General features: G+C 47.0%; 3 protein-coding genes across 11 annotated transcripts; 1 reads left to right on the forward strand and 2 right to left on the reverse strand.

Annotated features, from left to right (window-relative positions):
* Positions 1-8,830: 8,830 nt before the first annotated feature.
* Positions 8,831-34,589, reverse strand: EWSR1 (EWS RNA binding protein 1). Of its 8 annotated transcripts, none has more exons than XM_081892656.1 (19): positions 34,471-34,589; positions 28,960-28,996; positions 28,695-28,746; positions 27,615-27,741; positions 27,263-27,280; positions 22,771-22,957; positions 21,874-22,038; positions 20,264-20,475; positions 19,222-19,405; positions 16,364-16,398; positions 15,776-15,808; positions 15,124-15,242; positions 14,215-14,344; positions 13,135-13,257; positions 12,876-13,047; positions 12,248-12,345; positions 12,107-12,169; positions 9,459-9,711; positions 8,831-9,261 (listed from the first exon to the last, which is right to left on the reverse strand). In XM_081892656.1, the coding sequence occupies exons 1-19, from the start codon at positions 34,481-34,483 to the stop codon at positions 9,222-9,224; spliced, it is 2,061 nt and encodes a 686-aa protein (XP_081748782.1). In that variant the 5' UTR covers positions 34,484-34,589; the 3' UTR covers positions 8,831-9,221. The 8 variants fall into 8 exon arrangements, with proteins under 8 accessions (XP_081748782.1, XP_081748781.1, XP_081748785.1 ...); XM_081892655.1 differs by having other exon boundaries at positions 16,364-16,401; XM_081892659.1 differs by lacking the exon at positions 12,107-12,169 and having other exon boundaries at positions 16,364-16,401; positions 34,471-34,586.
* A 3,880-nt stretch (positions 34,590-38,469) lies between these two features.
* RHBDD3 (rhomboid domain containing 3) lies at positions 38,470-46,203 on the forward strand. Of its 2 annotated transcripts, none has more exons than XM_081892445.1 (6): positions 38,470-38,677; positions 39,907-40,067; positions 42,055-42,447; positions 42,597-42,771; positions 44,651-44,933; positions 45,694-46,203. In XM_081892445.1, the coding sequence occupies exons 2-6, from the start codon at positions 39,911-39,913 to the stop codon at positions 45,958-45,960; spliced, it is 1,275 nt and encodes a 424-aa protein (XP_081748571.1). In that variant the 5' UTR covers positions 38,470-38,677; positions 39,907-39,910; the 3' UTR covers positions 45,961-46,203. The 2 variants fall into 2 exon arrangements, with proteins under 2 accessions (XP_081748571.1, XP_081748570.1); XM_081892444.1 differs by lacking the exon at positions 38,470-38,677 and adding an exon at positions 38,695-39,475 and having other exon boundaries at positions 44,651-44,968.
* A 1,885-nt stretch (positions 46,204-48,088) lies between these two features.
* On the reverse strand, positions 48,089-121,671 carry EMID1 (EMI domain containing 1). Its single transcript, XM_081892639.1, has 17 exons — positions 120,872-121,671; positions 120,013-120,086; positions 102,235-102,348; positions 100,540-100,643; positions 88,301-88,387; positions 85,932-85,993; positions 85,128-85,272; positions 79,048-79,098; positions 78,250-78,357; positions 74,361-74,498; positions 71,892-71,972; positions 69,469-69,512; positions 67,220-67,282; positions 65,845-65,889; positions 64,327-64,371; positions 49,821-49,911; positions 48,089-48,358 (listed from the first exon to the last, which is right to left on the reverse strand). The coding sequence occupies exons 1-17, from the start codon at positions 120,926-120,928 to the stop codon at positions 48,219-48,221; spliced, it is 1,449 nt and encodes a 482-aa protein (XP_081748765.1). The 5' UTR covers positions 120,929-121,671; the 3' UTR covers positions 48,089-48,218.
* Positions 121,672-121,896: the final 225 nt, after the last annotated feature.

The raw sequence follows: 121,896 nt of genomic DNA on the forward strand, positions 1-121,896 counted from the left end.
CCAGCTCCCTCGGCCAATAAAGCGAGATGAGCGCCGCAACCCCAGAGTCGTCCGTGACTGGACCTAAATAGTCAGGGGTCCCTTTACCTTTACCTTTTACAGTGGTACCTCGGGTTACAGATGCTTCAGGTTACATATGCTTCAGGTTACAGACTCCGCTAACCCAGAAATAGTGCTTCAGGTTAAGAACTTTGCTTCAGGATGAGAACAAAAATCGCGCGGCAGCGGGAGGCTCCATTAGCTAAAGTGGTGCTTCAGGTTAATAACAGTTTCAGGTTAAGAACGGACCTCCAGAACAAATTAAGTACTTAACCCGAGGTACCACTGTGTAACCTTATTTTTTTTATTATTTCAGGGATGATGGAAGTTGTAGTCCAGCAGGGTTGTTGTGGGGATAACATGGCGAGGGGGAGAGCAAACGCCCCCATGAGCGGCAGGCCCTCCTCTTTCCAACTGCTTTCCACTCTCTGTCTCCAGCTTCAGACAAACGGGTGGTGACCTCATCTTGCCTGTTGCACAGCAGAGTTGGCCCGGGATTTGTCAGCGGCTGAGTCATGACCTCATTGGCTCAGTCTGAAGGTTTGAAACAAAACAAACCCCAGCTGAACAAAGCCGGAGGAATATGAGGCCCGGATACTAGGAAGCAAGAAATCAGCTGGCGTCCTCTCCTGCCCTTCCGGCAAGTCACAAGCAGCCTTCCCCAACCTGCCGCCCTCCCTCCATGCTTTGGACTACAACTCCCAGCAGTCCCCAGCTAGCGCAGCCATGGGGCACTAAGGCTGGCTGGGGCTGATGGGAGATGGAGTCCAGGATGTAGTTTCCCAGACCATGAAGACAGGGCTGTGTCCATTTCATCATGGCACAGCCAAATGTGGCCCAGGGCATAGAATCCAGTGTTGTTAGAATCTCAGCTTTTTATCCCCTTAATACCATAACTGACAGAGCCAGTGGTGGTGTAGTGGTTAGTGTCAGACTAGGGCCAGGGAGACCAGAGTTCGAATCCTCCCACCCAGCCATGAAGTTCACATTCAGAGTCTAATCCTAACCTACCTCACGGGGTTGTTGTGAGGATACAATGTCTCTGAGGCGGGGTAAATTGTTATATCACCTTGAGCTCCTTGGAGGAAAGGTGAGATATAAATGTAAATTTCCTCATTTTTTTATTTGTTTGTTTATTTGTACAGAATTGTAGAGTTTGATGGGACCCCCAGGGTCATCTAGTCCAACCCCTTCAATGCAGCAATCTCAACACTTGGTCCCCCATCCAATTTGAAACCATACCGGACCCTGCTTAGCTTCCCACCCTTCATCCATAGATCTTAGGGCAGTTCGCAACATGAATATATGCAGCACTTTTTCCCTAGAAAAATAGGTGCCAGTACTTACCATGAAGTTGTTACAGTAAGTGCCAAATGAAAAAAATGGTGCTGCTACTGCATGCCACTGAGTACCCCCTTAAAAAAGCACCCATAGCACAGGAAAACAGATCTATCAAGCCAAAAAGCAAAACTGGGAGAAATATTGCAAGCACATTTGTTGTGCTTGGTGGTAATAATTCACAAGTTTTACATTATTAATTATTATTTAACTATCAAGTCTGTGGACAGAGAAGTGGCAGAGACTTCCAGTCCGTTCCTCCTCCTTTTAATACCATTCTTGCCTGCTCACAGTAGTGCATCAGCGGAGGGGATGTGGGAGACAGGATTTTAATAAAGGGGTTTTTTGGGGGGGAGTGCTTCTGGTCAGTTTTCCATCTGTAAAATGGGTCTCATTTAAGGCAAGGCTGTGTGTGGTGGTGGAGAGCCCCCCTGTGGGGATGGGGGGCCTGGGTGGCTGCCCTAAACTGCCAACCCCCACCCCCACCCCACAGGCACCCAATTCTATTCATTTGAAGCAACTTCTCTGAGCCCTTCATCTCTCCCCCCACCTCGCCGCTTCCATCTTTTCCCATTATGTTCTCCTAATGTAACATCTGGCAACGGCTTGCACCTTGGCAAAGGAAGGCCCCGCCCCCGCCGCATCTCCTTTGCGGCTACACTTCTGGCTGGCAAAGCACTCAGATCTATTATTTTTCAAAGGAGAGGAAAAACCCAACAGAGTGGAACTGTATCCTGTAATATGCTACCACCTGCTGTTGAGATGCCTCTGCGCAGAAGGGAAGGGCTGTAGCTCAGTGGTAGAGCATCTGCTTTGCATGCAGAAGGTCCCAGGTTCAATCCCCAACATCTCCAGGCAGGGCTGGAAAAGAGATTGCTGCCTGTAAACCCTGGAGAGCTGCTGCCAGTTGGTGCAGGCAATATTGACCTGGATGAACCAATAGGTCTGGCTTAGTATGCTTCCTATTTAATTCAACTCAATTTTTAAAAAGAACAATAAGGACTAGAATATTAATTTCTCTTTAGGGGAAGGGTGGTAGCTCAGGGGGCAGAACACCTGCTTTGCACGCAGAAAGTATTCGGGAGCTATGGTTGGGATGTACCTTCAACACTTTTATCGCGTTGTACAAATGGAGGTGTGGGTTGCTGGCCTGCCAGGGCCTATTCCCAAGCAGTGTAGTTTCACAGCTAAACACACACACCTTGTGATCTCACACTCCTCTCTTCCGGGACTAATTTTTTTCCTTGAAACTTGGGACTCAGTTGAAAACTCTTGTCTTAAGCCACAGTTTATTGGGCTTCATTAACTGTGGTTTGTTCCAAAGCCACAAGTAGCTATGGTTTGTTTGTAGAATACAAAGCCATGTTTTAATCTATTATTAAAAGCCCAGTAGATGTGATCATAAGAATGCGGGTGGCGGTGTGGGTTAAACCACAGAGCCTAGGACTTGCTGATCAGAAGGTCGGAGGTTTGAATCCCGGCGATGGGGTGAGCTCCCGTTGCTCGGTCCCAGTGCCGTAGCGTGTGGGGTGCAGGGGGGGCTGGCCACACCGGGCGCAACATCTGGGGGTTAGGGTTAGGGGGCACAAATCCACGGTTTAGGGGGCGCAAATCCACGGTTAGGGGGCGCAAATTACTTGCCTTGCCCCGAGTGCTGACAACCCACGCTACGCCACTCCTCGGTCCCAGCTCCTGCCAACCTAGCAGTTCAAAAGCACATCAAAGTGCAAGTAGATAAATAGGTACCACTCTGGCAGGAAGGTAAACGGCATTTCCATGCGCTGCTCTGGTTCACCAGAAGTGGCTTGGTCAACAGATTTTTGTGTCCAGATTTTCACTTTTTGAAATATGGGAACCCTAGAGCTTGAGCCGGGACGCGGATGGCGCTGTGGGTTAAACCACAGAGCCTAGAACTTGCCAATCAGAAGGTTGGCGGTTCGAATCCCTGCAACGGGGTGAGCTCCTGTTGCCCGGTTCCTGCTCCTGCCAACCTAACAGTTCGAAAGCACGTCAAAGTGCAAGTAGATAAATAGGTACCGCTTCGGCGGGAAGATGAATGGTGTTTCCGGGCACTGCTCTGGTTCGCCAGAAACGGCTTAGTCATGCTGGCCACATGACCCGGAAGCTGTATGCCGGCTCCCTCGGCCAATAAAGTGAGATGAGCGCCGCAACCCCAGAGTCGGTCACGACTGGACCTAATGGTCAGGGGTCCCATTACCTTTACCTTAGATGCGATCTTAATAATCAAAAGCTTCCTTAGCTCTAACCAGACGTTCAGCTAAGGTAGGGAGGGATCTGTTCCTGCCTCCTCTGTATCATTTACTGGAAAAAGAGCAACACATCAACACATGAAAGAACCGAGTACAGCGCTTCAATTATTAAGCAGCAACCGAGCCCTTTCAATGTACCCAAGCCAGGTTCCTCGCAGACAAAAGCAATGGTAGGAAACGCCCTCTGCGATTAAAGCACATGGGGCGCACGACTTATGCAGCATGCACATTTCAGACTCTCGCCATAGTTAGGGTAAGTGGATAAAGAACATTACATAGCAAAATATGCAGAAAACAGGTCTCTGCTGCACGTAGCTTAAAAGGTGAATTCAAAACAGAGGAGGAGGAAAAAGGGGGACCCATTAGAAACCCAGACACATGAAGAACAGGAACATAAGCAGCTGTCTTTGGTCCATCAAGCCCACAGGGGGTGTTTCCTGTGCTACCTGGAGATCAAACTGGGGACGTTCTGCATGCAAAGCAGATGATTTATTACTAAGCTACAGTCGTTCCCCCATCACTCCATCTAGCTAAATATTGTCTACACTGACTGGCAGCAGCTCCTCTGGGTTCTTGGCGGGGCCTCTTCCAGTCCTGCCCGGAGATGCCAGGGATTGAACCTGGGACCTTCTGGATGCAAAGCAGGTGCTCTGCTACGGAGCCATCGTCCTTCGCTCTGAATATGTGGAGGAACAGCGCCAGGAAACTGCCTTAGAAATGCAGCGTTGTATGGAAGGAGAGCAGAGGCCATAACCCATGCAGCTTCCTTCCTTGCGTCACTGCCCTCCTGCCACAGCCCCAGGTAGCCCATCTATGGACGTCCCGGGACCACCGCCCTCCAATGACTTTGCAAACCGAACTGGAAGGAGATAGGAATATAGGAATCTGCCTTATAAATGGGGCAGACAATCTGTACAGCTAGCTTTCTTGACACTGACTGGCAGCAGCTCTCCATAGTTCCAGGCCCAGCTCTGCCTGGAGATGCCAGGGGTGAATGCCACAGCAGGAAAAAAATAACGATTAGTTTCAAATTCTATAGCATTTTGTGTCCAAAGCACTTCTCAGCCTCTCTTTAATTTGGTTCACCCTTCCCTTGATTGACCAAGGGCTCCAAAACCTTTGCCTGTTGGTCCGTGCTGGCCTGCCATCATTATAGAGAGGTCACATGACACACACCCCAAAGCATGACATGGCAGCTTTCTGGATGGGAAGTGATGATGTCATGGCAACATCATCTATCATTGTGCAGGACTTCTCATGATGTTGCCAGCCGAACTTTAGAGGCTCAGGGCTTAATTGTTTGACATGAGATAGTCAACGTATAATACTAGTGAGATGAAAATCTCCTTAAGAAAAGATATTTTCCGGAAGTTAGAGCAGGAAGGTTTCAGTGTGCCCATGTGTGCCCAGAGCTTGAAATAATTTTGCTTTAGATGGTTTTCAGCTACGGAACGTTTCTGTAAGCCGCTCTCATCCCTTCAGCTCCGGGAAGGCAAAGCTTACATAATGAGGGTGGTGTATCTTTGATCTAGCACGGATGGTACTTCTAAAACTAACAAGCTGCTTTTGTGCTTCTTTTGATGGAGAACAGCTTGCACAAATTTAGATGAAACAAAAATGGTGCCTGCTTTGTTTATTGTACACCTGCAATACTCTTAGCTCTCTCTCTTTTAACATTAGAGGTCTAGGTGTGGAAACCCAGGTCTGGGGGGCAATGGCCTTGGACCCCCACCCACCCGCCAGGCAAGTCCCTGATTTGGTAATATTTCCCCCCTTTCATAACATTTATATACCACTTGGGGGTTTTTTAAAGCACCCTGAAAGGTGATATTGAACCGTGAAAATACTGTTCTTGGTTTGCCTGGAGGATAGGAAAAAAGGTGTAGAAACCAGCTTACTGTTCGATTGGGACAGAAGGAGGATATTTACATGCATTGCTCTGCCCAGTTTGGCCTCTGGCCCCACCCATTACTGGTATGTCACACACACACACACACACACACACCTGCAAAAGTTGCCAATAAAGAAGTTCCCCATCATATTAAGGTTCTCAGCCACCCCAAGTTGGGAGCCCCAGCAGGGCCAGAGCATTTACGTATTTGCAAGCAATATTCTTGGGCATCTGCTTGTCGGGATTTCTCAGCTGTAGTACAGTTCTGTCACATCCCATCAGGTACCAGGGAACGAGTGTCCGACCCGATTAAGTCATCTGAAGGACAGAGCTGAAGGGGAAAGGTTTCCTTAGTCAGCCACCCCTAACAATCCTCTATGGATTCTTAGACACACAAGGCAAGGCAAAAACAGGCAGTTTCAGGAAGCTACTTTATACAGATCGGCCCACCCAGTTTAGTACTGCCTACACTGACTGGCAGGGACACAGGTGGCACTGTGGGTAAAACCTCAGTGCCTAGGACTTGCTGATCGTATGGTCGGCGGTTCGAATCCCCGTGGCGGGGTGAGCTCCCGTCGTTCGGTCCCAGCTCCTGCCCACCTAGCAGTTCGAAAGCACCCCTAAGTGCAAGTAGATAAATAGGTACCACTTTATAGCGGGAAGGTAAATGGCGTTTCCGTATGCTGCGCTGATGCTGGCTCGCCAGAGCAGCTTCGTCACGCTGGCCACGTGACCCGGAAGTGTCTTCGGACAGCGCTGGCCCCCAGCCTCTTAAGTGAGATGGGCGCACAAACCTAGAGTCGGACACGACTGGCCCGTACGGGCAGGGGTACCTTTACCTTTACACTGACTGGCAGCAGCTGTCCAGGGTTCAAGATAGGGATCTTTCCCAGCCCTGCCTGGAGATGCTAAAGATTGAACCTGGGACCTTTTGAGTACAAACTAGATGCTCCACAGCTAAACTATGACCCTAAAAATTCTTGCTAAAAATGAAGCAAGAATCTAGTCCTCATGATTCTGAAGGGATCATTTAAAGGAGAAACCATTGGATCCCTTAGGGACTGCCCACAATGACTGTGAAATGCCGTGAAATGCCAGGGATTGAAACGGAGACCTTCTGCATTCATGGCAAATGCCTGCCACTGAACTATTGTCCTTCACTCTCTTGATAAGACCTAGCCCAGTTTTGCCCAAACCGAATGACAAGTTTTCTGGGGGTCTCAGCAACCTTCCCAGCCCTGCTTGGGAGATGCTGCGGGTGGATCATGGGACCTTCTGCATACAAAGCAGATGTCTACCGCCTGTGGTCCAGCCTTTCAGGCGCCCCAGAAAATCAAAGCCCACGACGGAAGCTTATTCTGACATAACTCAAAAATAATGCTGCATTTCCAAATGACAAACTGCCACCTGGTGGTCATACCACCAAAAGCCACTAGTCCCAGGTTTTCCCTCCACCAGCATCAATTAAAAAAAAAAAACAGAAAAACACCCAAAACCAAAAATTAAAAGCAAACGAGCTAGAATCCAAGGCGGTTCTTGAAGAGTAAGCTTCACTGGCTCTTAGAAGTCGGCTGCCTTTAATTGGAGGACAAGAAACTATTTCATACCCAATCAGGCCATGGATACCTAACACAGTATTGGTTCTTCCACATGTTGCTAACTGCAACTCCCACCATCCCTGCCCATTGGCTGTTCTTGCATCTAGATATCTATGGATTGGAAGGCAGAGTCCTTTTACCAGCCCTACCTGGAGATGCCAGTGGTTGAACCTGTGACATTCTGCACGCAAAGCAGGTGCCCTAGTACTGAATGACAGGCAATTTTATTTTGGGACTTGATGCAGCAAGGGCAGCTGTAAATTGATGGGTTGTTTACAGTATTATTAGATTTGTATTGTTAAAAACGTTTTAGTCCTTTCTATATTTTTGCATTGCTGGGTACCACTTTGGTATTTTGTGGAAGTATGAACACTTTCATAAATAAGTAAGCAGCACAATGGCAAATCTGATATACCACATAGGTTCCATGATATAACCAGCCCCAGAATCCTGTGTAAGGACCCTGGCTATGCTTTCATAGTAGGTTTGACCCCATAGCACAGAACTGAGTTGTCTTACAGATCTTGTTTTTTAAGGTTGTTTTTTAAAAGACCTCTCCCAGTGGTGTGAGTTGGACTGATTTTTGCTGAGACACTCTCAAGATGTACTCCAAAGTGCAATTACCATCAGCGCCTACCCCATTCTTCCTCTGCTCCTGGAAGAGGCAATAGATTTGCAGCTTAATTTCTTCTTCCCACTACACGGGAACCATAGGAGAGCACATTGAAAGGTAGGCAGCCTCACAGATTGGTAGTCTTCCAAGGCTGCTAAATGTAAGGATGAAGGGTTGTAAAAACTTATTGTATACTTATTGCAGAAGTGACAGAATTTCAAATCCAAAAAGACTCTTAAGCCAGGAGACCTGAATACATTCTTCTAGCTTGTGTCTACACTAGTCAAGGCATAGACAACAAATACATGTATAATTGACACTGCACTAAGCACAGGCTCCTCTAATGAACACCTTTAGCATGCTTGTGCTATCTGCTGTCAAGCTTTGCAGAGGTCTTACCTGCTAAGCATGGTAGAGACCAGATAAAATAGTTTCTTCTAAAACCTTCTAGCAGTCAGCCTGGGCAGCTGATTTTCTGCAGGGAGCACAACACTCCAGAACGGAACTGTAGCAGGTCTGGTACAATCCAGTGCGAAGGTGAAATTAAAATGCATCTAATGAGCGGTGTGCTTTTATACAGCTTTGAGATAGTAAGGACGAAGGAGCTTTGGAAGCAATCGCTGCCTCTAAATACAGGAAACCATGTAACTACAATGGGTGAAGAACCCTTTTCAACCTGGGGTTCACAGAGCCAAAGGAAGAGGGGTGGGGCAATGGATGTGACCCTTACCTGCGTAAAGTAGACTATGCTCCACCCATGCATAGGAGATCGTGAAGGCAGGCAAGAAGCTTCAACACAGTTCCAGGATACTTGAGGAAGACCCAAGGGCTGGGCAGAGAATGAAGGGGCCTGAGGTTTCCCCAACCCGACACCATGCAGGTGCAAGGCTGTATCTTAGCAAGTGCACTTCACAGGCCTGCTCCAGTCCTTCTCCACTGGCAGTGGCCCTGGGACTTTGAAAACCACAGTGTGACACAGAGCTCCTTGGTGAACCCAATGGCCTCCACACACCAGGGAAACCTGAAGGGTGCTTGCCCTCCTACTGGAGTCACTGCTGTTGCGAAGACATGCTAAGAGGTGTTGCATTTATAAACATTTGAGAGTTTATTTAAAAAACATCACAACCATTAACATTGTTACAGATTTTAAGCTTCCTTCCTCCTGGGTCTTCCACACAGATTTACTGAGCATGCTCACAACAATGGTTTTCTTATGGGTTTTAGTTTAAACAACCATTTTTTAAAAGGAAAAAGTAAGAGAGAGAGAAAAAGAATAACTCAGCACACTACCATTTAACTTGGTTTTAATGTTTCTCCACAAATGGTGAAAAATACTAAGTACAGACGAGGAATCATCATAATGTTGTGGTCAACATTATAAATATGGAATTATAAATTTAAAACATTTTCTGGTTTAAAAAATAAATCTGGTAGTAAATGCAGTCCTGCAAGGGAGAGGGGGTGGCTCGCCACTAGTAAGGCCGGTCTCTGCGGTCTTGACGATGTTCTCCCCTGGCAAAGGAAAGAGAGGAAAGGGGGTGGGGTCAGACTCACAATCACATACCCAAAGGCTATTGCATCACAGGGAGAGAAGGTTTCAAATAAGAGCATGTGGCTGCAACTAACAGCCTCCTCCTCCAGTTTTTGCAGCCCAGACCTCTTCCCTCCCCTTTGTCAACACCACTCACTTCCCCCTCCCCAAGCCTTACTTGTCCATCTTTCCTGGTCCTCCACGCCTGCCGCCTCTGCCTCCCATTTGCTCCATAAGAGGTCCAGGTGGGCCCCCAGGTCCTCCTCGCCGACCTCCTCCGAAGCCCCCTCGATCCATGCCCCGGCCTCCTCGGAATCCGCCTCTGTCTCCACCTCGGCCCCCTCGGAACATCCCTCCAGGGCCGCCGCGATCCATCAGGCCCCCTCGACCTCCTCTCATGCCACCGGGGCCGCCCCTGCCACGATCACCACCTAGTGCAGAAAGACAGCACCACTCAATCGAGCAAAGGGTTGCTGGGAAGGTGGCAACACCAGACAGGCAGCTGAAGACTTGCCTCGGAAGCGCAGGCAGCAGGACCCAGACATGCCGAGGCCCACAAAAATGACCAAATGATGGCACATGTCTGTGTTGCATAGGTGTGAATGTGTGTGCTACCACCTTAGGGAGTCCCTACTGCTTTAAAATATGGCACCTGCTCTTACAACATGTGACAGCAGCAGCAGCCACAAGAAAAGCTGCAAGCAAAATACCATACCACAAATGCCCACGTCCCGTATCGTTCTCACCCTTTCTGCAAGTCCCCGCAAGGACGGATATCCTCATTTTAATGTGGTTCCTCATAACCTGCCCTAACAGCTGATCATTCCTACTGGAAGCAACTGCAGGAAGAGGGTCAATACAAGAAAAGACCCAATCGGTGTTTCCCAAAACTGGGTCTCCAGCTGTCTTTGGACTACAACTACCATCATCCCTAGCTAGCAAGACCAGTGGTCACAGCTGATGGGAACTGTAGTCTGAAAAAACAGCTGAAGACCCAGGTTTGGGAAACACTGACCTAGATTCACACACCAACCACAGAGGAAGACTGAGCTGCTTCTCCTAATGCAACTTAATGTTGGGCTTTAAAACAGGCTGGCGATTCTTAAACTGAAGTTACTGCTCATGGGCTGTGTACAAGTTAGCAGAGAAAAAACAGCTTTGGGGTCAAAACACTTTAAGGTTCCAACACAGAACTTGGCATGCAGCCCTCCTCCCACCTGTAATCAGCTTCCAAGTCAGGCTTGAAGCCTGGTGGAAGCATGTGAGAAGGTAGGCTGTGATGACAAGAAAAGGAGAATCAGTTTGCGTAACTCAGCGCGAGAGTGTAGGAAAACATCCATAAGCACCTCCACTGAGACAGAGTAAACAGAGCAGAGAGCAGCTAGGCCACTTCGCACCAGATTCTATAGATCAGGGGTGGGTATGGTGTGGATGTTGCAGGACTCCAATTCTCATCAGTCTCAGCCAGGGGGACCTAGTCAGAATTGATGGTAATTGCAGTTTGGAGGGCTACAACCCTGGCTCTAAATGATGTTTCAAACAGCCACTTCTAAGGGCAGGCAGGTGCAGTTTGTTCTCAAGATCAGCACATAAGGACAACAGTGCCTACAGGGGAATTAAAGTTGCAACTCAAACACATCCGTAGAGGAGCACCAATCAAGACGACACCATTTGCCCCTGCTCAATTACTGACTCAATGCAACATGGCACCATACCTTTCCTGAAACTGCCCAGGGCCTGCCATTTGGAGTTGCATGGCATTGGGCAAAGTCCCCTCCCCAACTTCCTCATCCTGCAAGCTTGAAACTCGTCCCTATTAAGCCAACTGATGAATCAAATCAATAGCTTCTCTTCATGGCTACTCCGTAAAGTGCTAGGGGTTCAAATTGTGATGGATGGCTCCCCATAGCCAAGAGGCCCTCCATAATTTTGTGATTAAATTTAACAGAAAGTGATGCTTTCCTGCTTGCTGTTTCAGTGTAGTGTTTCAAAATCTTTTCTCTCATAGATATATGGACCACTTTGAGCAGGGGCAAAAAGAGACGCATACAAGTGATTTCAACAGACAAGCCATTGTATGCCCCACGTCCAGCACCTGCCTCATTACCCATTTTGTCCAGCTTGGGAAGGTGAGTGAAACTGAAGCCATGCAAAAGAGATTGGTGATGGGAGTCAGGGGAAGGGGAGAGAGTGCCTGATTTAAACAACCCTTAACATTCCCTCCCCCCGATCTCCACATGCAGCTTGCACATACATGGCTCTGAGCATTGAACACCATGTGCTCTCCTGGGCAGACTACGACTGCTGGAGGATATGGGAGAGGAATATTACCAGTATAAAAAATTAACTTGTCCCCACTAGCAAGTAGCTCAAGAACTTGGTTGCAATGGGCTACCAACATTGCACCACACTCCCCTTTGCATGGCCAAGCCAGAAACCATGTGCCTGGCTTTTGGTCTGGCCAGCCCCCCATGAGCCATAGGCGCAACCCCTGGAGACTCTTGGGCTCCTCCCCCCACATTTTGGGCACACCACTCCCCATCAGCCACCCCGCTCCCAGAGATCGTGCCGAGTGATCCCTGCCCAAGGTCCCATGAAAAGCTGGAGCCGGGTCTGATCAGAGCAGCTCCTCCGCCAAATGTGGCACCACCCCACCTCCAGCGTAAACCTTGGCAAGGTCAATGCATCCACAGTCAGTGCTTCCAAGAACCAACAGTGGCCATTTTATGGCGACTGTGAATGGCGCAGCGTCACCTCCCCATTTCACTCTGCTGGAAGTGTATACACAAACGAAGGAAAAATATACCACCTGTACAGTTCCCTTACCACTATTTGTCCCGTATATGAGCCCTCTAAGTGGCAGCGGTTTTCCAAGCAAGAATCCAGGACCTTGTGAACATCACATAAGCAGAGGTCAGTGTCACATATTCCGACTCCCACCCCAGCTCGCGGACAAGAGGAACATACCTGGAGGTGGGAAAGGTGGAGGGAGGAAGCCTTCCGGTTTAGGAGCCTTGCACTGGTTGCATTCTGTTCTCCAGGCAAAATTCTGGTTTCCACACCCCCTGGAAAAGGACCAGTGTTTAGTGAGAGATGCCAAGTGCATTTCTTGGCTGAACATGAAAAAACAACCAAGGCTGGGGAACTGGGGTGGGGGAGAGCCAGCTGACCACAATTTCATTCACAGCTGGGTGGGGAGCACAAGGAAAGCCTCTACCCAGAGGCAAATTCATTTGGACCATCTTTTGAGGATGCTTTCCCATGAATAACTAAGGAAAGGCAAGTCAGTGGAAACAGGCTGCCTAGCCTTTTGGGCCACACAACTGATCAGGCCGAGCAGGAACACATGCTTACAAGGAACCTAGCAATATTCTAGGTGAGCTGGTAATTGAATTACTGAGGTGGTGGCTGGTACCCAACAAAAGGGCCTTGGAACTATGTCCACACCCAAAATATTACCCTAAATGAATTGCATAACTGCATCCTGGGGTAACTACCATGCAGGAGTCCACCAGGGCAGCCCAGCCAAGATCTATGCTGACTCTCATATGCACAGAAACTTGGTGAGAGCAGAGAATGAAACACAGCGACTTACGGGTTGGGGCACTGCCAGTCTCCTGCTCTGTGCTGGACATTTCCTCCACCAGAAGGGTTTCCTCTCGATCCTCGTGGTCCTCTTGGGGCAAAACCGCCACCCCTGTCGCCACCTCGGCCTCCCATGCGGCCCATGGGACCACCAGGACCGCCTGGGCCCCCAGGACCTGGGCCTGAAAGAAGACACTTGGTGAGTTCATGAGCACACCACAGAGCCCTTGGGGGCTTAACAATGCTGGCCAGCGTTAGCCAAAGATTACCTCCACGGAGTGGGGGAGGCATGCCACGTGGCTCACGCGGGGGCATCCCTCCACGCATGCTGTTCAGTGGCAGCTTCTTCCGGGTGAGAGAGACTTTGAGCTTGCTGCCCTGGAAGTCTTTGCCTGAAACACACAAAGCAGAAGTCTCTCTGTGAACAAGAGCTTCACTGCTGCAGAGAATGAGCCACCTACAACTGGGCAAGTAGATCTAAGTCACACTGCCGAGGCCTTTGGAAGGAAGTTACAAACTTTGTCGCTTCCATAACTGAGGCTAACGTAAAGAGAGGAGTATACAACACTCAACCGCTCCTCCAGCTTCTGAAATTTCAGTAGGCATTGTTCACACACTTCTGTGTGTCCCACTGGCCCAGCCATGCTGCACTCCTGTGGAAATCATGGCACACACCCCAGTATACCCCACTTGCAATCAAACTTGATGTAATAAGGCACACTGCATTTGTTTTAACTACATATACATTAGGTTGACATTTTCTAACCTTTTGAGCTACTGAGCATCTAATATATCAGTGCAGAGCTTTCCAAACTGTGTGTCGAGACACATTTGTGTTGGCTGAAGTGTAGGTGTGTTGCGCAAATGCTCCCCACACTTCTCTTGGGGCTGGAAAGGGGTTAGTTTAACCTCTGGTTTGCTAGTAAAACTGAATTATTGTATCATGAAATGATGCATGCCTAAAAAGTGTGTCACCAACATGAAAAGTTTGGAAAGCTCCGTGTTAGTGTTTAAAGCCCCAAAGAACCAAGGCCCCAAATATCTGAAAGACCACCTTCTTCCCTACTCAGTGGTAGCCCCAAAGTTGTGTAACTCCTTTCCCTCAGAGGTGCCTCTGGTACCTTCATTATATGGAGAAAGCTCAAGATGCAACTCTTTACCCTGGCTTTTGACACTTAAGATGTGTATTTTTAGGACCCACCTTTCTGTAATTTTAAGCTTTTAATATTGATCAATATTGTGTTTTAATATTAATATTGTGCTTTAATAGTTGTAACCCACCCTGGGACCTTAAGGTGAAGGATGGGTAATAAATTGCAGCAGTAACTGTACTATTCTAATTCACTCACCATCAAGCCATTCTACAGCTGCTTTGGCAGTCGGTGGGTCATCATAGCACACAGTGGCATCTCCTTTTGGCTTCCCTGTGTCCTTGTCAAGGTAGATTGTTATCATGGGTTGTCCAGTTCTTTTGTTCATCTAAGGGGCAATGAGAGAAGATAATCATGCTCTGGACAGGAGTAAATTCCAAGGCTAGACCACCCCTACCCCAAAGTACTCTTCAGTAAGATGCTTCAAAGAATATCCTAGAAAGGCAAATATTATATGACTAATCACCATCGAATTTCATTTTTTAAAAATCCCACATTGTGCTTTACTAAGGCTTAGGTGGTCACGCCACACATTTATTTATATAGATTAATTAATCTTATTAGTCACTTGTCACTTGAAGGTATTCAAGTAACTTACAGCAAAGAAACATATGCAATAAATAACACCAAAAGGGGAAATAATACATTGATATTTCAAATTCACCTAACATTTATGCGGAAACCCCCCCAAAAAAGAACACACCACCCGTATAAATAATAGTGAACAATATTAACAATACTGAAATAATAAACAAAGCAATACTTTGATCCACTAATTAGCAAATAAGCAAAACCTCAAACCACACCTCCCTAGTCCAAAAATCATTCAGATCAAACCAACATTTTCCCCCCTTTAACCTCCCCACCCAGAACTCTGGTGTCAAGGCCAGTGGTTAATATCAGTGGTTAGTGTGTCCAGTGTCTTCCAGGGATGGTCTGGAATCTCTCCTCTCCTTTCAGGGAGAGGAGAATAGAAGGTATTCTTGGGACAATGAAAGACACATGGGAAAACTTAAAAAGCCAAATCGCAAGGGGGATTTGTATCACCTCCCCCACAACTCCATCAAGTAGCAGGACAGGCTGCACCTTACAAATTGTGTTACTTACCTTGACAACGCCACACTGTTTGAAGAAGTCTGTCAGATCCTCTAGGGTCACATTGTCAGTCAACCCCTGGACATACACTGAACTGTTGTCAGCATCATCATCTAGGTCTATGGGTGGGCCTGAGGCGAGAGAGAGAAAAATGTGTCACCAAGTACAGGCCACCCCAACAGCTACTGGAAGCAAACATTGCCTCATTCCTCCCTCCAACAGGATTACTACCCATTTTCCCCAAGGGTAGGAGGTCAGAGGATCCAAGTGAGGAGAGGCATCAGAGGCAGCCACAAGTAACAGCTGGCTACCAAGACCGGCCAATACTTCTGGACTTCCAGTCTCAAAGAATGCCATTTAACTGAGCTTCAGTCAGTTTAAAAATGCAGACTCAATAAAACACAGAAAAGGCATGACCAGCTCCAGGACTGTGTAGGGTGGCCCTCAGCAAAAGGACGCACCCTTAATAACTACTGTCCACAATGAAGGCAAAACTAGCAAGGGGCTGATCAGTTTTCCAGAAGCCCTGAGAAGAGTCTGACTCTGTCAATCTTCAAGATGAACAAGCAACATTTTACTTTAAGCGAGAGAAGACTGCATTCTAATGAGGGTGACTAATGACATGGGACCCATTCCACAGATTTAAAGAATTATCTGAAATTACCTAAATCGAGATCTGGCCCTTCATCCATGTGTCCTGCCGTCCAGGAAAGAGAAATCACAGAAGAGATTGTTAGTGCACGCCTTGCAAGCTACGCTACTGACACACACACAACTACCTATTTACAACCGCCATTTGATGGCATGTGTTAAAACTCAAATTGACCGCACTGCAAAAAAACTTGCAATGCACACCCTTTATGCATTTGCTGCCGAGATCAGCTTGCTATTTTAGCAGCTTTCTAAACCATCACCTGGTATTACACTTGGTTAAAGGGGGCTTTCTTGGGCCAATCAGTGCTTGTTTACCACCAGTTACTTTATTTTTTAAAAAACCAAAGCCGCTTAAAATGATTTCCTTCCCCAAATTAAAGGAGTAGTTCCTCTCATCATCACCCTTTGTTTACCCTTCGTTCTGTAACCGTAGGTTAAAACCTTATAGACCCCTAGGCATTGCCGGCAGTACCCATTAAAAGTCTTGTTGCATATGGAATTTTAACGACTTATGAAACTAACAAATATTATGGGCTTTTTTATTTTCTGGTTGCATTTTTTTTAAAACACTATCCCATTGTAATGCTCAAAAACTTACCACCAGGCTTATTGAAGCCACCTCGCTCTCCAGCGCTGCTGGGGGGATAAACGAAGAAATGAAGGCCTTTCCCTTTAAAAAGCCAGTACCGCTCGGAGCCTCTGGGGCTCACTGGGAAGAAGGGCACTGGCTAAACATATCCAAACAATGCATCTGTCTGTCTGTCTTTCTTTCTCTCTCTCTCATCTCGTCACTAGGCCTTTCTTCAGGGCAGCTTGTTCAAATCTCCTTTACACACACGCAACCTTTGCTTGCCTGAGTTTGGATGCCCCACGGTGGCAGTTGGACCCTTTTTCACGGCTAATGGTATTAACAATGCAATACTTGGCCCCCGAGAAGGAAAAATGGAACTTTTCCATTTATTTATTGGCTTATCAAAACACACAAAGATTTTATGTCCACTGGTCAACTCCCTCCTAATCTTGCATACATAAAACTGCACCCTCAGCCTCCTGCGAGTGAGGCCAGCAAGCCAAGCTCCTGGGCGGAGGACCTTTAACATTAACAGTTGAGGGGGAAAAGGAGAAAAAGAAGATACAGCAATCCCTAGAACACAGTTCAGATGACAAGTCTCTAAAGCCATACATTCAGGTCACTACTGGATTTAACAGTCTCTGTGGAAGGAGAACTTACAGAATATACCAGGGTACAAAGGCCTAAGGGTGCAGCTTTGTGGATACAATGCAACACAACACAACAAATCAGTGCTTTAGCTTTTAACATTGGGGGGGGGGGAGCCGGAAGGAGAGAAGCCACAAAACATAATTTATGGGCAAAAATGTGCCCAATTAAATAAAGTGCCACTAAAAATGGCTTTTGGGGTGCATGTGGAAGAATCATTTGGATGGAAGTAAGAAAGGAGGGAGAAGGACCACTAACTGTTAGCAAGTATTGCACCTTTAACCCATAAAAGATTTAATATACACAATTCCAAGCTGTTGCATGCAGCTTTGTCTCTTTTCCCAAAGTATATATACCATATATGTAATGTTTCCCTTTTTAACACATGTTTTTACACTTTAATTTTACACAATTCTAAAGTTATTACACCTCCCCTCTCGTTTCAATACCAAACATGAAGTACTATATGCAGTTACCAAAGTTACAGAAGGTTTCCATTTATACAATGAACACATTTGGTTAAAAATATTCTATGTATATTTTTTCCTCTCCATATGGACACCGTGTCTAGTCCCACTTTTCATTATGCTGCCGGCTGAGTACTGAGTACGGGTACTTTTTAAGTATTGAAGTGTATACAAGGCTCTCACTTTGTAACCTGTAGCATATAAATGCGACAAAGCATGTTAAAAAGTTTCCATGTTTAACAGCCAGTGAAAATATAAAAAAATATTGAGGCAATGAAAGAGGGCACGTTAAGAACATTGGGCTCCTTACCTGCAGGACAGACACTGAAATGCATCACCACACCATGGAAGGGGACATAGTTCCCCTACCCTGGCCCTTGGTGGCCAAGTAAGTGTTTCATAGGGCCACCCTGGGAATGAGGTCTGCCTAAGGCCTATAGCAGTTACATTCCCTCCCACTCCCCCCAATGCCAAGGCACACACAAACTTTTGATTATGGGTGTGAAATTGCCCTACTTTTTAGGGAGGTCTTTAGAAAAGAAAAAAGATGTGGTGATAGCAATTTCAAGTGTCTGCGTCTACTTTAAAACACATCTAGGAACACCTAACAGATGAAATCTTTATAATAGAACTAAGGAGCCCTTTTCCATTCAAGCCAATTTGAAAGGGTTACTCTTCAATGTTAAAATGGCTTGGTCATTAACTGAACAGCTTTTGAAGCAATAAAAGCAGTTGGACTTCAATAAAGATTTCAAACCATCTGGATTCATTTTAGTAAAGCTATGCAGAGTGTCTCTTTTGCCAGTCAAGACTGTTACGTGCAGTGGGACTGGAAGGCAACTGATCTGTCAACTGGACCCCATGACATCTTTTTCTGCCCTCCCATCCTCCTAGTCCAAATTTGTGACCATTTTGGTTTTGGGGGTAGCACTCTGCATAGCTCTATATACACATGGGTAGAACACACACAAGGACACCCTTCATTATTGAGCCTCTCAGTTGACCACCATCTCTTCCACCTTCGATAAACCAGTAATGGAAAACAAATACTGACTAAACAGGCTTCCCAAACCAGATTCCACCATCAGTTAAAATGGCTGAACTGGTTTGGGACACCTGAAAGCTCCAGCATGGAGCTGCGTCCAGAATTTTAAGCGATTTTTAATTATTATTATTATGATTATTATTGCACCATGTAGGGTCTCTCCTCAAATTCCAAACCAACCTGAACACACGCGACAGCTACACTAGAGAGCTCTGGGCTTCAAAGAGCATCTTGACACAGCCTATTCAGCTTTGACACGAGCTCAGAGAGCTACTGCCAAGAGAACACACAGCTAGGGCAAGAAAATATTTTACAAGAGCAGCAGACACCATGGTACATACCTGTGATATCAAACACCAGCAAGGAGGAATGAATGACATGCGGACCTCTCAGAAGGGGTGTGTGTGTTCAACCCAACAGTTCTTAAACCCACAGAGCGTTTCATCTCTGTTCATCGTGGAAGGGAGCTGAAAGTTTCACAATTTGAACACCCAGCACTCTCTTGCCTCCAACCCTCAATTAACTGCAGGTAAAATGTATCCTGCCCCTAGTCCCCATTAAGAAAATGTTTCCATGAATTAATTAGTCGTTTTTATTACTCGCTGTTAATTAGATTATCTCCATGGAAAAGTGGTTTGCATTGACATCTTTCAGCCCTTCTTTCCATTGCACACCCTATGGGGTAAAACCGAATTAGGTGAGAGGAAGAAAAGGTTTGCTCTTACCCCATTCCGCCGCGGCCTCCTCCTCCCCGCCCACCTCTGCTCACGCCTGCACGGTCAAATCCCCCTCTGCCCCTGCCCCGGCTATCAGGGCCGCTCAAACTTCGGCTTTCTCCTGGGCCCGAAAAGCCTCCCGAGTCCTGGCCATACACCCCCATGCTGCTGGGGTGGTCTTGACGGAATGAACCTAAGGAATAGTCAACATGGCAATTTTAGCAAAGTGGCAAACAGCATTCATTTCCTTCCTCTAGAAAGTTAACATGCAGTGACCCTCAATGGTGAATTGAAGCATTCCTTAAGATAGTAATAGGTATGCAAAATATCAGCTGGAAAATACTTGATTTTTTCCCCAGCTGGCTTTTACGCTTTACTTTACTCTTTCCACCCCAACAGGTCCAACCAGCAAAGCACACAGAGGCATCTTTTCTACCTGCTTCATAGGGGCAGATTTTTCACATATATTCTGGCAGAAATCCAACCATATGTTATATATTATTTGTAAGGTGCCCCAAAAGGGCTTGAACTGTTTTTAGCAAGAATAAATCTAAATTGACAACAAAACATTAACCAAACTAGTGAAAAGAAATATGATAGAAAACTGTGTGGCCAACACTGTACTGTAATATGTTGCTTTATATTGTTTCAATATAACATAAAATGAAAGCATTGAAAAATATTAAAACAGAAGAAAAAGGAATCTGGGGGAACTGTGCCCCTGCAGATGTTCTTGGGTCGCCAACTCTCATCACCTCCAGCAAAGATGGCCATCAGTGGCGGTGATGGGACAACAACACCTGGAGGGCCAATGGCTCCTCAGCAGTGTATTTTTTTTTTTAAAAAAAGGACAAATATGAAAGACAGGCTAGCTGAAAAGCAGAAACACAGCACAGGTTTTGAGGTTGTTGAATATTTTTTAAAAAACATCTGAAAGCTTCCCAACGCCACCCTTAAATCAGAACACCTTGGTTCAAAAGTCCCAATTGCCATCTTGGGGTTGATAAGATTTATCTGAACACCCCCCCCCCCGCCCCCTATTAACACTCACTTGGTTGCCCGTAGCTGCTGCTCTGCTGACTGTACTGGCTTGGGGTCTGGCTATAGGATCCAGTCGGAGGTGGGTAGCTGGTGGGGGGCTGCTGCCCATAGGTGCTCTGTTGCCCATAGGTGCTCTGTTGTCCATAGCTGCCCTGCTGACCATAGCTACCCTGCTGAGAGTAAGTGCTCTGATCATAACTACTGGGCTGCGAAGAAGAATAGCTGAAAAGATATGTCAAAGGACAGGAAAACGGCACTTAGTAAAACAGTCTATTTCCACCCAAACAAGTGCAAAAACCTAAGCAAACATGCATAATTTGCTCTTGCCCAGGCTGATCTATAACTACAGAAAACCAGACCAGTACACACCACTGGCCGCAATAAAATTGACAAAGCTGTGACCAACCCCCCCCCCCAACCAGGGGTCAGCAACCTTTTTCAGCCACGGGCCAGTCCACCGTCCCTCAGACCATGTGGTGGGCCGGACTATATTTGGGGGGCGGGGCAGGAGATGAATAAATTCCTATGCCCCACAAATAACCCAGAGATTCGTTTTAAATAAAAGCACAGATTCTACTCATGTAAAAACATGCTGATTCCCAGACCGTCCACGAGGGGGGATCGAGAAGGTGATTGGGCCACATCCGGCCCCCAGGACTTAGGTTGCCTACCCTGATCAAAACACTACTACAGTGGTACCTCGGGTTAAGTACTTAATTCGTTCCAGAGGTCCGTACTTAACCTGAAACTGTTCTTAACCTGAAGCACCACTTTAGCTAATGGGGCCTCCCGCTGCTGCAGCGCTGCCGGAGCACGATTTCTGTTCTTAACCTGAAGCACTGTTTCTGGGTTAGCGGAGTCTGTAACCTGAAGCGTATGTAACCTCAAGTGAATGTAACCCGAGGTACCACTGTAGTCTATTGTGTTTTTGCTGTGGCCACGGATACAGCCCCACTATTGTTTTTCTCTGATGCCCATATCTGCTGGAGACTGCTTAAATGGCAGTACAACTAACCAGATGGCTGGCAGGAAAAAGGCAACAAAGAGAAGCAGACCAAGTTGCACTCATCACTGTAGTGCTGCTATGACTGGACGGGCTGCCTAATGCTTTCAATGTCACTCTGAGGAGCAGGTCACCAAAGTAAATCATTATCTATGGTATGCCAATAGATATTAAGAATTGTAACTGTTGCTCCTCTGCATTCCAAGGTGATGTAAGTCGCAAAAAGGAGTTGACGTTTCTAACCATCCTCTAAAGTAGGGGAGGACAATTTTCCGCCTGAGGACCACATTCCCTCACAGACAACCTTTTGTGGGGACTGCCTACCAGTGGTGGGAGGGGCCAGAGGCAAAGGTGGGCAGAACATATGTGACTCAACTTTGCACCGTAGGCACACAAAAGTCAGAAGCTTCCACACATGCATACATTCCTCCATCCATGCAAACAAGAGCATTAATCATGGTTTAAGGGCATACACGGCTCAAGGATGCAAAATGCACTCAAGGAGGGTGCAGGGCACCTGAGCCTGAGGTCCCCCCACCATCACCACACAAAACATCATCCAGTCAGACAGCATATACATAACAGATAATATATACTGAGAATTCCAGTAAACTCACCTGGTGGGAGGATAGGATGGAGGTGCAGTAACCGGCTGCATAGGGTAACTGCCAGGGACCTGGTAGCTGTAGTTACTCTGTCCATATCCTAGACTGGGCTGGCTGTAGCCTGATGTACTTGACTGAGGCTGGGTAGTCTCTGCAGGCTTGGTGCCATCCTGGGCTCTAAAAATTAAATCCTTCCGTGAGGATAAATCTTTTAGAAGCCCCTGCCTGCCTTTCATGTCAGGCACTGGCAACCTTTATGTACTGCCTCTGCACGTTAACACTTAACTACAGGTGGAAATTACATCTCAGAAGATTAGACATTTTGCTGTCAGGATTTGCCTTAAACCCTAGGCTAAGATTTGAGTTTTGATAACAAATATAAAAAACCATTTTAATTTTATTTATATTCCCCCCTTCATCACACAGGGCAGGTCACCATTTTAAATGCACTAAACATATAAAAATTATTACCAATGTATGATTCAAACATTTAGTGCAATCCATCTATTGACTGCCACGGAAGCCACAACAGTACTTCATTAACAGAGGGGAAAGAATCCTACTCTGAGTGCCATTTAAATGTCTTGCCAATCAAAGCACCAACAGCAAAGTACACCAGATGTGTTTTAAGGCGATAGTGCCTGAGTACGTTTTGTCTTTTTATCCAGAGTGAAAGAAGAATACATGGCTATTATTCCACATGGCGCTTCACAGAAAGAACTTCATGTGAGTTCTGTTTCATTCAAGCATTACGTGGAGAGGAGGGGAATGTACCTACAAACCACAGAATTATCAAAGCTGTAGGGCAGAAGCCAGACAAGAGGATGGTGTTCTCAAATGGAGTTCTTTCCCTGACCCCAAAGTACAAGAATGTATATGTTAATGCATCACATTTTATTTGTATGTTACCTTGCAGGTGCAGTTGTTGCTGGCTGCTGCCCATAGGTGGGGTAGGCAGGCTGGGTGCCATAAGCAGATGGGGCAGCATAAGAAGCCTGGGTGGTGGTAACTGTGGCGGTGGTTGTATCATAAGCAGCAGTGCCGTAACCTTGGACCGGCTGGCTATAAGCCTGGGGAGCAGTTGGGGCGGTATAGCCTGCAACAAAAAGAAACCTTATTGAGAAGCTTACACACTTGTGCTTCTCATCACTTTTGATTACTCTGTCTAAGCATTTATACTAAAGACCCTAGTGAAATGCTCTATGAAGTCAAGGAAACCTGTAAACAAAAATGCTTTGTGGGAGGATAGTGCCTCATCCTCATTAAAAATACCAACAGAGAAGAGGCTAAGTAATGAATTTTTTAGTATCAGCTTAAAGAGAGCTACTTTCAGAAAAAAACCACATATCCAGAAGCCATCTCTAAATCCAAAATATAGTTAAAAGACTAAAGGAAATGTCAAAGTACTAGGATGATTCCGATAAAACTAGTGACCTAACACTTCACGGGAGAAATAATGCAAAAGGAAACCCATCACAAGCCACTGTCAATGTACAAAGATTGAAGCTTTCACATATTTCAACCATTCCATGACACAAGATGGTTCCCAGAATTACAGAATGGACAGCTACTCTTTGTTAGCCATTATAACTATAACCTTGAATCTATCAGCTAAGTGGGGGAATGGCAGACTGACTGGATTTTTCAATCTTATTTCAAATGTAAATCAGGCAGTATACTTAGAGCTCTTGAAAAATTCCACATTTGTACAGGTGGATAATAGTTTTGAGAAGTAATTCTCAAATGTTACTGTGATACTTGAAGCAGAACCATTTTGCACATTATGCAATATGATGTGCTACTATCACTTCCGATTGCAGATAGGTCCACTCCACATAAACAACAAAACTTGCCTTATCAACCAACCAAATCAAGGAGAAAGATTTAGAATAGCTCCCATTTCTGATAAGCTATTTTAAGACATGCAGGGAGCTGGGGCGGGATTAAAAAAATACAGCCACTTTACCCACACTGCTGCAATCACTGTGGCCTGAAATCAAAGTGAAGGAGTTTGACAGCAGCCAAATCACATGCCCTTATGTGGTCAAAATACACAAGGTTCTCAGACAAAATAATATAATGCTACAAGACTATTCTCCTTCTCTGCTGCTTTGAAAAGACAGCAGTACTAGATAACTATCACGGTGACACTCCCTCCACAGTGACTATTGTAATGATTCTAACACCCAACCTTTAGAAGTGTATTTCAAGCAACTGGCACCAAACTGTACTGAAAGGTACTGTCGCAAAATGCTTATGAAGCATTCTTCAAAAGCTCCAGGTGAAGTGGAACACAAAGGAACCAAAAAATGAACTGGCAAAACATGGGTAAGGATTGTAAACAGAGTAGCAAGCTTTGTGCAGTCAATAACCATTTTCAACTTTCAGAATGGCTTCCAGAATTAACTGCAAATGCAAGTTATAAAGAAAAGCAAGCTAAAATAGATTTCCTCCATATGCAGATCTCTTAGTAAATTTGAATTCATGACTAGTCATGTGATAAATCTTTCAAACATATATGGAGCAGTCTTTTAACCCACAATGTAGGAACATTGATGTCCATTTTCAGTAAACTGAAGCCTTAAATTGTTGTTGGAAAATGTTTTTTTTTGGGAAACTGAATTATGTAATAATTGTTCTCACTGAACCCCAACTTTATTTACTTTAAGAACACAGACGTATGCTATAATTTGGCATATGAAACTGTAGCACTGTTCGTTATTCATTAAATATTGAAGTGCATTTTCTTTATTTAAACATTTTCTTTATTAGAAATACAGTTAGACATGAAGGAACAAGTGGCTGCATCTTAAGCATATTGTTGTAAGTTTGGGGGAAAGCCAGACTCTCCATAATCTTTAGATTCTGTAAAGAGCTTGAATTTGAACAAACTCAAATTCATGAAGCAAGCTAAGTTTGGTTAATTAAAACTAAGCCAAGTGCTGTTGCATTCAGTTTAGGATGCCCAAGCAGCTTCACATAGTTAACCAGGGATAACATGACAGACGGTGTAGATGGCCCACATCCAAGAAGAATCCTTGGACCTGGTGTTATTCACAGGTTCCCAAGGGTGTTTGTGTGTCAGGAGAAAGTAAGAGTGTGTCTTTGGCAGGAGACTTAGGCCTTTACAAGGTATGCTTGGAAGAAGAAGGGAGAATGACAGAAACATCTTGGCAGGCTCAGAGAGATGCCTTGGATCGACGCTGAACTACTGTGGGGAACAAGCCCCTCTTGAGATGACCATGCTATAAGATCTGGACTCCTTCCATCTAAATTCAGGTGTAAATACATGAATAAATCATATTTCTTAAAGCTACGACAGCCTCTGCCATGACTTGCTTCTCAAAGAAACACAGACCCTGAGTGAGCAGCTGGAACCCTGAATCTTGCCACAGTTTGGCAGAGATTGGAAGTGGTGCCCAACTTTTGTAACAATATATTTAACAATATGGAATTAAAAAGTTAGAGGAACTATCGACATGGGGGGGGGGGAGTGGTCATGTACTACTTCAGCTTAGAAATGGTATCCAGGATCTGTTGAACAAAACCACAAGCTTCATCAAGGAGTCCTAGGGCTCATGTTTTCTAACAGTTGCTTCTAATGCTTAGAAACAACTGAGGATGTACTTTCAAAATCAGTTTGAGAGATGAAACAGGATATGCTGTCCCAAGGGGGGGGGAATCAGAAATCCCACTGGGCACTGCTCAAACCCTTGGGGAAGTCTGAAGGGAGCTCCTTGGACCCTGTCCAATATATGGACCTAAAAAATAATCATGCAGACCCAACATCTGTAATGAAAAAGCTAATGACACTAAAATTCCTGTGGGACAATTAAGGTGTAAAAAAAGTTGGACCAACCACAACATGCTACAGTGCAGCAATGTGCTGCTACTAAGAATTTTAGCCACTACATTATTCTGCTTTATCCCCAATTAGACTGTGATCCATGCTCACTGACCATACTCATTATTCATGTGGCTGGTTTAGGGTTCTCTCCTCTCAACTTTGTTTACTTTCTTACAATATTTGTTTCCCCCAAGACTGCTAGAATCCCATCCCCCTTGTGCATCTGAATATTCACGACCTATACAATAGTCACAGAGGAAAGGAGTGGTATGTTCTAATACTGATGCACTTCATCTTTGTGTAACCAGTGGCATATTTAACAGACAAACCCAGCTATTCCCAGCATTAATATAGTTCCACCCCCCACATTCCCCACACCCTTCTTGGGTTTCTGAAAAAACTTTTTTCAAATGTTTCCATTTCCTTCCAGGATCTTCAAATCTATCTGTAAACTCTGAACTAGATTAAACAACTGACTCCTCCATTGTTACGCTACCAACTTAATCATTAAAAACAGAGCTGGGCCAGTAAATTGCTGATTTGAGAAAAGTAAAGCAATTCTTCCAACTGTGTATTTGATATACCTGCATAAGCATTCAGTCATCTTGGCATGCAAGGAAGAATAAGATCCTCTTCCTGCTATGCCTGAGAGAATTTAGAGAGCCTACTTTATGTATCAGGTATCTACTTTGCATGCTCAAATGCAGTGGCTCCAGGCAACACCTTTCCTCCATCCCTACCTCTTTCTTGGGCAAATGTAGAACTGCAAGAAGTACTGAACTGTTTGGGGAACATATAGGTCTCATAAATATATGCCAAACTGGAAACATTCTAAAGCATCTGCATCGTTAACTACACAGTTATTTTTACTGGCTAAATGTACAACCCAAAACAGTTTCACCATTTTGCTATCTGCCAACGCAGTAGTTATTAGTTTTAAGCACAAGGAAAAAACATGCTACTTAAAACTGTAGCCAGGATGCTGTTTGCAGTGTTTTTGCATGCACTTTAAATTCAGACCACAGATCAAGTGGTTGCTGTACAACCTTCAAAAGGTAGGTCTATTTTTCAGACATCAAAATAAAGCATCAGGATGAACAGAACTTCAGTTTTAACACAGTTTAGCACAAGCAAAATAATTTACAGAGCATTTATGACAACACTGAGGTAAATGTCTGAAAGAGGAACCAATAACATGGAACATGCAGAGATGGTGGCTGCAACAGCTGAATATGTCTAATCATGCTGTTCACCCTTTAGGACACCGGGAAGACAGCTGAGTTTGGTTAGCTTGAATCATCTTTGTTCATAGTTGTCATTTTTATATATAAGCTTTATCCATACAACACAGTAGTCAAAAAGAGCTTATGAATGGCACCCTTTCTACAGCAGATATGCTGCTGCAAAGTAACATGAGCAGCAAACACTGAATGGGCCTGTGCCAACCATATTGCAAGTTTTGCTGCTAGAATAAAACCACCTAAAGGGTTAACACCATAAATTTAGACCAAATGAACAGCATTTCCCATGCAAAATTGAGCAGGATATTCAAACCTGTACTGGTCCCTTCTACTGTGGAAAGCACAAGACAAGAAGTAGAGGGCAGACTATCAGAACAGGCAAGCAGTCTTGTGAACTACTCATCCTTGAGCAATAGAAAGGTTTAAGAGAGTCTTAGTACTGTCACAAAAGGTAGTGCCTCATTCCCCAGGTATGTTAGCATCTTGCTAGCAGCATTCTTCAGCAATGCCTCAATCTCCATGTGAACCAGTAACCAAAGTGATCCGTAATATTGAAGTCCAATTTGCTTTACAAAAAGTTCCCACCCTCACATTAATTTAAAGTCTCCAAAGCACAATGAAAAAATAAGGAGAGACTAGGTGGGAATAGACATAGGCACACTTACCAGTTGGAGGCTGCCCATAAGAACTTGCATATGCGGTTTGCCCATAAGTAGCAGTTGTCTGAGGCTGGGTATAGCTGGCATCCGTGGGTTGCCCATAGGTTCCATAGCTTTGTTGCCCATAGGCCTGCTACAAAGAGGGAAATGGTTTATTTTAACTATGGGCTCTACACAAGAGATTTTAAGAATTTGATTTGGACAGAAAAAGTCTGTAATCATAAGCAACAGAAATGAGACGGGTGAAACCCCACGTCCTGTATCAAATATTTTCCTGCTCAGGCAAAGCAGATTCATAAACCCACAAGGTGCCAGGGAAAGTGGAGACAGGTGTATAGTAGAATAGTCAGTTAACAGCTAGTATTATTGGACATCCCCATGAGTCTAATTCACTCTGTTTTGTCATCTATGCTGTGTACTGACCAGAACCAAGCAACGTGACATAAGAAGAGCTAGCTGAAGGACAACAAAAGTTAATTGAGACACCTCTAGCACCTAGCTAGAAGATAACAAAATTAAAGGCCTTGAAGCCACCAACTGCTGCTTCTCAGTTCCTTTACATAAAAAGAGGGTTATATTATTCTCTCTTGTTTTCAGGATATGACACAGCCCCTTTTAAAATTTCATGTCTCTGCTAAGTCCCTTAATACTTTAATCTTGCATGGCAACTAGCATGTTGCAATTAAGTCGGGTCTGGCAGCCTTCACACAGCAGCCCCGTGTTTTGTTTCCATGGCTCAACACAATGGGGGCTGCCCTTATAGGCAGTCACCTCCCACAGGGCTTTGCTGCATTTGTCTTCCAAGGGCTGTGTATACAGGCAGGCAGGAGCAAAATGCATTAACAGGGGAGCAAGAGCAGCAAACAGCCAGCTTTCCACTGCTTGCGCCCAAGGCTATTGCTACTCACTGAATGAGTGCACACCCTGAATGAATACTTGCAGCAATAGAAATATACTTTCTAGCAGCTAGTTTTAAAAGCCCCAACAGAAAATATGGGAGTAGATGCAATGCAACTTTTTCTTTTGCAAAAAGGTTGTGGTTTCATTTGCATTTAGAGGTGAAGTGGCTTCTTGGTTCTTTATTACCTGGGTGGTCTGCGCATATCCTTGAGCTGGCTGAGCAGCATATGCAGTGTAGCTGAAGGGAGGGAAAGAAAGAAAGCTGAAGTTGGAGAATACAATGACGAATGAAGGCAATGCCTTCATGAATAACCTTCAAAACAGCAGTACTAAAACAGTTTGTTATTAAAACTCTGCAATGTCCTTAAAACATACAATACATTACAGGAATTCTAAACCAAATCTTCTTTCAAGAACAGACTATATTTATTTTCAAAGAAACTTAACTTACCCCTGCTGGGCTGCCGCTTGGCTGTAGGTACTATAATCTGCAGGTGGTAAGGAGACATAAAATCAAGCATAAGAGGAGATGGGTGGGGGAGGAATCACTCAAACACCTCGAAACATAAGCTCAGAATCTAAGGTTACACCCACCCCCTTATGTTTGTCATATTAAAAACTCCCCTGAGATGCATCAGGTTGTGATTTCCTTTCACCAAGAGAAGCTGGACCAATTAAAAGCATCACTATTGCAGACACAAACACAAGTACTGTAGCTGTTGTTACCGTGTGGTTTCCCAATGGAAGTCTGAAATCTGTTGTGTATTAAAATCCAAGATTGGCACCACTTCTACAGCTTTTTCAACCTAACCCTTCCCTACCCCAAAATCATCTATGACCTCAAATTCCATTTTGGAAGTTACAATTTCTTAGTCCTACTCAATGTAAAAACCTTTTGAGAGGAGCCAGAGACAATGCCTTTGCTTATTTACAGCCAAACGTCACTTAATATTCTCAACTCCAATAGGCAAAGAGTCTACTTTCATTTATTTATTTTGCTGCCAAGCCAGGTTGTCAACATTGAGATTATTCAAATTGACTAAGCTTTTCCTGAAATTTGTCCTAAGATCTTTCTCCAACACAAGCAGCAAATTTTACTATACAGTGTTGAAAAAGGAAGCAAGGCAAAGCATACTATATCTTGCTATGTATTCCTACTGATATAGTAAATTAACACTTTTGACCTTTCTAACGTGCACAAAGTCTAAAGTTGTATTACTATAGGAAAATAAGAGAAATTGCAAAACTCTTCACTCAACAACAAAGGAAAGGTCTATGAGAAGATCCATTTTGTACCTTTTAATTTAACTGCATATCAATTAACACAATTCAAGTCTATAACTGGTTTTTCCCCTCTATCCAAACCTTTATTCCCTGTCTTGTAATTCAAACTGCACAAATATTACGATTAAAGATTGTGACACACCATTTTAAAAGCTAATATTTGCAGAAGAGCTTTAGTGACATAACTTATAAAATTTATTTTGTACTTAGTTAAAATGGGACCACAGACTTTCTTAAAATAGCTCTCAGAACTAGGAAGAGGGAGAATTGAATGATCACACTTGAATGAAATTCAAAATAAAGAAAACCTAAAAGCTGCAACCTTGTCCTGTTCATAACTGACTTAAGAGTTCATCAATTCAGCTATGCACAATGAGTTCTACTTTAAAAGCCACGATGTAACTCTGTCACTTATGAAAATGAGGAACTCTGTGGGCAGTTACTGACCTTCAGGCAGGAGCTTACTATTCCAATCATACTCCCAGCAGACTGAGATTTCAAAGTGGTCACAATTATGATTTGTAAAACTTATGCAAAATAGCATAATATGATAAAACTGAAGCCTACTCTTCATCATTACACAAGGGAACAGAACAGCAAACATTACTTAAGAATGCCACGTAGGGCATTAATAAACCCATAGCACTTATCCACAGGAACCAAGAAGAATACACAGTTTGTGCCACAAATTAAGAGAATATGGCTTCCAGTAGGAATGAAAAAAAAAATCAACGTGTTAAAACAGCTGGTTTTCATGTGATACTCTTATTAAAAAATTGAAAAAGCTTTTGGTATACATCCAATTTCAGTGGCACTATGGATATGTAAGCTACCTATTCGACCAAACTGCACTACTTAAAAAGCTTGTTTTCACAGTAAGTCATCTTTACTAAATAAATCATTGCACTATTGAACTAGTGAAGACTGGGGATTTTGTTTGGACATACCCCCAAATCAAGCACCACCAATACCACCATACACACCAGTAAATTTAAAATACAATCTGCATTGTGCTTTACCCATTCCAATTACCATTCTGCGATCTATCTCCTAAAAGCATTTACACAGCTGCAATCACAGAACAAATTTTACAATTACTACATAAATGACTGATGCAGCAGTCACATGCCAGAAGGCACAATCTCCAACTACCCTAGTCAAGAATGGTGTGTAATTTTCTAATGTGCTAACAATAGATCTGTTGTATGAGTAATAGGGCATCATTATTGGGCAAAGTCCCACTGAACTCAGGACTTTGCAGTAAACATACTTAGGATGAGACACTAATTGTCCTAGATCTTGCCAGGTTGTTCCACTTTTAAGATTAAGTGGCTACACTGGCAGAGGAAGAGGAGTGCGGGGATAGCGCCCCCCCCCCCGCTGCATGATCCCAGCAGGGTGCCATCAAGGCTGCACCCCCCCCGCACTGAGTGCCCCCCCCCCCCGTGCTGGAGCATGAAGCTCTGCCACTGAGTGGCTGATTTCCCAATTATAACTGTCTTTAATGACCAGACCCTAAATGGGACAACACTAAGCCACCTGGAATATGCACATACAAATGCACAAAACTATTCAAGGCTTAAAAAGCAAAAAGTCTACTCTTTCACTACACTACGTTTTTTAAAAATTTATATCCCACCATTCCTCCCAAAGGATCCCTAAAGTAATCAGCACTTGTTAACGTATAATTATTATATTAGATGACCATGAAATAGCAACAGACTTGATCAAATCTGTTAAATAAGGTAGGCCAATATTTGGATAGCCAAGGGTGCCATATTTCCAGTTCAACACACTTTGGGTACAAATGAGGCCGCACAAAGAATATAAACAGCAGCAGAATTGGAAGGTCCAGTAGTATTGCAAAGTCTCCTTCCAATACTCTCTCCTCTCCTCCTGTTTGACCTCTAGCTCTCCTCACTCATACCCAGAGGGAGAGCATCTTGTCTGAACTAGTCCTTTTAAGTTTTGCATATTTTACATCTGCAGCAATGGGAGGTGAGGTTTTGTTTTAAAGTATTAATGGCATTAAAGTTTATTTTAAAACAAAAAACCAAAATTTTACTAGAGCAGGGAACAGCAATGAGGTTTTCTGGATTGTATGTAGTGGGGGAATGAGTACAGTGGTACCTTGGTTTACGAACTTAATTCGTTCCTCAAGTCCATTCTTAAACCAAATCCGTTCTTAAACCGAGGCGCACTTTCCCTAATGAGGCCTCCCTTCCACAGTTCAGATTCCCAAACTGGGACACTACTTCCGGTTTTGCGGAGTTCGTAAACCGAATCGTTTGTAAACAGGGCTGTTCTTAACCCTAGGTACCACTGTACTAAAGATGAGAAATTGGTGATTGCTTTTCTTTTTTTCTTCTTGTTCTGGTGCTGCTACTGTTGTTGTAGCAAAAAATGTATTTCTGTACTTTCATCAGAGTCCACAGCATCTCCCACAGATATAATTTATCCCCCATCTGCTTTATAGACAAAACATGTGAGAATAACAAAATCATAGTAAGACAAACTAACAGTAAACACGTATCTTTTTCCATCTCTCCTGTTGGTTTTTTTGTATTTTATGCGGTTTAACATAGCTTAAATATGTTAACATGTTACTTGCACCTTATTTTAATATTCAACACAGACAAAAAAAGAAAAAAAGAAAAATGAGCTTCACCAAAGAAATTTCACTACCCCAAGCCAAATTCTTCATATACCGTAAGCTTGCAACTTACTTTGGGGTTATGATCCACGGATCATGCCGAAAGCCAAAATAATGTACAGCATAGTCAAAACACATTGTATTCAATGCCTAGTGGGATTGCTAAACTCATTTAAAGTTTTACTTTAAAGCTGAAAGCACACAAGATAAATTTGTTTAAGTTGCAGGCTGTTGCTGAATGTTCTATCAAAAGAAAGGAATTCTTCTTCCCTGGATCAGTCTTTGCACCAGAATCAGTTGGTAATCTCTCATGACATTTTTTTGTCCCTGCTGTTTTCACAGACAGACCTGTATAAGCACTTCATTGCTTCTCTGGATCAGTTTCGTTGCAAAAAAAATATTCTAACTGAATGGAAGTCTACTTCTGTACAGACTGCAATGAAAAGCACACCCTCAGTTGATTTTACGGTAAGCTGCTTTTAACGACACCACCCTGACAAAAAATGTATACATTGTAATGCATTATTTATGTTTTGTGTGCATAACAATACACATTTTGACCAGGACTACATACAATTCTTTAAACTATTTATAGGTAGCTGATTTGATTTACGAGTCCCATTGATTTCATTTTGGGAACTGGAGGCGAAAAGCATGTGTTCAACTTTCCCCCTGGAATCCACAGGCCATGTGGCTAAATCTTAGGCATCTTCCCTCAGAAGGAAATCCAAGGGAATTATTCCCCAAACATAAAAACTGTTGGCAGCATTTTAATGTGCTTAATTCTGTCTGTAATATACCCAAAATGCTATCTTTGGAGAAAATAGGCCAGCTTCCCCAGCCCCGTTCATGCACATGTGGGTATATGCATGCATGCATCCTTATGCATTAACGAAACACATGCAGTCCACACACAACAATTTCTAGCAGGGCAGCTGTGTTGCATCTGCTGTGTAACACCCATCGCAAATCTTGTGATACCTTAAGACTAATGAAGTTATTTTATTTGTGGAATACAGTCCACTTTCACCAGAAGCATAAATAGGAAAAAGAAACTGAGAACAAAGAGTGGTGAAAAGGCAAGTAGCAGAAACGTTTGCAATAAATACTTTGCCCTCCTTCCCCATTATCTGAAAAGCAGGGTGCAGCAGTGAGAAGGAATTCCTAATAATAATCAGAGCAGCTTAGTGATAATGCCGCATCTCTTGTATTCTTTTCTTTTCAATTCTCTCTGTGCGCCAGACATTTTATCATCATTGTTAATTTATAATTATTACAGTAAACAACGTCATCACTGTTCTTGTGAAAGAGGACAGGAGCATCATGCCACTCGATTTATAATTGTCGATTTATAATTTAATGGGAGGACAGGAAGAAAGGGTCTTGAGGCTGAGTAATTAGTTTCTAAATAAAATTAACTGTTTGCCCTCAAGGCCCTCCCTACCTCACGCGGCTCCCTTCTTTCCATTCGTTAATTTATAAATTGAATCAAGTTAATTATTTAGCGGGGGAGGGCGGGAGGGGCCCTCTTGCAACCCGTCGATTTACAAAATAATTTTGTTTTTTTTAAAAAAATGTAATTGAGGGGAAAAAGAGGAGAGGAAGCGTGCACTGAGGCTTGCACCGGGGGCAACACGAGCAGCCACTTCCTCCCACCCCCACACCTTCGTTTTCTCCCTCCCTCCCATGAGGTTAAACGAGGCCTGGCGCTACCAAGAAGAAGGCGCGGGGGGGGGAACCGCCCCTCCCTCTTCCTTCTGACCCCCCCCAGCCAATCACGAAGTCGCACGCGCTTCCCGCCGCCGCCGCCCCTCCCCCCACTTAACGGCCGCCCGGCAACCATTCCCCTCCCCCCCCCAGAGAATGAGAACTTTCCACAAAAGGCCGCAGCTTCCCGGCCTCCCGCCCCGAGCCCCCTTCTAATTCCCCCCCTCACGGAGGGATCCCCTTTCTCCTTCCCTCCCCGCTCCCAGGGTCTCTCCCGCCGCCCCCGGTTAAGATTAGGCCTCGCCCGGCTCTCCTCACCCGTCGACGCCATTTTCTTTCTCTCTCTTTCTTCCTCCGCCGCCGCCTCCTCCTCCCTCACTAACGTCCTCCCGGTCTTTCTGCCGCCGCGCACTGCGCAGGCGCGAGGTTTTCCACTCGGGTCGACACCACTGTGCGATGTTAAAGCGGGGGGGGGTGTGGAGCGGGAACGCGCCACTTCTTTTCTTCCTCTTCTCTTTGTATTTATCCTAAATTCAGGTTGGAGTCAAATAAGTCAAAAAGAGAGCTAGGGGAAACATGCGGAGGAAGGGAGCGGTAGAGGCTCTTTTCGCGTGGAATAGCGTCGGACGCTCGCAACCCCCTCCTGTTGAGCGGATGGTTCCGTCCGGAAGGCTTTAGGGATCATTGTCCAAGAGGCAGAGCGATTGAAAAACGTCGGGCGGGTGTGTGTGAGTGACATTAGGGAAGGGGGCGGGCTCTCTGGGAGGATTTGCCCAGAAGGTGATGGGGGGGGGGGAGTAAGCGCCTTTGAAAGTAGAGAAAATGCCTTCGTTTATCTTCTTTGCTCAACATGGGTTCCCCACCCCACTCCCTACTTTATCCTCACAACAACCCTGCGAGGTAGGCTAGGCTGGGAGGCAGTCCCTGACCCCCCCCAAGCCACCAACTGTGTTTGACATGCCAGGTGAACTAGTCCCTGGGAGGCCAGGGCTCCATTTCCTTGAAGCTCACTGGGTGGTGACCTTGGCAATCACTGCCTCTCAGCCTAACCTACCTCTCAGGGACGTTGTGAGGATAACATTGAGAGGAGGGGAACTATACGTGCCAGCTCTTGGGTGGGATAAGGTAAAGGTAAAGGGACCCCTGACCATTAGGTCCAGTCGTGACCGACTCTGGGGTTGCGGCGCTCATCTCACTTTATTGGCCAAGGGAGTCGGTGTGCAGCTTCCGGGTCATGTGGCCAGCAGGACTAAGCCGCTTCTGGCGAACCAGAGCAGTGCACGGAAACGCCGTTTACCTTCCCGCCGGAGCAGTACTTATTTATCTACTTGCACTTTGACGTGCTTTCAAACTGCTAGGTTGGCAGGAGCAGGGACCGAGTGACGGGAGCTCACCCCGTCATGGGGATTCAAACTGCTGACCTTCTGATCAGCAAGTCCTAGGCTCTGTGGTTTAACCCACAGCGCCACCCACGCCCCTTCTTGGGTGGGTTAGGAATACAATAAATAATACAATTCCCAATGGCCCCTGCCTGCATAGCCAGTGGTCAAGAGTGATGAACTTGAGAGTACAACAACATCTGGAGCGCCACTGGTTTCCCCTCTGGATTACATCAGTAGTTCCCCACCTTTCCCTCCTATGGACCACTTGAAAATTGCTGGAGGTGTTGGCGGACCCCTAAGCAATTTCTTTTCCTGTTGTGAGCATTGCAATACACTGGAGCTTGATCCTGTGCATAGTTTTAAATAACCTACTTTTCTGTGTATAAGACTAGGGGTTTTTTTACTTTAAAATGATGTGGAAAATTTTGGGTCGTCTTATACACGGTGCAATCTCCCCCCAATTTTCTTAAATTGGAGTCCCTAAAAATAGGGGAGGACTTATACATGGGGGTGTCTTATACACAGAAATATACGGTATATTTTTACAAACATGCTGTGGGTGAAATTCACGGACCACAGTTTGGGAACCCCCCGATTGCACCAGCCTGCCACTTTACTCTGAGTAAAGATGGCCAGGATGCAGCGGCATTTTGTTACATTATCCAACACCTCTTTCAGTATCTACAAACCTTAAATATCTAGAAGAGTTGGTGTCTGAATCTAGTTATTTGGTGTCTGAATCTAGTTATTTATCATAGCCTTTGGCCTCCATAGCGATCTGTTCAAAGGACGGGGGTCCTAAATTGCTATCAGCTGCAGGAAGTAGCTCTCATTTGATAATGTCTATTTCAAAATAATGCACATCAATAATGTACATTTCAGAAAAATGTGTACGCATTTTTGATGCTCTTGTGGGGATGGCAAATCACAGCTTGTGGATGCAGTCTAGTAGGTAAGGCAATGGTGGAGAAACTCCGGTCGGCTCCTTCACGATCTCTGCAACTCAGCAAACACCCAGTGGGAATTTAAAATGGAGCCTGTGCCTGTCTGCCCACCATGTCGTGGCTGGGTCCCCAGCATGGTCCCATGGCAGCCATTTTGAATTGTGCCACATACCTCATGGCAGCCATTTTGCGGCTGTCTCAAAATTCCAGATGTGCCCACTGGCTCCCAAAGTTTTGGAAGCCTGTGCTATCTCTCTCTCCCACTGCACCTGAGTTCTGAGTCTCTAACCACCTGGAAACCCTGATGGCACCCAGTGGGTGTCACCCAGCCGCAGCACCCTCCCAATACCTAACAGAGCTGCCCTGTTCTTCCACCTCATGAGTTTCTTCTGTCCTGTTCCTCTCCTTATTTTCCTGACTTTTTAAAGCATTCCCCTCCTTGCACACCTCTTTCTATGTAGTTTCAGAACAATTAAAAATGGAACTGTTTTAAAAAATATTGTCATTTCCCAGGAACTCAGGCCCTACATACAGTCCTGTACAACACAGTTTGGACACAGGTTTTTCCACAATGAAACATCCCCCACAACTTCCGTTTTGGAGACCCCAATGTGATGCTAGCATATTTCTTTATGACATTTAAAAAAAAAAAAAACCAAACACCAACCCAAAATATAATATAGATGATTATGTGTTATGCTATCAACTAACCTATTGGGACTGGCCTTTCATTTTCTGGAATGTGTTTGGAAAGGGAACTCGGATTTGACAAAACAATGAAGACATCTAAAAACTTTTCCAATACAATTGCAGATTTCTAATGTTTGTGCAGAATGGAGTTGTTTTCACTGTCTTGCACCCCATGCTAGTTCTATTCAGAATAGACACATTAAAAATGGACCCAGGTTAGGCATGCCCATTAATTTCAGTGGGTCCACTCTGAGGTCTAGCATTAGGGCTGCTAAATAACTGTGGGGGTTTTCTTTAAAAAAAAGCCCAACAACTTTCGGGGTGTGTTTTCTCTTAGGAGACAGGAGCTGAGTACTAAAAGTATATGTCTTTCTCCAAAGAATCCTGGGAGCTGTAGTCTGTTAAGGGCATCCTGTCAGTGCTCAGCACCCTTAATGAACTACAGTTCCCAGGATTCTTTGAGGGAGGAGCCACATGATTTAAACATATATTCTACTTCTTTGGCGATCACTCGGTAGCCGAGTAAGATTGTCTTCCATGAACACAGTCTTAACAGTGAGTCCATCTCACCATGACAAGGTGATGATCCTGCGAGCAAATTTAGAACGCATGGTGCCTAGGGCAGTCAGAGGACGCATACACGGAAATCAGTTTTGCACTGGCATCACGCTCCATTTTGGGAACAACAAAAAAAGTGGCAACCCCAACATTATCTGCTGTTTGAGGCTTGTAATCCAAATGCAGCCTGGAGTCTGGAAAAGTGATGCAAGCGTGGGTTTTTTTTTAAGCCCATTGCTGAGAAACTGAAGTAAGCAGGTGATTAAGAACTGAGTGACTGCACTGTTTAGTTGCTTAATTCCTTAACCCATTTCCAGGGCAAAGAGGCCACAGAACAAAAGGTGCTTACTTCTAAGTAGACATAAGAAGAGCCTGCTGCCCACCCTGTCCAGCACCCTGTTCTCAGTAGTGAAAACCCGCAATCAAGAGTAAAGCCATTCTCCCCTGCTGCGGTTTGCAGCAACTGGCACTGCTGCCTCTGCCTGTGGAAACAAGAGAACATAGCCATTGTGGCTAGTTGTAAAATTGTCCTCTTTTAAAGCCAGCCACGTTGGCAGCCTCGCTGCTGAGTAAGCAGTGCCGAAAAGGAGAGACTGAGTAAACCAACTCTGCACAGACCAGCAAAACGAACAGAGAACTGAAACTCATTCCTACCCCCCACCCTCAAACAAAAAAACACCACTAAGGACTTTGCAGAAGCAGATGGGATCTGAGTTCTAATCCTGCCCCCCCCCCACCGCCCCGGAGATCCTTAGTTTCTGGTTCCTCTTTAGCGACGCTCCCTTGCCTCGTTGCAAAAGCATGTGCAAGTCGTAGAGGATCAGCGCCGACCGGCCTCACAGATCCCAAACTGCCATGTCCAAAATGGCTGCGCGCTGGTCCTTTTCTCCCGGCTAACGAGCTGCCTATCCGGCCGGTGCAACCCCATGCACGCAGCCAGCCTTGCGCTTGGTAAAAGAAAAAGGAATAGGGGGCGGGACGGGGGGGGAGTGTTCCCCAGTTTTCTCCAAGCAATGTTCTTCCCTAGTGGGAAAGAATTGCAAACAGCAGAGATTGAAGGTGAGAGGCTGCAAATCAAAAAGGAAGGAAGGAAGGATCTGGCTGCCTTCATCTCCGTCGTGAGATGCTGGGCCGGTGGATCTTGTAAAAAATCTTGGATCAGCTCAGGCATGCAAGCTTTGCTCCCAGAAATTATCTCCTACAAAGGTGCAGGGGTCCTCTTTTGCATATGCCCCCCTTAAGTTATGTCATGTGTGTTCAAAACCAGTTGCAGCCTTTTCAAAATGCCATCCAGTTTCATCCTGCAGCAGTGAGTTCCATAAGTGCCTTGTGCATCGTGCATGCTTTTTGGGGGCTATTCCTAACCAGCTGGGTTTCACTCTACCTGGGAAGAAAAACTGTGTTCCAGCATTGATGAGGGACAAGCCTCTCACCTATAAGACCTTTAATCGCAGGATTGTGAGGCATCCAAACCAATCGAATGCAGAGTTGGGCGTGCACTTTGACAACCCAGGGCCTTCCCGATCTTTTGGCAGCTCCCATCAATCAGCTGTGGTCCAGAAAATGTGAGGAGGCAGCCTTGGACTGAGCATAGGTCCATCTAGCTCAGTATTGTCTACACTGACTGGCAGCAGCTCTCTGGGGTTTCAGGCAGAGAATGCTGCCAGCCCGACCTGGAGTTGCTGCTGGGGGAATTGAAGCTGGGAACTTCTGCATGCAAAGCAGATGCTCAGCCGCTGAGCTCGGTTGGTGAGGGCTGACTCAGGATCAGGCCAGAGCAACTTGCCACAGCTCAGTTGCCCTGTGGCCAAATTCATAATTGGGGTAATTCTGACAGGTTAATCTGGGCAGTCAGCAGGAGCCATTAGTTAGGAGCTACAAACCTGAAGTTCCCCCCCCCGTCGCCCCCCCCGCACATCAGGCATAATCTGGGGAACTGTAGTTTGTTAAGGGCGTAAGAATTGTAGCTCCGTCAGGAGTAAACTCAGGATTCTTTGGGGTTGCTGGCCTGACTCTTAAAGTGCCGTAAATGTGGAAGCCCCACAAATCCAAGAGTCTTTACTAGGTGTACACTCCTCTGAATAACCAGTGATTAAAAGCTTTAGCAAATGGATGGCTTCTCGCCTTCTGGTTTTAATATAACCCTGACACTTTCTCCCTTGTCTTTTCCTTCCCCTTAGGGGCATGCTGATGAAGGGCCTTTGGACCAGGCCATGGGGGTTATGGCGCCCCCCAGTTGCATCCTTCACCCTCATGGTGCTTCTCTGTTTATTCTGGTTGACGGGCGTAGACGAAAGCTTGGCGTTATCGCCCAACCTCCTGCTCAGCAGCCCTTTCCAAGGTAAGCTACCTGAGGCTCCTGCCCCCTGGCGTGTTGCGTGTTGCCTCCCTAACCGTTCTGGGCTCCTTGGGTCCAGCACACCAATCACACCCCACCCCCTGGAATCCCATGTGGGTTTTTATTGATACAGTGGTACCTCAGGTTACAGACGCTTCAGGTTACAGAATCTGCTAACCCAGAAATGGTACCTTGGGTTAAGAACTTTGCTTCAGGATGAGAACAGAAATTGCGCGGCGGCTCCATTAAAGTGGTACCTCAGGTTAAGTAAGAACAGTTTCAGGTTAAGAACGGACCTCTGGAACGAATTAAGTTCTTAACCCGAGGTACCACTGTACAAACTGTTTTTATCCTGCCCCCTCGAAGCCAAAAAAGGCTCCCATGCTAATGGCAATGTTGTAGGTTCGATCCCCACATGGGACAGCTGCTTTGCAGGGGGTTGGACTAGATGACACTTAGGGTCCCTTCCAACAGGATTCCAGGGCAGCTGACAGCTGTCAACAACCAGTCAGTCCCTGCTCTCTGGGTTACGATTTTCAAGCCTTGACAGAAAAGGGATTGGGTGGGGAGAGAGAGCATCCGTCCCTGTTTCTTGGTTACAGAATTCTTGGCCATTACGATGTAAACTTGCTTCTGCTAAAAGATGGATATTGATTCAGTGGGATGATAATAAAATGTCCCCCCCCCCGGCTCCCCTTGAACAATGGCTAGAAGACACAACTGCTCTTGCAACATACAAATGGATGGCTTTTAGATTTGTGTGTGGGCAAATATAATTATATTTGGAATGCCTTTATAAAAAATAATAATCACGAGGGCTAGTTAATAATTTTATACTTGTTAGAATGATTGTGCTCGGCGGCCCATTGTGGGTGCTTCAACTGAGATTCCTGCATTTAAGGCGGTTGTACTGGATGAACCTTGAAGGGAACGTGCTTTCACATGTGGCGGACTTGCAAAACGATAAAAGAATATTGGGAAATAATCCATAATGAACTGGAAAAAAATGTTTAAAAATACTTTTCAAAAAAACAACAACCACAGAGTCCTTTTTGTTGGGGATAATTCAGACGGAAATTCCCAGGTGTCAGAAAATGTTATTTATGTGTGCCACTACTGCGGCCCATGTTTTATTAGCCCCAAAATGGAAAACGAGCCAAGTCCCAACTAAAGAAGAATGGCAACTTAAGCTGACAGAACATGTGCAGCTTGTGGTCTTACCATATAGAATAAGAGAACAAGAAGAACGTACCTTTAGAGAAGATTGGAAAATGTTTATTGAATACATGGGGGGAAATTGTGTACACTTGAAAACATTGGCGGCATTAAGATAAATTCAACAGTGCAAGTAAGTTTTGATGGATGTCGTAATGGAATACTGAATGGTTTAGTTTATGTAAAATATGCAGGGATTTAGGATATGATGCAAAATGAACCATGGAGAAACGAGAAGGGAAGTCATTGATATTTTAAGGCAGTTTAAATGAAATTACAGTGGTACCTCGGGTTACAAACACCTCAGGTTACAAACACTTTGGGTTACAGACTCCGCTAACCCGGAAGTAGTCCCTCGGGTTAAGAACTTTACCTCAGGATGAGAACAGAAATTGCGCGGCGGCAGCGGGAGGCCCCATTAGCTAAAGTGGTACCTCAGGTTAAGAACGGTTTCAGGTTAAGAACAGACCTCGGGAACGAATTACCGTAAGTTCGTAACCAGACATACCACTGTATTTTAAATTGTAAAACAGAAAAATTAATTAAAAAAATAAAATATAAATAGATAGATGAACCTTGGGGTCCCTTCCAACTGTACAATTCTGTATCCATATATTGTATTTTACCACAGTTTCAAGCACTACCCCCTCCTTTTGACCTCCTTTTTACTTTTTTCCACTTTATTTCCCAACCAAAAATTTTCAATAGGATGAATAATAATAATAATGATGATGATGGCATGTTGTTAACCACCGCCTGCGTTTCCTCCCAACAGTGTATCGCCTCATGACCTACTGCCTGTGCCTCACGGAGGCTCCCTTGTTCTTCCTCAACCTGCTCCTCTTTCCGCTGCTGAGTTGGCATCAAGAGCGACGCCAGGGCACCCTGCGCTACCTCCACTCTTCGGCACTTGGCGCTTTCGCCTCGGCCCTCCTCTACCTCCTCCTAGCTTGGCTGCAGGGTGCTCAGGCCGGCTCTGCTGTTGGGGGCTACACCCCCGTGCACCTGGCCTTGCTGGGGTGCCCCCAAGGGCGTTGGAAACAGGGGGGTCCCCGGAAGTGGGCTTCCCCTCCTCTGCTGGCTGCGCTGCTGCTGGGTCTCAGCTGGATTCTCTCCCCCAGCTCTCCTTTCCTCCTGCATCTGAGTGGGCTGCTCACGGGCCTGGCCTGTATCCTTTCCGAAAAGATGGGTTCGGGGGGGGTGTTTAACTGCTGGTTTATGGTGCATCTTTGTTGGTCTTTGTGAGAGCAGGAGGTTGGACTGGGTGGGTCCAGCAACCAGGGTCTGCTTAGACTCTCATTTCCCTTGACGCCGCAGTCTGGGCCGGGGTCTTCTCCCCGCTGGAATTATCAGAGAGACGCCTGGAAAAGATGCACGGCGGAATCATCTTTAAGACCCTCCTGGGGAGAGGCTCTTTCCTTCACTTTGTCCTGCCCCCGGCAGGACCTGCTGAAATCCTCCCCACTGCCGACCCAGCCATCAGGAGGGACAGGTGAATTGGGAACCCAGACTTTCTTTGTAGGGCTGGGCGGGCGAAGGGGTTGTTGTTTGGGACTTACAATAATAATAATAATAATAATAATAATAATAATAATAATAATAATAATAAATAATAATTTTTATTTATACCCCGCCCTCCCTAGCCAAGGCTGGGCTCAGAGCGGCATACAAGCAATAATAAAAACAAGTTGAATGATTACAACTTAAAAACAAGATTAAAATACAACATTAAAATATTGAAACAATAAAATATTAAAATGCAGCCTCATCACAGGAGGAGAAAGGAAAAAGAAAAAAGAAAGAGGGGAAGGGAATCAAATTGGCTCCAAGCCAAAGGCCAGGCAGAACAACTCTGTCTTACAGGCCCTGCGGAAAGAAATCAGATCCTGCAGGGCTCTGGTCTCATGAGGCAGAGCGTTCCACCAGGCCGGAGCCAGTGTTGAAAAGGCCCTGGCTCTGGTTGAGGTTAATCAACTTCCTTAGCGCCTGGGACCACTAGGGTGTTGTTATTTATGGACCTTGAGGCTCTCCGTGGGGCATACCAGGAGAGGCGGTCCCGTAGGTACGAGGGTCCTAGGCCGTGAAGGGCTTTAAAGGTCAAAACCAGCACCTTAAATCTGACCCTGTACTCCACCGGGAGCCAGTGCAGCTGGAAAAGCACTGGGTGAATAGGCTCCCATGGCAGAGACCCCGTGAGGAAGACGAGCAGCAGATTGCAGGCAGGGGACATTCCCTGCCCTCTTTGGAGACGCCGGGAATCAAACCTGGGAAACTTCAGATTACAGTCGTAGCTTGGATCCTGAACACCTTGCGAGTCGAACGTTTTGGCTCCCGAACGCCGCAAACTCGGAAGTCAGTGTTCTGGTTTGCAAACGTTCTTTGGAACCCAAATGTCCGACGCAGCTTCTGATTGGCTGCAGGAGCTTCCAATCGGAAGCCGCACCTTGGTTTCTGAACGTTTTGGAAGTTGAATGGACTTCTGGAACAGACTCCGTTTGACTTCCAGGGTAGCACTGTAATGGGGAATGATTTGTAATGAAATGAAAAAAATGTTTAAAAGAACATCCCCCCTCTAAAGGCCCAGAGGTATTTCTTCTGGGTATGATACAGACAGAGGTAACCAGGGGGTGAAAAAAGCTATTTATGTACGTAACGACTGCAGCTCGGATTTTGTTAGCTCAGAAATGGAAGGTGGGAGAGGCTCCAAAGAGGGAAGAATGGCGGCTGAAAAATGATGGAATACGCAGAGCTAGCAAGTCTAACCAGCAGGGCAGGAGAACAAGAAGAATGGGTATATAAAGAGGAATGGAGAACATTTGCAGAAAAACCATTGTAAGCAAATGAAAACGCTAGCAGGATTATTGTAAATTCAACAGTATAATTTGGATTAATATATAATGGAAAGGGGGAAACCAGACGGAGGAAATATAATACCGTCGTACCTTGGCTCCTGAATGCCACAAACCCGGAAGTGAGTGTTCTGGTTTGCGAACGTTCTTTGGAACTCGAAGGTCCGATGGGGCTTCCGGTTGGCTTCAGGAGCTTCCTGCAGCCAATCAGAAGCCACACTTTGGTTTCCGAACATTTTGGAAGTCAGAACGGACTTCCAGAACGGATTCCGTTCGACTCCCTTGGTACGACTGTACTCAGTTAATTTTGGAAGTACAAGGAACCATGGAAGGAGAAGATGGGAAGTCGTTGGCTGTATTGTTCTATTTTTAATTGTGGGGAAATGTATACCTGAAAATATAATAAGTAAATATTTGGGGGGTGGGGAATTGGGAACCTTCTGCAGGCAAGTGCTCCACCACTGAGCTTCAGTCTTCTTTGGCTCAAGGTCACAGCCTTGCCTATCTTTTTCTCTCTCCCAGGATTCCTCGTTCTCCGGAGTCGCCAACCCAAGCGTTTCCCCCAGCAGATTTCCCTACGCAGCCTCTCTTTCTGGCTTCGCCACCTGCCTCTTACTGGAGTGGAGAAACTGCAGCGCTGGAGCAGCAATGCAGGCAGTCAGTTGCTGCTGGTTCCCTGCCTCCCTTCCCCATCCACCATGGGGCTTTAGGTGCTCCTTTCTCGGCCCTCCAGGGATCCCTGATGGATGAAGAGCTGCTCCAAGCTGGGATCCAGGCTTCTCTGCAGGATATGGCTGAGGAAGAGGTGAAACTTTCCAAATCTTCGGTTTCTTCTCTCCGGTAAGGGTTTCCCGGGGGAAAGCTAAGGCTTCCTTCCTGATGGGGTTTGGTGGGGCATCAGAGAAATGGATACAGTGGAATCGCATCTTGCGTGCGGCTTTGGTTCAAAGAGTTCTGCGTGTCTCTGATTGCAGGTCCCCAAACCCTTAGAGCCAACCCTGTGGCTAGCAGGGGTAAGGGGACATTTGGTAGCAGGTAACTCCAAGGGGACCAGACAAAAACAGAGCTTTGAAACACTCTGCCTTGTTTTGGAAGGCAAGGCCTGCTCAGCACACCAACTCTGGGAGGCTAGAGATGTTCACGCAAGACCTTCTGGGATCTTGGATGCCTCCATGAGATCTCACATGAGCATCCCAGAGCTGGCATGCTGAGCAGGCCTTGCCCCACAAGCAAAGCAGAGCTTAAAAGCTTTTTTCACCCCAGGTAACCCCAGGCAGACAACAGTGTGTTTCCGAGCACAATTCAAAGTGTTGGTGCTGACCTGTAAAGCCCTAAACGGTCTCGGCCCAGTATACCTGAAGGAGCGTCTCCACCCCCATCGTTCAGCCTGGACACAGAGGTCCAGCTCCGAGGTCCTTCTGGCAGTTCCCTCCCTGCAAGAAGTAAAGTTACAGGGAACCAGGCAGAGGACCTTCTCAATAGTGGCACCCGCCCTGTGGAAAACCCTCCCATCAGATGTCAAGGAAATAAACAACTATCTGACTTTCCGCCCCCTGCCCTTTCAGGCTCCAGCAGCTCCAGAAAATGGGCTTCCCAACCGAGCGGGCAGTTGTGGCGCTGGCAGCCACAGGCCACGTGGAGGGTGCCGTCTCACTGCTGATCGGAGGCCACGTCGGAGACCAAGCCGTGGTGACGGCAGAGAGCCGCTCTGCTCATCGTTAGTGGCCTCTTCCGGGCACCAGCCAGCGAGTGGACAGAGGTTGGCAAGCCAGCCCAAACAGTGCCAGCATCCTGGCAGAAAACCAGCCACGGCCGGTGGAGTTGAGCAGTGATTCACTGTGGACTCAACTGGGAAGGAAGGAAAGTGAGACCCACCATTGAAGCCAAGGCCATCCTGCTGCTATGGGGTGGCTGCCGTACAGCCCAGCCAGGCTGGTGCATCACAAGGGCAAGAGTGGGAGACAATGCACATACATGAAGGGCTGCAAGTCACTTGGGAAGTCCTCCAAAAGGAGACCCAGTGGCTTCTTCCATACCATCCTGGGGATTCTTGGAATAACAAAACCAGAGGTTTCTCCTGATTGCAGTCGTTTTCCCACGCGTTCCATGGGTGTTTGTGGAAACCATCTCCCGAGACGTGTCAGGAGGTGGCGGGAACACGGGCCCCCAACCCATCTGGGCTGCCACACAGGCGTTTGTGAGAAAGGGATCTCTCTCCGTGCCTATGAGCTCTGCCACTCAACTGGGAGTTGTAGCAGGGATCTCAGTTCCGGGGTTCCGAGTTTGAACTAAAGCATCCAGAACTCAAATCTGGGCCTTTCCCATACAGCCACTTTGAAGGGGGGGCAGGGCATTCTCACCCCATGCAGAACAGACTCATGTCTACACTGTATGTTTAACGTGCTCTTAAAACGTTCAAAGGAATAACAGATGACTACGAATTCTGCATTGCAAGGGGGTTCATGTGTTGGGGGTGGGAGCCACAACTTCCCCCAAATAATCCTAGGAACTGTTGTCCGTCAAGGTGTTCCCAGTGCGTTTTTTCTGGGGGGACGCATACCCCTAAGCATTTTGTGAATCTTTGTATTTTGTCCATTTACTGTATTTATTTTCCCCGATTTGAACTATAAAATGGTGAATTTCTTGAGTCAAAATGAGACTTCCCCTAATTGTTTTTTTTTGGGGGGGGAGCCCTGGGTGTTCCTAACAGCTTTCAGGGCTGTTCACAAGCTACAGGTGCCAGGATTTTCTGGGGAGGAGCCATAACCCTTAAAACAGTAGGAGAGGACTTCAAAAAGTCACCTTTGCCAAGCTGATGCCTGATGGACATTTAACAAAATTCAGCAAAGGATGCGTACAGAGAGCATCATCTTAGCTCAGGCTTTGAGGCGAGGCCCTCCATACTCCCTTCAATTCAGGCAGAGGCCCGTGTTCAGTGAAGCTTTATTGACCTGGTCCCTGTTATCAGGCAAAATCCCAGAGAGTACATACATTATATGGAGGCAGACACACATAGATAAACACACATACACATATCCTTCTCTCTCCCTGATCTGCTTTGCCCACAAGACTTTTCATTAAGAGTAGTCTGATCGTCTCCCAGGTGCTTGAGGTTTCATGGCAGCACCTCCCCATCTGTTCCAACATCCAACCTCGCTTTGAATCGCCTTCGCAGCCCACTTGACAACTTGGGATACACTGCTTGCGTGCCAGATCTCATCCAGTCACTAAAATTGCACCCAGGGATCCAATCAAAAAAGGACTTTTGCACGCAAATCCTTTGTTGGGGCAGCCACTAACGTAGTTCTTACAACGTCCGCACAGTTCAACACTGGCAACTTCTACTAGGGAAGGGAAAATGTTTGTCCTCTCTCCACAAACACACACTGCTGGGCATCCCGAACGAAAGAGAAGCCCTTTGACCTGACCCTACAAGGGTTCCCCATTCTTAGGAAGCGAGTGGGGAACTTTTGTTTTCCCGGCAAAGATATCATGACGTCTTCCACAACTGCGGTTGAAAACAGTAGTCCAGAAAAGCCCGGTTTCTCTCCTCTGTTATCCTTGCCCGGGCCAGGCTATGGGGGAGAAAGGGGCGATTCAGGGATCGGGATAAATTTAGTAGAAAAACTAGTTAAATTTCCAGGTCAAAGTCCCAAGCGGCAGAAAAACAGCAAGTTACAGGAGAGGGTGCAGTTGTGCTGTGCAGGGGGGATATATCCCCATTAAATAGCACCAAGGGATAAACGGCTTTCCCTACGAGACTATGAGGCGCCCGCAAAGAATGCTTAGCGGCTTAATTGTGGCAACAGTTCGTGGGGTGAAGGCGTGGGGTGCATTGCACCGTTACTGACACACACACACACACACACAACGCTTTGCGCGAAATAAATACGGAAGCAGGCTGTCGGCAAGCAAGCGCCCTCCTCAACACACGCCTCTCCACTGCTTCTCTGTGGGGGCGGGGGCAGTCCAAAGTGGGAGGAAGAGGGCTGGGTCTTGGGGGGGCACCCCGAAAGAGGCCTCTCGTGCCCTCCCCGAAAAGGATGCTCTTCGTCTGCACCTGCCAACGGGCAGGCCAACGGCCCCCTCCTCATTTCCTCTCCTCCTCGCTCCTCTGAGAGAGGTGGTGGGAGATCATCTTGTAAGCTGCCAGGCTTTCGTCGCGCTTCCCCCGGTCGTAGCCAGGCATGCTGGTGGAGGAAAGGCCCAGTCCGGATCCCGGTTCCGGTTCTGTCAACGGAGAGGAAGGACAAGCAAGAGTCAGAGCAGAGCTGCTTTTCGTCCGCTGCAGAATTTGGCAACCCAAGAACCTTGGTTGTCATTTTGTGATCTTTTTAAAAGAGGAAACAAGTTTCTGGTCCTCATGGTTCCAGAGGTATGAAAAATGTCTAGGTGGCTCAAGCGGAAAACCCACTGCTGCCCAGATGTTGCTGGAGTCCCATGCATGGTCAGCAGTCAAGGAGGAAGGGAGTTATAGTGCAGCAACTTCTGGACAGCCTGCAGGTTCCCTATCCCTGCTCAAGGAGAACAAACAGGGTGTGGGTGCTCCTTAGGGATTCTGGGAGTCCCTCCCGCCATGCCTGTATTCAAAGTTGACTGCAAGATCCAGGGTCTTCCAAGAGCAAAAGACTTGATTTCCTTAGTGTAAACTAAACTAACTCCTGTTCCAAACGAATCTGAAGTGGAGAAACTGCAGAAGGAATCTCACCTTAGAATGAGCCTATCCCAGCCTTGGGTTCCCCAAACATTGTTGTGCTACAACTCCCAGCCACCTTTGATTCACGCTGGCTGGTGCTGGTGGGAGTTGTGACATCAGAGGACACATGGGTGGGGGAAAGCTGTCTAACTGGGCATCTAGCAACATCGCCTGGCCGCAGCAGGCAGGTGGAACCCTCACCTGCAGGGGCAGTGTATCTGAATGATGGAACAAGAAGCAGGGGAGAAGCTGCCCCCATCGTATGTCCTGCTTCGGAGCTGCTGCAAACAAAATGCTGCAAAGTCAGTCTCTTAGCTGCGGTCAGCCACCAGACTCCCCTACTCGAACCTCTGCACTGGTTCCCTGCTAACATCCTTCTCAGATTGGTTGGTGCATTCCCAGGTGGGTGAAGAGGCAGATCAGCACTGAGCCAACCTCCTCCAGGCAGACTTAAGCTACAAGGTGCAAGCTGGCTTGAGAAGAGACTGCCACTGAGCATGCACAGACTTCCGTCGGAAAGGCAGGCCCGCCCCATGCTGTTGGATACCCAGCAGTCTGACAAATCCAATACACCCCGAAGCTGGCGTTAACTTTTGGTGCAAGGCAAGCAAATTTTTTTTTTACTTCTGAGCTCATGCTTGGAGGGGTGGGGAGGAAGAGGAGCAGCCCCTCCCCACCCCAGCCATCACCAGATGTGTCCCCCTTAAGGCTCCCTCCACCCCGCCCCACCCCGCTATGGGTCAGGAAATGCAAAATCCCACATAAAAGTAGCTCTGACTGCAGCAGGGCAATGGAGAGGGAATTAAAAACCTGGACATTGTGGACTAGTGGCATGCAGAGTTTGGGGCGGGATGACAGGGAAGGGGAGAAAGCCCATGTCTGCAAGCAAAGTGGGGGGGGGTTTCCTCCTGGCCATGGGCTCTCTGCATTGGTGAATGCAGCATGCTAGGGAAAAAGGGAGAGGGAGAGAGGGAGAACCCCCCCCTCTGTTGTTACCTGGCCAGATGATAGCTTCCAGCAAGGTGACCCTCCTAGACAAGAGCTTCAGCTGGGCCTGCTGCTCTAGGAAGCTTCGTAAGCTAATGGCCTGATGGGAGATTGAGAAGAGCAGAGCGGAAATTCATTCACCCTCGTTATGGGGAAAGGGTGGAGAGGGAAAGGGTTCTGAATCGGGAATCTTTGGAGGGGTGTGTGACTGCGGGTGGAGAATTTGGGCAGGGGGCTCAGAAGATATAAAGGTGATAATTCCCCCAGACCTGGAAAGACACGATACAGGGTTTTCCACTCTTTACTTATGGGGATCAGGGGCATGTAAAAGCCTGTGCCTTTTTAAAAAGGAGGGGTGGTTCTCAAAGTTTCACGCAGAAAAGGAACTGTGTGCTGGTAGCTAACTTCACTATCGGATTGTAGGGTCATCTAGCCCAATGCCCTGCAATGCAGGAAGAGTTTTTTTTCTCGGAAGGAAATAAAATAAAATAATAAAATATAATAAATATGATATAATAAAGCTTCCCATTGGTAGACCTCTGTTCTCTGTAGTGGCTCTGTACCCAGTCAGATAGGTAGGGTACAAGTATTATTATTATTATTATTATTATTATTATTATTATTATTATTGGAACAGGCACCTCCAGAATCACTAAGGCACATACTGATTCACCCAATGGCTCCAGAGGATGCCAATAGAAGGTTTCACCATCCATCACCCCCTAACAGCTCTCACTTTGCACGGAGAAGGCAGAAGTTTCTCCGCCCTCTCTGGTAAACGCTGGAATTCATGGATACCCAAAAACACAGATTGCTGTAATATTCAGGACAGAGAAAAATTCTCATTCAGGCAGCACAGAGCTAAACTATGGCACTTGCTCCCGCAGGAGGTTGTGACAACGCCAACTTAGATTGCATTAAAAGAGGATTAGGCACACTCAGAGGTTCAAGCAATTAGTATAGTGGTACCTCGGGTTACAGACACTTCAGGTTACATACGCTTCAGGTTACAGACTCTGCTAACCCAGAAATAGTACCTCAGGTTAAGAACTTTGCTTCAGGATGAGAACAGAAATCGCGCAGCAGCGGCACGGCGGCAGCAGGAGGCCCCATTAGCTAAAGTGATACCTCAGGTTAAGAACAGTTTCAGGTTAAGAACGGACCTCCAGAACGAATTAAGTTCTTAACACCCAAGGTACAACTGTAATTACTAGCCGGAATGGCTTCCACTGTCAGAGGCAATAAATGTTTCTGAATCTCAGATGCTGGGAATCACAGTTGGGCAGAGTGCTCTTCCACCTATGTCCTGCTTGTGGGGCTTCCCATTGGAGCATCTTGTTGGCCACTGTGAGAGTGGCATGCTGGACTAGATGGGCTTCCCTTAGCCTGAGCCATCAGAACTGTTCTGATGCTCTCGCGAGGCTGGAGTCCACCCTCCAAGTGTCCCTATTTTCCAGGGACGTCCCTGATTTAGAGAAGCCATCCCAGTTGTCATAATGGTTGTCATATCCTTCCAGATATTGAACATTGTAAAATTAATGAATGCTAAAATGATGTTGGACTGAAATGAAATGGCTCTAGCAACAAGGTTAAAAGAATATGTAAAAATGGATTGATAATCAGACGAAAATATAAAGTTATAATATGTTAAGATATAGAATTAAGATAAAAACGAAGAGGGAAAGGATTTGCTGAATTAACCATGTGAACTGGAATACAAAAAAGGGAGGTGTGAGGAGGTCAGGGAAATAAGTAAATGAAATATAAGACATGAAAAGATTGATCTGTTTTTAATTGTTTTCTATTTTTCATCTATTTTTCATGTATTTTGTATTTTTCATTTGTATTTTTGTACCTTTTTATTTTTTCTCTTTTTTCTTTTATTCTGTAACTTTTTTCTGTCTATAAAACTTTAATAAATATCTTTTTTTTAAAAACAGATATTGAAGGTCTGTATTTTGTAGTGTACACCATTCCCTGATCCAGGAGAGACAGGCTGCCTCATAATAGAGTTTCAAATCTGGCGGGGAAAATCCCCAACCCTTTCTTTGATATCAATTAATAGTTTATGTTTAATCCTTGCCCTGTTTTTCCTAAAGATGTCCCTATTTTCCTTGGATAAAATGATGCAAAAATGACTCCCGAGTTGTCTGAAGGCAATCCTGGATAGGGAAGGTTTTTAAAAAATGTTTAATTATGTTTTAATATCTGTTGGAAGCTGCCCAGAGTGGCTGGGGCAACCCAGTAAGATGTGTGGGGTATAAATAGTAAAATGATCGTTATGGGATGGGACATCCCTATTTTCGTTGGAGGACATGGGAGGCTAAATCTACATGCTGCTCCCAACTTAAAGAGGTATCTCTTCTGAGAGGCAGAGCCTCCAAGTGTCCCTGTTTTCCAGGGACAGGCCCAGATTTACAGAAGCTGTCCTGGTTTCTGATTTGATCCCAGAATGTCTCTCTTTTCCTTAGAATGCAGTGGCGTAGCGTGGGTTGTCAGCACCTGGGGCAAGGCAAGTAATTTGCACCCCCTAACCCGTGGATTTGCGCCCCCTAACCCTAACCCCCAGATGTTGCCCCCGGTGCGGCCGGCCCCCCCTGCACCCCCCACGCTATGCCACTGGATCAGACCAAAGGCATGTCTAGGTCAGCATCCATCAGCTTACAGAAGCCAGCCTGTCACCCCCAGAACACCTAAACACAATAGCCCTTTTCTGCTGTTGTGGTCCAGCAACTTGCAATAACCAAAAGGCATATTGCCCCTGAATGTGGATATTTTGATCAATGCTACATATTTTTAATGAGTGTAGTTCTTTATTGGGACTATATTTCTACAATATCTGGAGGGCACTGTTCTGTCTACCCTTGATCTTAGGGAGTGGACAATAGAAAAAAAATGTAGGAAAAGAGATAAGTAGATTAGAATGCCTTTTTAAATGTTTCATTAACATGTTCCCAGCTTTTGGGCGTTTGGAGGAGACAAAATGGAAATGCAGGATTTTGTAGATGAGATTTTAAATATCTTTATTTAGGGTTCCATGGAGTGTTTGAAGCTTCCCTCTGAAACCTCCCTGCCAAAGCCGCCAAAACATGATTGTCCTCTTGCAATACAAATCCCAAGCTTTTCGGCCCAAACCTCGGCTGAATGGTTAAAAACGAATGGACTAAAAGGTAAAGTAGACTGGAAGGGCAAGGGTTGGGTGTGGGAAACCTTCTTCAGCCTGCGAATCGTATTCCCTTCTGGGCAACGTTCTGAGGTCCATTTGCCAGTGGTGGAGGAGCCAAAGGCAAACATGGATGGCACAACAACAACAACAACAACAACAAATCTTTATTACAGTCATAGACCAGCATTTAATATCTAAAAAGCTCTTTAGAAAGCTAAAAGGTATTAAACACAAGGTGAATGTAAAAGTCTATAAGAATTTAAAAGAAGCTAAAAGAATCCAAAAGAAGGGTCAGGAAAATTGGGCGGGTGTGGAGGAGCACAAAAGGTTGATACATAAAGGCTTTAGTTCTCATTTACAGAGCACTCTGATATGTTCATTAAAGCTGATTGGTGGCACAGGTCATCCTCCTATGAATCTCGAGTGCTGCTGCGTATAACCTAGCAACACTATACATTGCATCAGGATCAGGATCCGAGAGCAGCAGGGCGATGTAAAATTGTCCTGTCTGCCCTGGGTGCTTATGAAGTAATGGGGGAATCAGGCTAGTACGAATGTCTCTGTAATACACAGTGGCGTAGCGTGGGTTGTCAGCACCCGGGGCAAGGTAAGTAATTTGCGCCCCCTAACCCATGGATTTTAGCACTCGAGTGCGAGCGAGCGCCCCCCCAGATGTTGCGCCCGGTGCGGCCGGCCCCCCCTGCACCCCCACGCTACACCACTGTTAGAATGTCCCACTTTTCATTGGAGAAATGCTGGAGGGTATGGAGTTATGCGACCCCTGAGCTAAGGAGGTAACTATGCAACCTTTAGATGACATCCGAAGGCAGCCTTGTATAGGGAAGTTTTTTAATATTTAATCTTTTGTTATGTTTTTCTATATGTTGGAAGCCACCCACAGTGGCTGGGGCAACCCAGTCAGATGGCTGGGGTATAATAATACAGTGGTACCTCAGGTTAAGTACTTAATTCGTTCCAGAGGTCCGTTCTTAACCTGAAACGGTTCTTAACCTGAAGCACCACTTTAGCTAATGGGGCCTCCCGCTGTCAGCGCCGCACGATTTCTTTTCTCACCCTGAAGCAAAGTTCTTAACCCGAGGTAATATTTCTGGGTTAGCAGAGTCTGTAACCTGAAGCGTATGTAACCTGAAGCATATGTAACCGGAGGTACCACTGTAATAATAATAATAATAATAATAATAATAATAATGGAATAGGATGCCCCTATTTTCTTTGGAAAAATGATAGAAGGGTATGGAGATCCCAATCCAGGAAACAGCCCTGCTTTCCACCTTTCTGCATCCTCCTCACCTCTAGCACACACCTGGAAAGGTGGGGAAATGAATTAACGCAAGGAGGTTTGAGGTCTGGTAAAAGCCCTTTTTGTCGCAAACTAACCCTAATAAGGGTTAACCCTAACGCAGGTGGCGCTGTGGGTTAAAGCCTCAGCGCCTAGGACTTGCCGATCGAAAGGTCGGCGGTTCGAATCCCTGCGGCGGGGTGCGCTCCTGCTGCTCGGTCCCAGCACCTGCCAACCTAGCAGTTCGAAAGCACCTCTGGGTGCAAGTAGATAAATAGGGACCGCTTACCAGCGGGAAGGTAAACGGCGTTTCCGTGTGCGGCTCTGGCTCGCCAGAGCAGCGATGTCACGCTGGCCACGTGACCCGGAAGTGTCTCCGGACAGCGCTGGCCCCTGGCCTCTTAAGTGAGATGGGCGCACAACCCCAGAGTCTGTCAAGACTGGCCCGTGCGGGCAGGGGTACCTTTACCTTTACCTTTAACCCTAATAAATTGATGGCTGAATTAAAATATCGTTTATACTGATCCAGGGTTGTTATTAGCATTTCAGTTGCAGTCTTATACACATTTGCCTGTGAGTAAATTCAGCTGAACTGGGTGGCAATTACTTATGAGTAAATGAGCCTAGCATTGCTCAAAAAGTTGCGCTCTCCATTGAAAGGGAGCACAAGTGGCTGTTCTCTCCTGCTGCCGCCACCAGAGGGCACTGAGCTCCTACCTTATTGGAGGTGTAGCCACCAGAAGCCCACTGCCTCCGTTTCCCCATACTGAGCATGCTCAAACTACTGCACATGCTCAGTAGTAGCAACTGAAGCCCTCTGCCCACACTTTGAAAATTTCGCAGTTCAATACAAGACTACATAGGAGACCCGGGGGAATCAAACTGCTTTGACTGCTCTGTTTTATTATTGTGGTTTTTGCAAAGCAATTTCCCCCAATATAATGCAGCTTTGTTTTATATGCACTCTAATATATGTGTTTTTGAACGCATCACTCAGCAGCAGAACTGCATCGCAAAATTCAGAAGAGTGCAAATTTCACAGGACGGCTGTGTTTCGGTTCACACATTGATGTGGACACTGCAAATCAGGGAGGCTTGCTTTGAAATGCAGACTGAATCATATTTCTTCCCCCACCCCGTCCCTGGCTGGGGCTGATGGGAGCTGTAGTCCAAAACATCTGGGGAGGGGACCAGGTCAGGAAAAGTAGACTTGGATCTCACAGCCTCGATTCTCAGTCAAACAACAAGAAGATGCTATGCTATTCTGCAGTAGGAAATTCAGGGAGGTGGGCATTTTTTGACAGAAAAAAACCCTGGAGGGAAAATCTGCCTTGTGTGTGTATCTAATTCCACTAGATTCCACCCCATCAACAGTCCTTGGTTGTGAGCAATACGGTCGTTCTCTGTACAGTCATACCTCGGGTTGAAGTAGCTTCGGGATAAGTATTTTCAGGTTGCGCGCTGCGGCGACCCGGAAGTAACGGAGCGCGTTACTTCCGGGTTTCGCTGCTCGCGCATGCACAGACGGTCAAAATGACATAATGCGCATGTGCGGAAGCGGCAAATCGCGACCCACGGACGCAGGTTGCGTTTGCTTACGGATGTGAACGGGGCTCCAGAATGGATCCCGTTTGCATCCAGAGGTACCACTGTACTGTATTTCTGCTGCCAGGAAAAGGAGAGTGGTGCTTATGGGATTGTTTGCCTCAGGTGTTAACTTAGGGACTCTGCATATTCTCTTTTCTTTGGGTCGTTTGTGTGGCCTTGAGCCGAGGCTAGCTCAGAGTCTGGCCCAGACTGGCTTCATCTGCGTCAACACTGACACCCCACCCTAAAAACACCAGCCCCACCCTGGTCCTGATTCCCCACCTGCCTTGTTTGAGTGCTTTGATTGGAAAATCGCTTTTGGTTAGCAATATTCTTTGAATGGTTTTTTTACTGTATATCCCCCGATTTTATGCTATGCTTTTGAGGGCAAAATATGTCCCACTCCAATGTGTTCCCCAAGTTCAGCTGAGTGATAAGCGTTAGAAGACCTGGTCTTCCTAAGATCTGCAGTCCATCTCTATCTATCTGTCTGGTAACCATGCTCAGAAGCAGAAAAGTTCATCTCTGTACAAGGAAGGAGGGCAATTTGTCTACGTTTTATCTGAACCCGATGCTGTAAGAGTACATTTTTCTATAAGGATCCCCCGTTTGGAGAGTTCCTTTTCTATTCCTCTCCCATGACCACTGATTGTATGAGCACAAATAAAACTAACACCGGACTGAGAAATCTTTCTCTGCATGAGTTTTGAAATCCATGACACTTTACAAGTTTTGTTGAGTTGTTTAGAGCCTCTCTATATAGCAAGTGACTAGTAAACAGCGTTTCTGTGCGCTCTGGTTTCTGTCATGGTGTTCTGTTGCACCAGAAGCTGTTTAGTCCTGCTGGCCACATGACCAGGAAAGCTGTCTGTGGACAAATGCTGGCTCCCTCAGCCTGAAAGCGAGATGAGCGCCACAACCCCATAGCTGCTTTTGACTGGACTTAACCGTCCAGGGGTCCTTTACCTTTTTTTACCATAGTGACTAGTAAAAGTTCAACATATGACAAAAAGTAATACAGTGGCACCTTGGTTCTCAAACGCCTTGGTTCTCAAACGAAAACCTAGAAGTGTTCCAGTTTTCAAATGCTTTTTGGAAGCCGAATGTCCGATGCGACTGTTGGCTATTGTTTCCGGGGCACCTGCACCAGTCAGAAGCTGCACCTTGGTTTTCGAACCAAGCGGACTTCCGGAATGGATTAAGTTTGGCGCTTTTGTTTTTGCTATTTATTTTGCGTTTTTGTTTTTGAGGCTTTTTCAGTTAATTTGTTTTTGTGACTGTGTGGAACCCAGTTCAGCTACTGATTGATTGATTGATTGATTTTGTGACTGCGGAAATGGATAAAAGCCCCCCCCATCCAAACAATGACTATCATCAGTGCAGGTAAGGGAAAAAAAGTTTTAAAATTTTTATCATCTGCAATACTTATTTATTTTATAGTACATTGATTATTGCTTTCATTTAATGGATCAATAGTCTCGTTAGAGAGTAAAATTCATGTTAAATTGCTGGGGGGGGTTGTATTTTTTAAATTGCTGTTTTAGGGGTTGTTTTTAAAAGTCTGGAACAGATTAATCCGTTTTGCATTACTTTCTATGAGAAAGCTGCCTTGGTTTTGGAACGCTTTAGTTTTGGAATGGATTAAGTTTGAGAACCAAGGTACTACTGAAATGTTTTGAAGGACAGTTGGTTTAGAAGTCCGTAACTCAATGGCGCAGAAGACAGTTTCTATATGTGCTGCAGAGGCAAGTGAGGGGGAGATGAGGTTTGTCCACCTGGGAAGGTATCCCATTTAGGAGAAGGATAACTCTGATCCTAAACCTCCGCTGCCTTGGGGGACATCTTTGGGAGAAGAAAAGGCTATGGAGTAAACCCTACACAGATCCAGAATGGAGTCCCTAAGACGGTTGGAGGGTGCTTTGCATGTCTTTTCCTGGCAACTGCTGCAGCCAAGCTGATGCCAAACCTATTGCTCTGTTTTCCTTTGGACCACATCAGCGTGGCCAAGAGGGGGGTCTTGTCATTTACGCAGCCTAGGACCTCCATACGCACTGCCCAGGCTTGCGCCCCGGAGAGGTCACTTAGGTGCTGCTAACCCAGAAGTTCAGGTTCGCCTCTGAAGGTGCACTCCATTGTCTCTTGAGACAGACAGATGCCAACAAAAGCAACAAAAAATGGGTTTTTTTGGGGGGGGGAATCTCCTTCTGCCAGTAGACCCTGTGCAATCACTTCCTGATGTCACCATGGACGTTGCCATGGAGACTGTGCCATGGCTGAGCCGCCCTCAACGCATTGTGCCAGGCCTGCTCCCCACAGGACCCAGAGAGTTAGTCCAGTAGCCAGCCAAGGGCGCAATTGAACCCCTGGATTTTGCAAAAGGCTGCAAGAACAGGGCAAACCGCCCTAAGCAGATCACCATACAGACCTGGGCGGGGCCTCCCCCATGGTGGCCCCCTTTTTCCTGACCCCTCCTGGCCTGGGGGGGCCCGCGGGGGGAATTTTGTCCTCCTGTCTGTCTCTACTCACCATGCAGCCCAATCATTGTTTCCAAGATTAAAACCCTCTCAGCTAAAATCTTCAAAGCCTCTCGCAGCTGGTGCAAACCCTCCCCCTGCGGATGAAAGAGAGACAGACACGGCCGTGAAAGGGGCGCACGTGCAGGGGGGTGTGTGTGTGTGCATGCGCATAAATACGTGCAAAAAGGAGAGGGGGGTGAGCTGGGGCTTGGCATGCCTAACTCTCCCTCCCGTCCGCATTTGTTTCAGCCATCAGAAATGACAACAACACAACCACCCACCCACCCAAGGGGCACAAATGCAAACAGAGCATCTATCAAGTATCTATCATGCATGTGCAGTCCTTTAAGGAGTTTGAGCAAACAGTATCATTCAGCTGGCGCAGCTCGCAGGGAGAGAAAGATATGATCAGAGGGAAAGTGTGTTTCGTCCTGAAACTGGGACAGCTTCAACTCGTACCCTGGACCAGCTGCCTAATTGCTGCTTTTGCTTGTAACCCTGCCCACCCCAAGCATCCCCCCCCAAAGGTAATGTGGTTCTCAGGCTGGAGAAAGGTTTCTCACCCCTGCATTACACTATCAGAAATATTCCTGAGCCAGGGCTGTGTTGGCACCCAATATTCTTGAAAGACCTACATTGGCTCCCAATACGTTTCCGAGCACAATTCAAAGTGTTGGTGCTGACCTTTAAAGTCCTAAACGGCCTCGGTCCTGTATACCTGAAGGAGCGTCTCCACTCCCATCGTTCTACCCGGACACTGAGGTCCAGCACTGAGGTTCTGGCAGTTCCCTCACTGCAAGAAGCCAAGTTACAGGGAACCAGGCAGAGGGCCTTCTTGGTAGTGGCGCCCTCCCTGTGGAATGCCCTCCCACCAGGTGTCAAAGAGCACAACACCTAACAGACTTTTAGAAGACATCTGAAGGCAGCCCTGTTTAGGGAAGCTTTTGATGTTTGATGTATTACAGTATTTTAATATTTTTTTGGAAGCTGCCCAGAGTGGCTGGGGGGGGGGGACCCAGCCAGATGGGCGGGGTATAAATAAATTATTATTATTATTATTATTATTATTATTATTATTCCCTTCCCTCACTCCAGGTGCCCGCCCTCTGCCCGCTAAGCTAGCCAGCTGCCCTCAGGTGCAGAAGAGGATGCTGTCTTGGCACCAGTGGCACTTGGGTGCCACCTTCTGCACCGTTGCAGGCCGGCAAATGCCTTGGGGAGACATAACCCCAGGAAGCAGCGCTGGTGGACTCCCCAACAGATCCAGAAGCTCCAGCAAACGGAGGGTTAACCCACTGACAGGCAGCACTGTGCAGTGGTTAGTGTCGGAATAGGACTTGAGAGAGATCAAATCTGTGAAGCTCACCTCGGGCCAGTCCCTCCTTCTCAGCCTAACCTACCTCGCAGGGTTGTTGTTGAACGAGGAGGAGGAGGACCGTGTAGCTGCTTGAAGGAGAAAGGTGGGCTTTAAATGCAAAATAGATAAAGTCACGGGAGACCTTCTGTGCTGCTTTTGCAAATGTAGAAAGCTAGGTTATAGAGAAGCAGGCTGCTGGGTCCAACCAGAAGCTCCCGCAGGAAGGAGCCAAACCAAAGCAAAGAAAATGAACGGAAGAAGCACAATGGCACAGGGCCCCAGATACGGCCGCCTGGGCTTGGTGTTGAGAAGATACGAGCTTTCCCTCCTTGCTCAGGAAGTCAAGTGTGTGGGCACAAGGACAGAAGCACATGCATGGGTGGTTAGTAGCAGGGGGCGGTCTCAAATGCAGCAACCTCGAGGGTGGCATGGAGGTGGAGAGAGAGACAGATGCAGTAACCAGATTCCCAGAGCTATATCCCTGAAGCCACATTCCCACCATCCCTTTTAAAGTGCTTTGATGCCACTCGGAACAGTCAGGGCTTCCCCCAAAGGATTCTGGGAGTTGTAGTTTGTTACAGCGGCTAAGCAGTGTTAGGGGAGACCCCCTATTCCCGTTCAGTCCCCAGAGTTCTCTGGGAAAGAGCAATGACTGTTAAACCACTCTGAGGACTGCAGCTCTAGGAGGGGGAGAGGGATCTCAGCATCCTTAACTAACTACAGCTCCCAGAATCCTTTGGGGAAAGCCGCGACTGTGTGAAAGGGAAAGACACTGATTTAAATGTATGGGGCGAGGTGAGAACAGTCCTTCTCCCTTCCACCTGGAAGGAGGGGAAACTATCCCAGGGAGAGCTAGGAAAGCAATGTCCCAAGTTGGGGCGAGCGAGACAGCTGAACCTAAAAGCAGGAACATCTTTCCAGTTACAAGCAAAGGCACAGTGGAAGCTGCTTGCCGGCGAGTCAGAGCATCCGTCTACCTCACTCAACGCTGTCTGCAGAGGGGGGTTCTCAAAGCGGTCAATACTGACCCCCTCCTTGAAGGTTGGTGGGCCTGTGCTGGGGCTGAAAAGACTGAGGCACAGAAAAGGCACTTGTGGCCTATACAGTCATACCTTGGAAGTCAAATATAATCTGTTCCGGAAGTCGTTCGACTTTCAGAACGTTCGGAAACCAAATTGCGGCTTCTGATTGACTGCAGGAAGCTCCTGCAGCCAATCAGAAGCCGTGGAAGACCCGTCGGACGTTCTGCTTCCAAAAATAGTTTGCAGACCAGAACAGTCACTTCCGGGGTTGTGGCATTCAGAATCCAAAACGTTCAAGAATTAAGCTGTTTGAAAACCAAGATACGACTGTAGTGGGAATTAGGAGTCTCAGAAATCAAGGGCACGAGCATGTACAGAGTGCCAGTGAGGAACCTTTGCATCTAATAAGATGATTCCGCAATGCAACAATACTCCTTATCCTAGCGATGGGGATTAATAAATGTTCGTTACGGATCGATTTTTCTTGACTTTATCTCGTTCACGTTCCTAAGAACTTGGGTTGGGGGTCGGTGATAACTTTCTAAGCTGACGAAAGGGGTCCATGAAGTCGGGGGGTTGGGTGGTCTGCAATGACCACCAGCAACTCTTTGGGGTTGGTTTTTTTAGACAGGCGGTCTTTCCCATCCACCAGTGGAGACTGAACCAGATGTTCTACCAGTGAGCTACAGCCCTTCCCAAGTCTTCCCCGTTAAGGGGAGAGCATCTCTTTAACTCGGACTTCCCCAAACTGGTGCCCTCCAGATCTTTTGGACTACAATTTCCATCAGCCCCGGCCAGTGGCAGAGGTAATGCAAAGCGAACTCCCCCCCACTCCCAATTTTGCACCACATGTAACAACAAACAGAGCAGAGGGCTAAGATCTGCCCTCCTCCCAGAGCAAGGCTGGGGAATCTCCGTAGTTTCTGCCTGACTGGAAATGTACCCTTCAAATCTGACCAGGCCTCTGGCTTGACAGGATGGGGGGAAGAAACTGCCCTATTGTACAAAGGTGGAATTTACATGTGTTGCCCCGCCTCTGGCCACGCCCACCACTAGTATGTGCCCCCTCCCCCCGGGCAGGAAAAAGTCCCAATTCTGTGCCTCAGAGGAACAGACAGAACACAGGAGTTCTGGCACTAGCACAGCAAGCCCCTGGGCAGAGTGGGGTGAGTGGGGTTCAGTGGGAGTGGCGGTCAGGGAAAGGGACAGGCAGGCAGAGAGCCCTCAGAGAAGGATCCCCGGACACTTCGCCCCATCTCTAGACTTTGAGGCATATTCCAAGTCAGGAGTGGGGAACATTGAGCCTTCCAGATGTTGCTAAACTACAACTCCAATCATCATCATCATCCCTGGCCGTTAGCCACATTTGCCAAGGCTGATGGGAGTTGTAGTCCAGCAGCAACATCTAGAGGGCCCAAGGTGCCCCCAAAACAGGTCTCTGTGCTTCATTTTATGGCCTTTGCTTCTGGCCTGGCTGAGCTCGCAATACAATCCCAGATCGGAGCCCGGCTACGTTCATGAGGAATGGGCAAATTCTCTCCATTTCGTGTTTCCTCAAACTGAAGTTCACTTTCCCTGTCATTCTGCAATTTAATTTTTAAGCCCACAGCAATCTGAGACTCGTTTTCACCTAACGCAGAGAGTTTTGCACTCCTTTCTTTCCTTACACACACAGAGTTTTACATGCAATTCTCCCTGACATATTTCTCAGAAGACTATTTGGCATGGCAAATTTAGTAACAGTAGTAATACTAGGCTTTTTTTGGTATGCTTTCCTCCACAAATATATGCATTTTTCTGGACACTTACCCCAGATATATGCAAACCAAACCAAACCAATTCTCCCCCCCCCCAGTTCCTTAGCATTCATTTGGGCTCACTCTCCAGAAGGAAATTTTTCATTGCAACATTTGGATATGTGAAAGTTTTTTTGGGGGGAGGGCTGCATTTTTGTTTTCATGTCTTGTTTTGAAAAATGCAAATCAAGGTAGGTTCGCCTTTAAAATGCAGAGTTAAGACCCTCTATTCTCCCTCACAGAGCTACAATTCCCAGAATTGTCTGGGAACAAGGGTTTATTTTAGGTGTGATTCCTGCACTGCATAAGGTAGGACTAGTGAACCTTTTGAGATCTTCCAACTCTACAACTCTGTGATTGCTTAGCCACTCTGGCAATTGTAGCTATGGGAATGCGGAATTTGGGGGTGGGGGTGGTCCTAAAAAAACCTCAGCACCCGTAACAAACTACAGCTCACAAGATTCTTTTTGGGGGCAAGCCACGACTGTGAATAGTGATATGATACTGCTTTAAATGGATGGGATGGGTGATGACCTGAGCGTTTTGATGACTGGAGCAGATGTTATTTCAAGGGGCAGCAATGAAACAGAGCACAATGCAAAAAAGCTCCTGGAGACTTTTGCAAGGGGGGGGGGAGACTGGGATTAGGGTTGCCGAACGGCTGGAAACGAGGAAGAAGAAAATATGGACCCACCCACTCTGTTCTTTCAAAAAAAACTCTGATCTGCAGAAATCAGCCCACAATACTTTTCGCAGTATGGAGTCATAATCGGTTGCCAACATCTGCACACCAAGCTGCTCCTAAAAGGCAGAGCTGCAGCAGCTGGTTGAAGAGTTGGCAATCCTAGTTGGGATCGTGCCAGAGTGTTCCCGTTCTCTTGCCTATGGGAGGAGAAAGGCAGCCTCACACGTCCGGTCCTGGTTTCAGATTGCGTTGGCCAGCGGCAAGAAAGCTGTGCTTATTTCTCCCACTGTACCATGCAAAGGAAGAATTCAGCATCTCCAAGATGGGAAGCTTTCTTTTTTAAAACAAAAAACCAAGTTTCTAGTCCTTAAGGCTGTGGAAATAGGCTTAAAAGCCCACAAAAATGTGGACACAAAAGACACACACAGTCCATATAGATCATCACATGTGGTTTTTCTTGGCAAAGAACTTTGATTATTTTGGGGAACAACAACAACAACAAAATGTTCTGTTCATGCAGAATATACACTGAACTCTGAGAAATAAAATGTCTGGTGAAGCAGCTTTTGGCTCACGGTGGCTCATGTCACACAATAAACCTTTAGGGTAGCCTTCCTTCCCCAATGTGGCCTCCCTGCAGATAGTTCTGGACTTCAACTCCCATCAGCCTCAGTCTCGTGCTGCTGGGGTTGATGGGAGAAGGGTTGTGCTGGCTGGGGCTGATGGGAATTGCAGTCCAAAATCAGTGGGTGCTGGTGGGGAAGCTGCTTTCAAGGCGCCGCGAGGCTCTTGGCTGTTTTGCATACCCTGGGATGTCTCAATAGGAAAGTGCCTTCATTTCAGTACCCCTTATGTCTCTTGCACACCCCTAGAAGCCTGCCAGCTTGGCTCACGTCTGAGTAGTGGAAATGGGCTTCTGTTGATGAGGGTACAATGGGGGCAGAGAGCTGGGCATCAGGGCAGATTTTTGCAGGTTCAGCTGGTTCCCAAGACTCAGTGTCCCTTGGTTGAGCTAGCAAGTGTCTGGGGTGGGGGAAGAGGAGAGAAAAGGAGGGTCCCCACCCCCACCCCACCCCGCAAGCTTACCCAGGTGCCTTTCTCGCCTGGTTCACCTTTGGGCCCCGGCTCACCCTGAAGCAGAAGGAGAAAAGGCATGAGAAAACAAAGGTTTGGGGCGGTCTGTGGTTATTGCAAAAGAAATCTTCAAATAGGAAATTGCATCAGACCCTCTTCTGCTGTTGTTGGAACCTAGGAAGCTGCCTTACACAGAGTGTAAAGGCCAGTGGTCCATCTAGCACAGTATTGCCCACACTGACTGGCAGCAGCAATCACATGGGGACATTGCCAGACCTACCTGGAGCTGCCGGGAAGTGAGCCTTCTGCATGCAAGGCAGATAGATGCTCCAGATACCGCACTTGCCCTCTTGCTGAATTGTGTAAAACAGCATATAACCCCGAAGTACCGAATTCAAGAGCCACGTACTGCAACAGCAGGGAGAATCTTACATGCAACATTTTGGAAAGGCACACGGGGAACCTAGTAAGATGGATTTATTAAGGTAACTCTGGGAGCATTTGAGAATCGCAACATCTCATTGTCATGATTAGAGATGGAGAAAGGTTTCCATAAGCTGGAAGCGGTTGAAATTTAGTAACCAACCCAGCATAAAGAATTTGCAACCTCAGGCAATTTCAGTGAGAATTGGAAGGGCTCCATAGAGACTTATGAGCTCACAGAACTTGTGTTAGTGACCTATGATGTAAGGCGTATGTAATACAATAAAAAGCTTCATACGGGTGTCAGCGAAAACCAAAGCTTTTTTCTTTCCAAGGGTAAGGGTGGTGCAGGGAGAGGCGGTAGGCTTGGCCCACCCTGGGAAAGGCATATTATGGATGCTGTCTTATGCATGGAGACAGGCCATTATAATAACTGCGTAAAGTTAAGAATCTAGTACATAGAGTAGGCCTCTCCCTGCCAGACTTGAAATTATATTTTGAAGCCTCCTGTATTTGCTGGATCCAGGAATATATAAAACTAAAAAATACAGATCTATTAGATTTGGAAGGATATGACAATAGATTTGGCTGGCATGCATACTTGTGGTATGAAAAGGCAAGAGTACATCAAAGTTTTTGAAATCATATTATAAGGAAAGCGATTTTTAAAGTTTGGGAGACGTATAAAAGATTATTAGAACTGTGGTTTTTTTACTGATTTGTACGCCAGCCTGGGAACTGAAGAGCTGGGTATAAATGCTTTTGAATCGAGGATGGTGAACCCGCGCAGGCCTCACATGTCACTGGACTCAACTCCCATCATCCCTGACCGTTGACCTTGCTGGCTGGGTCTGATGGGAGATGGACTCCAACAACTCTCCGGAAGAACCCAGGTCCCCCAGCCCTGCTTCAAATGAATCAATGAATGAACAAGCGAATGAATGAAAGTCCCATGGAGAACGGTGACCGAGGAAGTTCTCATGTAGTATAAGAGACATTTCTCAGACTGTGCAGAACTTCCCTGGCTGCTGGAGTTTGCCACTAGCCACCCAAATTTATTGCACCCACCCTAGCAGGGTATTCTCTCCTCCACTGTGCCACACTTACGCGTTCTCCATCAAGACCTTGGCGGCCAGGATATCCTTGCGGTCCCTACAGGAGAGACGAAGGAGTAGAAAAGAGAAAACCTGAGTCACAGAATCATAGAACTGTAGAGTTGAGAGGGACCTCAAGAGTCATCTTATCCAACCCCCTGAAAATGCAGTCCATGGCTATATGCTTCGGTTCTCCTGCCCCACCAGCCCTCCAGGGACCTGCCTAAAACCCCTTTTTGCTCTTCATCCTCTGCTAATAATAATAATAATAATAATAATAATAATAATAATAAATTATTTATGCCGTGCCCATCCGGCTAGGTTTCCCCAGCCACACTGGGCAGCTCCCAACAGATTAAAAACAGAATAAAACATCAAATATTTAAAACTTCCCTAAACAGGGCTGCCTTCAGATGTCTTCTGAAAGTCATATGGTTGTTGTTTTTCTTGACATCTGAGGGGAGGGTGTTCCACAGGGCAGGCACCACCACCGAGAAGGCCCTCTCTGCCTGGTTAAAGCAAGTGCAGGGAACCTCTGGCTTTCCAGAATTTGTTAAACTCCAACTCCCATCAAGCCCTTGCTGGGGCTGGAAGGAGTTGTAGATCAGCAACATACGGAGGGCCAATGGTTCCCCACAGTGCTAAAGCAAGCGGGCAGGATTTGAACCCAGGTCCTCCAGGCAAGTATACGAACACGAGAGCCCACCCCCATGTCTGATCCTGACCTGGAGGGAGGCGCCTGCTTCTTTATATGGCTCTGGCTCAGGGTGAGATCCCACAGGGGTAGTTCCTCCAGCCCCACAGTGCTTTAAGAGCTCTGAGTGCTCCACTGGGTTTAATGTTCTTGCAGATGGAGGGTTGCCATCTTCCAGCCAGCCACTGTAGATACGCTTTCGAAAGCTGCTTGATGTGCAGACGTCAGCAGAGGTAATAACAGCTCTACAGTGGTACCTCTGGATGCGAACAGGATCCATTCCGGAGCCCCGTTCGCATCCTGAAGCGAACGCAACCTGCGTCCACACGTGCGCGGGTCGCGATTCGCCGCTTCCACACATGCACGTGACGTCATTTTGAGTGCCTGTGCATGCGCGAGCGGCAAAACCCGGAAGTAACACGCTCCATGGAACACAACCCGAAAATATTCATCCCGAAGCTACTTCTACCCAAGGTATGACTGTATATCTTGTGGAGAGGAATTCCTTGCTGGCTGCTGCAAGTCAAACCAGTTTGGTTGGTCTAGTTAAGGACACCGCAGTTTAAGGAGATCGACCAAGCTGGAAGCTGATTCTTAGCTGTGATTCCTGCATGTATCCAACTACACAATTCTCTGATGCTATGAAACTTGGATGTAAGTCTGAGAGGACGTAATGCTGGAGAGCGGTACTCACTCTTTCTCCTCTCTCTCCAGGGGTACCAGCTGCCCCGTCGGCGCCTGGGGTTCCGGGGCTCCCCTGAAAGAAAGAACCGTCTCAGCTTCAAAGAATAAGAATAATAATAATTTTTATTTATACCCAGCCCTCCCCAGCCAAGGCCAGGCTCAGGGCGGCTAACAAGCAATAATAAAAACAAGTTGAATGAATACAACTTAAAAACAAGATTAAAATGCAACATTAAAATATTGAAACAATAAAATATTAAAATGCAGCCTCATCACAGGAGGAGAAAGGGGAAAAAGAAAGAGGGAGAGGGAATCAAATTGGCTCCAAGCCAAAGGCCAGGTGGAACAACTCTGTCTTACAGGCCCTGCAGAAAGAAATCAGATCCCGCAGGGCCCTGGTCTCATGAGGCAGAGCGTTCCACCAAGCCGGAGCCAGAGTTGAAAAGGCCCTGGCTCTGGTTGAAGCTAATCTAACTTCCTTAGGGCCCGGGACCACTAGGGTGTTGTTGCTATTTATGGACCTTAAGGTCCTCCATGGGGCATACCGAGAGAGGCGGTCCCGTAGGTACGAGGGTCCTAGGCCGTGAAGGGCTTTAAAGGTCAAAACCAGCACCTTAAATCTGACCCTGTACTCCACCGGGAGCCAGCTGGAAAAGCACTGGGTGAATATGTTCCCACGGCAGAGACCCTGTGAGGAGCCTCACTGCAGCATTCTGCACCCGCTGGAGTTTCTGGGACAGCTTCAAGGGCAGCCCCGCATAGAGCGAATTACAGTAGTCAAGCCTGGAGGTGACAATCGCATGGATCACTGTGGCCAGGTTGGGGCGGGAAAGGTACAAACAAGGTTTCCCCAACCCCACATATGTTTCAACTGTGCAGGAGGGTTGGCGTTTTGCCACATGCCAGACTCCCCTCCAACTTGTGATTTCTACCCTCTGTGGCAAACCCCACCCACACACAATCCATAACTAGACTTGTGCACCCCCACTTTGAGGCTCTCAAGCATCCAATATCCTTTCACTGAAGATGCTCCGAGGGCCTTCTCTGCCAAGGGCTGAGGCCTCCCAGAAATTGCTGGACTGGGATCCTTAAAAGGAGAGGGACTCCTGTTTATGTACTTATTATTGCTTTCTCTTGCTCTCAACTGTGGGGAATAAACCCACAGTTTATTCTAACGAATGCATTCTAACACTTTTGAAAGCTTAAGATTTTCCCTCCCATACAGATGTTTTCAAAATTCTTCCCCCCAAAGATCTTTATTGAAACTTAACATATATACATAATAACCAAAATTCCCAATGATTCCCTCACATAAAATCTAAATTACAACAGCTGCATAATTATACACTTAATTATAAAAAATTATAAAACCCACCCCCTACCCTCTACTTCCCTCCACAGCGATTCGACTTCTTTATATTTCTTTCTACCTTTTTCCCTTGCATTCTATAATAAATTAATTTTGTTAAATTCTGATTTTTCCTTCTTTCTTTATTGTTTTTGTTATTGCTTACATTTTTTATTCTAAGCCTATTAGCATGTCATTTTTAGAACAATATTTTGACATATAATCTTTGAAATACTTCCACTCCATTCTTAACCTTTGATTTGATTGATATCTTATAATTGAAGTTAATTTTGCCAATTCTATATAAACTCTATAAACTCGCCAAAATTTATTCAAAAATTTATTCAATTTCCCCCCCTCAAAATTCTTGAATGGCTGTCTTTGAGCCTGCCCATTCAACTGTTTTAGTTTATGTTAAACTTGAATAAAAATAAAGTCCCAATAAAAAACTGAAAGGTTAAAATTTAGTTTGGTTTTAGTTGTGTTGCATTGGCACTGTTGTTATTTGCATGTATCTGTTTATTCTCGGGAGCCTGTTTGAATGAAAGGTGATGTACAAATAAACAGCAACATAACACGACTTGCATAAGACGCGATCAATAATAATAATAATAACAATAATACAACAGTGGATCTCAGTTGCATGGGACCGTTCTTTTGCAATTCAAGAAAATCTTTAATAAAAATTATTCCAAGTCGGTTGCAAGGGATCTCTCCCTACCCCAAACACGGTGGCAGCTAAGTGTTACCTACAGTTTAGTCCCAAAATACTGGGAGGTTCCAGGCCCTGGAAAAACACCACCTCCTATTCAAATCATCAGCTCAAAATGCAATTGGGCTGTTTCCACAGCAAAAATCCTACCCCTCCCAGAAACCCTTGCCTCATCCCATCAGAGATTAAGGGTACTTACATCACGTCCCGGCTGACCTGGGATTCCAGCTGGCCCTGGAGGACCTACAGGGAGAAAGAGGTTCCACACCCCTGGTCAGCAACTAATTTTTGCTGCTTTGAGAAGGGAGGAGCTGGAAGGAAGGGCAAGAGCCCCCCAAATGTCCTTTTCCAAAGTGGCCAACCAGCAGCACCTACAAGGCTGCAGCTGTAACTACAACCTTCCCACCCCACCCTGAGTTTTGTTGTGGCTGTCGCTTCCCACCCCTCAGGGGGCAGGATTTGGCCCTGATCTGTTGCAACTCCCACTTAATACTGTGATAGGAATTTTGAGGTCTTAGATATATGGTAATGTTCATAGCCGCACGTACATAGATCAGCACAGGAAGACCAACCTGAAGCCATTTTGATTCCTAAACTGAGCAAATGTTTTCTCTGCAAGGTCAAAGTGGGAAACCTCCCCATTGTCTCTTTCCTCACAAATATTGTCTTAAGGGCACATTTAAGATATGAATAGGGTGTGAGCCTGTGACCTGGCCCAGGAACTAAGTATTTATCATTACAAAAGACTAGCCAGGCTCCCCAGGCAATCCAATCAAGTAACCTGCCAGACAGGAGATAAACAACAACAGGAGAAAAACAACATTCAAATTTCTGTTTAGACCTCCTTTTCTGTGATGTAGGTCTGGGGGGTGGTCTTAGGTTACACCCCTTCCGTGATGTATGTATGATGTTTCTGGGGGTGGTCTTGATCTACAGGGTGGCAATTTCAAAAGTCTTTATAAAGCCTTGCCCGTCATTTTTCTGGGTTCCTCCTCTCTCCTGCGGGTGAGGGGAGCACCCTGTTGCAACAGATCAATAAAGATCAGGCTTACTAGCTGCTTTGCTTCTCAATATTCTCTGGTTGGCCTCTGTTATTTTCTCCTACCAATAGGGAACCTATGTAAGGACTCTATATGGGCTCTTGGATACCCCATAAGGGAAAAGGGCAATTTTTGTTTACAACAATACTGTGCGACTCCCTTTCCCAGCTGGGCCTAGCAGACTCGTGCTCTAGTCTAGGCGTAGGAAAACAATTCCTACCACGGTCAGAAAACTTCCAACAACTTTCCTGGAACGGAAAGTGCAATAATCAAACCTGCCACCAGAGGCCAATAGAACGTCAGCTATCAAATCCTTCCTAAAGTTGAGTGAACCATCAGCCATGGATGGCAACAGGTTGTATTGTTTCCTACCAGGACACTCACAGAATACGCTGAAAAAGGCACGAGAAAGCTGTTGTGCTGGTTGGGAATGGCAGGTCTGCAAAGACCGGCTGTGGCTGGCTGGGAGTCCAAAACATTCAGAGGGCAAATCGAGTCCTTGCAGCTCTCATCGTCGGCAAGCCACAAATTTCATTTCAGCAGTCAGATACTATGGGGAGAGGCACTTCAAGCGTTCAGGGTGGAATGGCCACATTTCGCGGACCCAGCTTTTGACAGGTATGTGTATGGTGACATCATTTCGAATATCTCCTGTGGTTCTCCTGTCTCTTCCTAGACTCCCTTTGGAGAAGGGCTGAACATGGAGGTAGGGCATCTATCTGCCTTGCAGGCAGAAGGTTCCAGATTCAGTCCCTGATGGCATCTCCCCAGGTACAGATGGGAATGCCCCCTGCCTGGAGAGCTGCTGCCGGTCCGTGTGGACAATATTGAGCTAGATGGAACAATGGTCTGCCTGTTTGTCTGCCTGAGGAAGCTTCATATTTTGCTGTTTCTGTAGGAAGGGCCAGAGCTCAGAGCATCTAAAGTCCCAGGTTCGAAAACATTCAAACTAACTTTTATTTAAAAACCTGAAGCTTTTCTATTAGGCATTACAGGTCAAGAACTGCCAAGAGAAAAGAATAAACTCTTTATGTATGCTATGACAGCGGCTAGGATATTACTAGCCCAAATATGGAAAAGCAAAGAAATACCAACTAAAGAAGAATGACTTCAAAAACTGATGGAATATGCTGGAATGGTGAAACTAACAGAAAGACTCAGAGATAAAGACAACTCACTAGCAGGGTTTGAGTAAACACTTACAAGCAACAAAAATAAGTACAAAAAACTAGAAAGGTGATGTTAAAATGATAAGAGATAATAACAATTAATATAGAAAATTTAGATGTGATATAATATAGCAAGCAGGGGAAGCCAATATGTTCAAAACCAGAAAAGGAAGTTGAGGAAAGCCGGCAGGGAGGGGGAATTTTGGGGAATGTATTGTTTCTATTTGACGATTTGATATGTTGTAATATGACTGGGGGGGAATGTAAAATCTAATTTAAAAATTATTTTTTTAAAAAAGTCCCAGGTTCAATCCCCAAAGGAGTTTCCAGACAATGCCATCTGAAACCCCACAGAGCTGCTGCCCGTCATTCCCCCATTCACCATGAAGATACAAGGCCAAAAAGAGACTTACCCATAGGTCCCGGAAGGCCAGGCGGCCCAGCTGGACCAGTGACACCCGTTTCAATGAAGGTGTTTGACAGAAGAGGGTCCCCTGAAATCACACAAGTAGAGAAAGATCAGGGAATGGGTGTCTCTCCTTTGGAAACCAGGCTGGTTATACAAAGTATTGATTTCTATACTGTCATACCTTGGGTTACAGACGCTTCAGGTTCCGGGTTGCGCACCACGCCGAACCTGGAAGTACCGGAATGGGTTACTTCCGGGTTTCGGTGCTTGCCCTTGCGCAGAAGCGCTAAATCACACTTTGTGCATGCACAGAAGTGCCAAATTGCGACCCGCGCGTGCGCAGACCATCCTCTGTACCGGTTAATGCCAAAATAAGCCCCTGAGCATTTCGCAAAGCTTTAAAATCCCTCAAAATATAAAACCTCCGCTATTATAATAGGCAGTCAAACCATCCCCCATGAAATAGCCTTGGCACCCTCCAGATGTGATCTCTTAATTCTTTATTCCAATCCTCCCTTAGTTAGCTAGTAACAAAGATTTATATATGTTGATGACCATTTTTTGTTGTTGTTGCGTAAGAACTAATCAACTGCTTCAATATCTCTGGGGGTCTCTGAGGCTGGAAAAGCTGCTGGTCCATAGATGATGGTTAGCAAGTGTTTTATCTGGAGATATTGCCATTGAGCATTTGTAGGTAATCTGTATTTGACTCTTAAGACGGAATATGTATAAAATTCATCCTCTTCATTTATCAGTTGGTCTAACGTTAATACAGTGGTACCTTGGTTTATGAACTTAATGTGTTCCGGAAGTCCTTTCTTAAACCAAAGCATTCTTAAACCGAGGCATGCTTTCCCATAGCAGCGGGGGACTCAATTTACAAATGGAACACATTCAACAGGAAGCAGAACATGTTCTTATTCCAAGGCAAAGTTCACAAACCAAAACACCTACTTCCGGGTTTGCAGCGTTCTTAATCCAAGTTGTTCCTAAATTAAGCTGTTCTTAAACCAAGGTACCACTGTATACCGAAATTCATCCACTTCTTCCATACGACCATTTCTTTCCTGATTTTTAAAGACGCGTTTCCCCACAAAGTCATTTTGTCGTGGGAAAAAAGCCAGAATTTATATTTTTTGGACATGTGGTGCCACATTGTTCAAAGTGATGTTATTGTTTCAATATCATCTTAAGCATTAATGTATTAAGAACCCAAGTGCTGCCCATCTTTCTAAAGGTGCTACATAGGAATATTCCAAAGTAGCCCAATTTGGACAGTTGTTTTCAGTTATGGGTCTCCAGAATTGTGTACCTGACAGTAAATATGCTTGGTGATACAATTCTAAGTCTGGGATCCCAAATCCTCCATCTTTTATCCGTATTTGCATTTTTTGCAGAGATATTTCTTGGAACTGAAGAGCCCCACCCAAAGGCATTTTCTAAACGAAGATGTAGCTGGGGCTGATGGGAGATATAGTTCCAAACATCTGGACGGTGCCAGTTTGGCCAAGGCTGCCTTAAAAGAAAACAGCAGTTTGAACAGGAGACTGCAGTAGACAGATCAAAGGGAAGGGGGAATGGGCAAAACCATCTTGGACCAAGAGATTTAAGCATCTTTCACTGCACAAAAACAGACCAGGAAATGAGCAGATAATGCAGGGGACCTTTGTCAGCTCAAAGGCCACATTCCCTTCTGGGCAACCTCTCAAGGGCCACATGGCAGTAGTGGGCAGGGCCAGAGGCAAAAGTGGGCGGGACAACGGATGTAAAAAATTAACCTTTATACAGTAGGCAAGCTTCTACACTCCCACATGTAGGGAGGATCACGGAGTGGGGGGTGGGGTCCGGAGGGAGCCTGCCTGCACGCGTGACCTTGGGGTGCGGAGCACACCCCCCCCCACAGACAAAGCCACGGCTGTCTGAACATCGTTGCCTCTGTCTAACCATCTGCAGTCTCAGTAGTCTGCGGTGTCCTGTCTGTAACCTTTGTCTCTGAGACCTTTTGTCTCCTTCGTCATACACTGTGCAAGGGGAAAATGACGCGGTGGAAACAGGTGCCAAAATAACTTTGTACCACCCCACAATCTCGGGACCGGAAGATGTGTAAAGGTCACAGCCCAAAATGTATCTGTCTGTTTTGCATATTTGTCTCAATAAAAGGAGGCTCCACAGGGCTGGCCAGCAGCTCGCTTTCAGCTCACCTGTGCGCAGCTCATCTGCATTGTCAACTCCTGCCTCATGTCCATCACTTCACACAGCCCTTTTAGTCTTCCATCCAGGGAAGAAAGATCCAAGTTCAAGGACACATTCCACTCAGGGCAAAGCACTCAGAGAGGGTGAGGCCAAGGGGGCGTGGCCTGAGGAGAGTTCCAAGGGCCAGATAGTGAGGCCAGGAGGGCCGTATCCAGCTCACAGGCCTGAGGTTCCCTACCCCTGTGGCCAAGACACTTCTCTTGCCTGGGAGGTTACTCACTTTGATCCGGAATGGGCGATATCTTTGGTCCCACAGGGGCTGGTGGACCTGGTGGTCCAGGAGGTCCTGGAAGGCCCTTCTCTCCAGGGAAACCTCTTGCGCCGTCCCGCCCGGGGGGACCAGGAGGCCCTGGAGGCCCTGGATGAAATGGTGGGAGGGGAAAACAAAACAAAACAGTACAATGGTGAGCAGTGAGAGATGAGCCAGGAAAGGTGGGTTTCTTCCAGCACCTGTGGGCAAAAGCTCAGGGCGCCACTTTTTTAGTTATTTATCACATTTATACGCTACTTTTTTCAGTCAAGGAGCTCAAGCGTGGTGCACATGGTTCCCCATTCTTCCCATTTCGTCCTCACAACAACCCTGTGAGGTAGGTCAGGCTGAGAGACGGTGGGCAGTCCCAGGTCACACCACCCAGTGAGTTTCAGAGCAGAGCGGGGATTCGAACCCTGGTCTCCCACAGATCTGAGTCCGGCACTATTATGCCACACTGGCTCTCATGCTGAGCATGAGGAACAGCAGAATGTGAGCTGTACAAGCAGGGATTTGCGTGGTTGTCAGATCTGTGCACAAGGGCAGCACCAAATCCAGCTTCTGGAAAACTTCAGCTTTCATTTAAAAATGGAAGCAAGTTTCGCCTCTTGTGTTGCTACTCCTGAATCAGCAACTGGGCACAATTCGGCCTGCTTGATTTAACTTACCACCACATCTATCGTTATCAATGATGATGATGATAAATTATGGTGACATTTCCCATATGATGCCCTTTCTTTTACAGGGTCCCCAAAACAAAGGGTTGTATAGACCCACTGAAATGCGCGCATGAACCTAAGCTGGTGGTATCCATTAACTTCAATGGGCTTACTCTGATTAGGACTAGCACTGCATCCAACTCCCAAGTAAAATCACAGACAGGTCAGCAGTAAATGATACAAACATAAATTACATCTAATGCTGCAAAGGCCTGTGGGAAATCTTGAACAAAAAGAGTGTGGGCAGACAGTCCATTTTCAATAAAGAGGAAATGCCTTAACCAGGGCGCCACCACTGAGAAGGCTCTGCTTCATGTGGCAAACTCCACGCCGTCGTTATGTTGTTAAGGAGGATTGGGGTTGGCATGGATGTCCTCTGGGGATCCCCTGCAACCGTGGGATTCTGTAGCTGTAAGACTGGGGTCTGCAGAAGAGGATGGCTGCTAAAACTGTCAACTCAATTCCTTTCGCTAAGTCAACAGGCCCTAGCCAGCTTTATTGAGAACTGTTTGCCATGTAAGCTTTACAATATGTTGCCATGGGAACTAAATAGATAGCTGGCATCTGAAAAAAGGTGACACCACTCCTTCTCCTGAGTGGAGGTGATCTTCTTGTTATAAGGCGCAAATGGGGAACCTGTTGCCCTTCAGATGAAACTCCAATTCTCCTCAGCCCTGGCAAGCACGTCCAACAGGTCAGAGGATGGAAGCTGGAGTTTGACAATATCTGGGGTGCCACAGGCTTCCCCATCGCTATGGGGTTCAGAGGCAGGTTTTTGGCTCCGAGCGGCTTGCAGCTGAAGACCGGGAGCGTGCAGAGACGGGAGCGGAGGAAGCGAAGGGGGAGATCGGATTTGGCAAAGGCAACCCCTTCCCACTCATTCCCTGCTCCCCCCCTAAAAACAAATTAGCTCAGGGAGGTCCAGAACAAAGAAGTGGGATTTACAGAGAGTTAGGCCTAGGAGTGGGGGGGGGGAGAGGGTGGTGAATGGGGTCTGTGTGGGGTTGGGCTGGCTGGTTAATGTTTTAACTCCAAAGGGCCAGCGGCAACTTTCTCTGGGACGCTTTCCAAACCCAATAAACATTAAGCAGACCCACAGAGACGGCCAAGTACGACCACAGCTCCACGTGAGCTCAGATCCCCAGCCTTGTTTGCCCGGGGAGGGTGCTTCCACCCCAGCAAATCCCGCCCCCCAAAAAAAACCCACTACGAGAGACTTCAAGATATCCTACAATGACTGTGTTTTCCTCAGATTTCTGATCATGGAGGCAAACCTCCAAACCATACCCACCCCGATTTAACATCGGAGACACGCTTCACTCTTGTGTCCCATCTCCCCCCCTCAAAAAAGAGGTTTTAGATCGGGAGAGAGAAAGAGGGCACACGTACAAACATTTGTCCTGCAGAGGAACCCATGGCGCACACCACCATGTCACTGGAATGAGAGACAGTGTGGTGCAGTGGGTAGAGCATGAGAGTACAACGTGGGAGAGACCAGGGTTCAAGTCCCCACTCAGCCACATGAAGCTCACCGTGGGGTGTGACCTTGGGCCAGTCACTGTCGCCTAGCCTAGCCTAGCCTACTTTGCAGGGATGTTGTGAGGATTAGATGAGGAGGGGGAGAATCATGTAGGCCACGTTGAGCTCCTTCGAGGAAGAATTCAGTATATAAACGTAGTAATATATTATTGGTTTTCCGTGGCCCCCAGGGTTTGTGTGCCACCACTTACATAACTAAAACTAATGTCGAGATATCAACATTTTCAAAAGCACCGCATTTTTTCGCTCTATAAGACGCACCAGACCATAAGATGCACTTATTTTTTGGAGGAGGAAAACAAGAAAAATAATATTCTGAATCTCAGAAGCCAGAACAACAAGAGGGATCGCTGCGCAGCGAAAGCAGCAATCCCTCTTGCTGTTCTGGCTTCTGGGATAGCTGCACAGCCTGCATTTGCTCCGTAAGACGCACACACATTTCCCCTTACTTTTTAAGAGGGAAAAAGTGAGTCTTATAGAGCAAAAAATACGGTACTTAGCTAATTGGGAGCCCCTGGCCTAGTCATTGCCGTTTCTTTGCAAGGCAAGGCAAGCTCAAAGCAACTTGCCACAACATCAGAAAGGTTTCTTTCATCATTCACTAACAACTGCAAGATCTAAAGGAAGTTTAAACTGCCAGATAAATGGATAGGCTGATGAGAACATCTCACAGGGATCAAGAATACGATTAAACAAATCTTTGCTAATGCATAATAAGGTCTAACAATAAAATGCATGAACCTAATCTAGAGGATGAATCTCCAGAAGTAACACAAGCAATACCCCTTAAACCCTCCAGGTGTTTTGGACTGTCAGGTGTGGGGAACCTTTGGCCTTCCAGATGTTGCTGAGATGTTGTTGACCTACATCTCCCATCAACCCCAGAAAGCATGGCCAATGACCAGAGGTGATGATGTATAGTTCAGCAACATCTGGAGGGCTTAAGGTTCCCCACACCTGAACTGGGTCTGATGGGATTTGTAGTCCGAAACATCAAACTATATCCCTCCACATGATTCATTTCGAGCAGCAGAAAAAGGTCCCGGAGACTTGGGAGGGGGGGTCTCCCCCAAGGCTGCTAGCTACCGTATTTTTTGCTGTATAAGACACACCCAACCGTAAGACGCAACTTGTTTTAGAGGGGGAGAACAAGAAAAAAATAATTCTCTCCCTCTCTGTGCAAAGGCCCCTTCTGTGAAGGGGCAGGAGAAGCGGAGCCCCTTCCATTTCTCCTCCCGCTTCGCTGAAGGGGCGCTGCACAGAGAGGGAAAGCTGTGCAGCGCCTCTCCAGCGAAGCGAAGCCAGGAGAGCAAGAGGGATCGGTACACACCAACCCCTCTTGCTCTCCTGGCTTCAGGGATAGCCGCCCGAATCCTCTGAAGCGCAGCGGGAGCTCCGGAGGCTTCACATTGCTTTCGCTGAAGCCATGGAGCCTGCATTCTCTCCATAAGATGCACACACATTTCCCCTTACTTTTTAGGAGGGGAAAAGTGCGTCTTATAGAGCGAAAAATACGGTAAGTTGTTTTTAGCTGGAAATGCAGAGGATTGAACCATGCAAGGAGAAGGCAGAATTGCACCCGTAGAGCAGCGAGGGCTTACCTTGTGGTCCAGCAGGGCCTTTGACACCAGGTACGCCTGACGGGCCGCGGATGCCAATGTCTCCTTTGGGACCCACAGGGCCTGGGGGTCCCTGCGAGGCCAGCCTCCCTGAAACAAAAGGTTTGGAAAGGGGGTAACAGTCGAGGAAGATGCGCATTCACAAGATCACAACATACACTGAAAGCACACAGCTTCCTCCAAAGAAGCTTGGGAACTGTAGTTTGCTAAGGGTGCTGGGAATTGTAGCTCTGTGGTGGGGAGAAACTACAGTTCCCAGGATTCTCTCGCTGGGAAGTTGTGTGCTTCAGATACATGGAGCGGCCATAGCTAAAAAGGGATGTGTTGAGACTGAGATTCACGGCGAAGGGTGTGTTGCAGCGAGAATTCCAGTCCTTGAGAAAGTGAAATGCTTGAAGATGTCGGATTACAGCAGGAAAAGAAAAGATTAATGTAAAACGAACATTTCACACAGAAATTCACAGTCTCCTTTTATCAATCGTCATCCAAGACCCTTCTTCACGCGGCCCCTCCTCAAAATGAAAATGAGTCTTTTCCAGAAGTGCAACTCTCTCCCCAGGGAGACTCACCTGACACTAGTTACATATCTTTTGGTCCCAGGCAAAAACATTCTTTTTTTAGCCATCTATGGCCTTTCTGCATAGGTGGGATGTTTCGATGTAGTTTGTTTGCTTTTTAAAAAACAGAAGTGTCTTTCATAATTTATTTTTAATGCTGCTTTGAATGTATCTGTGCGTTTTCTTTTTCCCTTAAAATATTGTAAGTCGCTTGAGTACATACCATCCCGTCCAGGTATGGTGGTCCTCAGCCTCTCTCTGGGGCCTGGAGAACCTGTTGAATACAGAGGGGACAAGATGTTACCTGGAGCTCCTACAAGCAAGGCTATGTTAAGAGTGTAACACATGTACACGTAACACAGTGTCCCTGCTCTTCCTTCTTTCAGGATCTTTGGAATGCTGCTGTTGAAAGTGCAGCAGCAGAGATCATTCAATTTGTAATATAAGGGTTAATTCTGCTCATGTTAAAATCAAGTGGCCAAGAGCGGGACAGGTGGAGATGTTGCTTAGCAACTAGGCAAAGTGACATGATCTTTACTGGGGCAGCATGTGCTCCGATTGGCCGTGTAGTTCTGAGGAAGTTTTCCTCTGTATGTTTGGTCAAATCTCTTTCTGCTATGTACAAGGCCTGACGTAAGTAAGAAGAAACCTCCCTGTTCCTTTCTCCTCAGATCATACACTGCTCTCTGCTCAGTACATTGTTATCAGGATTGCTTTTCTCTCTGTACTCCACCTGTGGTATTTAAGTGACCCTGCTACTAGCTGCAAGAAGACACAAGGACTTTAAACCCTAGACATGGATTCAGCCGGAGGCAGAACTGACCGCTGGAATGAAAAGCCCAGAGAGACAGACAAACAAACAGACAGATCGACAGACAGACAGACAAGACACACAGAGACAGAGAGAAAAAACTAAGCCAGACCCCATTTGCACACAAAGGCATGGAACCTTCTCTTCCCCATCCCACCCTCTGCGATCCAGCAGTTTTGGAAAATGCAGCACAGAGCAACCCTTTGAATGGTGACTGCTTCTAATTTGAACTCAGTGCTCCCATGAGGGCATGACTGGACCACCAAGAAGGAAGTGGGAGATTCCATCATCCCTAGGGTGTAGGGCAGTATATAAATTCAATAAATAATAATAATAATACAGTGGTACCTCAGGTTACAGACGCTTCAGGTTACAGACACTTCAGGTTACAGACTCCACTAACCCAGAAATATTACCTCGGGTTAAGAACTTTGCTTCGGGATGAGAACAGAAATCGTGCTCCTGCGGCACAGCAGCAGTGGGAGGCCCCATTACCTAAAGTGGTGCTTCAGGTTAAGAACAGTTTCAGGTTAAGAACGGATCTCCGGAACGAATTAAGTACTTAACCCGAGGTACCACTGTAATAATAATAATAATAGGAACCACAGGATGTTGCATGCCGTTTGGAAAGCAAAAGAACTCAGGAGGTGGGCATGCAGATGGAGAATGAATTTGCTTGCTTGAGCCTCCAAGAGCATCGCTGTGATTTCTGCATTGCAGGAGGTTGGGACTAATCTGACCCTTAAGAGTCCCGTCCAACTCCACAATTCTATGATTCTCATATAGTAGCTGCATCCCCGAATAATGAACCATTTCGTTGTTATCATTCCCACAAAGCGTCCAGTTCTGTGCTCCCCAAAAGAACCCCATTCCTGCAGCTGCATTTCCACCATCTCGAGGCTTTTCAGATGCAGGTGGCAATCCAGTCCCTAGGGATTTTTTTGTATCGAGAAAAGCCGAGGAAGAAGGGACACGATAGGAGCTTATGAAAGTCTGCACAGTCTGGGGAAAGCGATAGAGGGGAGCAACTCAGGGACATCCAAGGATGTTGGGGGTTGGAAGATTTGGGACAGGCAAAAGAAGCAGCTTCTTCACGCAGCAAATAGTTGGACTAGGGAACTCACTGTCACAGGAGGCAATGATGCAGTGGCGCAAATCCATGGGTTAGGGGGCGCAAATCCACGGGTTAGGGGGCAGAAATTACTTGCCTTGCCCTGGGTGCTGACAACCCATGCTACACCACTGCAATGATGGGCACACAAGGTGAATGGCTTTGATTAGACAAATTCATGGAGGCTATCAATGGGTACTAGCCACGACAGCAATGCTCTGCCTCCATGTTCAGAGGGAGTAATGCTTCTGAATACCAGTTGCTGGAAGTTGCAGGTGGGGAAAGTGCTCTTGTGCCTGGGTCTTCCTCGAGGGTTTCCCATTACAGGCATCTGGTTGGCCACTGTGAGAACAGGACTAGATGGGTCATTGGCCTGATTTAGCAGAGCTCTTCTTAGGGGGTGCGGGGGGCACTGTGATCTAAACCACTGAGCCTCTTGGGCTTGCCGATCGGAAAGTTGGCGGTTTGAATCCCCACGACGGGTGAGCTCCCGTTGCTCTGTCCCAGCTCCTGCCAACCTAGCAGTTCGAAAGCACGCCACTGCAAGTAGATAAATAGGTACCGGTGCGGCGGGAAGATAAACAGAGTTTCCATGCTCTCTGGCTTCTGTCACGGTGTTCCATTGCACCAGAAGCGGTTTAGTCATGACCCGGAAAAATGTCAGTGGACAAACGTCGGCTCCCTCGGCCTGAAAGCGAGATGAGTGCTGCAACCCCATAGTTGCCTTTGACTGGACTTCATCGTCCTGGGGTTCTTTACCCTTTTTTACCTCTTAGGGCTGCAACGCCACAAGTTACAACTGCGCTAGAACAAGGACCCCTTTGCCACACAACGATCCTGAAGCGACTCTGAGGTCCCCCTTCATGTTTATCTTCCTGCCGCAGCAGTACTTATTTATCTACTTGCACTGGCGTGCTTTCAAACTGCTAGGTTGGCAGGAGCTGGGACAGAGCAATGGGAGCTCACCCCATTGTGGGGATTCAAACCACCAACCTTCCAATCAGCAAGCCCAAGAGTCTCAGTGGTTTAGACCACAGTGCCGCCTGTGTCCCCTAAGAAGAGCTCTGCTGAATCAGGCCAAAGACCCATCTCTGAGGCACCGAAAACCCTGCATAAATCAATGTGGGACATTCTCTGCAAAGCAGAAATGCAACCGAGGAACAACAGCAGTTGCTCATGGCGCATCATGTTCAGGGTTCAGCACACCTTTCCTGTTGGGTGTAATGAGTGACAAAGCGACGAGGGAAGCCCTTGCACGTCCCTGCCAGGAAAGAACATCTCGCCACCCTTTCTGCCCATTGTCCTTTTGCAACTTGTGCAAAGAGGGGAGAGAAATATTCCATCATTAATTATTCCCGTCTTCTCCTCCCCTCTCTTCGCCCAAACCAGAAACACATGTTCTGTCAGAGCGAGGGAAGGACCACTAAACCTTTCCAGCTGCAGAGAGCTCCAGCCAAAGCCAGGAAGCTTCGCCAGGCCCCGGGACAGTCCCCGTCAGCCAGCTGGTTTCAATTTTGGCCCCCTCCCCTGGTGTGCTTCTCACCAGCTCCGATGCAATGCTGGCAGCGGACTTGGGAGGAAGGAGATGGCGGGTGGTAGGAGGAGAGGGAAGAGGCTGGAGCTGATAATCAGAAGCAAAACTCCATTGTCCCTGCTTCAATCCTGGAGAAGGCAGGGCCAGTCTGAGGGTGCTGCTGCCCAGTTTGTGAAAACTTCAGCCAGTTTTGCCAGCTAGCCCAAACAAAATTGCTTCTGGTCAGTTACGATTCCACGGAAAATCCACGCAGAATTCTGCTTTCAAAGAACCTCAGCTTCCCCCACGCTGTCCTACTTTAAAATCAAAATCAAAATCGAATGCATCGTTTAGAGTGTCAGCCTAGAATCCAGGAGACCAGGGTTCAAAACCCCACTCGGCTATGAAGTTCACACTAGGGTGACCTCGGGGGTCAGCCCCTGCCTCTCAGCCCAACCTGCCTCACAGGGTTGTTGTGGGGATTAATTGAGAGGACAGGGGGGAGAACTGTGCACACCATTTTGAGCTCCCAGGAGGGAAAGGTGGAATATGAATGCAATAAATAAAATAAATAATGTGTGCTTGAAAAGGCAACATGGGGCCCCTTTGCTAAAGCCAATGCATGGTGTCTTTGCAGAGGCAAAGTAGCCTCCAGATTTTGGTCACCTCCAGACTGTCAAGTAATTTGCAGGAGCGATGGAAGTGCATCCCAGAAATATTGGTGTGCGCTATTAAGTGCTTTATCCCCCTGGCAGTGCTGGAGCCAAACAGGGCAGCCCTCCTTTTTCTCTCCTCTTTTCTGCCACACCCCCTTTTCTCCTTCTCTCTCTTCCCACTCCCTTTTGTTATGTACTGAAGTTTTCACCCTGGGCCAGAAGGGATACTGTAGATAGTTTTCACTCAGGTCCACATATGCAAGTAAGGGATTGAAAGTGACGTTCAGTGATTGGATAGTTACAGAAAGTCGTTACTGTTGCGTTGTAGTGGAGCTCTATATAAACAGGCTGGCTGAACCCTTTAGTTCAGTTCTGTTCTGGCCTGTGAATAAACAAGAGCTGTTTGAAGAATCGCTGTGTCGTCTGATATGTTCACCCACAACTTAATACCTTTTCTCTCTCATCTCTTCTCTTGCATCCCTTTCCTGCCTGCTTCCTACGCACATGAAATGAGGCCAAGCAGGCAACTGGTCTGCTCACCCCTCTTGAGATAAAATGGTCATTTTGGGGCATTGTTAAATGTCAAGGACAGCTGCCTTGAACTAGTGAGGGCCTGTAGGCAAGGACCTGGCCTCAACTGATCCACTTCGGTTCATTCAGGGAAGAAGAAGCAACAGGTAAAAGGATACTTCCTCAGACTTTCCTCAAGTTTAGGCTCCATGCACACACACACACACACATCCTCTCCGAGCAATCTGGCTTCTTGCTCCATCTTGCTTTTTTTTTATTAAAACATCTGCCAACAGTGTGGCTAACCACCATCAAAACAAGTACAAAACTCAGGTCCCAGGACCGCCGGAAAAGGAGAGACAAGGCAAACAAAGCAGCTGAGGCTTCTCGATGGCCACCCACACAAAATGCACACCTACACTGTCATCTGTTAGCACATCCAGACAGCAGTGTCTTAACCTGGCGCCAAAATGGTAGCTGATGGGACTGGTAGAGTGGAAAGAAGGGAGGCTAACAGCAGGGGGCGCCAGAGATTATATCTATATTGGACTAGACCAGCGGTTCCTAAAGTTTTTCAAGCTATAGCCCTCTCTTTAGCAGTTTTGACAACCCCCTACAGCAGATAGTAGCATAATAAAATTTAAAAGAGTAACAATTAATTACACATTTATTCAAAATCCAATTAAAACTATTTAATTACTTCAACAAAGGTGATGAACTTGATCCAGCAGCTTTTCAAAGTCTGGTGGTCATTTACACCTTCTGCGCCCCCTGCCTCCTAGGTAAACCCACTGACTCCCAGTGGGCAGTACCACCCACTTTGAGAACCACTGGACTAGGTGACTCTATGAGTCCCAACTGTAAAATTCTACATGGAGCCAACTAATCCTAGTTTTGCACCCTATCAGGGGAACCACTGAGATTGAGCCGGAGGAGCATCACAGAGGATGGGTGGTCAGAGGGAGAAGAAGGAGCAGAATGGGAAGAGGATCTGCCAGAAGCTAAAAAGGTTACAGGGTTTAGTGAGCTGGGGGAGTCTAGGACAGAGAGAAGTCCAGAATCAGAGGCAGATGTTGAAGCAGGAGGGGAGGGGGGCCAAGAGGCAGAGACAAGTCAGGCTGGTGTCTTCCCCTCCTGCTGTTACAATCCCCACTCCCCTTGGACTCCCAGAACCAGAAGAGGTATGTTCAGGGAGGAGCAGAGACAAGCATGTCAACATAGTCTCAGATTGCTTGGGAAGGGCCTGGGGATGGAGGAGATTTAGGCATCTGTGGGAAGGCGGGGACCTTCAGCCTCCACACCTGCCTACCCAGAAGAGTTGCTGTGCTGATTAGGCTTCACTCCCTGGAGCAGGTCTTGTTTCGTCTAATGGAGAGTTTACTCCGTGTGATTTTGTGCTGCCTCGTTCCCTGGCAGGGAGAAAGCCGCTAGGCAGGACCACCCCCTGGACTGCTTGTATGTAAGAAGGCAGGCAGGTGAGAGCTGGCCGAGGCCAGACTGAGGTTCATGGGGCATTGCCCCATCAGCCCTAATGAGGAAGCTCCCACTCCCTGCCAAAGTCGGAAGGCATGAAGGAAGTGCGGGAGCTAACCAGGCAAGGAATTCACAGGCAGGGCCACCACTGAAAAGGCCACGTCTCCTGTGCCCACCCTGCCACACCCCAGATGACCACCGAAGATCCACTGCCTCCCTCCCTGCTTACCTTTTGCGCTTTCATCCCCAGGGCTCCCCTGAGCAGCCACAGAGCCCCACAGGGCCACGGAATCAGGAGAGTCGCCTCCCTTAGGAGGAAGTCGTCTGCCGGGCACCAGAGAGTCCACAGATTCAGCCGCAGAGAGGGTCGCTACCTGAAGACAAGGGGGAACATCTCCAGCAAAGGAGGCAAAAGGTCTTCACCCCTGACACATGCACAGGCAGGGAGGCGCAGCTCCAGAAGTAGCGTGGTTGGGGTTGAGTATGTGAGCGTTGTGTGTTCAGATCAGTATGCTAGCTATATTGACTACCATATGTGATTAGAAAGGCAAGAAGGCATCCTTTTCATTCTACTCTGTGTCCTCCGCATGCAGAGCTGTTTCCCTTCTGATGCTGTTGGTCTTTGATGAAATTGCATATTTATTTATTTTTAACATTTACATGCCACTTGATTGAACTAAGACCTCTAAGCGGTTTACAAGAAATATTAAAATTATCAATTAAAAAACAGTTAAAAACAAGGAAAAGCATCTGAAAAAAATAATTAACGGCGAACAACATTAACATTCATGTTTCTGGAGAGGCTTGCCTAAATGAAAACAAAATAAGCAGGCACCGGGAGGAAAAAATACAATGAAGGCGCCTGTCTGATATCAACAGGCAGGGAGTTCCAAACTTGCCACATTGAAATAATGATTTCTGACAAGGCCGGAGAGGTGAAGGAGAGGTATTGGATAAAGCAGCCCAGATGAGACCCCCCCCCAACCCCACTGCCCCTTCAAGAGTATATAAAATTATATTGAAAGAGACTGACCTTTGCTTCTAAGAAGTTGACCCTCTCCAGCAGCTCTGAGAGTTTGCTGCAGTTTAAACAACCTGGGGAATCAGGTGAGACAGGGAGTAGTTAAAATGGGCAGCTAACATTTATTTATTTATTGGCCTGGAGGCCACATTCGCCCTTGGTTAATTCTCTAAGGACCACATGCCATCAGTGGGTGTGGCCACCCCACTCTCACACACCCCTGCATCTCCAGGTAAGATCGGCAAGCATCCTCTCTCCGAAACCCTGGAAAGCCACTGCCAGTCAGTGCAGGCAATGCTAAGCTAGATGGACCAATGGTCTGACTGGGTAAAAGGCTTTTTACTGGGTAAAAAGAAGCTCCTGCAGCCAATCGGAAGCCACGGAAGTTGTGTCGGAAGTTCAGGTTCCAAAGAACGTTCACAAACCGGAACGCTCACTTCTGGGTTTGTGGCGTTCAGGAGCCAAAACGTTCGAGTCGCAAGGCATTCGACTTCCGGTATACGACTGTATTAATGCTTTCCCAGCTGGATAAATGGGTCTTTGTGCAGAGTGTCTATTTTGTATTGTTTAAGTTTTGTCTCAAATATAGAGGCTGTTCTTTTGTGCTTTCCACTGTTTCCCACTGTTTTTTCACACGTTGCCTTGAGGCCATTGTGTGGAAGATGATTATTAACAATTATTGATGATGATGATGATATCTGAGTGGGCACCAGGTTGGGGAAGGCAAATTCACACTACTGCGAAAGCAGTGCCAGAGGGACAACCAGGAATTTCTCAGCCTGCAAAGGGCTGCCAGCGCTCTGCCAAGCCAGCTCAGCCAATTCCCACACAGAGCAGATTAGTGCCTTGCATTGTAGAACCAATTCTATTAGTTCCCTGGTGAGGTGCTGCAGCCATGACAAATATCCCTGCTGTCCTTATTGGAGGGGAGTGGAAAGAGGAGGATTTTTCACTCATCGCTGAGATCCAACTAATGGGAATCAGAACTGAGCACATACACAGAAAGACACAGAGGGTACTTTGAAACGTGACTTTGGAACAGACAAGCAAATAAGAGTTGAAAGCCATGAAAGAGATCTCAAATGCTCTATACCCGTGCCAGTGTAGTGGTTAGAGTGTTGGACTAGGAGCTGGGAGGTAAAGGTAAAGGGATTGTTAGGTCCAGTTGCAGATGACTCTGGGGTTGCGGCGCTCATCTCGCTTTACTAGCTCAGGGAGCCGGTGTACAGCTTCCGGGTCATGTGGCCAGCATGACTAAGCCACTTCTGGCGAACCAGAGCAGTGCACGGAAACGCCATCTACCTCCCCTCCGGAGTGGTACCTATTTATCTACTTGCACTTTGATGTGCTTTCAGACTGTTAGGAGGCAGGAGCAGGGACCGAGCAACGGGAGCTCACCCCGTCATGGAAATTTGAACCGCTGACCTTCTGATCGGCAAGCCCTAGGCTCTGTGATTTAACCCACAGCGCCACCCGCGTCCCTGGTAGGAGCTGGGAGACTGGAGTTCAAATCACCCGCTCGGCCACGAAGCGCACTGTGTGCTCTCAGGCCAGTCGCTGCCTCTCAGCCTAACCTCCCTCGCACGGTTGTTGTGGGGACTGAATAAGGTGAGAAAGATGTACCCCAGCCTTCAGCTCAAGTCAAAGATGTGCTAGGATCTGCCATTTTGGCTGTCTGCCCAAAATGCCAAGAGCGAAGGGGAGGAAAGCAACGGTGCAGTTTGGGTAGGACAACATACACCAGCCCAAGGGCAAGGGCGCTCTGCTTAGAAACCCTTGGGGAGGGTCTCCTGAAGGAAAAAGTTCTCGGCGGCTACTAGGCACAACGGCTATGCTGTGCCTCCACGGTAGGAGGCAGTGATGCTTCTGAATAAAGGTAAAGTAAAGGGACAACTGACCATTAGGTCCAGTTGTGGCCAATTCTGGGGTTGCGGCGCTCATCTCGCTTTACTGGCCAAGGGAGCTGGTGTACAGCTTCTGGGTCATGTGGCCAGCATGACTAAGCCGCTTCTGGCAAACCAGAGCAGCACACAGAAACGCCGTTTATCTTCCCGTCACAGTGGTACCTATTTATCTACTTGCACTTTGATGTGCTTTCAAACTGCTAGGTTGGCAGGAGCAGGGACAGAGCAACGCAAGCTCACCCCGTCACGGGGATTCGAACCGCCGACCTTCTGATCGGCAAGTCCTAGGCTCTGTGGTTTAGCCCGCAGCACCACCTGCATCCCAATGCTTCTGAATACCAGTTCTTAAAAGCCAGAGGAGGGAAGAGGGTTGCTCTAGGGCTTGGGTGCTGCTTGACGGTTTCCCAATGAGGAGGCCGCCATGAGCACAGGATGCTGAGCCATTGGCCTAACTCGTCTTAGGTCCTCAACCCTCACCAGAATAAGCTGCAGGCCGGGCTGGCAGTCTGCGTAAAGGGGCAGCCCCATGAGCAGCGTCCTGAGGATCCTGGTAGCCAGCAGTCTCTGAAAAGGAAGAAAAAGATGGGGGAGAATTGTTTAGGGTTGTGGCAAGGAACCTATTTCAGCCTGAGGGCCAGATCAGAGCTCACCCAAACTTAAAGGTAAAGGTAAAGGGACCACTGACCATTAGAAGAAGAGGAGTTTGGATTTGATATCCCACTTTATCACTACCCGAAGGAATCTCAAGCGGCTAACATTCTCCTTTCCCTTCCTCCCCCACAACAAACACTCTGTGAGGTGAGTGGGGCTGAGAGACTTCAAAGAAGTGTGACTAGCCCAAGGTCACCCAGCAGCTGCATGTGGAGGAGCAGAGACGCGAACCCAGTTCCCCAGATTACAAATCTACCACTCTTAACCACTACACCACACTGGCTCTCATTAGGTCCAGTCATGGCCGACTCTGGGGTTGCGGCGCTCATCTTGCTTTATTCGCCAAGGGAGCCGGCATACAGCTTCCGGATCATGTGGCCAGCATAACTAAGCCGCTTCTGGCAAACCAGAGCGAACCAGAGCAGCTTACAGAAACACTGTTTACCTTCCCGCTAGACTGGTACCTATTTATCTACTTGCACTTTGACGTACTTTCGAGCTGCTAGGTTGGCAGGAGCAGGGACAGAGCAATGGGAGCTCACCCCGTCGCGGGGATTCGAACCGCCGACCTTCTTATCAGCAAGTCCTAGGCTCTGTGGTTTAACCCACAGCACCATCCGTGTCCCATGCCACCCAAACTTAAGCACACTTTAAAAATACACACGCCACATCATTGAGTCGTTTGACCCTAAGCTAGGCATTATTCTTCCCACATTCCCACCATGAATTTAAACAATTGTGGCTTTTGCAAAAGAAACCTGGGAGATGTTGTTAAGGGCTGTGGGAGTAGTCTGGAGGTCACAAGTTCCTCCCCCAGAGCTATAGTTCCCAGATCTCTGCTTAACCACTCTGGGAATTGTAGTTCTGTGAAGGGAGCAGGAGTCTCTCAGCACCCTTAACATGCTACAGTTCCCAGAATCCTTTGAGGGAAGCCACAGCTGTTTAAGGAGGTATCCTGGTTGCTTTAAATATTGTGTGGGAAGAGTTATAGGAACAGAATTACCCAAACTGAATAGAAATTTATTCATGTATGCGACTACGGCGGCAAGAATGTTACTTGCCCAAAAATGGAAAGAAGAAGAAGTCCAAGCGAAAGAAGAAAAGATAGAAAAACTTACAAAATATGCTGAATTGGCAAAACTTACTGGAAATATAAGAAATCAAGATAGCAAACTTTTTATAAAAGCATGGAAATGGTTTATTAAATATTTACCAAAGAAACAAACAAACTGTAAACAGATAAGAACATTGGCAGGATTGTTTTAATAACCTGCAGTTTTATAAGAGTATATATTTAAAGCAGATGAATAAATGAGTAAGTTAAGTTCATTTGGAACATGCAGAAAATATGTAAAAAAATAAATTTAAGGAAGCGCAGAAAGAGGGCGGGGAAGGACGTCGTGCTTCGAAATGTTAAAACGATGGTAAAATTATTGTAATGTATAAAATTGAAAATCATAAACAAAAATGAAACATAAGTAATTAAATAAATACAGTGTAGATGTAGCCATAGGGCTGTCGCATGCCACTATCAGAGACGGTTTATAGCGCAATCCTAACCACAGTTGCTCAGAAGTAAGCCATGTTGGATTCAGTGGGGCTTATTCCAAGGGAAGGTGGGGTTCGGACAGCAGCTGTATGGCTCTCTGAATGAAGTTTGTGTTGGCATGGGGAGTCACTGAGGAAATCCGCTGTCTGAATCACTTGGAACTGCAGTTGGCTTCCTCCAGATGGAAGTCTGTCTCCTACACGGGTCCGGAGGGCTGGCTTCCCATGCTGGGATGGGGTGGGAAAGGGACGGGATTGCCCGAGATTGCCGTCTGGTTTGTCTCTCTTGAGCCAAGCTTGTATCCCCAACTCTGCTAGGTAACAAAGCCTTTTTGCCGTTTGAGATCCCCAGGAGGAAAAGAATTCCTAGGGTGGTTTCCGTGGAGTTAGCCCGGCCAGGGAATTTGGAAATTCCCCCAAACCCTGATCACACAGTGGAAGGTAAAAGGTACAGGACCCCTAGATGGTTAAGTCCAGTCAAAGATGACTATGGGTGCTCATTTCGCTTTCAGGCCGAGGGAGCTGGTGTTTGTCCACAGACAGCTTTCCGGGTCATGTGGCCAGCAAGACTAAACCACTTCTGGCATAACAGAACATCATTATGGAAACCAGAGCGCACAGAAATACCATTTACCTTCCCACGGCAGCGGTACCTATTTGTCTACTTGCACTGGTGTGCTTTCAAACTGCTAGGTAGGCAGAAGGTGGGGCAGAGCAATGGGAGCCCACCCCGTTGCAGGGATTCGAACCGCCGACCTTTTGATTGGCAAGCCCAATGGGCACAGTGGTTTAGACCACAGTGCCACCCGCCACAGTAGAAGGGCCGTTCCTTAGGGGCAGAGCTACTGCCAGTCAGTGTAGACAGCACTGACCTAGATGGGCCCATAGTCTGATTTGGTACAAGGCTGCTTCTTATGTTCCTATTTAATGCAACCCTTTATTTACAATGCTGAGGGCTAGAAACTCAACCTTTTTTAAGGGGAAGGGCCATAGCTCAGAGGAAGAGCACCTGCTTTGCATGCCTCTGCTCTTATTGCAAAGCTGGCCCAGCCATAGCTGGAAATGATGCATCAGACCAGATGGGCCTTGGGAGTCAAGTCACCAGAGCTCTTTTCATTCTGTCCATAGCTACTATTTAAAAAAAAAAACTTGTTGGTCGCTTAATACAAAAGCATGGGGGCCACCTCTAATAATAAAAATAATAATAATTTAATAATAATTTATTATTTATACCCCGCCCATCTGGCTGGGACTCCCCAGCCACTCTGGACGGCTTCCATAAAAACCAAAAATACAGTCAAATATCACACGTTAAAAACTTCCCTGAAGCCTTAAGATGTCTTCTGAATAATAATATTCAGAAACTTATGGAATAATTAAGAGCCAAAGGCATAGCATAAAGGAAAAAGCAGGACCTAAGCATACTGTCTCCAACAGTGGATAGTACGGAACACATCAATAAGGGTTAGTAGCTGTGGACAGCCTTATTCTATAGTTTTATTTATTGTACAGGCAATCTTCTGTTTATGCACCTTCAATACCTGCATACAGATTTCACTGAAATGTCCCCAAAAGGGTGTAACAGGGGTTTTGCAGGATTTTTCAATGGGTTTCAATTATATGCAATTTCACATAACCGCTGCATAAGGGGGGGGCACCTGTAATTATCTGTATGTTTTTAACACCGATATAACAGCTAAAACTGGGTGGGAAGTCATTAAAAAAACACAATTAAACATTAACAGAATTAAAACTAACCATCCAACTAACACACTCATATATATAATTAACATACATATATATATATATATATATATATATATATATATATATATATACACACACACACACACACACACACACACACATATACATACAGTAGGAGCTCGGTTTAAGAACAGCCCTGTTTACGAACTATTCGGTATAAGAACTCCACAAAAGTAGTGTTCCGGTTAGTGAACTTTACCTCAGTCTACGAATGGAAGCCAAACAGTGGAAGGGCACTGGGGCAGGAGGCCTCATTAGGGAAAGCGCACCTCAGTTTAAGAACGGCTTTGGTTTAAAAACGGACTTCCGGATCAAGTTTGTAAACCGAGGTACAACTCTGTGTGTATGTGTGTGTTGGCTGGTTGGTTAGTTTTAATTCTATTAATGTTTAACTGGTTTTTAATGACACCCACCCCATTTTTAGCTGTTCTTATTTTATCTGTAAGCCACTTTGAGTCCTTGAGGCAGGGTGGGGATAAATATAACGATCATAATTATCCTTCACAAAATTGTCTAATCTTTTGTTAAAGCCATTCAATATTGTTGGTCATTACTGCCTTTTGTGGGTGGGAGTGAATCCCATAGTAGTTGAACAGCTAGTCTGATTATCTGCTGGTAGATAGGAGAAGCTTTCTTCAGCCTCCCAGTACTTATTTGGGGACACGCTGAGACAAGGTTGTCTCCGCAAGGCTGCCGCATCTGGGTGGCCAAATGGATGTCATCAGCCTTGTCCCCACCCACTCGCCCCATCCTGATTTCAAGTCACACCAGGTCAGGGCATCATCAGCTGTCCCAACCAATAAGGGAACACGCTGATCTCTCGATGGCTCATTCTGAGACCACCCTGAGGACCACGATCTCCCCTTTCCCCTTAATCTGAACCGGAATGCATTTGGCAATGTAAATATTTGCTTTGAAAGGAGGGGAATGGAAGAGAAAGGAGGGCGGGTGTTTGTGCAGATCACAGGCATGAAGCGATGCAGCTGGCAAGATAGAAAAAGAGGCAGTAAGAAATCTCTAGGCTTCTAGGGGTGGGGGTGGGGATTACTGGGGGGGCGCTAAGAGGTAAGGGGTGACGAGGCGTAAATGACCATCAGACCAGTTTTTTTAAACTGGTATCACAGGATCAAGTTCATCAATTAAACTAAATACAGTAGAACCTCAGTTTTCGAACATAATCTGTTCCGGAAGTCCGTCTGACTTCTGAAACTTTCGGAAACTGAAAATCAAGGGGTGTCGGCAAAGTGAATGGTGAAAATGGAAAAATGCGTCACGGAAGCCATTTGAGGTGCATTCGAAAATGGAAGCATTCACTTCCGAGTTTTCAATGTTCGGCTTCCGAAACGTTCAGCAGCTGAGACATTCTAAAACTGAGGTTGTGCTGCAGTTTCAATTAGATTTGGGGGGGAAACGTTCAACTAATGGTTACTGTTTTGAATTTGATTCTGCAATTATCTTCCTTAGTGGGTTGTGCAAACTGCTGTTCTGAATAATGCTTTTTGCAGGGTAAGGGGCACTGGGGATGAGTTTATGGGGGGAAGTTTAGGAGCCACTAGATGCTCCAATGGGGTTCCCCTAAACAGGACCCAAGCACTACAGCCAGTTTCCCCACTTGTGATTTGCAGCAACTGGTATTCAGAAGCATTACTGCCTCTGAGCGAGAGGCAGAGTATAGCCATTGCATAGCCTTATCTTCCTCATAGCCTTATCTTCCACCATAAATTTGTCTAATCCTCTTTTAAAACCTCCCAAGTTGGCGGCCATCACTAGCCCTGGTGGGAGTGAGTTCCATCATCTTAATTATATGCTGCATGAAGAAATTCCTCCTTTTGTCTGTCTTCAATTTTCCAACATTCAGCTCCCTTGAATGCTGCTTTCCTAGTATTTTAAGTGGGAGGTTTTTTCTGTCTGCTTACTCCAAGCCATGCACTATTTTAAATATCACTATTTTGTTCCTCCCTTACTCTCTTTCCCCCCTAAACTGAAAAGGAAGTTTAGTTCCTGGATAGATAAGCTATGATTAACTGGAACACACAAAGGCACAGTAGCTCTCCCTTCTAATTATTTGTTTACACATTTGTTTGGTTGATAAATCTGCATCCTGTTTTTCTACTAGACTCCTCCAAGCAGCTCCCAAGCTAAATGCAAGGAATATAGGAAAGGTCACCCTTTCCCTCTCACTATCAGCACTGTACTCATTTCACACTCAAGTTTCCAGACCTCATGATCACAGAGTCTAGCTGCCAAGGAATCAATGCAGGGACAAAATAACCAGGGAGAAGGCTTGCAAGGACCAGGTAAGAGCTATGTGTCGAGGTGTTAAAGCTGTTTGTTGGGATTGTGGTGATTTCTAACCAGCTTTTGGAAAGGGGGTGCCAAATTGTAATAATGAGTGGGGAGAAATGTGGCATGCTTTATTGCAGGGGGGTCTCAAATGTGGCCCCCAAGTCTCTTGTTCAGGCCCTCAGGACCTTACCCATACCAACCCCCTGCAATTCCTGTGAATCTGCTGGATGACATTGCGGAAGAACGTTGCCTCAGGAGAGTGAGGAAAATTCTCAGGGATGATTCACACCCTGGCAGGCACTTTCTTGATCTCCTGCCCTCAGGCAGAAGATATAGAAGCACGATTAGTTGCACCAACAGGGTAAAGAACAGCTTCTATCTGTGGGCTGTTAGGCTGCTGAATGAAAAGATAACAACAGGGCAACTGACTTTCAGGTTTGGTGGGTGTGCGTCAGTAAATGAGGGGAATTAAGACTAAGAGAGCTGAGTGGGGGGTGCTCATGTAATCTCACTGTATACAAATTGTACAAGTGACAATAAAGTATTTCAATTTCCACTGTCAAACAGCTCTCACAATCAGAAAGTTCTTCCTAATGTTTGTTGTTGTTGTTTAGTCGTTTAGTCCTCTCTGACTCTTCCTGACTCCATGGACCAGAGCACGCCAGGCACTCCTGTCTTCCACTGCCTCCCGCAGTTTGGTCAAACTCATGCTGGTAGCTTCGAGAACACTATCCGACCGTCTCGTCCTCTGTCGTCCCCTTCTCCTTGTGCCCTCCATCTTCCCCAATCCTAATGTTTAGCCAGGATCAACTTTCTTGTCATTTGAACCCATTGGTTCAGGCCCTAGCCTCCAGAGCAGCAGAAAGGAAACTTGCTCCATCTTCCATGTGACAGCCCTTCAGATATTTGAAGATGACCTCTCAGCGATATCCACCTCTGCCAGCTGTTACTTCCTGCGTAAGTTGAATTGAGCTGCCTCTTCCCTTCGGCCCTGGAATGCTTTATTAAAACGTGTGCGGCTTTCGCCATGAAATGGGCTGAGATGACCACAGCAAGCAAAGGAAAGGCGGTGGGCCAACGGGATCTCGAGAAGGGCGTCCATGCTGCTGACCCAGCAAGGGACACTCAACAAACAGGAAGAGAGAATGATTTCCCGTGGAGGTTGTCACCTTCATAGGTCAGATGGTTCAGGAGATGAAAGGATGCCGTCACAGAAAGGCAAGTCCCACGCCTAGGAAAACAGATCGCTGATCAAGCAGGCAGGGCCTGTTGAAAGAGGAAGAGGAGGGGTGCCTGCATCTCTTACCTAAAACGCTCTGAATTACCTCCATCACTGGAGTACAGGAACAGAGTGCCTTATCCATTTAGCTCAGTCTTGTTTTCACCATACCCTCCAAGTGTCCCTATTTTCTAGGGGCAGTCCCGGAATTACAGAAGCCTGCCTGGTTTCGATTCCTCTTTTCCTTTTTTCCTCCGCGTCTCAGAGAACAATTGAAAGTTGCAATGGAGGCAAAAGATTGCCCGTCATCGCCTGCAGCCATTAATAGCCTTTTCCTCCATGAATTTGTCTAATCCTCTTTTCAAGGCATCCAGGTTGGTGGGCGTCACTGCCTCCTTTGGCGGAGAGTTCCAAAGTTTAACGATGTGCTGTGTGAACAAAAGCTTCCTTTTCCCTGTCCCATTACCGAGTCTTTGACTCAGCCAGTATGGCTCATCTGAGTCGGCAACCCACTTCCAAACACACATAAATACAAACAAGACACCTCGGATAGCTTAGTCCAGGCATGTCTGAAGTCCGTTTTGGGGACCTAATCTGGCCTGCTGGTTGGTCTAATCTGGCCCCTGTGGCAGTTTATTTCCTGGGGTAAAGCTCTCAACAACTTCAATCCTAAAAAAAGGTCAACAACTTTGGTTGGCCCTTTGGTTGACCTTCACTCATGTTCACTTCAACAAATCTGGCCCTCTTTGGAAAAAGTTTGGACACCCCTGGCTTAGTCGGTAGAACCTGATATTCTCAATCTCAAAGTCATGGATTCGAATCCCACCAGGCAAAAGATTCCTGGTTTGCCAGGGGGTTGGACTAGGATGACACTCATGGTCCCTTCCAACACTACGATTCTATGAAACCACACTGCAACCAACCAGGCTCTGGACCCCATAATCTCTCACAATGCCAATAAAAACAAACAAACAAACAAATATAAAAATAAGGGACCTACTCACATGATGCTCACACAAAAAACCTTGCACAAACACTATGCAATAGAATAAAAGATCATTATTCCCATTTCCCTCTCTCCGTCCCATCTCCCCCCCCCCCATGCACGATGTCTGTGGCAATAGTGTCTCATACCAAATGTAAACTGTGACGAAGACCCTACAAATCAAAAACGAAGATGCTCTATGTACTTTTCCTTGTTTATTTGTTTGTTTTTTAACACAAGAAAATCTTTAATAAGAGCTATTTTAAAAAATAAAATTAAAAAAACCTCCCATCAGCCCCAGCCAACATAAGCAATTGCCAAGGATGATGGCAACAGCTTGAGGGCACCAGGACCTGAACGAGGGGTATTTATTTTTTATTTATTTTGATGTATTCAATTTCTATACCACCCTTTACCCGCAGATCTCAGACCTATTTGGTTGTTTCTGCACCTTCGACCATTGCCGAACAGAGTTTAACCACACAGAAGTAGACCAAGGCTGCAGAAACTGAAATTAACTTGGCCACAAATAAACTACAGTATGCTGAATTTCCCTGGAAGATCAGCTTTAAGAAGGGAAGACGATTTGCTCTTAATAAATATTAAAATGACTATAATAAAATGGGATCCGAATAAAAATTATGTCAAAACCAAGAGCCAATTAAAAAAACAAAATTATAATCCTGGATCTCCCTGGCAAAACAGAGAATTCTCTCCTAAGGGTTTTCTACTCTTGCCAATGTACCTCTCTCCAAAGTTGGCTTATTTCTCTCCCTCTTCCCCCCTCTCCCCCCACCAGCCCCAGTCAGCCTCCCCTCCACCACAGACCTCTCTCATTTCCTACTATGCTCTGCCAAACTCAATACAGGGAGTATCCATCCACCGGGTAGGATTTCACAATAATGGGATTTCGCACCAGGTGTCCTTTTATTTTATGGATCACTTCTGACATCTTGGCTGCCTGCCACCTGTTATGATCTGAGCCTGCTGTTTGGAGTTACTGACACTGGTCCCCCTTTCCATGCGCAGTCAAGCATAGCTGGGTTTGGGGGGGCTACGCAACCCTTCACTAAGGCTCAGGAAGTGTGTGGAGTGGTTTAAGTGGAGCTTACCTCCCGGCCACAAACCACCCCTCCGTCTTGTCACCACAATTAGTGGCATTCACAGGGCCGGCTCTACCATGGGGCAGAGAGAGGAAGCTGCCTCTGGCCATTTTTGCTTGGGAGAGGCTGCCTCCAGGTGTGCTGTCCTGCAGCCAGTTTTAAATAGAGCCACTGCCTCTTGTGGCAGAGAGTTCCACATTTTAACCGTGCGCTGTGTGAAGTGCTTTCTTTTTTTAACTGTCCTGAATCTCCCAACATTCAGCTTTGTTTGATGCCCACGAGTTCAGGCATTATGACTGAGAAAGAAAAGCTTTTCTCTATCCACTTTCTCCATGCCATGCATTATTTTGTACTCCTCTACCTTGTTGTTGGGTGGCGCTGTGGGTTAAACCACAGAGCCTAGGACTTGCCGATCAGAAGGTCAGCGGTTTGAATCCCCACGACGGGGTGAGCTCCGGTTGCTCGGTCCCTGCTCCTGCCAACCTAGCAGTTCGAAAGCACGTCAAAGTGCAAGTAGATAAATAGATACCGCTCCGGCGGGAAGGTAAACGGCGTTTCCGTGCGCTGCTCTGGTTCGCCAGAAGTGGCTTAGTCATGCTGGCCACATGACCCAAAAGCTGTACGCCGGCTCCCTCGGCCAATAAAGCGAGATGAGCGCCGCAACCCCAGAGCTGGTCACGACTGGACATAATGGTCAGGGGTCCCTTTACCTTTACCTATCTTGTCGTCTTATATATTCCATCTAGATAGCTGGGGTAGCTCAGTTGGTAGAGCATGAGACGAGAGACAGGGCACACAAAGAGAAAGGGCTGGGCAGGGAGGAGGAGAAAAGCAAGCTCAACTCAACCAGTAGAACATCAAGATTCTCAGTCTCAGCATTGTGGGTTCGAGTCCCATGTTGGGCAAAAGATTCTTGAATTGCAGGGGGTTTGACTAAATGACCCTTGTGGTCCCTTCCAACTCTACTGTCTCCCTGTGTTTTTATAAATAGAGTACTAAAGTTTCGCTTCTCAGCTTTCCCAGCAAACTCTCCCGGCTTTTCGCTTGGGGATTTTCCATTTCTTCTTTGCCCATGTGCAGCCCTCCAGAGCATGCGTAGGCAAACTAAGGCCCAGGGCCCGGATCCGGCCCAATCACCTTCTAAATCCAGCCCATGCAAGGTCCGGGAATCAGTGTGTTTTTACATGAGTAGAATGTATCCTTTTATTTAAAATGCATCTCTGGGTTATTTGTGGGGCCTGCCTGGTGTTTTTACATGAGTGGAACGTGTGCTTTTATTTAAAATGCATCTCTAGGTCATTTGTGGGGAATAGGAATTCATTCATTTCTCCCCCCCCAAAAAAAATATATAGCCTGGCCCCCCCACAAAGTCTGAGGGACAGTGGACCGGCCCCCTGCTGATAAAGTTTGCTGACCCCTGCTCCAGAGCATCTCAGCATCTGGGAGTCTTGGGTCCTTGCTCACATCCTTCCTTGGTTCAAAGACAAGGGGAGGGAAAGAGACAGGATGAATCGGTCAGCTCCGTTCTGGGTCATCCTGAGTCATTGCTTCCTTCAACCCAAACCAAGCGGACATTGAACTTCCCCCTGCCATTTGGGATCTGGGGCCCAGACACAAGATCAACACGAGTCGTCAACTAGGAACCACCTCAGGCAGAACCACCTCACCCAGCTCCTGTCCCATCACAGAAATGTTAATTTAAAAATAATTAAGCGATTTATAAATGCCTTCAATAAGCAAACACTGTTAGAGGATTCTAAATTGTACTGCTCTGTGGTAAAAGGTAAAAGGTAAAGGACCCCTGGACAGTGAAGTCCAGTCGAAGGCGACTATGGGGTTGTGGCGCTCATCTCGCTTTCAGACCAAGGGAGCCGGCGTTTGTCCACAGACAGCTTTCTGGGTCATGTGGCCAACAGGACTAAACTGCTTCTGGCACAACGGAACACAGTGACGGAGGCCAGAGCGCACGGAAACGCCATTTACCTTCCTGCCGCATCGGTACCTATTTATCTACTTGCACTGGTGTGCTTTCGAACTGCTAGGTTGGCAGGAGCTGGGACAGAGCAACGGGAGCTCACCCTGTCGTGGGGATTTGAACCGCCAACCTTCTGATCGGCAAGCCCAAGAGGCTCATTGGTTTAGCGCCACCCGTGTCCCACCTGCTCTGTGGTAGCAGTTCACGGCACCCTCAGCATACCACAGTTCCCAGGACACTGTTACTCAGCCTTCTGGAAGGTTTGCAAGTTGCTGCAGGAGGACCATGAACAACATCAGGGGAGGGGTGTCTGTCTCTAGAACCAAGGCAAACTCGAATAGCAACCTTAGTATTTTGGCTATTGCCAGGAAGTTTGACATTGTTAATGCAATCTTACCATATTCATAGTATTGAAACGTTGTGGGTTTCTGTATGTTGCCGTACAGCACAGTCGCATCTTATGTGCATTTAACTTGCACGCTTTCAAGGCTGAAAGTGCGCAAGCAAGGCAGAGGGCAAGGGGGACCTTTCTCTCAAGCCCCTTGGGACGACTTCTTGCAAACCACTTTGAGGTTTCTTCCCTTTACAATCACGTGGCATATAAATTTTGCGAAATAAGTAAGATAAATAAGTTGCATGTCAGGCGGCTGCACCAGACAGTGGTGCATAGCTTTGCCCCACACATCCTTCATATTATGTACTGAAGTTCTCACCCTGGGCCAGCAGGGGGATACTGTAGATAGTTATGCAAATGAAGGATCGAAAGTGACGTTCAGTGATTGGATAGTTTTAGAAAGTTGTTACAGTAACGTGGTACTGGAGCTCTATATAAGCAGGCTGACTGAGCCCTTCAAGCTCAGTTCTGTCCTGGCCTGTGAATAAACAAGAGCTGTATGAAGAATCGCTGTGTCGTCTGATATGTTCACCCACAACTTAACACTTCACTTTCCCCTTCCCCACTGTTTCAGACCAGAAGACCCTTGGGGGACCTGTTTATTTGTTTACGTACCTGTACAAAGCAGCAAGAATCACATAACGGTCATATCAATGCCAACAACCACAGCTGTGATTCTTGAATTGCAAGAAGTTGAATGACCCTCGAGGTCCCTTTCAGCTCTACAATTCTATTATTCTATGAACCAGGCCTTATCTCTGCGCCCACCCCAACCGGCTGCCTCGTACCTGCCTCGCAATTGGAACCCGTGTGTCCCGGACAGCATTTCCACTCCAGAGCCGTGACCGTCTTGTAGGCCTGCTTATACGTTGGCCTGACGATCGTTCTATAGCTGAGGAGAGACAAAAAACAAAATGGCTTCTTCAGGCAACAGGAGCTACAAGTGCAGAGAGCCTGGGGCTTCTGTGGGGGCCCAACTCCTATAATAAAGTGTGGGGCTGTGGAGGGAAGAGCAGAGTGGGTGGTTGGAGGGCCAAGGGCCAAGGAGACCAGGGTTCAAATCCCCTCGCAGCCATGATACACTCAGTAGGTAAGCCTTGAGCCAGTCACTGTCCATGAGCCTAACCTAGCCGGCAGGGTTGATATGAGGAGAAAATGCAGGGAGGTAAGATTCTCTAGGCCACCTTGAGCCCTTTGGGGGGAAAAGGAGGTATTCAGTATTGTTTTATTCTTTTTGTAAACTGCTTAGAGGTTTGCTTTTACAATCAAGCTGTACAGTGGTACCTTGGATCTCAAACGCCTTGGTCCTCAAACACCTTGGTTCCCAAACCCCAAAAACCCCAAAGTAAGTGTTCCGGTTTGCGAACATTTTTCGGAAGCCAAACGTCCGATGCGGCTGTCGGCTATTGTTTCTCGGGCTCCTGCACCAACCAGAAGCTGCGCCTTGGTTTTCAAACATTTCGGAAGTCAAATGGACTTCCGGAATGGATTAAGTTTGGCGCTTTTGTTTTTGCTATTTATTTTGCACTTTTGTTTTTGAGGCGTTTTGGGTTAATTTGTTTTTGTGACTGTGTGGAACTCAGTTCAGCTACTGATTCTGACTGATTGTGTGACTGCGGAAATGGATAAAAGCCCCCCATCCAAACAATGACTATCATCAGTGCAGGTAAGAAAAAAATGTTAATTTTAATTTTTATCATCTACAATACTGTCTTATTTATTTTATCGTACAGTAAATTGATTACTGCTTTCATTTTATGGATCAATGGTCTCGTTAGATAGTAAAATTCATCTTAAATTGCTGTTTTAGGGGTTGTTTTTAAAAGTCTGGAATGGATTAATCCATTTTGCAGTGTGGTGTAGTGGTTAAGAGCGATAGACTCGTAATCTGGAGAACCAGATTCGTGTCTCTGCTCCTCCACATGCAGCTGCTGGGTGACCTTGGGCCAGTCACACTTCTCTGAAGTCTCTCAGCCTCACTCACCTCACAGAGTGTTTATTGTGGGGGAGGAAAGGAAAGGAGATTGTTAGCCTCTTTGAGACTCCTTCGGGTAGTGATAAAGCGGGATATCAAAGCCAAACTACTTCCTGTGCAAAAGCGCACCTTGGTTTTGGAACGCTTCGGTTTTGGAACAGACTTCTGGAACGGATTAAGTTTGAGAACCAAGGTACCACTGTATGCACATTTTATGAAATAAAAAGAATAAACGTAAGGATAAATAAATAAACGGCATTGGCAACAGAGGCCTTAAAGCCAGGAAACCACCAGCCAGTGGGGCTCAACGGACCCACTGCACTTCCTCGTTTGACCTGTGGGGCCATTTTGGCCAAGCCCCACCCACCAACTGCAGATATGACACTGGGTGACCGGCAGGTGTCAAGCCCCACCGACCCCTCAAACGTGATCCACTCGTTTGGAAATAGAGGCAGGCAGAGCTCGGAAAGGATGTGGGAGGCTGGTCAAATGCTTTTGGCTTCCTCACCTGCCCCCCGTGCAAGTCGTGGGCCACCAGCAGCTCTGGAACACTCTCTGGAGGTAGGTGCCATTCTGGATATGACAGGAAACCGTCCGGGTGACAGTGTAAGAACACCAATTCCTGAAAAGAGGCAAGAGACACAGGATGGATCACCAGGTGCAGCGGAAGCAGAATATCCCTTTGCCCTCCTGTTATGTGCCTGGTTTGGAAGCTTCCGGAAGCTCCAGCTGCAGCAGAATGTGTTGGCCAGACTGCTGGTGGGGGCATCTGACTGACAACATGCCGCACCACCATTAGAACCCACTTACAGCCCAGCCAGGTTCAAGGTCCTTATATTAATTGACAAAGCCCTGAACAACATAGGTCAGAGGTACCCCAGGGATCTCTTGAGTCCTCTATCCCAGCTCCATCGCCATCTATCATGGATTCCTTAGCTGAGATTCCTGTATTGCAGAGGGTTGGACATATATTTCTGTTTTACAATTTAAAGTACTCATTTTTGTTGTTGATAAGCAGTGTCCAGTGCACAGCGGAATGATGAGAAGTATGAGCCAACATGCTCTATACTACTTTATTTACAGTTCAAAGCTGGTAAGTTACAGAAAAACATTTTCCCTCTGCCGGAGCAGAGAAAGCGTCATCTCTCCTCTAAAGCACGGAGAGAATCACAAACTGAAACTGCAAAGAGCAGTGAAAAACAGGAAACCAGTGTACGTCATATCCAGTCTCCTGTTCCCGTGGGAAAACCTCCAACAGTACAGACTCTGTGGAATGTAAACAACCTGTCTCATGACAAGCACTTCGCTGCACAGAGAAGAAAGCAGAAACCAACATCCTCCCCCTTTCTGTGAACATCTCTGGGCAGCGTGTTCGTACAATATCAGTACAAACCCAACTTCTGCACATAGGTACAGTGTTGATCCCTTGATACAATCTTGGACAATACATCAGCAGGAATTTCATTACCTGGCATATAGGACACCGTTACGAGTCCCTTCTGAATACGTTCCCTAGCATGTTGCAACTTCAATTGCAAGTGCTTCGTGCTTTGCTTACAACCTTCAGAATTCAGCAAAGCCAAACATGCTTTGTTGTCCTGGTAAACCTGGATTGGACATTTGACAGGAATTTTCATGTCTTTGCACAATTGTAACAACCATTCACAATCTTTAAGTGAATAAGACAGTGCATTCAGTTCAGCTTCACAAGTACTTAAGCTAACTGTTGTTTGCTTCTTGCATGACCAATCAAATAGACCCTGATTGTACTTATAGCAAACTCCAGACGTACTTTTCCTGTCTCTAGTGTCACTTCCAAAACTTGCATCTGCAAATATCTCAAGACCACCAGACTTCTGATTGTTAAATCTCAGTCTGTAATGCATAGTGCCTTTCAAATACCGCGCTATGCGTTTCAGAGCTTTCCAATCCTTAACAGTAGGATTGTTGACTTGTCTGCTTAGCAAATTACAGCTAACAGCAATGTCTGGTCTTGAACATCTGGCAATGAAGTTTAGCTTGCCTAGCACACTTCTGTACAGTGTAGTGTCAGAAAATGCTTCTTCAGTGTCATCTACCTGATAACCTGTTGTCATCGGTGTGTCCACAGGGTTAGCATCCATCAGGTTTAGCTTGCTTAACACATCAGCAATTTTCCGTGACTGGTGTACTAGAATGTTACCATCTTGATCTCTCTCTATTTCCAGAGATAGGTAGTTGTTTACCTCACCAAGATCTTTCATGTCAAAGTGCTCTTTCAGTTGAGCTAGGGTGTTATTGTACATTGTGACATCTTTCCAAAAGAATAAAAGATCATCAACATAAAACAAACAATACAGTTTCTTTTGCCCCTCCTCTTTGACAAATACACATGGATCAGCTTTCCCTTGCTGAAAACCTAGAGAAAACAATACTTCAGTGAGTTTTGTGTGCCAACACCGTGCACTTTGTTTGAGACCATAAATTGACTTTTTCAGAGCACAAACAAATCCCTGTTTTACCTGTACGCCATCAGGTGGAAGCATATAAAGTGATTCATTTAGAGATCCGTACAGAAAAGCTGTATTCACATCATGGTGACTAATGTGTAGATTTTCTTCTGCAGCTAGCTTGAGCATAAGCCTAATGCTCTCATACCTCACTGTGGGTGAGTAGGTCTCATGATAGTCTTCACCTGGTACCTGTGCAAATCCTCTGGCTACCAACCTGGCTTTGTGTCTGACTATCTTGCCATTTTGATCAGTCTTCGCTTTGAAGACCCATTTGCTTCCAAGCAATTTCATTTCTGGAACTACTGGAACAAGGTCCCATGTTTTGTTCCTTTCCAAGGAATCAAGCTCAGCCTTCATGGCATTTAACCATGGCTCAGCTTCCTTTGAATCCAAATCCTGGATTTCTTGGAAACTTGAAGGTTCAAAAACCTTCTTGGGGCTTTTAACAGCTGTTACTGCTATCTTAGCAAACTCATCAGCAAATCTCTTTGGAGGTCTGCCTTTTGTGGCTCTCTGTGACCTTCGAATTAGCCTTAAGTCTTCAACACTCTCCTCTTCCTTCTTGGGAGAAAGGCGACCTATTGTGAACAATGGTTCCTCCAATTCTTGATCAGAGCTTTCAGAGGGTCGCATAGAGGCTTTCGCACTCTTGAAATCCTCTGAATCATCTGATTCAGTTTCAGAATCAGAATCAGAACCTTCATCAGTGGGTGTGGGTTGTTGTGGTTGCTTTTGACTATCCTCAGTCTCATCACTGTCATCAGGATAACATTGGAAAATTCCCACATTCTCCCCCCACTTGGCATTGTACTCAACACTTCTTGTGAGCTTAATCTCCTTAGACTCAGTCATCATTATTCTGTAAGACCCTTTCTGATAACCTAGAAAGATACCATGCAATCCACGCTTGTCTAACTTGGAGTTTTGTGGTGAGTGAACCCACATGTCCGAACCAAAAATTTTCATGTGTTTGATGTATGGCTTCTTGCCAAACATCTTCTCATAGGGGGTACAACCAATCGCTGAAGATAACCTGCGATTATAACTGTAAGTGAAACATGAGAGAGCTTCGGCCCAATAACTCTCTGGAAGATTTGCATCATGCAGCAAGGTTTTTAACCCTTGAAGCAATGTTTGATTTGCTCGTTCCGCAAGTCCATTCTGCCATGGCGAGCGAGGACTAGACAAATCATGTTGAACTCCTTTCTCAGCCAGAAAAGCTTCAAACTGCTGAGAAGTGAACTCTCCCCCCCGGTCGGTGAAAAGAATCTTAATCTTCTTACCATGCACATTATCCAACCAAGCACAGAATTCCTTGAACCTAGGAAAAGCCTCTGATTTCTGCTTGAGATTGTACACAAAAATATATCTGGAAAATGCATCAATGAGAACCATGAAGTACCTATTTCCACCCAAAGAGGGCGCTAGTGGTCCAACCAAATCAGCATGAATAATTTGGTATGGTTCTGTAGCTTGCCTACTAGACACCTTACCTTTTGCAGCCATTTTCACTTTGTTTGCTGCGCATGCCTTGCACTTCATGTGGTACCTGCAGGGTTTAATAGTCATACCTTCAACCAAAGCAGGCATTTTAGATACTGCCTCAAAATGCAAATGACCAAATTTCCTGTGAAAATCGTGAATACATTCTGCATGCAAACTTTTGTTAGAACCTGCAATGCAACAAGTGTCATCCTGCACAACATCATCATAATACAAAAGAAACAAACGATCAACAAATTCAGCATACAATTGATAATCATTTTTCTTGGTGATGATGCATCTATTGTTCTTAAAGGAAACGTCTATTTTCCGCTCCATCAGCTGTCCAACGCTAAGCAGATTATGTTTCGCGTCCGGCACATAAAGCACGTCCTGTATCGACAAGTCCAAACTGTGAAGAACAACAGTTCCGTAGCCTTTACTGGGAATCGTGTGGCCATCTGCCTGGTGAATCGCACCTTCCTGCGGTGTAAAAGACACGAACAGTCGCTTATCGTTGCACATGTGATGCGTTGCAGCTGAATCAACAACGAAGAAAGATCTAGACGTCTTCTGGACCTCTGCAACCTCTGCAATCTTTGCAACCTTTGGAGCGAAGCGTGAGACCATTGCCTTGTGCTGCGTTGTCCTGGACACCGGACCTTTGCCTTTGCTCTGGCCTTTTCCACGCGATGAGCTTCCGCTGCGCTGCTCTGTCTTGGCCCTGGGATATTTGCAATCCCTCTTCATATGGCCTAGACGTCCACATGAGTAGCATTTCACTGCCTTCAAAGCTTTGGCGCCATCTGGTGGTTCCACTGCACTGCGGGATGACGACTGTGAAGTCTCCCCCTTGTTGATGCAGCTAGCACCGCGGCGATCCGCTTCATTCAATATCACGGCAGTAACATAGTTCACTGTCAGCTGAGCAGTTGGCTGTATAGCAATCTGAGTCGCAACAGACTCCCAACCTGAACCCAAAGATTGTAGTATCATGAAGGAATACACAGCCTCTGGAAAGTTGAGTCCTCTCTGTTGCAGCTCATGTCTCAGATTCTGCATCTCCATCAGATGTATACGCACATCTCCACCTTCAGCAAGAGCCATATTATGCAGCTTGTTGAAGTAAAACATAGTGGACCCAGCTTCTGTCCTTAAGTGAGCCTCTTTCAAAGCATCCCAAATTTCTTTGGCTGAGGTCTTATCACGCAATAGACAGAGCTCTTCTGGGGATACTATCAATGTAAGAGTTCCCCTTGCCTTGGAATCCTTAGCTTTCCATTCATCTGTAACTGGAGCTGGGGGGTTGTCTGTAATCACCTCAAACAGACCCTCTTTCCGCAGAATTGCCTCTGCATACAAAACCCAGTCCGCATAATTTTTCTTATTGAGCTTAGGAATCCCACAAGCATCAGCTAGCTTTGCAGTCACCATTTCTGCTTGTCTGCTGCTGCTTTAAATCAAGCTGCTTTAATCCAAAGGCAATTTCAAAACAGCCTCTGCCTTTGAGCCTGCGCCTTTCTGTATGCTGCGTTGCTTATCTGCAGCTGTTTCAAACTGCATTCCAAAAGCAAGCTCAAAAGTGATAGTCCCCAAGTGCTTTCTCTATGTCCTAATTCCTGCTGCGTCACTGAATTCTGCAGCTGCTTTGAAACAACAGCACTTCTAAAAGTTACTTTCACTTTCCCAGCATAGCGTCCCTTTGAGCCAATTGCCTGTGCCGCGGCAAAACCGGCTATTAAAAGTTCAAAGTCCAGCCATAAAGCCATTAATTAGAAGCTGGCAGGCTGCCCGGAGCAGTAGCACATACCTTCATCAATCATCTTGACGCGCAGAGCAGATACCTTGCGATCCGTGCCTCTGCCGCTGTTCCGATCCTCTTTGCTCCTTTATTCCTTTGCCAGGAGCCCGACTTCTGAAGCCCAATCTCAAAACACTGCATTTTTCTGGGCCCATAACCAAATGTTGTTGATAAGCAGTGTCCAGTGCACAGCGGAATGATGAGAAGTATGAGCCAACATGCTCTATACTACTTTATTTACAGTTCAAAGCTGGTAAGTTACAGAAAAACATTTTCCCTCTGCCGGAGCAGAGAAAGCGTCATCTCTCCTCTAAAGCACGGAGAGAATCACAAACTGAAACTGCAAAGAGCAGTGAAAAACAGGAAACCAGTGTACGTCATATCCAGTCTCCTGTTCCCGTGGGAAAACCTCCAACAGTACAGACTCTGTGGAATGTAAACAACCTGTCTCATGACAAGCACTTCGCTGCACAGAGAAGAAAGCAGAAACCAACAATTTTTACATCCTTAAGGTATCAATGACTTCTGTTCTTCTCTTCCACGGTTCATTTTACATATCCTAAATCCCTGCATACAGAAACTATACCATTCAGTATTCCATTATTGCATCCATCATAACTTATTCACACTGTTGAACTTATCTTAATGCTACCAGCGTTTTCAACCGTACACAGTTATTCCCCATACATTCAATGAACGTTTTCCAATCTTCTCTAAACGTATGTTCTTCTTGTTCTCTTATTCTATGTGTTAAGTCTGCAAGCTGTACATATTCTGTCATCTTAAGTTGCCAATCTTCTGTAGTCGGGACTTTGCTCCTTTTCCATTTAGGGGCTAACAAAACGCAGGCTGAAGTAGTGGCATACAAAACAACCTTTTTTGAAACCTGGGAATTTCACTCTGAATTATCCCCAACAGAAAGGACTCTGGTTTCTTTGGGACAACTCAATGATTCTATGATTCTATGAGATTATCTACAGGAGCATCATTGATCGTTCCTTGCCATTACCATCCTTGCCTTCTGACGAGGACACCACTGAGTGGAAGGTGCAAAACACTTGTGCGAACAAGCAGCACTGCGTCTACCCCTGAGTCCAGGATGCCGGGCTACACGGGGTGTTGACCTGACCCAGCCGCTAGGCCGGGGGTTGGCAACGTGTGGCCCATGGGCCGGATTCAGCCCACGAAGACCACAAGCTGCCCCCAAACTGAGCCACCCGCTAAACCGGCACAGTGCGGCACGGGAACTCACCAAGCGGCACCAGAAATCACATCTACACACATGCAGATACCGAAAATCACATCTGCGCATGCCCAGATGTCAAAAATTGCTTCTGCGCAGGAACGATTTTCGGCATCTGGGCATGCGCAGAAGCAATTTCTGGCACCGCGGACATGCACAGATGCGATTTCTGGCATCGCACTGCACTAGTCCGGCCCACGGACAATCTCCGTGGTTGTGATCCGGCCCATGGCCAGTAAGCCTTGCTGACCCCTGCGCTAGGCTCTTATGGTCTTGGCTGTTCAGATGACCTTAAAGGTCCCTTACAAGTCAATCATTTCATCTTCCCCCTACTCTTTTGGTTTCCCCACCCTAACAAAAGAAAATTCAAGGCAAGAGCTAGAATCTCAATGAGGGGCAGGGGTGCCAACCTGAATAAAATATTGGGAAGGGGGCAGGTAAGTCCTGCCCTGTATAATTGATCACATGATGGGGTGCACTCACACCATTTTAGTGGCAATGCCCGGCTCCCTCAATTGGGGGGGTGGGGTGGGCGAAGGGAGCTCGGCCCCTAGGAGTTGGCACCTATGGTAAGGAGGCCAGCACCCTCCCACCGAGCCCCTAATGACTACAACACCGAAGCAACAACATGCAGTTAAAACCAGTGTGCGAAGCCTTCATGACCCCAGGAATATTCCCAGCCCAGACTTTCCCCAGTTTGTGATTGACACCTTACTTGGTCCAAGAAACCAAAACACTGCGAGTTGCCAGATAAACACCCCGCTGGCACTGAACTGAACTGCCTCTCCACAGTCTGAGCAAGGAAGAGGGGTGTGTGTGTGTGTGTGTGTGTGCGCGCGTGTGCTCCCATAATATAGGGGAGGAGAGAGCAAGAACTTGAAAAGGCTGGAAAAGGGCCCTGGAGAGGCGATTAAGCATTCCAGAGAGCAAACAGGAAGGGGAATTCCCTCCAGCCCCAGAAACCTGGTGCCAAGTCTTGCTCTTGAGAGGTCTGTAATTTTCCGTGCCAGAGTCATAAATCCCTGACTGGCAGGATGGAGAAAGGAAATACTCACTCGCCTTGTGGGGGGTTCACAGGACCTTGCATTGCTACTCTCTCCATCTGTCTGGCGCGCATATATGAGACACGTTAAGTCTCTGAATTCCAGGCAGCGGCAAGCTTTTCCAGGAGAGCCGGCAAAAGGGTCAGGTAATGCGAGAAACCCGAGGTTGCCAAAACACATGGAATCTGCAGGTCACCTTTCAAGCCCTGATCTAATCTAAATGGAGACCTTTCAGCAGGTCAAGAGCTGGGGGCGGCCAAGCAGGTTCAGAACAGCAAGGGCCTGATGTCAGCGATGTGTCGAGGCATCACTCCAAGGGGTTCCTATTTATCAAAGGCTTAAGAACACAAGAAGAGCCTGCTGGATTAGGCCAATGGCCTGTCTAGTCCAGCATCCTGCTATCACAGGGACCAACCAGATGCTCCAGCGGGGAACCTGTAAGCAGGACCTGAATGCAATGGCATTGTGGTTTCCAGCAACTGGCCTTCAGAAACATCACTGCCTCCAATCGTACCGGCAGATCTTGGCTAGTAGTCGTCCCCTCCCTAAGCTGCCCCAGTTTGGTGGTACATGTCCCAGCGAATCCCAGTTTGCCCTTCCAGGGGGAGGGGATGCCTTTTTTAAAAATCTTAAAAGTGTGAGTTGATAGACCTGCTGCATTCTTCAGGATTCAGCACCACCACCGTGGTTTCTGGAAATAAAGGGTGCCATTCTGTTTTAGTAAAGGGACCCCTGACCATTAGGTCCAGTCGTGGCCCACTTTGGGGTTGCGGTGCTCATCTGGCTTTATTGGCTGAGGAAGCCGGTGTACAGCTTCTGGGTCATGTGGCCAGCATGACTAAGCCGCTTCTGGCGAACCAGAGCAGCGCACGGAAACGCCGTTTACCTTCCTGCCGGAGCGGTACCTATTTATCTACTTGCACTTTGAGGTGCTTTTGAACTGCTAGGTTAGCAGGAGCAGGAGCAACGGGAGCTCACCCTGTCGCAGGGATTTTAACCACCGACCTTCTGATTGGCAAGTCTTAGGCTCCGTGGTTTAACCCACAGCGCCACTCGTGTCCTGCCATTCTATTTTAAGCACGTCCAATCAATGCATGAAGGTAGATCAGAAGCAGAACGGGGCAGGGACACTTAGATGCTCTCTGCCAACACGCTCGGGAGCCGGGAACGGAACCCCCATGCAAAATGGTTGCTGCCCGCATGGAGACACTTACCTGGGAATAAGCCACACGGTGACAAAGTGCAATTTGCACGCGAGTAAGTTTGCAAGGATTGCACTGCCATGTCTCGGATGGAGGCAACAGACATCGCAGGCCTGTGGGGCAAGTGTGTAAATAAGGCACGGGGATCCTGTGGCATGCTGAACCAATGTTATTGGACTCCAACTCTCATCATCCCAGGATGTTGGACTGAAGGGTGTTGGGAATCTAACAATATAAGGAGGACCACAGATTTCGCCATTTCTTGTGGGCTAGAGACCTGCTTCCTTATCATTACTTTAGCAGCAAATTCAGAACTGCAAGGTCCCTTCATGGGAGACACAGCCACTCCCCCTTCTTTGATTATACAGTGGTACCTCAGGTTACAGACGCTTCAGGTTACAGACTCCGCTAACCCAGAAATAGTACCTTGGTTTAAGAACTTTGCTTCAGGATGAGAACAGAAATTGTGCTCGCGCGGCGCGGCAGCAGCAGGAGGCCCCATTAGCTAAAGTGGTGCTTCAGGTTAAGAACAGTTTCAGGTTAAGAACGGACCTCCAGAACGAAGTAAGTTCTTAACCTGAGGTAACACTGTAAAACCATTTTACAATTATTCAATAATAACAACAACATTGCAACAGTCAATGCAGATCTCCATGCGTTGCCTTTCAGCTAGATCGACTATTTCCTGTGCACGTAGATGGACAAATGATTTGGAGTGCTCCAATGTCACCTTAAAAGTGACCCAGGTGGTGCTTTCTGCAAAGTTCCATTGTACGCAGCAGAATTTGCATGCCATTCTCTTGAGACAGAAGCCCCTGGTTTGTTTTTCAGGGTTCCTAAGCACCTCCTTGGTGTTCTTCCCACGCCTCTCCTCCAGAAGGACCCTAGGAGCCCACCCTCATTGGCTGGCTCACTTCCTTTCACTCTGATTGGCTCCCATCAGCACAAAGGGGAAGCAGACGACTTCTTAGTGGCTAGAAAACTCCCTTTTTGTGCTGATTGGGTGGTTCTAAGATGCTGGAGGCAAGATCTCTGCTGGGACGCTGCAGCTGCAGAAATAGTAAGGGGTCTTTGACTCCACCCCCCATAAGCCTGGACCACTTCACCAGTGTTCCTCTTGCAGTAAATCGGTGGGAGCTGGCAGAAGGCAGTTTCACATGGGAGCACACTACCCAAAAGGAGATGAGGGTCAAATGGCAAATCACATCAAATGCATCATCTGTATGGTTTTTAAAGAGATTGTAAAATAGAAACACTACTGACAAAATTAGGACTTTGGAGCCCAGTTAATATTTGCTTCCCACACCACAGCCTTGAGAAAAATTGCCCCTCCTGGGACCAATAGCAGCTCGGGTGGGGGGGGGAGATTTTTGGTGAGAACACAGTGGGTGGAAAGAGTTAAAGCCCCCTCTGTGCCCCATTCCTGAACTTGAACTTTTTAGGCTTATAGAAAAGGCAAGAAGGAGGTGACACGACAGAAATGTATAAAATTACGGAGAAAGTGGATTAAGAAAAAAATTGCTCCTTTTTGCATAAAACTAGAATTCGTGGAAGTCCAACAAAGCTGAATGTTGGGAAAGACAGGACAGAAAAAAAGAAAGGACTTCTTCACACAGTGCATTGTTAATCTGTGGAACTCACTCCCACAGGAGGCAGTGGCAGCTACCAACTTGAACGGCTTCAAAAAGTGAGTTAGACAAGTTCCCAGAAGATAAGGTATTTTGTTTCCCTCTGACCTTTCCCTAGTCAACGTGGTCAACGGTGACGATGAAGTTGTAGCCCGATGCCATAGCAATAGCCATATACTGCCATTTCAGTGGGTCTACCCTGAGTAGGGCTAACACTGGGTGCAGCAACCCTCTATTGCTTTTGCTGCAATCCCTCTGGAAAAGCTTTCCCTGAGTTGTTGAGCTTTCTGAAATTCACCACTTAAAACAACAACCCACAGGTTTTTTGCAAATGTTGGCTTGACACTTTGCTGACTCACCCCAAGCCAAATTTATAAGGGTCTGTCTCTTCCCCTACACACTAGTTCAGCCCCAAATCGCGCATTCCTCCACCTTTTACACAACCCCAGAGGCTCAAGCCAGCATCCCAGCAGAAGCTTCATTGTGTTGCAGCCTCACGGATGGAGCAAGATCAAAGGAACCTCAAGCAACTTCTGTCATTCCACACAGCATGAGAGGCAAGGATTCGGCTGCCCAGCAACCACTGCTCCTCACAGTCCTTCAACCAGAAGAGACCACCTACAGACAGGGCTCTATTCATTCCCAAAAGGAGGGGAGCCAGTCTCAGGCCTGCCTACATCACTGAAATGCATGCTGCACTCTGCATATAGGGAAGGCATGGCAAAAGACAGGTCCCTTCCAACTCTAGGATTCTATGGCAGCTGAAAGGAGGGGAGGCTATCATGATCAAGGTGTCTCCCCTGCCAAGTAAGGAAGGAATAACCTTGGGAAGTGAAAGGATAAGAAAGAGGGATTTACCGTATATCTGGATGCTAGGATAGAGATGACAAGAAAAACAGGAAAGCAGGAAGACACAGTGAGAGGTAAAAGAGGTGCTGTGGGATTGGTGGAAGTCAATGTTTGTTTTTCTTTTTAGTGTTTATATTATTAACCTGTAAGATATGGATTTGTTTTTTGTTTTTTGAATGTCGGTTTTTGTGTTTTGTGTGGTGACAGCAGCCGCGAAATTAAAAGACACCTGCTCCTTGGGAGAAAAGCAATGACAAACCTAGACAGAATCTTAAAAAGCAGAGACATCACCTTGCCAACAAAGGTCCGTATAGTTAAAGCCATGGTTTTCCCAGTAGTGATGTATGGAAGTGAGAGCTGGACCATAAAGAAGGCTGATCGCCGAAGAATGGATGCTTTTGAATTATGGTGCTGGAGGAGACTCTTGAGAGTCCCATGGACTGCAAGAAGATCACACCTATCCATTCTTAAGGAAATCAACCCTGAGTGCTCACTGGAAGGACAGATCCTGAAGCTGAGGCTCCAAGACTTTGGCCACCTCACGAGAAGAGAAGACTCCCTGGAAAAGACCCTGATGTTGGGAAAGATGGAGGGCACAAGGAGAAGGGGACAACAGAGGAGGAGATGGTTGGATAGTGTTCTCGAAGCTACCAGCATGAGTTTGACCAAACTGCGGGAGGCAGTGGAAGACAGGAGTGCCTGGCATGCTCTGGTCCATGGGGTCATGAAGAGTTGGACATGACTAAATGACTAAACAACAACAAAATTTTTCGATATTTTTCATGTTGTTGTCGTTGTGTGGAAAATACTAATAAAATTTATATTAAAAAAAAAGAAAGAAAGGAGAGGAGTGGAGACCTGATGGAGCAGGCCTGCCACAAGCAGAACTAATGGAGTGAGGCTGCCAGACTCTGACCCCTGTGTGCCTTCTCAGTCTGCTGTCCAAGGGCTCAATGAGGACAGGAAACTTACTAAGTCGCTCTGATACTTTTTTGAGGGGCGGAGTCTCACAGGGGTCAAGGTGCTTACTATTAAAGGCCGACACAGCCCCATCTCTTGAGCACACACTTGCCCAGGGACTGGTTCCAGTCTGGGGTTGATTAAGGGGGACAGACAACGACAACTCCCCTACTTCTGACATTCCTGTCACATTCCTCCTCAGCATCACGCCAGCCCCATGGCCACCACCTACCTCCTGGAACAAAGCCATGCAACACCCTCGCCACTGCCCGCCCCCAGAGCCCATCACAAAAGCCTCTTTATGCCTTGCCTTCCCCCTGTCAATCAGGCCTCTTCTGGTCCTGATGCTGCAGGCTTGCGGGTGGGTGGGTGGCTGGCCAACAACCACTCACCCCAGAGCAGCTGGAAGGGGTTGTCCCTCGCGCTCGTGGAATGTGAACACTCAGCATCAGGACCGCTCCTGTGGCCAAGATCCCAGCCCGCCAAGAGGGACGGGCGCCAGTGGCCAAGTGGAGTTAATGAGTAGATCTCCCTGATCTTCTGTTCCCTCCCTTCGCCCCCCCCCCAAAAAAAATTGGGCCCACCGCAAGAAGCGCTCTGCGGCTGTCTCGATTCCGCTCTCCAGCTGCAAGACCTCCCTAGACACGGTTCCCATGACGCCTGGGAGGCAGGCTGCCTGGTCTAGGGAGGAACGTCATCTGGCCAGCATTGCCGCTGGCTGAAAGGGATGCTCTCCCTTAAGGCGGGGCTGGGAGAAAGAATGTATAGACCCAAGAAGGACCCTGCTGGGTCAGGCCAATGACCCATCTAGTCCAGCATCCTGGTCTCACAGTGGCCAACCAGACGCCTGTGGGAAACCCGCAAGCGGGATTCGAACACAAGAGTCCTCTCCCCCTCCTGCGGTTTCCAGCAACTCGTACTCAGAAGCATTGCTGCCTCCGACTGGCAGGAGTGCTAGAAACTCAGATATGTAAGCTAGGCACCAAATGGCTCCTTAAGCCAGGATTGCAGTCGCCCTCTGCCTGGTTCTCTGTAACTTTGCTTCTTGCAGTGAGGGAACCGCCAAAAGGCCCTTGGAGCTGGACCTCGGTATCTGGGCTGAACGATGGAGGTGGAGACACTCGTTTAGGTATACTGGACTGCTGCCATTTAGGACTTTAAAAGTCAGCACCAGCACTTTGAATTGTGTTCGGAAATGCACTGAGAGCCAATGAATATCCTTTAGGATCAGTGTTACATGGTCCCAGCGGCCACTGCCAGTCACCAGTCTAGCTGCCGCATTCTGGGCAGTTTCTGGGTCACCTGCATTCTGTAGTTTCTGGGTCACCTTCAAAGGTAGCCCTATGTAGAGCATTGCAGTAGTTCAAGTGGCAGATAACCAGATCATGCACCACTCTGGTGAGACAGTATGCGGACAGGAAGGGTATCAGCGAGTGTACCAGGTGGAGCTGGTAGACGGCTGCCCTGGACACAAAACTGACCTGCGCCTCCATGGACAGCTGTGAGTCCAAAACACGACTTTTTGGCTCCTGAAATGCATTCTGATTGTGCGGATAAAATGTGATGGGTAGAATTCTACAGGATGTGTTGCTAGTACGTGGAAACAGTCAAGATCCAAGGATTCCCTGGCATGCACCTGCAGATGGTGGGGGCGTCAGGTGCCATCCTGGAGCCCGGGCATCTTCACTTGGTCGCAAGTGGCCAGTAGCCAGGTGCAAAATGTGCCTGGCACCTGGGTAATTTCAAACACTGGCTAGTAGCCACCAGAGCAGACAACTTTTGTTCCTAGGATTCAGGGCAGGGGGGAGAGATGACTATTAAAGTGCCTTAAATGTATAGCATGGATATGACCTAAAAGCACATGCATGATGCAGCCTGTGCCATTTTATTTAATTGAAGTATTTCTATGTCACCGTTCATTTACAGAGGAAAAAATGGCACCAAAGCAAGTCACACCATAAAAAAATGTAATGCTCAGTAAAAAATCTAAGTCATCAGGAAAACCACCAAGGCATTCAGGGGAATGGCTGTAGCTCAGTGGCAGAGGATTTGCTTTGCAGAAGGTCCCAAGATCAATCCCCAGCATCTCCCCAGGATCGCAACGCTAGGAGGGCTCTCTGAAATCTAGCCTGTCTGAGCTAGACAGACCAATGGTCTGATTCAAATCATGTCAGAGTACAGTGGTACCTCGGGTTAAGTACTTAATTCATTCCGGAGGTCTGTTCTTAACCTGAAACTGTTCTTAATCTGAAGCACCACTCCTGCTGCCACCGCACCGCCAGAGCATGATTTCTGTTCTCATCCTGAAGCAAAGTTCTTAACCAGAAGCACTATTTCTGGGTTAGCAGTGTGTGTAACCTGAAGCGGATGTAACCCGAGGTACCACTGTATAACTTAGCAAGGATACACACAACCCATTTATCTGGCCCTGTCAAAGGCGACTATGAGGTGCGGCACTCATTTCACCTTCAGACTGAGGGAGCCGGTGTTTGTCCACAAGACAGCTTTCCGGGTCATGTGGTCAGCATGACTAAACCACTTCTGGTGCAAGGGGACACCGTGATGGAAACCAGAGTGCACGGAAACACCTTTTACCTTCCCGCCACAGTGATACCTATTTATCTACTTGCACTGGTGTGCTTTCGAACTGCTAGGAAGGCAGGAGCTGGGACACAGCAACAGGAGCTCACCCTGTCGACCTTCTGATTGGCAAGCCCAAGAGGCTCAGTGGTTTAGATCACAGGGTCCTTTACCTTTACCTAGCAGGGTTTCCACTCTCCCCCTCCATTTGATTGCAGTGTTTACTGAAGGCCAGAGCGGAACCCCCTTGAAACGCAGCAAGCAGAAATCAGCATATATGGCTGCAATCAGCTTGGCGGTTCAGAAAATTCAGTAGCCCGACCCCTGCATTGCCATCACAGGCAAGTGATGGCAACAGAGTGAGCCAGGATGCTCCACCCCCAACATTATCAGGGCAATGCCTATAATTAGCTGTGGTCATTCAAAGAGTAGGAAATGCTTCCTTTCCTGCCTTCACATTCTTTTCCCCCTCTCAACTTGGTGCAGCAGACTTAGTAGCAGGAGCCCAGAGCCTTTTATCAGTCTGGGGGCTGCATGCTGGGAATTGAGAGTGGGCAGAGCAACAGCTATAAATGTCTCCCTTTGTACACCAGGTTGGTTTCTAGTGCTACAGACTCTCTGTCCTCCACCCATCTGTCCAAGCAAGCAAGGAAGAATCATCATCAGGCTTCAAGGACACAGCCCAGCCAGGCAAAAACACTGGAGGAAGGTGAAAGGCAAGGCTAGGGAGATTCCCAGGGGCCAGATAAAGGGGAACAGAGGGCCACATTTGGTCCCTGGGCCTGAGGTCCCCAATTTCAGTGTTAGAGGCTGCCCAGGCTAGGAACGCCAGCGTGGTATAGTGGCTAGAGTGTTGGACTAAGACCCGGGAGACCAGGGTTCAATCCCCCGCTCAGCTTAGAAATTCACTGAGTGACCTAGGGCCAGTCACTGTCTCTCAGCCTAACCTACCTCACAGGGTTGTTGTGGGGAATAAACGAGGAGGGGGAGAACCATGTATGCTGTCTCAAGCTCCTTGGTGGGATATAAATGTGACAGATAAATAAACAAAGAGCAAATGACACCTGCATTTGGACATGGGCCACCCTTCCTTAACTCGCCTTGTTGTTCTCTGTCCATTGATGCAGGTGTCCTTTGCTTTATTTATTGCTAGCCAATGTTGCCAGCAAAATCTTTGGAAGGGCCCTTTCACCAAGACTTGCTACGCTAAAGTACGTGTCACAAATAAGGATGGCAGAGAAATTTGATCCGGTTCGCGTTTTGATGCAAGCCTACATAGCTTGTACAGTGGTACCTCAGGTTACATACGCTTCAGGTTACATACGCTTCAGGTTACAGACTCCGCTAACCCAGAAATAGTGCTTCAGGTTAAGAACTTTGCTTCAGGATGAGAACAGAAATTGTGCTCTGGCGGCGCGGCAGCAGCAGGAGGCCCCATTAGCTAAAGTGGTGATTCAGGTTAAGAACAGCTTCAGGTTAAGAACAAACCTCCGGAACGAATTAAGTACTTAACCCGAGGTACCACTGTACTTCCTGAGCTAATGTGGGAACCAAAACAACAGCTACCCTTTGCCATTTATACCTAAATTCAGTAGCTAGATTACCCTGCAAGACCTGCAATATAGGAGTGCTCTAAAACTATATTCAAAGTGGGGGTGGGGAGGTCCTATCATTTCACCATTCCTTAATTTCCTTCACTGCAAGTATAAAAGTTATGATAGCTTTTCTATGGTTATTAAAACATGCCTTCAGAACTAGCCCTAACTTCAAAGCTGACAAAGCACAATTAACTTATGGAATTCACTGCCACCAGACCCATTCATGGCCAGCAGCCCAGGTGGTTTTCAAAACCTCATGCAAATTCACATAGTGTGAACACATCCATTACTCTCTCCATCCTGGCTGGTTGGTATATCATAGAATTGCAGAGGTGGAAGGGGCTACGAGGGTCATTTAGTCCAACCCCCTTGCAATGCAGGAATCCTTTGCGCGACGTGGGGCTTGAACCCACAACCAGGAGATTAAGATTCTCCTACTCTGCTGATGGAGTTGAGCTTGCTTTTCTCCTCCTCCCTGCCCAGCCCTCTCTCTGAGTGTCCCCTGTTCTTTCTTATTCCATTTTTATTTCTTATGCTCTTTGTTCCCTCTATTCGCTGCCCTTCATCCGTCAGGGTGGCAACAACAGCTAAGACAATAAATATCAGTGAGGGAGGGTTGCAGTTCAATGGCAAAGCGGCCGCAGGTCCCACATTCATTCCGTCTGCAGATGTGGCAAGGAAAATATTCCCTGCCTGAAACCCTGGAGTGCTGCTGCCTGTCAGTGTGACCATCACTGATCTACAAGGGCCAATGACCCGTCTCGGTATTGAGGCAGCTTCTTGTATGTCTTGTTCATTAGCCACTCTGGAAACCTTTCTGAGGAAATAACATGACTGTGTGGCATAATGGCTAGAGGATCAGACGAGGACCCAGGAGAGACCAGTGTTCCAATACCCACTTGGACAGGAAGCTCACTGGGTCTCCTTGGACCAGTCACTGCCTCTCAGCCTAACCAACCTCACAGGGCTGTTGTGGAGGGTTACAGAAAGCTGCAAAGGGGCGTGCATACCACCATAGGTGCCAACTCCTTGGGACCCCGAGCACCCATGAAATTCCTCACGAAAGGGCCATGTACCCACAAATTTTGGTGCCAGGGCCATGCACATTGCATGACGCCCACAGCCCCAGGCACCCACAGTCACAGGGCCAAGCTGGCACTCCTGCACACCACTTTGAGCTCCTTGGAGGAAAAGTTGAACCTATGAATGCCATAAATACAATGGAGCTCCCCTGTGTAGGAGCAGTCTATCTGCAAAGAGATAAAGCATCAGGGCTTGCGAACTTCCCAGAGGCATCTGTCTTGCTAGGAAAGAAGGATGAATTAGATGGGCCTCGCCCAAGGAGCTCTGGGCATTAAAAAGCACAATCCGCATTAAACCCCCCGGAGTAACCACACGCCCGCCTTACCTCCGATTGGTGTACTGGAGCCCCGCGCGGTTCCAGGTGCAGCTGACCGGCGCCGGGAGTAAGCAGCAAAGCCACTTCCGGCCTGCCCAGGAGGTGGGGTTGCGGGCTTCACGCCCACCCCACATGAGCGGGGGCTGGTCCCAGCCCCCGCAAGAGCAGGGGAATCCCGGCCGGGCCAGCCCCCCCCAGCCAGCCATTCACTGGCTGTTTGGGGGGGCGTGGTTTGCCCTATTTAGAGCCGGCACGGAGGGGGCTCGCCCTCTTTTCGCCGGCTCGCCCTCACGTTTTCCCACCCTCCCTCCCTTTAAGTAGGCTTAGGTAGGTCTTTGACTTTGCTATGGACTTCGGTCTGTCGCCGCAAGGGGCATGGTAGGAATTTTTCCCAATTGGCAATTTCTGGCCTTTTGGTTTTTCGCCTACCTCGTAGCAACTCGTCACAACTTCTCGGCATTTGGCGGTAGGCATTGGTAAGAAGGGGTTAAGAGGATGTGTGGGGGGGGAGGAACGCCATCACCTCCCCCCAGCGAGCGAAGGGTGGTCCGTTAAAGGACCCCGGGGGGCGTGGCCCTGTCCGAAGCCTATGAAGGTGTGGGCCAAAGGCACGCCCCAGAGCGGTGACCCGGGGGAGCTCCTAGTCGACGTGCCTCACGGGAGTCTCCCCCGATATAAGGTTAACCCTTCCCCGTGTCTCCAGCAAATGGGCTGGAGCCGGATAGTCGTTAGGACCAATGCCTATGCCAATGCCTCTCATTCCTGAATTCAATAAAGTTGTGGCCTAATTCGCCCAATTAACCTTAAATTTGGTGTCTCGTGTCTTTATTTATCCTGGCGGGGGGCGGGAACTCGCCACGCAAATCCACAGCGCAGCTCGGAGGCAGCCCGGCCAGCGCCGCCGCCTTCTCCCGGCTGTCTCCATAAAGAGCCGCGGGGCAGCTGGAGAGCTGGCCAGTCCCCCTCCAGGCAACCGTGTTTCTGATGGCGGGGAGAAGGGGTGGAAAACCTCCCGAGCAAGCCGTGCGTCCTCCCCGACGCGCAAAAGGTTCCCCGGCTTAAGGAGCCCTCATTGAGACGCCCAGCCAAGGCAACCGCGGGAGAGGAAAAGTCCTCCGCTTGGCAAAGGAGAGAGAGAGAAACAGAGAAAGAGAGAGAGAGAGAGACACAGAGAGAGAGTATGGGTGGCTCCGTGCCAAGCCCAGCCGGAATAAATCCAGGGGTTTCAGCCAAAACAGAGCGAGGAGGGGAAAGAGCTCAGCTGCGCGCTGCTGCTGCTTACAAGCTGCAAACCCCAAATAAATAGAAGAAGGAATGAGATCTATCTTTTAAAAAAGAGAAAAGAAAAGCACGGGAGGAGAAAATGGCATTCAACTCCTTTCTCTCCGCAGCCAGCTAGGCTGCAGGAGGGCGCTGATCAGCTGCTGCGCGCGCGTGCAAAAGCGTGCAGGCTGCGCCGGATGGATCAAAAGAGCGCAAAAGTAGAAAAGGGCCTCCCCTTTCCTCCTCCCCCACATGCTGGAGGGCCCCGGCCGTGGGGAAGGGTAGCCTTCCAGGGGCTGGATTTCCAGCAGAGCCGGGGGGGGGGGGGGAGAGAGAACTTTGTCTAGCCTGAAACTCTTAACCCTTCCCACTTTTGGTTCAAGGTGCCTCCGTCTTATTTGCAAAACATATTATTTGCAAAATATCTTATTTGCAAAATATGTTGCATATCCAATGCAACATGTATCTATACATTTCACCTGCAGATCCCTCCCCTTTTCTCAAGCACCCCCCCACCTTCGACTAGATTAAGGATTTCAGAGAGAGAGAGAGAGAGAGAGAGAGAGAGAGAGAGAGAGAGAGAGAGAGAGGCGAGGCTTTTGCAAAGGGTCCCCTCCCTCCTCATTTGCC

The sequence above is a fragment of the Podarcis melisellensis genome (assembly GCF_964234715.1).
Source record: "Podarcis melisellensis genome assembly, chromosome: 16".
Classification (NCBI taxonomy): Eukaryota; Metazoa; Chordata; class Lepidosauria; order Squamata; family Lacertidae; genus Podarcis; species Podarcis melisellensis.

Bases quoted from the DNA above. Each gene is read 5' to 3' on its own strand.
- EWSR1 (XM_081892654.1), bottom strand. The intron at 15,809-16,363 runs GTAAGTTTTTGA...CCTGGACGGCAG, and splicing joins TGGCTTCAATAAGCCTGGTG to GACACATGGATGAAGGGCCA. The intron at 9,262-9,458 runs GTAAGGCTTGGG...TTCCTTTGCCAG, and splicing joins GGACCAGGAAAGATGGACAA to GGGAGAACATCGTCAAGACC.
- RHBDD3 (XM_081892444.1), top strand. From the start codon at position 39,384: ATGCTGCCAGCCCGACCTGGAGTTGCTGCTGGGGGAATTGAAGCTGGG. The intron at 42,448-42,596 runs GTATCCTTTCCG...TTGACGCCGCAG, and splicing joins GCTGCTCACGGGCCTGGCCT to TCTGGGCCGGGGTCTTCTCC. The intron at 42,772-44,650 runs GTGAATTGGGAA...TCTCTCTCCCAG, and splicing joins CCAGCCATCAGGAGGGACAG to GATTCCTCGTTCTCCGGAGT.
- EMID1 (XM_081892639.1), bottom strand. From the start codon at position 120,928: ATGGAGACAGCCGGGAGAAGGCGGCGGCGCTGGCCGGGCTGCCTCCGA. The intron at 71,973-74,360 runs GTGAGTAACCTC...GTGTGATTTCAG, and splicing joins ATCGCCCATTCCGGATCAAA to GGGACCCTCTTCTGTCAAAC. The intron at 48,359-49,820 runs GTAACAACAGAG...CTCCGTTGACAG, and splicing joins GGAAGCTATCATCTGGCCAG to AACCGGAACCGGGATCCGGA.